At 28.3% G+C, this 122399-nt stretch overlaps 7 protein-coding genes across 8 annotated transcripts; 3 read left to right on the top strand and 4 right to left on the bottom strand.

Moving 5' to 3' along the window:
* Positions 1–57292: 57292 nt before the first annotated feature.
* LOC119684832 (SRSF protein kinase 3) lies at positions 57293–70757 on the bottom strand. Its single transcript, XM_038098962.1, has 4 exons — positions 70337–70757; positions 69427–70173; positions 60126–61152; positions 57293–58526 (listed from the first exon to the last, which is right to left on the bottom strand). The coding sequence occupies exons 2-4, from the start codon at positions 70034–70036 to the stop codon at positions 57692–57694; spliced, it is 2472 nt and encodes an 823-aa protein (XP_037954890.1). The 5' UTR covers positions 70037–70173; positions 70337–70757; the 3' UTR covers positions 57293–57691.
* Positions 70758–72743: 1986 nt separating this feature from the next.
* Positions 72744–83243, top strand: LOC119684831. The gene is made up of 3 exons (XM_038098961.1): positions 72744–73519; positions 77332–78029; positions 81664–83243. The coding sequence occupies exons 1-3, from the start codon at positions 73439–73441 to the stop codon at positions 83114–83116; spliced, it is 2232 nt and encodes a 743-aa protein (XP_037954889.1). The 5' UTR covers positions 72744–73438; the 3' UTR covers positions 83117–83243.
* Positions 83244–86252: 3009 nt separating this feature from the next.
* On the top strand, positions 86253–97022 carry LOC119677494 (mismatch repair endonuclease PMS2). The gene is made up of 7 exons (XM_038088856.1): positions 86253–86657; positions 86734–86877; positions 88116–88675; positions 88734–89313; positions 90360–91052; positions 92640–92890; positions 96867–97022. The coding sequence occupies exons 1-7, from the start codon at positions 86387–86389 to the stop codon at positions 96954–96956; spliced, it is 2589 nt and encodes an 862-aa protein (XP_037944784.1). The 5' UTR covers positions 86253–86386; the 3' UTR covers positions 96957–97022.
* LOC119677495 (solute carrier family 2, facilitated glucose transporter member 3-like) lies at positions 94110–96605 on the bottom strand. The gene is made up of 7 exons (XM_038088857.1): positions 96467–96605; positions 96279–96392; positions 96054–96214; positions 95398–95992; positions 95124–95336; positions 94622–94724; positions 94110–94555 (listed from the first exon to the last, which is right to left on the bottom strand). Exons 1-7 carry the CDS (start codon positions 96467–96469, stop codon positions 94302–94304), a joined length of 1443 nt encoding a protein of 480 aa, XP_037944785.1. The 5' UTR covers positions 96470–96605; the 3' UTR covers positions 94110–94301.
* LOC119677496 (glutamate-rich WD repeat-containing protein 1) lies at positions 97023–98851 on the bottom strand. Its single transcript, XM_038088859.1, has 2 exons — positions 97879–98851; positions 97023–97819 (listed from the first exon to the last, which is right to left on the bottom strand). Exons 1-2 carry the CDS (start codon positions 98607–98609, stop codon positions 97180–97182), a joined length of 1371 nt encoding a protein of 456 aa, XP_037944787.1. The 5' UTR covers positions 98610–98851; the 3' UTR covers positions 97023–97179.
* A 1638-nt stretch (positions 98852–100489) lies between these two features.
* Positions 100490–102209, top strand: LOC119684937. Its single transcript, XM_038099076.1, has one exon. The coding sequence runs from the start codon at positions 100581–100583 to the stop codon at positions 101796–101798; it is 1218 nt and encodes a 405-aa protein (XP_037955004.1). The 5' UTR covers positions 100490–100580; the 3' UTR covers positions 101799–102209.
* A 1934-nt stretch (positions 102210–104143) lies between these two features.
* LOC119685019 (potassium channel subfamily K member 15) lies at positions 104144–116609 on the bottom strand. 2 transcript variants are annotated; one of them, XM_038099185.1, is made up of 9 exons: positions 116257–116609; positions 107552–107910; positions 107310–107475; positions 107116–107243; positions 106797–107023; positions 105886–106157; positions 105642–105768; positions 105474–105575; positions 104144–104357 (listed from the first exon to the last, which is right to left on the bottom strand). In XM_038099185.1, exons 2-9 carry the CDS (start codon positions 107688–107690, stop codon positions 104289–104291), a joined length of 1230 nt encoding a protein of 409 aa, XP_037955113.1. In that variant the 5' UTR covers positions 107691–107910; positions 116257–116609; the 3' UTR covers positions 104144–104288. The 2 variants fall into 2 exon arrangements, with proteins under 2 accessions (XP_037955113.1, XP_037955114.1); XM_038099186.1 differs by having other exon boundaries at positions 116261–116609.
* Between the last annotated feature and the right edge of the window lie 5790 nt (positions 116610–122399).

Below are 122399 nucleotides of genomic sequence, written 5' to 3'. Positions count from 1 at the left end.
TGGAAATAGTTCTTATATTTAATTATTCGTAAATAATTTTTTGAAACTGCAAGTACCAGCAATTTAACTCGTGCCCTGCACAAATTCGAAGCACAGAGTCAGCGCACCTTAACCAACTGGCACAAGGCCGTGAGTTGACATTTTTCTGGTGTTTTGTTACTTCGCTGTGAAAGTTTTATTAACAAATTCACTTGCTGTGTTTATATTAGAACGATGGTTTATAGAAGTCATATACCAACTGTAGAATAATTGAATTAATTAATCATATTTTTATTATTTTTAATTGTTAAGTTTCAATATTATTCTGTTTGTGGAGGCACTATTTGTTAATTGAATTTTTAATTGTTTTATTGTTGAGATAATAATTTTAATTTTCTTACTATTACTAATTCTTATTTTTTTTTTCAACAAACAAATCGCACACCACGTACAAGCAGAATACTATAACAACGACAAATATTATTCTTAATATTATATTTACGTCATACGATATTATCATAATTTGTTTAAATGAAGAATATTCATTCCCATATATTTTGTTTTAATATTAGTATTTTTATTTAAGAAGCTGAAACTGCAGTCTCTCTCAAAGTAAAATACAAACCAATTAAATTAAATAATATAGAACTACATGCGGTATGAACGTCATCAAGTTACGCAGATGTGAGAGTTATTTACCGGATTGTCCTTACCTTGAATCAATCAATGTATTTTTAGATATAATCCCCTTATAGCAATTATATTAACAATTGTTGAACATAAAGTGCTTATTTATTTTTTCTAATACTTATCAGATAACACATAATGTGTACTAGCCAGTAATTACAATTATAAATAGAATTGACAAACACTAATCATATATATACTACACCATTCTTAAGTGTATAACTGCCTCTTAAACCCACCTATGCGTACGGATGATGTAATTCGAAAGAAATGCAATTCGAAACGAAGGATAGTAGAATGGCTAGTGCAATATTTTATTCTGGTACCTTGACAGGTTAATGCGTTTTGTACTTCGTTTCACTTGGCAGTGTACACAGCCATTAAATGGGATTTATCACCAACATTGCTTTTTGTGCTTTGATTTGATCATGAATTATTTTAAGATACATTACAATACTTAGTTTATTTATTTTTGCAATTTTAAGGAAACTTAAATTTAGAAGGTGAAAGGTAAATCGGTACGTGCATAAAATAAATATACTTAAAAATATTATAGATATTTTTATGTTTACAAAATTGTTCATAAAACACCGTCAGCGCTATATATATAAAAAATTCATTTAAAATAAAAGATTTTTAATAAATTAGTGGTATTAACATTATTTTTTAATACCTGACTTAATCCATCTATCTAATTTTGAATGGTTACTATTTAACTAAAACTGATCCTGAAGCAATTATAGAAGCGCTGCCTTTCAAATCTTGGGCCTAACAGTGAAAACACAGTCATTAGTTAGTGAAAATGGTTTTATTGTTTTTCGAATTTATTAATTTCTTATCATCGAATGGATAATACTGGATAATAATGCCCATGATGATCAATACATTTTTGCATTGGATTGCACCTATTTTTAAAATACTTTGAAGTTTATACACTGAAGATGGTATCTCCAAAACCTGGGTTCTGAATGTCTCAACAGCCTGTTCGGGTGCATAAAACACTAGCCAGGCATTTTTTCCTAATGTTTGGGAACAAGAAGAAGTCATTTTGTACCAAACCTGGACTATAGAGTGGATGATCCATCAATTCGACATTTTGTGTGCTCAAAATCTCATTTGTTTGAGCAGATGTGTGGCAGTTCGCATTGTCATGGTGGAAGCTGAACTTCTTTCGGTTGATTTTCCGCAATGTTCCTCAATACCCAATGCATAATATATAATTCTATGTATATGTATATAATCAGTGGCGGAGCTAGACCAACTCTGGACGTCGGCGACATTAGAATTGCGAGGCCCCCTTTATAATCCAGTTGTAAAAGTAAATGAGTTACATTCACTAATATGACAAAGAATGATTGAAAGTTTTATTGCTAATCAAATTAAAATAAATACAAATTAAAATAAATGAATTTTCCTACTTTTAGATTCACTCAATTTTTTTTAAATTATGTCATGATTTGCGCCAGCTGCTATTTTCCTTTCAGTTTATATAAAGAGGTTTTCGAACAGAAGTGAAACAACAACAAAAATTTATTTTTTTAAATTATTTTAATTAATTGAATTTTTGGCTGACCATACAGCTGTTTCGAGTATTGCCAAATACCCTTCATCAGTGGTCTTGGAAATAATTCTTATATTTAATTATTCGTAAATAATTATTTTTAAGACTGCAAGTACCAGGAATCGAACTGGGGTCCTGCCAAATATGAAGCTCAGAATCAGCGCACCTTAACCAACTGATCCAAAGCCGTACTTGACTTTTAATGTTCGCATAATTTTGCTGGAGTTTTGTTACTTTTGCTATGAAAGTTTTTATTAACAATTTTACTTGCTGTATTTATATTAGAACGAAATCATAAACCAGCTGTAGAATAATTGAATTAATTAATTAATTATATTTTTTTTTTTTTTTTTAATTGTTAAATTTCAAAACTATTCTATTTCAGTTTATAGAATTTCGAATGGAGATAGTCTCTCTTGGATCATCATACTTTTCTAGTACGTCTTAATCAATTTTAAATTTGAGAAGCTTCTTTCCGTCGAAGCTATACTGACTGGAACTGTGAAAATGAATCTGGTTACTATATAAACATTCGGAAATATTTCGAATATGGTTAATGCCATTATTAAACCAAATTGTTCAAAATATTATTAAGTGCTTAGAATCCACAGTCGGTAACTTTTTGCGAGGCCCCTGTTAGCGCGAGGCCGTCGGCGGTCGCCGACATCGCTAACGCCTAGCGACGCCACTGTATATAATATATAATTATATTAGCCATTACTCTAAAATAAAAAAGTCTATATATATAAAATAAAATCTGCGGCAAATGGAATATGGTTTTAAAATTATCTGTTACCGGAATATTTAAATCTATTTACAATTAAAATATAAATATTAATTTATCTGTTTTTGTAATGGTTCAAACCATTAAAAAAATATATTATATTAAATAAAAGGAAAAGCTATGACAAGACGCCAAGATGCAAAATGTCGGCTGAAATATAATTTTTATTTATAAAATAAAAATATTATATTTTTTAAAAATAAAATTTAGTTTAACCGGGCACAGGGTCAGTTTTTTAACAACTTAAACTGTTAATAACTGACACTTACTAAGTTATTGTTAAAATTTTTGTTTATATTATGGACATTTATCTTTACTGTATCTAAAAAAACAAAACAAATTATTAAACTAACATGTATTATTTATATTATATTTATAAAAATATAAAGAAAAGTAAACAACATTAAGTACCATTAACGTTTTCTATAATTTAACTTTCTCCATTTAACATATTACGCATTTTTTAGCGAGAATGCATCTGTCTTTGTTACATGAGGTTACGATTTTTTTGACTAGAGGAGGCAGACAGGTCTACACCTTTTTTTATCGTAAAGCATTGTATAAATCCTGTAATTTTTTCCTTAAAGTTCCAGTAAGTCCTCTTTGTCGAAACCTTATTAGTTCCCGAGTTGACTTGCACGGATTTAAATATAGTCTTCATCTTTCTAATCACTCGTTGACGTCAATTTACATATACTTGCCATTATATTTGAGTGCCTAGATATGATTGCTTTATTGTCGGCGAATAGATATTTCTGCAAAGACGGGCAACTCAACTATACAAATACTATGTAGAATTAATATAAAAACCCTGTTTTATAGAACACAGGAGTGATTTGATGTGTCCTCATTTACTTAAATTACAAATTGACAAATTTTTAAACACTTAAGGACAACATAATAGGGTCATACCTTTTTCACTCCATATATAGTAGTTAATCATTACAGATTTTATTCACGGCTTGTGTTATATCTACGAATTTAATAATTATGAACTACAAATAGTTCTGTAAACTCTATACATTTATGTAATAGCTTCTAAATAGCAATCAATATAAACTCTTCCAAAGTAAGAACAACTATAAAGTGAGTTCATATTTTATTCAAAAGTACTATAGTAAAAAATAAATATTTCTAGTAGTGCATATCATGATTATTATTATTGAATAATACAGTCAGATTCCAATTATACAAAAAAAATAGAAAGTTGACAACAAACACTTTTCTATTTTTCTATGTATTATCTTTCATTTCAATACAATAACTTCATCAATATCTTTATTGCTTTAATTAACGAAGACCAGATACACTAATTGATCCACTGACCAGTAAATCACAATGGTTAAAATCTTAATGGCCTAGCAAAACGTATATCTTGATATAAATTTACTAACATAAAAACCTAGATTTAAAAAAATTAAATAACCTAAACCAATCCCAGTCTGATTCTTAAAGAAAAGTAGTTCAGTTCAGATAAAAACCCACCGTTAAAGTTGTCATTAAAGAACTCTAACCATCTACAAGTTCTAGAAATTCAATTCATATAATTCTAAAATATTTTTGGCTGAATAATAAGTGCAATTTAAACTTATACTTCCTGCAAGGTCTAGAGTTTCGTAGTTACAATACATTATAAATCGGCTGGAGTCTATTTATATTTAAAGAGAGAACACCAGCTTATTGCAAGCCAAAAAATTTATCACCAGAGACTGTTAAATATATACTCCTAAAATATACTCCTAAGAGCGCATATAACTTGTATTTAACTTGGAAAATACCAATACAATCTTTGTCGTCCTCAATGCCATATGGAAGTTGTGCTACAAGCATAGTGCATACAGGGCTATCAACAGAACTAAGTTTAGGATATATACAGAACGTGGCATCTGTCATGTAAAGTAAGCCCGCCACTGAAAGACGTAGTGCGTATAGATATGAGTATATCCACAGAAGGCAAATCGGATTGTAAACAGAACTTGGCGCCCGTTATGTCATATCAGCCGCCACTGAAAGACGTGAACATTTATCGTAATCAGCCCATATTTTTTTCAGTCTTTTTTTTGGAGACTGTGGAGTGAAGTTTAACAAATTTTTAACGTAACCTAGACATTTTCATAACGGCTTTCTTAGTTCATCGAGGAGGATTTGTTCCAGATATCCATATAAGATCAAGACGATTCTCAATTTAGTTTTACCCATACAAAAAAGATATTCAATAATAGCAACCCTAATAGAATTATGTACCCTGAGTATATACCTTCAAATTCTATAAGTTATTAAACGGCTGTTAAAAAAGAAAAAAGTGCCAGCTGCATGAAGAAAAATACTGGAAATTTTTCCACTTCTACGAAATTTTATAATTTATATGTAATCTAAGAAGGAGTCATTAGAATTTCTATAAGATCTGTTAGGTAAACAAATCTTATTATGTGTACAAAGTCCAGATATAAACTTATGTAGCAGGTAGGTACATAATTGAGAAAAGGGTTCACGATCACTGTCCGTACATAAACATATTTACTATAGTGTTGTTTTTAATCTGGTGTTTCGTGACCTCGTACAAAACAGGTAGCGCGAGTACAATAAATGAATTATGCGTTAATTATAAAAAACCATATTTTCCTAAACCATTTCTCAGAATTTTTAATTAATATACAGTTTTCACTCATAAATTTTCATATAAATATGTTACATTTTCTCATATGACATCATTCAAAAAGTGACAATTAAAGAATAGAGATCATTCTAGTCGAAATAGATCTAATTTCATAAACATCTAATTTATAAGATATAATCTTTCGTTCCTGAATATCAATTTACTCGTATTGCTTTGCAAAATGGATCTTACTGCATTACCAAAAGATGTGTTACATGTATTATTCGACAAAATGAACAGCAAGGACCTGAATGCACTCCGCGAATCGAGTTCTAAAATGCTATTACATGTAGATGACTACATCCGTCATAAATGTTTGGTGAAAATATCTAAGGAAAAAAGCACAACTGGACTATATACCGGCCCGTTTGAAACATTCTACGAAGCTTTGGATAAAATTGTTGGAAAGAAGAAAATGTATGGATTCATATTAAATGTTGTTACTATAAAGGATGGAAAATTAAATTTCGATAATTATCTACACATCAAAAATATTCTCCAAGTGCTTAAATATAATATATGCAACAAGAACATTAAACTAAAAGGCAGAAACCGTGACCAACGCTTGTGTTTTGACAAGACAGCGTGTCACATTCGTGCTGAACTTATGGCTAAAACTAATGATGAATTAGAAGTTATCACCATTTTTACTGAGTTTAGAAACTTACCGTATTTGGCGAAGTCATTCACTGATCATAGTGATCGCTGCTTATGTGTTCCTTTGTATCCCAAACCCGAGAACACAGGATGTATTATCAATTAACTCTGTTTAAATTGGTTGTCTATACACATTTATATGGAATATATATATATATATATATATTTTTGAAAAACTCATGTATTAATATGAATTGTCTAACATATATATATAAAATTTGTATATTAGAAAATATTAGAAAAACTCATCTAAACACTTCATTAAGTGTATTAAATAAATATGTAATATTAGAAAAACTCATGTAAACACTTCATTAAGTGTATTAAATAAATATGTAATATTGTAAATGTGACAAAATATTTGTAATAATAATATAAAATTACTAAAAATGTAAAATTAATTTTTAATTGAGTTCAACCGTTAAATATTAAGTTAGGTCATTCCTTGATGGTCAACCCTTTCGGCTATGTTGAGAGTTAAGAGTTCAAATTATGAGCAAGCCTAGTTACTACAGATGGCTTCAAGTGTATTTTCCTGTAGTGTTCTACAGGAGATCTTGGATAGGCCCAGCATCCAATGAACTGTTAAAACATATACATTTTTTATTTGCTTGTCGCAAAAATCAGCCTTCGGCTATAGCTGACAAGTGCATGGTAACGTTCAGGAGCAGGTCTAAGGTAACTCTGAACGTAGCCCTGTACATTACCTATGCGTTACTTACATTCTTGAACAATTCTAGACGAAATCGAGCTTTATTAGCTGTCCTTTATACATTATGTTACATTACTGTTACATTTGATTTTATTCTTAAAGAAAAATATAGATTCAAAAATTTTATAACCACAGCTGTTTCGGATAGTGGTCATAAAACAAAATAGATATCAACTTAATATAGCTGAATCTTCCATTTCTCTGAAACCGTTTAAATCTATTTATTATCTATGTATAATAATAATATAATATAATCCCAAGAACTTACTCAACTTAATTACTTTCCTAGTTGCTACCTTATTTGGGTCTTTTAGAAAAACTTCGAGTGTGTTATTTATTTACAGATAATAATTGTATGTAACTGCTTAAAAATAAGCACGTAAATACCCATGGTTGCATTCATGGAATAACAGGTATTGATTGATAGTTTTCTCAGAGCACCTGAATTAATCTTCCTACTACAGGGCTACGCATCATTGTAGGATCAATTTACATCTGGTAGAGTTTTTGACTGCTACGAAATGTCGTCGCAGCTGAATATTTCTCTAATCTGAGTTCCCGGTCATAAAGATATTTTCGGCAATCGAAGAGCAGACACGCTAGCCAGAAAGGGTGCTTCAAGACCTCACTATGAACACCTAAGCAATCTGTGCATATCGTTAATTTGATGCAAATTGTTACCGAGTTCTTTATGTACTGAACTTTTTAAAAATGGATGAGAAGACTCAACAATATAGGTAAGTATATATAAATATATATATAAAGATATATAGTATAAAGATAAGTATATAAATACCCGAAAAATAGCTGATATAGTCTTAAATCCTTTACATTCCATTTAAAATGCTACAAGTTGCAATTGTGATCATTTTTCTTTTGACTAGGAATATATCATCATGCTTATATAAGTATATAAATACCCGGAGAATAGCTGATATAGTCTTAAATCCTTTATATTCGATCTAAAATGCTACACGTTGCTATTGTGATCATTTTTTTCTAGACTAGTATTTATATATCATAAGTATATAAATACCCGGTGACTAATATTTATATATCATAAGTACATAAATACCCGGAGATATAGCTGATATAGTTTTAAATCCTTTATATTCCATCTAAAATGCTACAAGTTTCTATTGTGATCATTTTTTTCTTGACTAGGAACATATTATCTTGCTATAGTAGATATGGTAGATGGCTTTAAGAGTGAGACTTTGATTGCTGATTAGCGGTTGATCTAAAATCTAATATCGGCGGCAAGTTTAATGGTTATCAGTTGCCCTTTAAATGCACTTAATGTTCTATATAAAAATATTGTTAAACTAATATATATGTGTAATTTATCAAAATACTAGGTGATAAACTTAATAAATAAAATATTTTAATTCAACGAAATTGCAATATTTCAAGTTTTAAACCACAAATTGTAAATGTTCTATATTTTTCTCATGTTTAAAACTATAATAGAAATTTTAAATTTTTATGTCTTCCTCAGAATTGACTGTCACTAGTACTTAAGTAGACAATAGCAAACACTTGACATTTGATAAAGAAACAAAAATCGATTTTTACTAAATTGGAAGAATAAACACTTTTGACTGCAAGTTCGTGTGGCTAAAAGTCAATGTACCATAAATAAAATATCGAAATAAAAAATTTACATATCGAATAAAATGTATCTAACTATGTACTACGTGATGTATTATATATCACAGTTAAAAATTAAAGAATGAAAATTTCTATTTTCATCAGTCAAAATTCGTTTAACATGTCAACGGACGTTTGACATAGAAAATTTGCTGTTAAAAATGACAAATTCAAAGGACGACACCACAATTACCTTCCTTCGCAATCTTCCTCTGGATGAATGTTTCCAACTGAAACACATTTCAAGCACTTTATGTGTAACGTAACGTTGCTCATAGTAACACGAGTGTTGTGCTTCTCAATATGCGATATGCCTTCTCAGCTGATATAGACTATAAATATTATTAACCTAACTAACTTTGCCGCTTGCAGTATGTGTAGAGTCCTTTTTCACTTCCTTTCGTTTTTGTTGTTGTGTCTTGTGTATCGCGTAGTGCGGTTCCATGTCACTTTAATGCTGTGCGACACTTTCAACTGTTTGAGTTGGTTTCCTGAAATGTGGGTTTGACAGTTAATGTGAAAAGTTTATATATTTAGGTTCACGTGTGTATACCTTATCGTGGCATATGTCATTTACTAAGCAATTTCATAAAAGTTGACAATTTGTTCTTCTACCCCAGCAAGGACAAATTGTGAAACAAAACGTAGCCATTGTTGGATCGAGCAAACGTTTCATACCCACAGGAATAGCGTACTTATTTCTATAACTTCTACAGTAATAGGTCAATGTACTATTAAAGCATTATACGAGTATAGTATCTATTATGTAGGTATATGTCTAGGCTAAATAAAAACTGTGTCGTACTACTATATTTATATTTGTGCAATGTAAATATTTTGCTTTGATAAGAAAAAAAAAATTTTTGCAAAACTGTTGACAAGCTTTATTACATTTTTCAGTTGACTCCTGCACTGTCTCTTCATGTAACCAACATCAACTGATAAGGATTTATTGCAAGTCATTTCTCACTCATTATGTTACTTTGAAAAAAAGTACCTTAATATTCCTATGATGAAGTGTAGAATATCGTGATTGTAAGATAAACTTTTATCAAAAATATTTATCTGTAATAGTGTATGTAGTAAATTCTCAATCGATATATAGGTTATTAAATAATTTTTATTTAATTTTATTTAAGTATCAATATATATGCAAAAAAATAATTAAGACCAGAAATTTATTATGAAGCAGCCGGCTGAAAGAACTAATGAGCAAAATATTTTGAAAGTATTAAATAAACTGATGGATTAAATTAAATCTAAAAAGTGTAATAGCTAAAAAATTTTAAAATTTAAAAAATCCTATGTTGAAAAACAAAACTTTTTTAGTGAAAAACTATTATTTATATAGCATTTTTATTCACCCTTGTAACCGCAATTCAAACAAAATTATGAAAAAGTCAATGATTTGACTAAAAAATACAAAATATTTAAAACTTAAACAATGTACACTATATAAATCCAAAAATATTTTTTCCTTTTGATGGTATTATTGTTGACTAGACGATGTCATAGAATATAAATTTTTACTTCCTTCTGATATTAGTTTCTTTATATTAACTGGTCGAGTGCTACATAAATATTTCAAACATGAATAATTCCAGTAATATTAGGTATTTCTATATAGCCAGTGTATGATCTAATATCCGCTTTCATCCACGTTCCTAAATAAATCTCAAAAGATATAACATTAATTATATTAATCCACCAGTTTGATAGCAACGCGCTGTATATTGTATACTTTGTATAATAAAGTATCAAACCAGAACCCTAAAGATATTTAGCATTTGTGTGCTAGATACATCTAGTGGCTAAAATTATTTTAGCAGGTCCATTGATTATTTAGTTGTTATAAACGTAGAGATCTAAGGGTAATACATTTTATGGTTTCCAAGTTAAACGTTAAAACACTTGTGATCATTAAAATCTTCTCTATGGTATGCGACTTGTCGGTACATTACTGACTTTAGCTAAGATATAACTTGACCGATTTTCGTTTCTAAGGTGTCGGGAGTTTGGGAATTGTCCACGTAACAACACTCGACATGGCATCACAAAAAAACAATTCATAATCTTGACGGTCGATTCACGTTACCAAATTATAAAATTACAGATCTGGGAACATCTCACCAACAAAGTCACCTTTTGTATGTGTGACACCGTCCTATTGAAATCCCTTGTCTCTGCACACCAATGTTTTCAATTTCACTTCAAAAACATTATGGACGTATAGCTTTACCGATCAAAAGTGACAGTTTGTGTGATGTACGTTCGTCTTTTTCAGAAAAGTAGTAAAAATTAGCAACTCTTAGTTTAATTTTGTTTTAATTTTTGAGTTATTACTTCGAAAATGTTTTAAATGCGATTTTTTGTTATTTGATATTTTGAACTTTTTATTTCGAATGTTGTGCTTGTATATTTCTACATTCCTAATAAAAGTTTGTAAGATGTTTTTAACATTAGGAATTCTCCTGATGAAGGCAAAAGCGAATTTGGCGAAACACGTGTAGAGATACACAAGCAATAAGATACTTTTTTAATCGGGCAATATATACACATACATACATATATAATATATTACACACGACATATTTTTTCACCGAAAAGCCAAGAAAGTTTATTGTCCTACTAAATAAGGAACATATATTATGAGTATAATTGTCAAAAGCTTTATGTAAGATTATGTCAAATCTTACTTAGTTTGACCACATATCATTATATGATATAGTTCTTACCTAAAAAATAGTCCATATATCGAATAGGTGCTTAATATTAAATGTCGAAGTTGATGGGATACGCGTTCTGTAAGAGAGCAATCAAGAGCCAAGTCTCTTCTCTTTATAGAATTTATGACAAAATTTACCGATTCTGAGTACAATACCGACAAAGAAATCAAAAAGTTATTTTAAGACGTTAAAGAGTTCGACTATCAGTGTCGTTATATTCATGGTATCAAAACTTATGACCTTTGTATTTGTGCAGTTCATTTTAAAGTCACTATCATAAGCATATATCGTATGTAGTTACAGCTAGAATTTTTTTCATTTTTCTATGTGTGTTTACTAAATTCACTATGTTAGAATAACTTATCTCATCTCAACAGTGTAGCTTTGAATGAGGTCGCCGGCTTGAGTCGTTAGAGGCATCTTAATACGTTTACGAAAATAAGTCTTCCAGAACTAACAAGGGCGAAGTCTTTATGACGAAGTAATACAGTATTTCTGTATATCGCAATTTTTAATTAAAGTTTAACGTCCACTTTTCCTTCAACATATAAAAAACATCTTGTTAAATTTAATATATCCTTCTGTACAGTAAAGTGAAAGATGTAAAAATGAAGAAAGATACAATACTTTCGCTTAAAGATAGCAGAGTAACAGTAATCATAAATTTGATATAACTGATGAGTTAATGGAATATTAATAATAATAATATTAAGACTAACTGATAAATTCGATTAAATAAATTCGCACATAAAAATTAATTCCATTATCCATTAAAAACTTATTTTTATATATTTATTTTAAAAATCTATAAAATACAGTATTTATGTCAGCAAGGATCACAAATAAAAAAATGCTCTGAAATGCACTTACCAATTAAAAGCTTGGAATTTTTTTCATTCGTTTATTTTATTGAAATAAATAATACAAAGGATATATATTTTTATATAAAAAAAGTGAAATATATACAATTAATTTGTATACAACAATTGCATTTCGTACGTGTACAAGTGCTGAACATTTTCACACCAAAAACAAATAAACAACGTGTAAGCAATTTAACTAATAGAATTTTTAACTAAAAACCATAAAAAAGGAGTAAAAATTTTTATTAATAAAACATAAAAATGGGGTCAAGCAGTTCGTGAGATCTCTCGGTGAAGAAAAAATGCATAAAAGGATTTTTATGAAAACTGAAGGAATGGGGTTTCAAATTTTGAGCACAGTTTTCTCGTTTTTTACTATCTTGCATATAATAAATTTTTAAACTATATAAATGTATTTATTTGTATGTATATATTTGCGTTCCTCGTACATTTTTCTTTTGAGATGCTAAGGTTTCTTAAATAAACAAAATGGTAAATGAAAACTCGACCTTCGAACAGAACCACTTTTAAAATGTCAAGCAAAACCATTAGTAATTGAGTGAATTTTTTATTTTATTTAAAGATTTTAAATTTGTTTTTAGTTCAGAAATTTATTAAATTTGTATAAAATAATTTTTTACATTTTTATCTCTAAGCATATCAAATGGAAATATATAGCTTTTAAACATAATGTTCCGCAACATCCTATTAAATAATTAATATAATATAAATAATATTATATATATAATTTATCATATAATGTAAATAATTAAAAGTATAACCCATTAAGTTCATTACAACTATATCTGTCGCTTGACTGAATTCACAATATATTTCTCGTAAGTATGTTGAGGCATGACCTACAACTACTTCAACTAATTATTATCCTCCTTTTGGAAAAAATTCTCTGGAACAGTTAATACTAGATTCGATAAAAGAAAAAAGTCATGCAGGTATATATCAAATAAGAAACAATGCTCAGTCAATGACATTTATTAAGTATCTTATCCAGCTTTGTACCGATTGATATCGAAATAGCATTTCTGGAACAAAATAAATTTCTGGATTATCAAATAGTCTGAAATGAATTTGATTATCTCCTCATATTTTCAAACGATTTTAACACTTTTTCATATTTCGTACTATTTTCGAAACGTCATTCTGTAGATTGCTGGCTTATTTGCATGGCACACTCATAAACCCATATCTTGTTACCAGTTATAATGTATTTCAAGAAGTTGAGCTCGCACAAGCACAGTTAATTATTTTTTGAATAGCCTGTTGCCAATGACGTATCCAAGGCGAAGAGAGAATGAAAGATTATCCAGGGTTATGAAAGATTATCCAGGGCTATCCAGTTTCGCACAAATAAACACATACGTTTATTTATTGCCATACCAAAAATATTTCATTTGTAATATAATGTCTTACGGCTGGATACGAGTTTTTTTTTAAATTATTCAAAGAAATATATACTAAAAAAGTTCTTACCAATTAAATAAAGTAACGTGAAGTGTAATAAATTATTTAAAAAATTTCCATATATATAAAATAATGTAATGTAAACAAAATACAACAAAGAAAAATTTACCAAGTGTAGTAGATTAGAAATATGTCGAGGGCTGCACTTATATTTGCAGTGGATCATGCTTTGGACAGCACTTGTCTTAACAATACATCGTAAAATTTATTTTCTGATTTAGATTTCTAACAAAATCTATTTAAAAACATATTTATGACACGTATTTTTGCAACTATCGGTCTAATTTCAAAGATTCTATTTCTATGGCAATCTATCTAAAAATTACTTTTACCATTTTAAACCATTTTCAGTGTCATTTGCAAGTTTTTGTAATAGCTACAAAATAGCTGAAGCTATTGAACAGCAAATATTATAATTATACAGCATATATTATTTTAATTTTTTATTTTTGATATGAATAATTGACATTTCAAATCAATAAAAAAATCTACCTGAGCTGAATAAATGAATAAAGGACCAACTTTTTTTCCATTCGAGTGCTGCATAAAAAATATATGTAATATATATATATATATACATATATAAGATATATATATATCTATTATATATACATATATATATAATAAAAATAAAATATTTCCACATTATTTTACTAAACAAAAAATTCTTTAGAATTTAGTATCATACACAACTAATATATAAGCAAATAAAAAAACTGTTTAAAACTGTGTAAATAAAATGAATTAAAAAAAAATATGTATATAAATTCAAAAACAATTTAATTTTATAATATTTTTTTTGCATATATTTTTATTTACATTTAATGAATGCAAACCCAAAACCAAACTAAAATATTTACATTTTATTTTTTACCTATGCAAACAATAAATATCCTGACCAAAAACTCTAAGAACAATTTTTTGATTACTTCTTCAAAAGGATCAAAAGAATTCTTTTCACTCCATTTTGAAATCATTTTTCTTCATTTAAATACCCCTTTTTTCACCCATTTATATAAATATTTACTTTGTCTGTGAACTTTAAAGTATTTTTATTTCATGTTCATTAACTTGACTAAAAAAAATAAATATAAAATCCGAGTTAATTAAACCCAATAACCAATATTTTAATTACTTAGATTTATATGCATCGAATTCTTTTATTTTTATTATTCAAATAAAAATATTTTTACAAATTTTCTTCGATAATTAATATTTTCGAGTTTATGAAATTAAAATCTTAAAAATTATGGTACACCTTTCCTTTTACATCAACACGTAGCAACTAAAGTACATATTTTTCTGGTTGTGCGTATAGTCTTAAAACATTCCGTAAGAACTATTCAAAATTTCATATAAAAAATAAATAATTTTCGGACTATCTCATTTTTCGGAGTAAAAATTATAGCAGTTTTCGCTCTTAACAGCGAAAAAATACACCAGCTGTGATTGCTCTGAGAATCAAGCAAGTGGTTGAATTAAATTTAATACAACCCAATTTTCTTACAAATAAACTTGAAATATTTTTATTTATAACTAAAAGCCGCAAAAATAATAAATATATTTTATTTTTAAAATAACAAATTAAAAACAAAAGAATAAAAATTGATAAAAACAAAAAATAATAAAAACATTATAAAAACCAGTAATTATTAAATTACCCTATCAAGCTGAAGACTAACTGGAACTGTGATAGTTCTGGACAACTATTTAACATACGATTAGAAATAAATTTTTTAAATCAAACTAATTTAATTATTAACTATAAAGTAAAATTTTACTTTTAAATGTTTTTTAAATAAATCTAATAAATACCACAAAATAATTCAATAAATACAGCATTACTCATATTATGTATTATAAAAGCATTAAAATCGAATAATTTAATATGTTGTCGAAAGTTTCAGATATATATATGCAAATACTTTTATAGGAACTGCAAGCAATGTAAGTTCTCTATTAATACATAACATACGGATTAAAATATCACTTTATTTCTCTATATCTCTTAATGATACAATACAATAAAATATCAAATATAAATCTCGACGACTTTCTGACAACTGTCTGTCATCGTCTCTTTTGTGTTGTACAACGTCCGATTACTACAGAATCATTATATTATGTCTGTGCTTATTCAAGTCGCGGAGTCCCAAAGTTAAATACCATAGATTCATATAGATGGTTTAATAATTCTTTCACACACAAGAACTTGTTATCTCAATATTGTTTAAATTTCGTGTAAATTGATGGTAAATTAAGGGAAATAGTAAATTATGTCGGTGTAATAGGGAATAAAGTCGATTTGAGTGATTTGATTTTAATCTTTAATTTATTAATCCGATTTTGCATTTTAAATTTAATTTCTTGTAAGTTTCTTGATTTCTTGTTATTAAGAACTTGCTGACTGTATGGCCATCACCATAGGCCACAATATCAATTTTCTTGGACCGTAGTAAGTCGTCAGTAAATAACGTATATAGCACAGAACCCAGCACTTTATATAAAGAACATCCAAAGTAATTGCATGCAATTTTATGTAGACATTACTCACATTAATTCTAAAGAATCTGCACTTGAAGTACTCAAATTGTCTGCGACAACATTTATTTAAATGTAATATATACGATGGATCAGGAAACTGATACATAACCAAATAATTCGTCCAAATAATACCAAATAATTCAAACATTACTATTCACCAGCTTGAAATTGCACAAAGCCAGGCTCTGAGAAGACTTTTCAAAGTTCCATGGTACATTAGAACAAATGACATCCTCAGGGACATCAAGATTGATCCCATCAAAAAATACATAAAGGATAAAGTCCTGAAATTATTTGCGAAAACTGACAGACTTACCAACACTGCGTTATCAAATCTCAAAATGGTTACAGGCTCTTCAGTAATATATGCAGATCTAAGGTCAATTATTGCTTAGTCTGATGAAGTGATAAACAATAAGCTAGTCAAGGTGTAAAGAGGGGTTTTAGGGTGCTTAAGTGCACGTGCTCAAAACAGCTTCAACATAATATGCCCTGGATGTACATGTAGTATATAGGTATAATTCTATATATCAAGTATTATAAAATGTTTGACATATATTAATGATAACAGTTGTACAAAAATTTTTTCTTTCTAAATCTTTTCTTATAACATTGTAGACTCTATGAATCTGTTCCGTGGTAACCTGGTGACTTGTTTGTCGCGAAACCAATATTGATGATTGGGAATCAGGCTATTTGTTTATATCACTTTTTAGAGTTTATCTAATAGCACAGTGACTTTTAATGACTTTAGATAAAGTAAATAGAAATCTAATTAGCCTGTGCGATGAAGCGTATCTTAAAATATAAAAATAATATAAAATAGAATTTAAAGGTTTTGAAATCATTAGTTTTTAGAAAGTTTTGTTTTAAAAACTAAAATGTGATTAATATTTAACTTAAGATTTTATTTTATTTATAATGTGCATTATTATTGCAATCTTATTTTTTTTAATTGCTGACAACATTTAAAATTGAAAAATAATTTTTCAAACAGTATTTTTAATTTATTCAAGTACTGCCAAATCGGCATCACAGGTTAATAATTTTTTAATTATATTTAAAAGAAAAATAATTAAAAAAAATGTAGTACCGACATAACAAGGTTTTTAGTTATTTCTATAAAGAGAAGATAATGTAAATTAAGTATACTTTTGTATGTTAATACTCTTGTCTGCGGTTATAATTCTTGTAGGTTCAATCTGTCATTCAGGTTCAATTTCTGGTATAAGCAGTCTAAAAGTTATATACGGGCATTACATCTCTAGATATTTTCAAAGACCACTGATGATAAATATTTTGTTTCATTCGAAATAGTTTTATTATGATATACATAAAATAAAAATAGTTTCCATATCTCATTAATTCTTTATTAAATAATTAATCTGCATTAATATGGTGAAGTGCAAAAGTGATGTTTCCAATATAGCAAAAGCCATACGTTTGTTTAGATTGAACATGCCACAGACATTGATTTGGAAATTTCTTATTGCAAAATCGAAATTGAAGTTTTCGTACTGTAAATAAAAATAAAAATTAATTAATTAATAAATGTGAAATATATACTAAATTATTTATAAAAACGTCTATTTATTTTAAACTTGTTCATAATTTATTATTAAACTAATATGTTACAATTACTATTACTAATTTAGCTCCTGTTTTAAATAATTACTTTAGAAAATATTTTTAAATCAATTAGATAATTAGAAAGACATAGGACTGAATTATCCCTTACTATCATCAGAGATTCATTTCAAATTATAAATATGAAAGAATCCAAACAACAATTCCAAAAATCATACTTTTAATAATTAAATAGCAGAAAAGTATTTAAGATATATTACCATTAAAAAAGTTATATCCAAATCACATAAATAAAATGTCCATTTTGAAAGAAACCTTAATATAGTACTATTGAAGTATAGGTACAATCGACATTTTTGGCAATTTTAAAATCCAAAATATTTACAAATTTATTCTAAATTGATTTTCAACGTCAGTTTTGACAAGAGAAGCTGTTTTCTTAATATATATTACTGTTTTCAATAGATTGGTTTTCGAACAGTAGTGAATTGGAACAACAAAATTTTATTACTTTTAATTAATTGAACTTTTGGCTGATCCAAAGCTATTTCGAGTATTGACCAATATCCATCGTAAGTGGTCTTATAGAAGATTAGAAATAATATTAACTATGAAAAATAATAAAAATAATAGAAGAGATCAAAATTTTTGAAACCATGAAACCATTTTTTTTCTCAATATGGTCTCTAACATAGTTCAACACATTTTTTGATGTTGAGTCATTCGGAAGCATTAGAGTTTTTGAGCATTAGTTAATAATTCCAGATGAATATATCTTTTTTAGAATCATTTTCTTAAATTTAGCTATAAAAACCGCAGCTAAATAGACTGCAGTATATATTATAGACTGAAGTATATTTATTTTGTAAGGGTGAGAAAATTTTTTTCCTAATTATCGCCGACTGAAACTGTCTTCTTCGTCTTCAAATTCAGTTAATTTTCGTCTTCGAATCGGTTCACTAGATACAGTATGCGTCACCTTAAAAATTGTTTTTGCTTTTCCTTTAAGTTAAGGATTATGAATTATAGTTCAATGTGTATCTAAATAAAATTGTAACCGTCACCTTTACGGCCGATTTCATAGTTCTTGCATTCTCTGGAATTTAATTTTTTGTTTTAAATAAAAACTAAAGATATACGTTAAATCAAAAACCTGCTGATTGTGATCTACCTGCTCAAAATATAATTTGTTTTATTTTATTTCTCTTTAACTTTATCTTACATTCACTGATTATCTCTTAAGAACTCAAAAGATTGAAACGAGCTTTGAACTCGTCTTGACTGACTCTGAAGATCCTAATGTACGATTTGACCCATTTCTTTTCAATAATCGATAATGCGACCTTCAGTAGAGACTAAATTTCTGCTAAAACTTCCCTCATACATTGTGACCGAAAAGCTTTCGGAAATTCTCATTTAAAATTCGCGCGCTGTATATTTTTCGATATTTTAAGTTTATGTAGTTTGGCAGCACTGTCCTTAATTACTATGCCAAAAATGAGCGCGATCTGTCAGACAGTTCGTTTACGGCAGCTGTTGAAACCAGTTCACCTCAGTAGTGCGTTGCGAAAAAAACAATGGAAAAAAATATTGAACAAAGAGTTTGCATCAAATTTTGTGTTTCGAACGAAATTTCGTGTGCAGAATCGTTGCGAATGCTACAAAAGGCTTATGGGGAATCAGTTTTATCGAAAACTCAAGTTTATGAGTGGTACAAAGCCTTTCAGGACGGTCGTACGACCGTCGAAGACATGCCGCGTTCTGGACGACCTTCGACCTCTACCACCGACGAAAACATTGAAAAGGCAAAGGAAATCGTGTTCAAAAATCCTCATGTGAGTGTTAGAGAGATAGCACGAGAGCTAGGCATCGGTCGTGAGATGGCTCGTTTGATTTTGGTGGACAATTTGTGTATGCGACGTGTCAACGCCCGGCTTGTTCCGATTCACCTCAATTTGTTCAACATTATCAACGATTTTAAGGCCAAACATTCAATAAATACCATCGAACAGCCACCGTATTCACCTGATCTTGCACCGTGTGACTTTTTCCTGTTTCCCAACCTCAAATTACCACTCAGAGGAACGCGTTTTGAATCCATAGAAGACGTAAAACAGAATTCGCAGAGGGAACTCAAAGCCATACCGGAAAGCGCCTATAAAAAATGTTTTGATGATTGGAAGAAACGTTGGCATTTGTGTATCGCTTCTAATGGAGCATATTTTGAAGGAGATAAAATAAATATTGATGAAGATTAAGAATTTTGCGTTTTATTTAAAATTTCCGGAAACCTTTCGGTCACAATGTATTTCAAGTGAAAATAAAATTCCTGACTTCTTCGTTCAAGTCTGACAATTCTAATCAACCTTACTTGTCATCTAGTTTCAATAACACACCTTATGGGTTTTATGAAGTCGCCTGTACACAGTTCTGATAATTATACAAATCTAAAGTCTCCTAAGGTATTACCGCTATATTCTGCAAGACTCAAACAGTGATATAATAAATGGTTGTATTATAAAATTTTGTATAGAAACCTCTACTCAGTAAACTCAGTCCAGGTTTGTTGCATCTACCAGTTATTCTTTGCCTTTCTCATTATTTTTTTGTCTAATATATTATCTACTTTATTAAAAACAACACTCTTATAAGATACATTCACCTTAGAGATGATAATAACAAAAATCAAATCAAAACTTAATACGTACGATTTCTTTGCAGATATCACTGCCATCGAATAAGTGATTATATTCAAATAACAGAGCCCTGGTTTCATTCCGCTTGTTTATTATGTCGGAACAGCAGTCATAAAATATAAGAACTTCTGTAATTCTCACAATCAAAGTTATCGACAAAAATAACGCAACCACAAGTTTTTTCGAAGTGCTCGGAAGAAAAATAAATGTCACATAAAACAATGTAATATTTATAGAAAATATCGTAATAATATTAAGGATTATTTGGAATTGATAAAGCTCATTCAGGTTTAGTGTAAGGTTTGCATATTCTTGGTGTGTTTTAAGAAGTAAATAAAGTTCTTCTATAGAATCCATTTCTGACTGGAATTTGGTTTTAGTTTCATTACACAATTGTAATCTATGATGATCTAAAAGTATTCCTAATAAGCTTTCCACAGCTTGATGAAATTTATAAAACAACAAACTTCCTGTAAGCCTTATGTTTGTTCGAATATAATGATAACTTTGTTTATTTTCGAAATCCGTGTTATTTAAAATATCAGAGAACTGAAGATTTTTTTTCATATCTATTGCTAGTAAGACATTCTCTATTCTCTCATTCAACATTTGATAACGTAATCTTATTGTTAGTAACATGAAATGATAACGAAGTAGAAGTAATTGCCAGAATTGTATTACAGTAATAAGATATAAAATAATGCATATATCCATAAGTTCCATTTTATTGCTTTTATAAAAAATCGTATAGTACATGCATGGTACCAAAGTTTGCCAATAAAATAGTAGGTATTTTATAATAACTTGTGGATCAGTCACTAAACATTGAGCATCGGCTACACGATCGAAGCATTTCTTATCCAATTGTTGTAATTTCTTTACAATTTCGAAAAACTTGCTTTCGCTGCGATATCGTATTGTCAGAGCAGAAATAGCTATTAATACATTCATAACGACATTTAGCTTAAAAACAATTTGTAAGAGTAATTTATTGATATAGATATTCGCGTTTTTATAATTGATGTAATTCAGGAACGGAGTTAAAAGTGCGAAAAACAGATTCAAGGAGTTGCTATAATAGATTAACAAACGCGATTGTACAAACTCCTTTTTTATGCTACTGTAATAGTATGAACTGTTCCCGATAATCAGCGCATAATAGTAGCAACTTTTTACTAGAAATTTTCTTATAAAAAACATAATTCACAGAAAACAAATTTTTTTAATTCCGATGAAAGTCTATTTCGAACACTGCTAAATGTGTGACTATTGTATTATTAATATCCATAATGAATTTATTGATATAATTTTTATACATTTTGTGATTACTGGCACATAGCTACTTATTTATTAACCATATCTTTTTTGCGCCATTAATCATTTAAGATTTACACAGATAAATATTGGTAACAATCCAACTCGAAGTTAGATGGAGTGCACTGAGGTCATAAGAGGTGGACCCATTGGGATAAGCGTTTTAATAAAATTATAATGCAAATAAAGTAATTGTATCAAACAATATCTTTACACCTTAGGACAAAATATTATGAGTACATATATTATAAATAAATATATTAAGTGATGTAAAAAAATTCCGCCGTTTTTTGGTACATTTTTGAAGAAAAATTATTTTTATTAGAATCAAATTAATGAATTTCATAAATAATTATTTACCACCTCTTACGATAAGAAAATATCTCATCGGTGTAGAACTTTTGTGGCCAATACGTAAGCATCAAGGGAGTTTTGCAGAGATCAAAACAAATAGTTATCAAATGGTTCAAGATCCGAGGTATACGATGTATGCGTGAAAATTTCCATACCAAGTTCCGAAAATTTTGTTTGAGTCATCAAAAATGTGAATCAGTTTTTTTTCTGTAGGCCAAATCCATTCGCTTTTACAATTTTCAAGGTCTCGAGTTTGTGCTATAGTGGACCGAATTAACCATTGCACCAGGCTGGAGTAACTTGTAATAGATAATACATTTTTAATTCCTTATTATTATGAAAATAATTTCTGCACAAACAAAAATATAATGAATACTTAATACTATATTCTTTATAAGAATCTGAGGAGTTCAATTATTATTATAAATAAATGTTATATAATGTTAAATTTTAATCAGAAAAATATAAAAATATGCTTAAATTAAATTAATAATAGACAATGGTTAACTGTTACTAAAATAAATTGATTTGAAAATATTTTAACTAATATTAAAAAATAACAAAATTCGATTTCGTCGCCCTTATCAAAATTACCAAACCACTTCTTTTGAGCATGGAAATCATAAAATACAGGATTTTTATCTATGTATATCTATCTCTCTATATCTTTGGCAACCAAATACTACATTCAAACCTTCACTGAAATAAGGAAATTGGCTAAATTTCATCAGAAAGAAATTGGACAGCACTTAAATGAAGAAATAAAAAATTGCTTGATATAAGTGATATAAGAAGAAGACTATAGTACAACGCACATAACTTTTTATACTCTGCAAACTCAAACTCAACAATATTGAATATATATCTTATTTAGTTTTTCTTTCTTAATTAGTCGCTTTAGTAGGGCACAATCTACATTATTACACATTTACTTTTTTAAAAGAAACTTATTTATCATACATATAATACAATAAATCGAGACTAAAGACTTACAAAATACAATAAACGAAATAATTGTTAAACAGCACAATAATGCTGATTTACAGCACTTTGAATATATTTCCAATATATATAATAACAATTATACTATTTAGTAGTGTATTATTAATATATTTTTATTTCCATTATAACATTTGCAGATTTTTGTAACTTTAACTTGTTATCAATTAAATTGATAAAAAAATTGATTGAGCAAAAAGTTCGTACATATATACACGATTGCCACTTATGGTACTTTAGTACCAAAATTGGTACCTTTTTTTTCGTTTGGTACTCATGTTCAAAAGATGGTACATTTTTGACGACCCAACTTTATTGTGGATATTTCCAATTTTTTTTTTTTTATAATTGCAACTTTGCACTATTTTATATTTTTTTTTTTTATAACACTATGAAAAACACAGAACGAAAAAATAAAAAGGACAATTGTAAAAATTGTCGTTTCTTTTATTTACGAGGAACAAAAAAATTTGTTTGAGCATTGATATAAATATTATTATAATTCTCAATTGCTTTAAAAAAATTGCATTATAAATAAACTCGTTGCTGTAAACTTAAGCGTCTTGAAATATTAGTTTAATATAAATATTGTACATTAGTATAGATTAATTGTTACGTTGGTTCATGATGGTTCATTAGATAGAATATACAGTATAGTTTTGAACATGTTAGGAATTTGTATGTAATATCCCGTTTCATTTATAAGGTGTGAAAATTATTTATATATTTTTCAAAAAGAGTTTTAGTTCACATTTAACTAAAACAAAAAATAGAAATATGTTATAAAATTTAAAAAAATTTTTCTTTTTATAGTATTATTCATATGACATAGCTACGAATTATTTATGGAGTCAAAAGTAATCATGTTACTTTATTTGAAGGATTTAACCTTCAGGGAATTACTTTATATAAAAAAGGTTTTAAATAGCAATGATAATATGAAATATGAAGAGTATTAAAGCGACAGGAAAGTTAAATCTTTGTTAATTTCAAACAAAAACTTCAGTAAATAAAATATTTTTCACGTCCATAGGAGCTGCAGAATAAATCCAAAATATTCTGCAACTCATTCGAAACTTCTTAAAAATATAGATATTAATTAAAAGTTGTAGCCACGGTTGCCACTTATGGTACTTTAGTATAAAAATTGGTACTTTTTTTTTCGTTTGGTACTCATGTTCAAAAAATGGTACATTTTTGACGACTCAACTTTATTGTGGATATTTCCAATTAATTTTTTTTTATAAATGCAACTTTGCACTATTTCATATTTTGTTCATTTATAACACTATGAAAAACACAGAACAAAAAAATTAAAAGGTCCAAAAAAATTTTGGACCTTTTTTTTACAGAAATGGTACCTTTTTAAACCAATTTTGGTACAGAAAAAAATTTTCAAGTGCAGCTCCTATGGAAAAAATGGTACATTTTTGACGACTCAACTTTATTGTGGATATTTCCAATTAATTTTTTTTTATAAATGCAACTTTGCACTATTTCATATTTTGTTCATTTATAACACTATGAAAAACACAGAACAAAAAAATTAAAAGGTCCAAAAAAATTTTGGACCTTTTTTTTACAGAAATGGTACCTTTTTAAACCAATTTTGGTACAGAAAAAAATTTTCAAGTGCAGCTCCTATGGACGTGAAAAATATTTTATTTACTGAAGTTTTTGTTTAAAATTAACAAAGATTTAACTTTCCTGTCGCTTTAATACTCTTCATATTTCATATTATCATTGCTATTTAAAATCTTTTTTATATAAACTAATTCCCTGAAGGTTAAATCCTTCAAATAAAGTAACATGATTACTTTTGACTCCATAAATAATTCGTAGCTATGTCATATGAATAATACTATAAAAAGAAAAATTTTTTTAAATTTTATAACATATTTCTATTTTTTGTTTTAGTTAAATGTGAACTAAAACTCTTTTTGAAAAATATATAAATAATTTTCACACCTTATAAATGAAACGGGATATTACATACAAATTCCTAACATGTTCAAAACTATACTGTATATTCTATCTAATGAACCATCATGAACCAACGTAACAATTAATCTATACTAATGTACAATATTTATATTAAACTAATATTTCAAGACGCTTAAGTTTACAGCAACGAGTTTATTTATAATGCAATTTTTTTAAAGCAATTGAGAATTATAATGACATTTATATCAATGCTCAAACAAATTTTTTTGTTCCTCGTAAATAAAAGAAATAACAATTTTTACAATCAAATCATAAATATATATATACTATATACTTTTAATATATAGTCTCCTACTGTCTACTAGTTGAAATCAGACTGTTCCTAATATATTCTTCTCTTATATCTAATAAACCAGTATAGATCAATGCAATAGTTTATATCAATCAACAGCATTGATATAGATATTGATATTGACATTTTTCTATCAAATTTCAATATATTTTTAAGTTGTTTTGCATAAAGTCAAGCTATAGCTTTTTGAGTTGCTCTAGTAGACGCGGACCTTTATTAGGTACGATTCAGACAATATGTCTTGATGTGTTTAATGTATATGAAATATAAAATATTGATTTTATGCCTAATTTATTTTTTTGACAAAACTTTTTGGATTTTTGAAAAATTTTTTTTTGTTGGATTCTTTCCCAAGTATTTCAAACAAAGCAAACAGTTTTTAAAAATATTTTAAAAATGATTTATATTTATCACTGATTACTTGCCATTTAATTTGCAAAAATTAAAAACTTTTTAAATGCTATTTTTCATTTCCACATTACAACAATTCAAAATCTTATTTATTTATTTCATTTTTTTGAGACTTGAACCCAATAAAACCACCTCTTAGGAATGAGTATAGAAGATTGTGGCGGCATGCAGCGGATACAACCCCATTCCAGTAATCAAGGAGAAGAGATTGGGGTGAGAAGCTTAATATTTAGGCGAAACTAAATTCATCTAAGCCAGAAAGCATGGCAGTAAATTAGGGAGATTATTCGACAGAAAAGAGGATGGATGTTTACAGGTGGGGTTATAATTTTTATGTCCATACTAACATTTTTTATCGAAACTTTTCTATTTTGATAGCTCTTTTTTTTTGGTTAGGTAGTACTATCACTGACATGTTTATACAATATCATGTCCATACCATGTCAATATTTGTGCCATCGTTCCATTTATATACTATGAACAACAAAAAGTTAATTCATTCAATTTGTAATAGACAAACAAATTGCATTAAATTTTGTTTGCGAAATCAAATCTCTGCAATAGAAAAATTGAGAATGATACAGATGATCTTCGGTGACCAGGGTATGTCACAAAAACTTATTTATAACTAGCAAGTCGATATGGTATAAATTATTTAAAGAAAACAGAGAAAGCGCAGAACACAAAATTTGTAATCAATATCAACTACTGAACAATCTTTCAAAAAAATCAAATATTTGGTATTCAAAAATCGTCTATTGACAATTATAATCCCGCTGAATCAATCAAAACCATTTTGAAAGATATTTTGCAACTTAAGAGAGTAAAATTTCATGCGATGTCAGGAATAAAAATCTTTTGAAAAAACAGTATTGCGTTGAAGTTGGTTAAACAGTGCTAGTTTGTTCAGTCAAACTGATCAGTAACTATCAGGATAAGATGAAATGTGTGGTAACTGAAGATATACCTAGCTTGGAAGTATGCATACAGCACGGAAACAACTGATCAATCAAACGATAAAACTTGCAAAAAGTGAACCAAGAACGAAAAGTTTGCGCTAAAGTCGTTCAAAAACCAACGTCACTTCAACATATTCTTCCAATTATAATTGTATAGATACACTTTGACGATTTTAGAGTATTCGTACACAAGTATTCCAAAGAAGATAATACAACTGCAAAATACAACAAAAAATATAAGTAACAATTTTATATACCCCGTAAGAATTTTTTTTTCAATACTTACTATCTTTTTTATATATTAATAATTAATTAAATTCAAAATCATTCCCTATTATTAATTTAATAAGTATTTATCAGCTTAATAAACACGGCATCCAAATTAATCCTGGCTCTTTTGACAACAGTTATATGCAACTTATTAGAATATAATTTAATCATATCTATACGCACTTTCATTCTATTATTATTGAAGTGTTCAGTATTAGTGCATGATATATATATGCATATATATATATATTAACATTATTTAGAACAACATTTTCTGTTCTCAATAATTGTTTTTAATTGTGAATTATGCTAAAATTATCACACTTTCATATTATACCAGCATATCAGATGCATTTAAATGCATTCATTTTCCGTAGTTGCATTTCATTATTGCTTTTATCATCAACGCGTTGTGTTAATTACGACTTAATTACATTTGAGAGCAGTATAATTATAATAATATTGTCTTCATTAAAATAAAATTGGGAACTATGCGTTACGTGTTAGAGAACATGAGTGCTCAATAAAATTTTTTCGAAAAAAAACATCAGGACTCCAGTCAAAGGTATACAATATCAAATTGTACATATTTATATATGGATATAAAAATATATAGTAATAAAAATATTTACATATCATACTAGATAATTATTTCAATTTATTTATAATAAATATTTAATAAATTAAAATTAATTCCACATATCCACATATCGAACAAGTAATTTCAATGTACAATATATAAAAACATAATTACTCTCATAGAAATTGCCTTAAAAATGCCTATGTAGGTATATTATATTCACATATACTAAAGTAAATAGATACATGTACATATATCACGCTATATTGTCATTAAAGTAATTTAAAAAATGTCATTACTTTTTGGACAGACCAATTTTTAGTTTCTTTATCAGTACAAATTACCAGAATTATTGTTAGCCCTTACACCTAATAAGGGTCAATACATTTTATCGAAAATTATTTACATGTGTATTCCGAAATTATTGGGAATTACACGCATTTTTCTATTTGTTTAGTTAATTATCATTTAGGTATTATCGATTTTATTCGTCCTCTGCAAGCAAAGGACTATAGGGAATAGTATTAGTAGAAGTTTGAAACTAACGCACACACTGCGTGACGAATAATATATAATTAGTCCCGTAGCCAAAAAATTTACTTCAATTAGGGTTTACAGGTTAAAGGCCAAAAAACTTTAAATTAATCTCCCAGATTTTTTTTCAATAAAACATCGATCACTTTATTTGGATGAACTGCAATATGCAACCAATCGAAATTGTTACAAGCGTTCTTAGTATATCATAGTTATTAACATTTCCTCGTAGAATTCTTATCCTTTATCATAGCAGATAATGATCTAAAAAGGTTAGCTGTTGTGATTATTAGGATAACCAAAACACCGATACCGAAAAATAAGTTCTATAACTATACTTACTTCCAAAATTTTAAAATCTCAATATATGCATTAATCTTCCACAAAGTAATTTATATTTGATTTTTTACTGCAGGCATATTAACATCCACATATTCATGAACACCTATTCAATTTGAAAGGGGGCTTCAGCCAGTTAAGATGATCCACTGAGTACTGAGTGACACATAAATATTTTTACGAAATAATTCGAAAGAAATACTATTACTTCGTATTATCTTTGATAAGACAGGTTCAGTACATCATACCTTTCAAGTCTTTGAGCTTCCTTAGATCTATCTAGTAATCATATTATAGTAATTTTTGTATACTTACTTAACTTTTTAAGTTATTTTTAACTAAACGCATTGATCTATTCCTTAATGTATGTGCATTTTTCGCTATACATTAAAAAATAGACGCTAGTTTTAAGGCGTTAGAAATTCTTCTTAGAGCTATAAACCTGAAGCCCCTTCAAAATAATGTGAAGTAAAGTAATCATGTCCCCATTAAAATTATGTGTATTTTATTTAACTTCGAAAATAAAATATTTAATTCTAATTGAAATACAAGTAAGTGAAGGATACTAATCCTATAGCAAAGCCTACTTTAACTTTTTTATTTTTTCAATTTATGTGTAAATAAAATCGTTTGATGTATATATTAATGGAATAACTTACGCAGTTTTTTAAACCTCACAGTAATTTGTCTCATTGTAATTACACTCCATGTGTTTAATGTATCTCACCCAGAATCTCTCCAAGCAAGTCAGCTTCGCCTATGACTGCTTCGTCTTCATGCAATCGTCAAACCCCTGTCGCTTCGCTAACGAATTGAATGCTCACCTTTGGACCCTCATTGATAACTACACTAGGTGAAAGATTACACCCAATCCCAAATCTCCGCCATAGCTACCAAAGGTTTTAAACTAATAACAACACACTAATTGAACTTGAATTGGGGAATACCCCTATTCAGCTTGTCGATAAGCTGAAGTATTTTAGCGTTTTGCTAGTTCATACGCTACGTTGGCTATGCTAACCCCCAGTGTTCAGGCATGCGGAACTAAAAAATCGTCTATGCTTACTTGCTTAGATAACCCTATTCCATTAGGTATTAAGCCTCTTGCTCACCACTCACTAATTACTGGAATGAAGTTTCCACATTGCTGCGGTAATCTTCTCCATTCATTCCTAAGTGGTGATTTTAGTGGTTTCAAGTCTCACAATGTCTTTTATGTGTCCATAAACATTGAACACGCAGTGTATCTGTTTTATCTTATCATTTCTGTTTCCAATAAATGTATGTTTCCAATAAAAAAATTTACTGTTGCTGTGTTCTAAATTATAGTTTTTGAAGAATGCAAGTAATAATAAATAATAAATCAAATTATAGTTAAATACTAAATGAAACAATATTTATATGTCAACTGATTTACTCCCTAGTGTTTTAAATATATTCCCACTTCATTTTGTAATACTTATATAACTTGGAAATTTCTAGTTTCTGTAAATTTATTTACATAAGAAATTTTTAATCAGCTTTTATAGGAAATAGGATTAAACAAATCTAAAACTCTATATATGAACCAAACTATTTAACAGAAAAATTAGAAATATTCTACTTTATTGATTTGTAAATTCCAATACGTAGCGTTAACATGGATTAAATGCAATTTCGAAGAATAGACGCTCACAAGGACATCTTAGGTTCTGAATAATAATTAATTAAATTTAGTGTGAAATCGTGAAGTTGGAAAATTATGCACCAGTTGGTATCATTTAAAATATATGCACTAATTCCATTAATATTTAATCTTTTTTTGCTACATTTCTAAATTTATTTTTATTTAATTTACTCCAATAAAAATACTGAACAGTCTCAAAAAACGAGACGATTTAAGCTATGTTTTGATTTTTAATTAAATTTCAATACTATTCTCTGTATATTAAAAATTATTTTTATTTTTATTTTTATTTATTATTTATATTATTTTCAATTATTCTATAGCTGGTTCATGATTTTGTTAATAACGCTTTCACAGCAAAGTAACAAAAACTCCAGAAAAATGTGCGAACATAAAAGTCAAGTACGGCTTTGGGTCAGTTGGTTAAGAAGCGCTGACTCTGAGCTTCAAATTTGGCAGGTAGCGAGTTCGATTCCTGGTACTTGCAGTTTCAAAAAATTATTTACGAATAATTAAATGCAAGAACTATTTCCAAGACCACTGATGATGGGTATTTGGTAATACTCGAAAAGTCATGTACCGCTTTAGGTCAGTTGGTTAAGGAGCACTGACTCTGAGCTTCAAATTTAGTAGAACACGAGTTCGATTCCTGGTACTTGCAGTTTAAAAAAATTATTTACGAATATTTAAATACAAAATTTATTTCCAAGACCACTGATGATGAGTATTTGGCAATATTCGAAACAGTTGTATGGTCAGCCAAAAATTCAATTAATCAAAATAATATAATATGAATTTTTGTTGTTGTAGTTCACTACTGTTCGAAAAACGTTTTTATAAAATATACTAGTTTCTATTAAATATAATAGTCACTTCTGCCTGAAAAAAATTTTACGTTAAATTACAAGTAGTATAATATTTTATATAATATAATTATAATGTGACATATGGTTCACAACATTATTTATTTACTCTCATACGAAATATATAGTTCTGGGTTCATCCAGAACGTAATAAAGACTTACAACGTCCGCAACCTCTTGAATATATAATAATAAATAAAATCTGACGCGCAGTTTCATTGATTTTATATATAATATATAATGTTTTATATAATATAATTATAACTTCTTGCCTTACCATGATACCCTCTGTCTGCATGAATCCTTATAATGAAAATATAAGCACTTTTATTTATATGTGTATAATTATATATTTTGCATACACAAAATATGTAAATTTAAACGTAAATGTAGTTTTAATGAAATTTTTCTTTAAACTTAAAGCATTCAAATTATTATACCAGTAAAATCTCTTCAACATCATTTAAAATGCAATTGCACACAGCATTTTTAATTAACTTCTGTCAATTTACTTGAATCTCCTGTCGCTCCCATAGTTTTCAGTTCAAGTTCATAAATTTCTTAGTACACTGCCTGAAGAAATATTAAACCTTATTTTATTTTAATTTTTTTTACTGTAATTTAACTTTTACAACATTAACATGCACATGAATTAAACTTCCACAATTCTTGAAACGGATATATAAAAACTTAAGTTTCGTTGGAGGTCTCACTTGATTTTTATAGCTTCCTTGATTACAATTTTAATGGTGACATACGTGCTTTATGGAGTTTATTTAAACTTTCCAACAACATAGGTGGAAAAGTTTCCTTTTATTATTAATACAGTTTAAGTGTTGGTATTGAAGGTTTGAGTTAAATGATGAACACACACATACTTTTAAAATTTTATATTAACAGCATTAAAAAAAATTAATTATAACATGAATTATAAAAATAAATTGTTTAAAAGTAAAAATAAATTTACAAATAGGTTAAAAAAACTCAAAGCTGTGACAGTTATGTCGTCTGCTTTATTCTATATACTGTATTCCCTATACTCTCTATATATATAGACTGATATTTTTTTAATAGGTTAGATTAGGTTATACCGGCGATCTCTATGGGATCCAATTATGCCTATTGGCCCATTTTGTCACCATATATAGAGGAAACTCTAGTTTTCAACCCACCCAGAACCTTTAGCGAAGCTTAGAGTGCTATTTAGTGGGAGGTCTTATAATTAATCAAGATCCTCAAGAAAGGGGCCTTCTAAAGTGTTGAGTCGCCACTGTACATAAGCTGGGCAAAGACAGATGAGAGATACTTTTATCGTCTGCCTCTCAGTAGCGACAGATATGATCTTCTAGCATGGTTCCCTAGATTGATATTTGTATGGAGCTTCTCAATGTAAATATTCAATTTCCTTTCTGTGGAAAGTGGCCACATTATATGCAGATACCTGCATATCGTTGAGTATTCACATCTTTTATGAAAATGGCTTTTCAATAGATACCGTAAAAATTTCCATTTGGAATTATTAAAAACTTCTAATCCATCTTTATGGTTAGGTTAGGTGAAGTGGAGAAAGGCACGAGTGCTCCTCAATTAGTCAAAAATGCGTTTTGATTCCACAATTTCTCATAATGGTCGGTAAGATAATGGTTGTGCTAAAACCAACCGGAAGCATTGATAAATGGAAGAATCTAGTCAACGTTAATGCTGAAAATATTACCTGGTAAGCGTATATAAGCCTGGTTCTAGACAAGCCTGGACATAAACACAACAAGTGTTCTGGTGTCGTTTCTACGAACGCCGGTAGACAAGTACTACAGGAGATGCTTCAGGGTACACCAAGAGTTGCTCCATGCCGTCGTATAGTACAGCGCCGTGTTAGAACAGATATTAACCTAAATACTTATGATTTGCTTTTGGGTACCAAATCAGAGATTCTACACTTTGAGTAAAATGGCCAAGTAGCGCTTGACCTAGCTGCAAATAAATTTGTTATTGAACTTTTACAGCAAAATAACAAAACTCCAGTGAAATGTGCGAACATGAAAGTCAAGTACGGCTTTGGGTCAGTTGGCTAATGAATGCTAACACTAAGCTACAAGCTTAGCAAGGTACCAGTCCAAACCTTGATACTTGCAGTCTCAAAATAAATTATTTACGAATAGTGAAATAAAAAAAATAATATTAAGACCTCTCATGATGGGCATTTGGCAATACTAGAAACATCTGTAAGGTCAGGTAAAAATTTAATACATTAAAATAATTAAAAATTGTTGTTGTTGCTATGTGAAACCTCTTCAAAAATGAAAAAGTAAAAGATATTATTAATAATAAGCAACACGTTTTCTGTATGTCAAAAACACGCACAACAAATGGATAGGAGACCCATTTTTAATATTTACCAAAAGTAAGCCTATTTCTTTCTGACACACAACAAATAGATAGGAGATCCATTTTTAATATTTACCAAAAGTGAGCCTATTTCTTTCTGACACACAACAAATGGATAGGACATCCATTTTTAATATTTACCAAAAGTAGACATATTTCTTTCTGACACACAACAAATGGATAGGAAATCCATTTTTAATATTTACCAAAAGTAAACCTATTTCTTTCTGACTCACAACAAATGGATAGGAGATTCATTTTTAATATTTAACGTAAGTAAGCCTATTTCTTTAGTTGACTTTAATACTGTTTAATTAAGACAGCTTATAGGATAGTACATTGTAATATCCTCATAGCATTTATTTAAAAAAAAAAAATTTAAAAAAATTGCTTTTTTAATTGAATTGGTTTAATTTGTTCTTTTAAATATAAATACCATTTCTGACCATTACTGTTAATTGCAAATAAACATTTCATATTCATAACCACAATAAAAATTTAATTCTTTCATCAACTTTTTAATCAAGTATATAGTATATATAAAAAGTTCACAAATAATTTTTGAACCTTTCCCATCTTCGTTTGAGATTGACAGTGTCAATGGTACGTTAAATTGTAAATTTGAGTAACTTTCACACTTAATTGAAACGGAGTATGTGGGCGGAATATGAAGCAGAGTACAAACAAATACCGCATACCTTTAATGTGCTAAGCCACACTTACATCCTGATTCAATAAATCAATTGAAGCCATTGATGACAATGAACATTTTTCCCATAAAAGCCAATAAAGCGAAAATAAGGAAAAAGTGAAATCTGATGGAAAACTCGGCTGTATGGAACTTTCGCCGAGATGCGAAGCCATGCCTAGTACGCCCACAGCGTAAAAAATCAATTACCGGAAAATGCAATATTATGATCCACAAGCGTAAATATATAACAAATGACTTCAGCAAATAACCAAAACGCAAAATAAATATTGGCAAATTGTATGTGTCCATGTCCAGAATTGGAAAGTTGACATGTTTTCTCTTTTAATTCATTTTTATTTATAGTGTATTTTTTATTCCTTGGTCTTTGTGGAAGGTTATTTATGTTTACGGGCACTTGTCTGTATCTCAGGTGAGTGATACAATCACTCTAAGTCAATATTATAAATAAATTCGTAGTCGTAAAAATGTTTTGATATCAATTCTTGAAGGAAAATACATCATTCACTGTAATATTTCAAAATGTTATCGGATTTTTATTTGAATTGGTTTTATTTTTTTGGAGAAATCACCTGTGAGTAGACAGAGAATGCAAAAAGTTGCTATGGAATTACAAATTTCTTCATAGTAACACACACAGAAATTCTCTAATCTGCGATACAATCACATGAATAACATGAAAATATAAAATTAAGTAACATGAAATTTGTTTTAGGCAAAACTTTCTTATTTAAATGGGATTTGAATGAAGCACTTTAATTTAATTTGAAGGAAAAACTCTTAAATTACATATATTACTTTTACAGTCTTGAAAGTTACAACTTATTAATACAGTAGATAATATAGATTGCTATATACTACATATTATCCTTTCTAATAAGTAAATGAAAATATGTCACGAAGTAGGTTAGGAAAACAGATTGTACCACTTAGTATCAAATAAATCGATTATTTTGAGCTTGAGTTGGATTGATAATCAAACTTTTTCTTTGCTTGACCTGGGCATACAATACTTGGAAATAGTTAGTTGCTTCTGGCAATTTTTTTTTGTGTCAAATATTATAATAAACTCATCAATGATGACTATCTTACTGAGAATAATAATTCGCACTAAACGTTATTGTAAAGTATTTGGAAGGCTGCCAAAGTTTTACAAAGCCTTGCTACCTACAACCAAGTGATCTTACACTGATTACATCTAATCAGTCGGACGAATTAATTATGGAAGCTGATTCAGGATAACTCTTTGAGCGTTAGCAAAAATCACCTAAAAAGTCCAACTAAACTAAACTTCACCACTAAAGCCAACTACAATTGATTTAAGGAGACCAACTAAAACTACAAAGCCAACTACAATTGGTGTAAAGAGAAAGGATCCCGCTATACCAAACTATTTATTCCAAAAGTTTTACTTCAAATGAATAGGTTAGGTTACGTTACGTTATGCTGGAAGGCCGAAAGAGCCAACGGTAGACCGTTAGGTCCATTGTGATATCAGATCAGAGTCATATTTTTAGCAGTAGTATGCATCACGCGTATTATTAGCAAATTGTATTAATAGTTCAACAGCAACGTTTGACATGTACTCCAGTCCTGTAAAACTGACAGCCCCCAAGTATTTTTGCCGATTCTCGAGAGAATCTGTCAATAGCACAAGAGAGGCTCAGAATTCCTTTTGCTCGTTGCATTTTCTACAAGTAACCCTGAGAGTTAAGTTTAGTTTCTACGCATATGATGCGACCAAATAATGACCTGCCATTACACTAATTAATGTTCTGCAGTTCCTTCGGCCAAACGATATAACATCTTCAATGTATTTTTTAACGTATCTAAGTACATCTAAGTATCTAAGTATAAATATCTAATGTATTTTTTTAACGTAGGTCTAAGTAGTACGCTTGTTTGGTCGTATGAGAATCTTGCGTCAGTTTTAGCAATAGCATCAACTGTTCCATTTTCTTATATGCCTTTATGACAAGGAATTCAGTACATACATACATAATCTGTGGTTGCAGGCCAGTAACCACAGATTTTATTGCTTTAAAAGCTGCTTGGTTATCCACAAGGAAATTTATACAATAGTTTGTCGTTTCGTCCACACACACGAGCTCTGCTGCTTTTTTAACAGCAAACACTTCTGCTTGGAACACGCTACAGTAATCGGAAAGTTTATACACCATCCTCATGCACAATTCCGCACAATAGACAATAATCTGAATAGTACGGATTAAAAAAAAGCGACGAATGAGGATGACGCTTACTCCAACTTAACGATAAGAAACGTTTACTCCAAGGTAAATGGCAAACAGAGCAAATTTTAATAGTTTAACAATACACGCAATGTCGGGAACTTTGAATGTCCAAGCCCGTATGTGTGTAGCAATAAATTTATAAAAAATATATTATATTATAGTACCGGCACGAGAAAATAGTTGCCCTGTTTACAATGAATAATATTTGATACCAATTAGCTACTAAGAAATAGTATATTAATTCAATAGGAGCTCGTTGACTTAATGTTAAATTATTTAAATACGAAATAAATTACTGGAATATTTTATTTCAACACTATTAAAGGTGACCATCGCTCTAAAGAGTAATTTCAGGATTTGAAGAGAGATAAGAATTAATTATTTTTTGTGTTTTTATAAAAAATATAAAGATTTCTTTATACTATATGTATAAGGAAATCTAAATAGTTTGTGTTTACTATAATAATTTTCACTATATTAAATAATATTTGTTAAGGATGTAATTACCTATCAGCAGCCTGATTAAAAAAGTAATTGGTTTATGACATGAAAACCTTTAACTTTTACATTTTATGATTTTTTATTAACAAAATGTAATTATTTTTTTATAGTCAACATGAACATAATTAAAATTTTTAAATAATTTTTTCAGACGTTTACTTTGAAAAAATTTACCTTAAACACAAAAAAAAAATAAGTATTTTTTGCTAACCACAAGTAACTTGTGTTACTCATACGTCATGTCTCACCAGTAATTACACGCATTTAATTACTTAGATTGCTTCTGGCAATTTTCACCTTTTAAATAACATCTCCGTAAACAAAGTGTACAAAGTTAATTAATTTTAAATTTTTTCATAAAGTAATGTTTAGAAAGGAAAAATGAAAGGAATACCTACTTTGCTTTAATGTAGTTGACAAGATAAACAGCACAAAACGCCGTTGGCAAGATTAACAGAATATACTAGAGGCAATTAACTTCAAAACCAATGAGTCAATCCTTACGCAGAAATAGATAAACAAAATAAATTATTTAATATATATAAATAATTATGTGAAAAATTTTATTTAAAATTAAGAATAATAAGTGCTTATAAATATTTGCCATATTCATATATAACATTATATATTATCACAAGGAAATATTATTCCTTTTATGGAAGACACATATCCTGAGAAAATATCCTGCTCTTAAACAATAAAAGAATTGGAATTTTCCACAAATTCTAATTCACGATTTCAATTCCGAAAAGATTAATTCTTATTAACGCAACCGAAATGAAAAAATATAAATAGGGAAAAATACAATAGACCATTAATGAACGCAGTGTCATGAACAGGTACTGATGATCACAATAATACTCAAATATTATTTCTAATTCAAATCTAAGAATATGACAACTATTTGATGTAATTTACCATAGTTTCCCAGCCATCTATATTATTATCTAATATTATTTATGTAGGTCACTCTTTTACAAATCGAACACCTTTTTGATATCATCATCTCCGATGTGGCAAAAAATGATCCCATCACCACCGATTTCGCTGAAATTTTTTTTACGGGTTCCTTTTATAAAATAAAAAGACCCATATTTCAGGAAAAATTTAAAATTTTTTTGCTGGAAGATATGGACTCATGAGGTTTTGAAAATTAGTATTGTAAACACATTTTTAAACGTTCATATTTGAGACTCCATAAATAATAAAAACTTACCATTTATTGCATTTCAAATAAAATGAATTCAACTTTTAAGAAATAGTTTAAACAATTAAGATTGTTCACAGTACTAATATTAACCTTTTATTTAAAAAAAAAAATATTTCCAAATGTATCCCAAGAACTTTCATTTTTTATATATTATTTAGATTCAGTATAAAATTGTCTTCTTATTTTGTCTTAGAATTGTCTTATTTTATGAACTTATTTGAGAGTGCATAAGAGATTTATTTTATCAGTTCTTATTTAAGAGCTCATAAAAAATTTCAGCCAAATCTTTTTTTGCCAAAATCCATTAAATGTGTAAAAGATTGATCTATATGCGGGAATTTTTGTTGCAAAGCGCTTAATATTCAATAGGTGATTTCTTGTTCCTAGGAACAAAAATTATTGTATGAGTGTGGGATCCATTTTCAATATTTACTGAAATACATAGTGTCAGGAGAATCTCTACAAGTAATCATATTATATCTCCAAAACGCTTAAATCTTATCCCCGTCTTCAGGTCACTTTCTTAAATTGGAAGTCTACGTTTTTTTATCTTAATGGCTTCAAAAATTATGGATACTCGTTTTTCTCAAAATTTTAACACTTTTGATATATAATTGATAATATAATGATATAACGTTCCACTAATTTCATGCGAAACCAATTGATTATACATGCATCCATTGTAGTTTTTCTGTATGATTTAGAATGGATTTAACCGGAATCACCTTTTTCCACAATAAATTTAGGTAGAGCAAGAAATAATTTCTATCCACAAGATAACCGTTTTAGATCAGATTTTTGCAAATTTGTTTACTTTTTCACCTTCTGATAAACAAGAATAAGTGAGAACCCATTGAAGGATTAAGTTGCACATTTTAACATATGATTCGCTCTGGATGAACAAGGTTGACTATACCATCAGGAACCGCTTCTAAACCAGTGAAGAAAGGTCCTGTTGTTGACATAAAGGAGTGTTTTTAAGAGATATGATTTTATGAATAATATAATAGTTTAGTCTTAGAAGTTTTTTGGATTGGAAAAGAAGTCCTTAGTGCCACACACGATCAAATTTATTTAAAAACGTTGCTAAGCTGTATTCTTTTCTCTCAAATGTGATCTATATCATTGAATGTTTTCTTCTAAATCGGAACTAATGATTCGGAATTATTCATTTTGATTCATTTATTTAATATTTGATTTAATTAATGTTTTATATAAAATAAAATAAAAATTACAGTGATTACTAAAATTTTTTGATGGATTACGTATTAGGTATGGATTTAAAAATTCCACCCTTAACCAAATCCCTAAAAATAAGCCCGCCAGTAATGCCCTAAATGAACGTTGCGATGGCAGCAATTATTTCTTGCTTCCATTTTAAAGTCGACTTATCTAATTATAATTCCCGATGCTATCAAGCAAATACCTCTTTGTTTTCTTTTAACCTGGTTACTAATTTGAGTACCTAAACATTAATGGTACGTGTTATAATAAAATTTCAATATTACTTACACTTTTCTACGCACACTTCTAAAATAAAAAAGATAACATTTTTTAAAAAGAATAAACAGAAAAATGAAAATCTTATTTTTTCTTATATTCTTAATGATTGAACTAAAGTATCTGATAAATACGAATGTTCCTGGTAAATACCGGCAGTTATGTTGAAGAAGTAAAGAAGCTTAAGGATTATCTTATTCACACGAGCATTGAAGTGTTTTTCAATGTACGTGACTAACAGGTTACACAAGTGTGCCAACCAATAAATTCAGATGAACTGAACTGCACTCCCATAAAACAGGACGACCCACTCAAACACTTGCCACTTAATGCATCCAATTTATCAATTCCAATCAACTTTTAAATGTAATAGTGCAAATGTTCCTGACGTACGTGTAAAATTGATGTAAAGATTAAAGTATTTTATCAAGAGTGCACTCATGCAATAAAACTATTCTAACTGCATTTTGTAAAAATGTAAAATCAAACAATAAAATATTAAAAATAATAAAATATAAATGCTTTAAAAATCAAATAAACGTTTAGGTATTCTTATGCGTGCTTATATTTTATTTGACTAGAAAATAAAATATTTCTTTAACTTGCATCAGACATAAAAAAAAAAAATATTCAAAGGAAAATATTTTTAGATGAACCATTTCTTCATCATATAAGCTTTGTTAAAAAATAATTTAAAAAATAATTTAAAAAAAAATTAATTAAAATATATTTGACAAATGTGCAAATTTACTTTACCAAGTAAATTTATTAACTTTATTGTTTAAGAGTATCTATTTCTATCTATTTAATTCTGACCAAAGAATCAAGATTCATTTGATTCCTTGGTCAGGAAACAAAAATTGTATCGGAGGAAGATATAGTGTAGAAATTGCTTTCAATATTTACTGAGATAGGAACTCAAAGCATAGGAACTCAAAGTTATGAAAATCTTTAATTAAAAAAAAAACATACGACCACTCTGGAGTACTCTTCTATTGGAATACTTTTATTTAATTTATTTTTCATCGTCCGTAATAATTCGTTTCAATGGTACGATTTCATTGCATTTCTACAGCGTTTCAATGATGATAATTCGGCCAATCAAATTTTTTTGCATTATTTCATGTGATACAGAAGCATCGAAAGTCTTTGCATAGCCTACTCTTTTCAAATTATTCCAAACTGTCATGTGGTTGATGTTCAGAGCCATCACTATCAGCCGACAGCTTACGTTTCTCTCTTGCGCCACCAGTCGGCAAATTTTATTAGCTATTTTAGAGACTGTCCGATCACTGGGAGGAGAATTTTTGACTTCCAAATCTTCAGAATTAAATAGAGAGAACCACAAATTTCATGCAAAGCATTCTTTCCAAATGACGCATAAATTTTTCGCCATATTTTTGGAGCAGTTTTATATTATTTTTAAGAACAAAATATCCCGTACCTTGTTTCTTCAGATATATCACTCGTTTTCAAATCTATATAAATTTTTACACGAACGATGAATCAAAATTTTCCACTCCCAGCAACGGTGAAGGAGCTACGGCGTTTCCTGAGGATGATTAACTTCTACCGACACAACAGCATCTACAAAAAAATGTAGCCTAAAATGTCACATTTCAAACACGTGTCCGATTACCATAAGCGAATTAGTGTTGTCAGATATATAAGTACCAACACCATCTAGTGATATAAAAGGACAGATACTTTTTGTATTATCTAATGTAAACAATACAATGATTACGACTACATTAAAATAGTCTATTTCTATAAAATATACGAATTCTATAACATTGTCTCAATGCCAGTTCGTACACACGATCTCTGATGAATATGAACTACTGACGCAATTTTTGTTATTGTACACCAATATTTCCACAGCAGGTATCGTGTACGGTACTTATATAGTTGTCAATGTACCGCACAATTTTCTTTTATTTTCAATTTCTCCTTCTTTATTATTTTTTTAAATATTTTTAGTATCTACAATCCATTTGACCGAAACCCTCAATGCAACAGTGGACTAACTTTTTTCGCTTGGCTTTCAATTATTAATTAATATTATAATCATCAATTATTTTAGTTATAATAATAACAAACAGAAAACAAACTTACAATTTTACAAATTTATTATAGAGAGATTTCGAATAGTAGTGAATTGTAGGAACAAAATTTTTATTTATTTTTAATGAATTGAAATTTCGAATGATCATACAGCTGTTTCGAGTGTTGCTGAATATCCATCATCAACGCTTTTAGAATTATTTCTTATATTTAATTATTGGTATATAATTTTTGGAAACTGTAAGTACCAAAGGTTGAACTCGTATCCTGTGAAATTTGAATCTCGCTCAAAGTTACTGTTCATTGGCCAAGTAACCCAAAACCGTACTTGACTTGTATGTTCGAACTTAGAGTTATGTTAATTTGCTGTAAAACTTCATTAACAAATTCACTTTCTGTATTATATTAAAATGAAATCTTAAATTATCATGATCAGCCAAAAATTCAATTAATTAAATATAATTAAAAATTTTGTAGTGACAATTCACTATTATTCAAAACCTCTCTATTAAATACAATAGTTTATAATAATGTTAAAATTAAATTTACTATAAATTCATTATTAAACTAATTTTCTGCTATTTTTAACTTATAAGTACATTTGTCCCGGTTAATTTTATAAGCGAATTTTCAAACCTAAACGCGTCTATTAGAAACCGTATTTACTATAGATTTTCTTTGTCTAAACAATGCGAGAATTATTTGTCTAACTATTTTGAGTGAAGCCAATTAGTTTCTTTGTCTGTTCAAAATGTACCTGAACTCTGCACATTGACTTCAACGTCGAACCAAATGGTTTGATATTCAAATCCACGTATGAAACCTCAACTGCGTACACTGCTTTTGTGGGCGTGATTTTACGTGCCGAATTTTCAATAAATTTTAAGTTGCAGTGTTTTGCTCTGATTTTGTGAATGTTTTTGGTATTCACTATATCCTTTATTAGAGTCAGATTTAATTATACCCTTTGATTTTATGCTCCTCCATGTAGCGAATTGTAATTACATTGTTGACACCAATAGAGGATTTAAATGTTAAGGTTAAAAGTAACCAAATTATACACAATTTAATATTGCAATTGATTTTGTTTCCAGGTAAAACCTAGAACGCATATTATAAATGATAAATTAAGTTTTCGAATGAAATTTCAGTTTATTTAATCACAATTACAATTTATTTTTCTTAATGTTATTAAAAAAACTAATAGAAATTCATTAAAGGTAAATTCTATTGAATCGCCGCACAAAGGAGAAATTAAGGTAATCATTATGATATCAATCAATTCTTATTAAAATTAAGTTAATCACAACCTTTGCCCTTTGAAGTGACCTTTCAATTAATTTCTATTAGACTTTATTTAAATTTATTTAAACTCTAAATTAAGAATAGGCCAACAAAAAAATATCACACAATCAACTGCCAGGAAGTAATGCACTTACTCTATTCTGAAAATACTTCTCAATCTAATCATCGTATCACTAAAAATGTCGAAAGTCATGGGTAAAGTTGAAGAAGACCAACATATGAGCAATTACTATAATATCAAGTAACTGAAATACTCATAATAAGCAGCGGAAGAGAGCGAACATACAATGTAAAGTGTCTGATTGTATTTAACTTGTTAAAAGTCAGCGCGATCCCTATCACTGTTCTATTCCAGTTGACACACAGCATCCACATATCCAATTCTGGATAGCTACAATCATGCTTGCGTAGTGAATTGATGTATGCAGCGAAATCCTCCTCATGGACATATAAGTTAATGCGTCAGGCTTGGAACCCACCATGTAAAACCAAAACTCCAACGCCCAGATTGTTTAGGTGTTTAGATTCTCCGAGTGATTTCCTAAACCAACCCGTCTGACTAGCTCGTTTGGTTTGCAATTGTCAAAAATATCCCTATAACCGAGAACCCAGATTAGCGAAATGTTGAACTGCATCGATATCTCCTTTAAAGACGTGTTGCAGTCAAAAACCGTCGTAGATGTAAATTGGACTAAACTCAAGGTCTTTAAAGCAATTTAACTACCTGATAGTATGATTGTATTTCTATTAAATGTTTTACTTGTGACTTTCAGACAGGTAACAGCATTCTAAATGGAGATCACCTCCGCCTGAAAAATGCTACAATGATCTGGAAGGCAATAGTAAGAAGATATATTCAGTTTTTTTAAGAAAACTGCATTGCCTACACTACTACTTATTTTAGATCAGTCAGTAAAGAGTCCCTTAAAGAGTGATCTCCTGACAGCCATATATCTCTAGATGAGAAATCGACGTTGAATTTATAATGCTAAAAATTTTTAATATTTTTTTATTTACTGTTCTTATCTTTTAATATCAAAAAGCGTTATTGATTCAGATAACAGTCGATAAAAATGCAACAAACCTCATAATACTGAGCTGAGGCGCTTGCTCAAAATCACAATATCTGGAAGCAGTTAATGAAGGACTTCAAGGTTTAACTTAAATCTACTGAGTACTTTCTCAAAGTCATAACATCTAAAAATAGTTAAAGAACCCCAACTGTTTTATTTTTTTGTATTATTAAATAATAAATAAGCAAAATAATAATAAATTCAATATGAATTTTATTCTCATTCACCGATAAATTTACTGTTTTGATTTTTTTAAAATTTTTTTTCCAAATTCTGTTAAGAAAATCTTATACTAAAAATCATAGTACCAGGCAATGGACTACATTGTTATAAAAATAATTCAATTTTTAGTTAAAATTCGTCAAACTTGAAAGTTGTGATAAAAATTTAAGTAACCCAGACCAACAATGCCAGTTGCACAAATACCAAAAGAAAAAAACTTTCAATGACCTTTTGTTCTGTTAAGTCCTGCGGTTTCGAAAGTTCGAGCAAAAGGATTGAATGAATATTTCGCCAAACTAAGGAAAAATTTTAACTTATGCAAATAACTCAAGCAGAAGTTGTGCTGATAAATTACTTAAATTTCTGCTATATACATATATATATAAGTATACGTATATATATTTATCTTCATGAAATACACAAGGTGTTTCAAAAGAATTTTTGAACACAACATTATGAGTAAAGAACTACTGATTTGAATATTAAATATTTTTATTGTAATAACTCGCGGTGTCGTACTTGCTTTACAACGTCTCACAGACAACCAATTATTTTATTTGGAAATATATAATAGTAATAGTAGGTTTTAGCTTTAAGGAACCACAATATGTTTTGAAACATCATACAGTACAGGGTTCATCAAGGCTACCTCCTTTCACCGGTGCTTTTCATCCTAGCTCTAGACTAAATTTTAAAAAATTCGCTTGATGGACGCCATAGCATACAGTGGACACCTTTTCTCCATCTAGAAGATCTTGAATATGTGGACGATGTGTGTCTGCTGAGTCACAGAAGCAGAGACCTCCAACATATCGTAGACAGCCAAAATCTAAACGCACGGGTAGCAGGCTTGGAAATAAACACGTCTGAAATGGTTGTCATGCTCAGTAGAAACTATGCTGTGGCAGATCCTTTGATAGCAGTTGAAAACACATATATATAAGTTGTACGATTCTGCACATATCTGGGCAACGCAATTACTAACATTATCGAAGCAGAAGAAAACGTTGCGGCTGGTAAACACTACATATGATCAATTACAAACTATTTAGAGATCGAATCAACTAAACATCAACGTTTACTAAATCCATCAATTCGCGAATACAAGTACTCATAAGCAAATGTCTAATACCCATCTTCAAAATATGGTGGCCAGAACGCATCTCTAAAGCCGAAATTTAGAAAAAGTCGAACATACAAAGCGTCGAGAGTGAAATCAAAAATAAAAATGAAAATGGATCGATTCAATTAGCCCGCTCAAAAATATAATATTATATAACTAATTTATATCACTCTTGACCTGACTGCCAATGAAATATTAGCCCAAATTCTGTTAGCCTGTCTTCATACATGATTATATGTAATTTTCCATCTGTTACTAAGATTTATTCAACAACTTAGAAGTAAATTAATAATCTTTTTTGTGTTGTGATAACCTTATATATTAACACCATTTTAATCATTAACTCCAATTAATTTATTGATCATTAACTAACTCTAAAATCATTAACTCTAACGAATTAGATAAAGATTATCTTTCTATAACGTATATTTCGCCCCCTTTATATAGAAAATCAGTGGTGTAAATATCATTCTAGTTCTCATGCTTGTAGTTATGCGATTGAGAAATATATTCTTTTAACAATTTTTTGCATGGTGGTCACCCTAAATACTGACTGTAATATTATAATCTTTATTCCACCCTTTTATATATAGAGATTGTGTGTTATAAATATATCATGATATCATGAAGATCGATTCTGCTGTACGAATCGATTTGGTATGAGTCAAAATTGATCTCCAATGTCAAATTTTAACATTATAGATTAAGGATATAGGTTATAGTTAAATCGTTGTTATATAGTAAGAACCCAAAAAATATTAAAATTAATCTCCGATGTCAAGTATTAACAATATAAATTAAGGGTATAGGGTTGTTATATATAGTTTTCTTGATATCATAGTGAAAACATAGTGTATATTAGGATTAGAATTATGGTTAGAGTTAATATTAGGAGTATAACTGAGTTTATTAACATATTATTATAAGAAATTGGTTAAGTTTACAAACGAGGCTTCTACTCGCATCGCAAAGGATTTATTTTAATAATATTAAAGTAGGATTATAGATTATGACAAGATAATTACAATATGAAATAAATTAATTGTTTACTTAAGTGTGTTTTAATTTTTATGTTATTTTATCTTGATTTTAATTATTTAACTTTATCTTATTATAATATATTTATATTCTATAAACTATTGGAAATCAAAATGAACTGTGCTTAACGTTACAGGGCTACAAAAACAACACATATAAATAGGAATTTCTTATAACTAACAATTTTTATATCACAATTAAGATATAAAATATTGTTGGATCACCCATTAAATCGCAAATGTTGTATGCTAAATGTACGACTGACATTGACATAAGGTTATAATATATGCCAAATATAGTGACCGATATCTGTAACTAAAATTTTATAAAATATTTTTAATTCCAGTAATTTGTAATGGATGGTTTGTATTCCTCTGAAAATTCAACCTATTTCTACTCTTACTTAAATATGTAGCCATGTGGCTTAGCAGTTTTGCTTTCAATTTAACCACAAATCTCCTTAAAAAGAACATGGAATGGTAAACAAGATACTGGTAGAATTTATTCAGTTAAATTGTTGCCACAAATCCATTTTAAATATTTTGGAATTTTATTTCAATTTCTCTCAAGTTCTATTTTCCTTGATAATAAAATTCTATGAAACTATATGAATTATTGAAAAGTATTTTAAACTTGCTAAACCTTTCAAAGTAAGAATAAAAATATTAGCATTTAATTTCAAGAACGGAGTTAAACTTTTTGTTTATCTAAAAGTAAATATATATGAAGCACACTTGTGATTGAGGCCTTGATCAAGCTTTTAGTTTTATATACCATAGCGTTTAGACATTCCCTTTAAGTGCGATTTACGTCATTCAAATATCCCTTTATTGGGCATCTATCACTTTGGATCCTTTAGGGATAATTTTTGATGACTTGTTGGCACATAACTAACAGTAACACCATATAACTTAACGGATGTCATTTTTTGGCAGATTAGGAGTTTAAAGATTGTCATTAACATAACCCCACAGAAAAAGTTCCGTGTGACAACAGTTTTTGTCACACCTTCCTTATTTTAAACGAAAGTGAGGGCCAAGCTATTACACCTTCACAGCAAATGCCACACCATACAGGGACTTTTTGGATGTAATAATCTTTCGACAATTATTTGAAAGATGATATTTATTACTGACGCCAATTCAATAACAAAAATATTCATCCTAATCCTCATTAATCCGTCATCATAAGGTGACTTTATTCATTTAAAAAACGACTGTTTTTCTATTCCAACAATTTGTTTTTTTAGGTTAGTAGTACTGTCACTAACGTCTTTGCCGTATTTCATATCTACATTTGCATTCGTCCAATATTAATTTTTTGAACAATAATAACTAATTTAGCTCTTCTGGAGGATCTTTCAGAATATTATAGAAGACTTTCGGTGACCAGGTTATGACACAAGAAATGCATATAAATGGTATCAAAAGCCACAGGAGACGAAAAAATGGTTAAAGACAAAAATCGCTCTGGACGACCATTAAAATCAACTTGTGAATTTTATGGCTAAAGAAATCAAAGTTTTGGTGCGAAAAATTAGAGATTACGCTGATGCCATTTTGAAAAATGTTTAATGTCAGAGAAGATTAAATCTCATTTGGTACGAAAAAACACTACATTTTTTTGCCAGAGTTGAAGACAGTAGACTGCTCCACTGAACATATCAAAAACAACCATCTAATAAAAAAAACCTTACTTGAAGTCAACGACCATCTTTTGTGATGGTTTAAGCAGTCATGACACTTAATGATCGCTCTGTGTAGGCATTTTTTGGACAATGTTATCAAGATTAATGTAAGTGTTTATCGCGAAAATATTATAGAAAATGCTGTAAAACAAGTGCTGCCATATCAATGAGAGAGAGTAATATCACCGATTTATCACTAAAATATAAATTGTTGATGTACTCCAAAAAGTACATTCTTCTTGTATGCATGAAGATTCTGCAGACTTAACTTCGTACAGCGTGGAATTTGGTTAATGAATGACTCAAAAATATATACTTAGTTTGTGTTAAAAGCGACTAATATCCTTCAACGTTTTTTTTCCATTTTTTTATAAGATATAAGTTTAACAAAAAAATTCAACGCTTGTAACACTTGTTATATGTAACAGCTTTTTTCATAACCATATCAACAAACCAAACCTTCTCCTCCAAGTTATAGTAGCTAAAAATTACACTAAATGAACTTGAAGAAAGTTTGTAAATTATATGTGGTAAGAGTTTATTAAGATAGAAGAATTTCATAACCTATGCTACCACAAAGTGTAATGCTGTTTCCCTGACAAGTTCACCTACATCTGTGATATACACGCAAAGGATTTACCGATTATTCTAACAAATACCTATTCACCATACTTATTAGGTTCTACGTAACAAATTCCCACATTTTCGAAATACAATCATAAGCTGCATCTGCCTTAGTCATTGACCCGAGTCTTGAAATTTATATCGAAACATGAACCGAAATCCGCCTTGCTGATAAAACTCAACAATGTTTTGCAATAGTTAGCCTTAGATCTCAAGAGGTCTGAAACTCAACGTTCACACTACTTGACAAGACTAAGAAGATGAAATGTCGTTATATATCCCGAGATAGCCCGGCATTAAGAACTTCATATAAATACAGTCAAGCAAAACCCCGACTGCAAACACAGATTGCGTGACACCTTAAATTTGAAGTATTTTTAAAGTGTGATTTTTAAAGAAATTCCAATGTTAAAATAAATAATGTAGTACACACAATATAATAGTTTTGCAGTATAACAAATAAATGTATGTTGGCAAAAATAAATTTTTTACGGATAGGTGTTTTAAAACTCGTATTAGTCGTCTTAACGTGTTAACGTGGTACCACTGTGTGAATGCCCTCTTATGGTGGGGTTGAGTATTCAAAATCAGTAACAACTTGGAGCCTTATAGTCCCTATTAGTTGTAGTGTTTTATATTACATAGAAGGGTGGTTTAATAAGTCAGTGACTTTTCACCATTTCTTTAGGTTTGAAAACCAAAAATAGTCACAAGGGGCTAAATCTGGAGAATATGCTGAATGAGGTAGCAGTTCGTATCCCAATTCGTGGACTTTGGCCACGAATGCTTAATCAGCACATAAAATTCACTTTTTTCCATTTTCGTAAAAATTCACGAGGTTGTCTGCTTTCAACGGCTATCAAACACTGAACGACGTAGCTTGCTCAAAATTAGAAAGTTGCCCACTGGTAGATCACAGCTGACGGCAGCACTGTTGCATTTGGAATAACTCCGCGGAAAATTCAAAAAGTCACTGACTTATCAAACCGCCCTCGTAGCTGTTAAAGTCAATTTTGTTTTTTTTTATTTTTTTAAGAATATGCACTTATATTTTCAGCGTTAATTTTTTGTATATTTCTCTACGTATTTCGACTAATTCGCTTTTGTCCTCTTCAGGAACATAATTGTTGTATGTTTTTCAGCATAATTACCTCTAACGATATCCATTAATAATGTTTCTAAAATATTTTTCTAATAATTAAAACACATCATTTAATAAATTAGTGTAACTATTATATTTATTTTTATTAATTTCAATATATAATATTTTTTTGTTTCTTGACGCATGTTCGAATTTTCGAATTTTCTTATATTTTGTTATGACAGTTCTCATTTATGTTATACTTAATTATGATATTAATTATTGTTTAATTACGATAATTACTTTTTTTTTGTTTTTCAATTTAAATTGGTTTTCCAATACATTTAACATCTTTATCGCTTAATTAATAATTTAACACCAATTTTTTTAAAAACATTTAGTTTTATTTTTACGTTAATGAATAATATATATATTCATTTTTTATTTTTTTTTTCAGTGATTTTGCAAAACAAACTACTAATATATAATATCTTATATATGGACCTGTTTCAATTGTTGTTATTGTAATATAATTTTTTTTTTTAATATTTTTTAAAAAAATTGCATTTATCATTCATTTGCAAATTTTTAAAATTGCAAAATAAATTATTTAAAAAATAAAAGTATTATAAATGGTATAAATTCGGTAAGGCCATTTTTAGTTTTAACAATTTTATGGTATAAAAAATTTCAAAATATTTTGTGGTGTTTTAAGAACATTTTTTATTTATATTTATAGTTTTTTTAACAGAATCTAAAGGAAGAAAGGAAATATTTAATAATTCGTTATGGATTTTGGCCCAATTATTGTAAAAAAAAAAAATGTGAAGAAAATATATCCAGAGGGAAGAGAGAAAAATATAGTAAATTTCGCCCTTATATTATATTCCTCATCATTTATTATATCTGTTATTGAGCATTAATAATATAATTCGAAATATGTTTATAATTATACTGTTTTTAAAAGTAAATATTTATCGGAAAACTTTGTAATACTATTTTTTTTAATTATATCACATAGTATCAGATTTAAAGGATTCTATTTTCTCATTGCACAAGGCATTAGAGGGTTTTGAAATATATCATTGAATGTAAATAGCTTACGACATTGTAAATATGATTTCCTTTTACTTTATATAATATGTGTGATACTAAAAATTAATTGAAACTTTGAAATAACCCAAATTATAATATTATATATACTAAATATTATTAAAGCTGTCGTCCGAAGCTTCGAAAATCTTAAAGTTCGAATATAGTTGTACTTGAGCATAATTTGGCTCTAGCATAGCGAGGCGCTCGAAAATGTTCGAACTTCATATAGTGCTCGAACATTTGGTATTATATATATCTTTATGGAAGCTAAATTAGTTGTGGTGCTTATGGCACAACTGAACCGTTCTACTGTATGGAAAATAACCCTTTCAATTACTCGTGGTGAAGTACAAATAGAGAGCAATTCGAAACATCTTTGAACAACTAAAACATTTTGGAACATTTGAAGTGTTCGATCCAAATATTCAAATTGGAATATACTTGGAATATACAACTTAAAGCAAGTATTGATCATTTAATTTTGATTTATTTTAAATATCGCACATAGTTAATATTTTATTTTCTTGACTTGTCGTAAGCTATGAACTTTAAGCTTTTCAGTAGTCAGGGAGTAGTACATATAATTGAACCAATAATTTTCTCATTCCATAACTAAAAGTAAAAAAGATGACTGTCAAGCTAGGTTAAAACAAAAGTATATATATATATATATATATATATATATAATTTTTAATTTCGTATATAAATAAAAAATCACAACATAAGCGTTCAATACATTACTATGCTTATATAGAATATACTAATATTGATTTCAGAGGTTTAAGAGTTTAACTGCATATAATAAAATCAAAGAAATTGAATATATAAATTTCAGATAAGAGATTCAATAATTTTTATAAATAAATAATTTAATAGGAATTCATATTAAACCAAATTAAAAAATTTACTATAAAATATTGAATAAATCTGGAAAACTTGATATATTCGACGAATTTATATTCGTTTGTTGTGTGTAGTCAATAATTACACATTTTTGTTCGATTATTATAATCATTTACAGTTATATATATCCATATGCAAATATATTTATATGTTTAAATATATATATACGTTATATATATATATATAGTGTTCTATTAAGGTCTTATAATCATAGAAGTTTACAAAACAGCTTTTAATTATTTAACTTTTTCTTAACCCTCACTTTTACTGGCTGATTTCTTCCAGAATAAAACTGAATTTCTATTCTTTTATTTTAGATTTCTTAAGTTTATTTATTTGTTATATATATTGTTTGTTAGTTAGTTCTATATCTTTGAGGTTGAACCTTTTAGTTTCCAGTTTTTTGCTTCATATGTCTTAAACAATTTTTTAAAACTTAATTGTACTTTCTTTAAACAAAAAATAGCACCTGAAAGGAGAAAAACAATTTCATTTGAGAGAACCCAAAGACATAGTCAAAAATTTGCATAATTAAAACAAGAATGCTTTTAAAGAATATAAAATACAGTACTTTTTCAGTACCTAATAAATCTCTTTATTAAGATTTGGCAAGAAACAATTAAAAAAAATATCAGATATAATCGTTAAATATTTCACAAGAGCTGTATCTCTATCTCTCAATAAGCCCCGTTCTAAGGCAAACAATCCAACTTTGTTTGTCTAAATGCTCTTTTTACGAGCGGTACATTCATTTTAATGCTACACTTATTTTTCAATACCTTTCTGATATAACGAGTTGACTTTAGCTTAGTTTCAGCAATGATTTATTCATTTGAGTCAAAAATTTTTGGCAGTAGTCAAAAATCACTGTGGACTAACTTTGGAGAGTGGGTGGGAAAGCAATGCGGACCGTTCAATTCCCTTGAAATTCAAAAGGACTGTTAATTATTTGACTTTCAAAAGGACTTGATTCTTATCTGCTCTCTTCTCCTATCAAAGTCATTGAAAATGCCAATAACAATTGATTTTATAACGGTTGTTCCCTAATACTCTTCGATACCTTTAGAAGCATTTTATATAAAAACGAACAGGAAAGCATATAGATAAATATCAATATAATTATTTTTTTATATATTTTATTTTCAAAAGAATTCCTATGAGTTTAATAAAACACCTAGCTGTGATACAGACACATTATTTAAAAAATAACAGGAATCCATATCCTTACGTACCAATATACTTTAAATGTTTTTAAGTCTTTTATTCTCAAAAGAATTCTTAAAAACCAGAATTAAAAATAGAGCTATCTGATTGTGACACAGACCCTTGTTACTATAAACATTAGCATATTTTATTCAAACCCCGGCTTTTGTTTATTTCCAATTTGTTTATTCTCCAATTCGCATTATATTTTAAAATTAAATTAAGAATACTAACCATGGATGTACGAATATAATCCTATTAATTAAATCGAAGCTCTGCACACCCATATAAACTCTGTTTAAACTAATACATTATATGTTTATATATATATATATATTAATATGTATATATATCTTGAAAAAAAAGAACTAATAATCTTTTTTTAAGGATATAGGAACAGTCCAAATAAATGAAATGGGAGTAGTAGTCTATAAATTTACTACTTGCGGAGCTGCAAATCTATTCAGACAACAAAGAATTGCTCACTACTCCCAACAGAGTTTCAATAAATAGGCTTTCCAGCAGGGCTACAGCAACAATTACTAAGAAAATTATAATTGATGAAAAGCACAAATTATAGGATTAACACTTTGTCTGTCATATGTATCAACTTGATATATAACAAGGTTGACCCTCAGACCATATCGCACACACTCTTTAAAAGAGGCACAACTCGAAATTCGGCAATTTTGAGTTAATATATGGAACATGCTTATAGTTTATCTGTCTACCTGTCGAAAAAAACAGTTATATCTCTTTTTTTGTTAGGAATGACACTACACTGCAAAACGTTTTATGCGTTATCTAAAAATTGACAATTTCGAGTTGTGCTTCTTTTGAAGAGGGTGTGCGATATATATAAATATATTTATAACGCATGTGAAACATGACAAACCGCATGAACTAAAAATGATATCTCACATTTATAGCGTGGCAGCCAACATGTTAAACTCTTTACTTTAAGTCTCATATTAGAAAAAAAAAAATTATTATATATAATATAATAATATTAAATAAATTTAATCATGTAAAGCAACAACAGTTACCAATAGTTTTTTTTTTTAATAAAGTTTTTAAGTTTTTAAAAATTGTTTATAAACATATAGAGCATTACGACCAGCAATGGGTATAGTTCAATGATTTTTCTCTTGTTTTTCCTAAGAATATTTCTTTGAAATAAAGATTATTTTATTATGTTTCATATATTCATTTTAATAGAGTTCAGTTTGGAGAAGTAATTATTTAATGTTTTAATTTGAATTGTATTTGCATCTTTTTTTTTTTTATTTACTAAAGCATATTAGTTATTTAATTTTTTGAATTCTCGAATGTTCTGCACAACACAAACTTATATATAACGATTTTTAATGGATGTTACGACCATTTTAATTATATCAATTAGTACTGGTTTTAATATTACTTTAACCCGTAAAACATAGGGTTTTTATACAATATTAATAATGTGTTAATTTAGAATAATTAACTTGAGTTTATAGCGCACATTCAAACGCTCTCCTCTTCCTCTTATATTGTATATATGTACGATATTAAGATTTTTCTTTCACAATTATTTGTTTGAATTTCTATATTTAAAGTTTATATTTGAATAATTGATGATAGTTTTATTTTTATTTTCATGTTTGCTACTTAATTTTACATATTTTTAATTTTACTTATTGTTTTTAATTTTATTTCAACTTACTTGATTTTGTAACAGAATTTATATATTTTTATATATAATATATTTAAATATTTTTTTCAATGTTACATTTTTTAAACAACTACTCTTATATATGTTTTATATTTTTTTTAATGAAATCTCTTTTATAATTTAACATTTAGTATCTAATAATCTACTATTTTGTTAATAGGTTGTTCATTCATTTATAAGATTTTTTTTATTTTACTGTTTTCATTTCTTCTTAAATTTGTTCTGAAAAATTTTTCTAAAGATTTTTTTATAATCGCCTTCAGCTTAATCTTATATAATGTAAACAATTAGTCCCTCATTTAACTTATACATATTAAAAAAAATTAAATTACAAAGCACTTAATAAATAAATTTAAGAAAAATAAGTAGTTTTACCAATAATGTACATAACTTAAATAATAATAATTTATTGTTTCTAAAAATTTAAAGGTTCAGTTTTTAAAAATATTATTATAAATTACGTTTTCTTATGCAAATATTAAACAGTGCACTTAAAAGAAAATTTAAAAAAAATATACACTCAACCAAGTTTTCTATCGATCTTTACGACGTCTGCTGATTCTTCGATAAGTTAGACAATGTATCTTTCTAGAACTTTGTATGACTATGTTGTAATAGTATTCTCATAAACGTAACATTGACATATAAGAAATATGATAAAGATATTATAAAGAGCAACAATGATAATCTAAAAGTTTAATTGACAATCTTATAATATTCTCAGAAACCTAACATTGACATATAAGAAATACAACAAAGATATAAGAAAGAGCAATAAAAATAATCGAAAATATCTATAAAATAAAATATTATCTTTTTAAATACACAAAAAGGCTTATTATTCAATAGCCATTGTGTTATATCACAAAATATAAAAACTTTTTTTCAACCCAAAACCATCGCCAGTAAAAGTAACCCAACGAAGCTATGTACGAAAACCTTTTAATTCTTGTGTTTTATTGAAAAATTAAATATTAAATAATAAAACTTAAATGAATGAATTTATTTCAAAATTAATACAACTATTAATTCTTAAAATCATAAATCTAAATATTAAATAATATATGTATATCAAATTTATATATATTCAAATACATATAATAATATATATATAAAAAATATATATACTAAAATATATTTAAAAATATATTATAAATATACACATTCAAATATATTTAAATATATATTATAAATATATATATATTACAATATACATATAATATATACATATAAAATATATTTATAAATATGTATATATATTACAATATATATATAAATTTATATATATATTATAAATATATTTTAATATATATTATATATATATTTTGATATATATATCAAAATATGCATAAAATATATAATATTATAATATTATATAATAATAAAATATTAGTTGTATATAACTTTATATTTTTTTTCTTCAGTTGAAGGAAGAACAAAATCAAAGCAATTAATCAGTTGACCATTATGGCCCATCCTGACCCAAAATACAAGAAATTAGAGATATGAGTTTATAATGACATTAAATTTTTTAAGTTTTAAGTTTTTTATTGCTCTTTAAATACATTTCTTACATATTTATATACATATAATATATACGTATATTGTCCATAGATTTTAAAACGTTTGAATTTTTGTGATCATTAATTTAATTTATGTGCCAGACACAAACATAAATTCCGCCAAATTTTTCAATTTAAATAGAACTGTACTGACTATTTTTTAACTATACACATTTTACCTTTCAAAGGTGAAATTAAAAGAAGTTGATACACATAGATGGAATGAAATGCATCTTATCAACTAATCTTCTACGATTGTCACGAAACGCTTATAATCTCTGCATTTGGTTCTAATTGAACCAAATGAGACCTGGAGTCCTAAGCTAAGGCATATTGTTGAATTTATCAGTCGCTTTAATTTGTCAGATTAGCATTGGTGTTAATGACGCGGACCGGTGGTTGAGAAAACCCGATCTAGAACATAATATACATATTACAAAGTCATTTGCGTACAAATAATTTTAAATTACTTTAGCAATGTCTACTGATAGCACAAATTTTTAACTTACTGTACCAACATATCTATAACATCCGAATACTTAGAAATTCCTTTCCTACCGGTAAGGGAAATATTCGTCTATCTGTTACCAATAAAAGCATGAGAAAATCAACAATTTTTAATTACTTTATCCTCATTCGGATAGCCTTTATTAGTGTCGGTTTATTGCCCACACTATAAAATTGGCGGGCACACAAAGATCGATTCTATATATATATATATGGTAATTTAAAATAATAGCATTCACTTCAAAATTTAAAAATATTATTAATCAAATCAGTATATACTAAATTAATACAATGATATATTATAAACTTGTTAAAAATAAGAAAATATAAATAAATATTTTAAAATTGGAATACAGGAGTTAAGCTATATATTTATTTGAATAAAATTTTTTGCAATAATATATTATGGTTGTGTTCAATTTTTATCGAAATAGATTGTTAGTGCAATGCTGCATAATTTTACTATACGTAATTCATCGCAATTACTGTAATTTTAATAAATACATAATTTAAATAGTGGCATATTTGCATAATTATTAACATTAATTTATATCATATTTTCTTACACAGATCCATTTACTAACCACTAACACAATATGTCATAGTCATTTCCTTTGAAACATGCGTCTCAATGTGTTTCGCCAACATAATGTATGTGTTACTAACCTGTTGGATGGTGATGATGAAGCAGATTTAGTATGCAGTGCTTTAGTTTCTTTTAATGTTAAAGTTGATGGCGAAACTGCACAACAACAATTAATTGTATTTTATCTTAGCCATGGATGTTTCAAGCAATCCGCAGCAGTGGCACGTTTAGCCGGATCAAATTCTAACATTGGTTTTAAGAAATTCGCAAATGCCTCTGCTTCTTCACGTGGCCATTCATATTTCTCGTACAGAACAGCAACTAAACCCCATGGTTTAAGGCCCGTTATATTACGTAATTCACCTTTACGATTAAAGGTTTGCGTAGCATAAGCACCTCGGAAGATAATATTTAATGGTATTGGACCAAGTAATTCAATAATGTGCGCAATATGATCTTCATCACGTGTATAATTTCCACCTGAATGTGGTTCAAAAAGATAATCACCAGTTGCTAACTCGAATGCCATACAAGCTGTGCTCCATATATCAGCGGATGTATCATAACCAGCACCGAGTATAACCTCTAAAGAACGATATTGTCTAGTTTGTATATCTTCGGTGAAATGCTTGTCTACCCAACAAGCATTACCCAAATCGGCAATTTTCACTTGAAAATCACAAGCTTCAAGTGCTGGATCCTTTTTAACTAAAGGTTTTGTGTTTGGATTTATTGTTCCATTCACGTTGGCAGAATTCATATGTGGCTGTTGGTCATTTGAGATTTTCTGATTATTATTTGTATTTGTAATAGTCGAAGATATATTATTATTCTCTGAATTATTTTTTTGCTTTTTATTTTTTTTCTTTGTTGATTGTCCTTTTAAAGTTGGTGATGAGCCGCTCGATTCATTCGCTTCACATTTAACCGTATTACTTCCACTACTTGATGTGGATTTGCTATCAGACTGTTGCTGCGATTGTTGCTGCGACTTTTGTTGCTGTGTCAGCTCCTTGCTCTGAGCATTCTGGATGGAGTTTTCTAAACAAAAAATATAAATAAATTATTTTAAATCAATTAAATCAGTTATTTTATTTAAAAGATAATATTAATATTGAAAATTCAGAGTACACGAGCAAACAACAGTTTTAATAAATTATAAGCCTGGTGTAGCCTATACATTGCTATTGTTATTGTGGACCATCTGGACCTAAAAAAACAAGCACATGGAAGGAATGACAAGCCATTAACAATAAAAATTTAATAGGGAGAATGATAAGAATGGAGTGTGAATAAGGAAAGGGTTAAACGAGATAGTTAAGTCTACGTTAGATTTATGTGAAGAATATTACCATGTCCACGAGTTGAAGGCATAAACCAATGTAGTTGGTGCATTCAATTGGACAAGAGAACAATCAGGCTACGTCATGCGAAGTAGAATTATAGTTAGGGCATATATTGGAGACAGACGTATTTATGCGTGACAAGCAAATGTTAAGCACATGTACAGTTTTTGCTACAGGTGACAGTCGTATTTCACACCCGAAGCTTTCAGGCGAAAACCTGTTGAGAATTTTGTTGTGATATAATCATGATCACGAAGAGAATGTTGTCACGATATTTAAGCCAAAAAGCTCTTGTTTTTATTCAGTCTCAATGATGTTAGCTTCATTGCGATAGGAACCGATCTATTCATAATACAAAGAAAGGGATTGACGTATGCAACGTAGATAAATTACCATTCAACGTGGAGTGTGCTCTGCAAATGGTAACGCTACTTTGAACGAATCCTTAACTAACATTTCATAATTTATATATAGAGCTTTTTGTCCAAAAACGTATAAATAAGCATACATCTAACACACCCAAATCATTACGTTTAAAAACCGCTAACAATATGAAAATATTAAAAAAATATACTATATACATATACTGAGTAGAAAATACATATTTAATATGCACACACCCGGCTGTGCTGGCTGTTGATTAAACGGTAAGTTTCTAAAACTACTATTAACTTTGATCCCAAAAAGTTTTTTGTTAAAAATCTAAGCCATACACAGCAATAAAATTGTTAATAAAAACTTTCATAACAAAAGTAACTAAACTCCAGAAAAATATGGGAACATAAAAAGTCAAGTATGGCTTTGGATCAATTGGTTAAGGTGCGCTGATTCTGAGCTTCACATTTACCAGGACCCGAGTTCGATTCCTGGTACTTGCAGTCTAAAAAATAATTATTGAGGAATAATTAAATACAAGAATTATTTCCAAGACCACTGACGATGGGTATTTGGCAATACTCGAAACAGCTGTAGGGTAAGCCAAAAATTCAATTAATTAAAATAATATAAAAAGTAAAATTTTTGTTGTTGTAGTTCACTACTGTTCAAAAAAAAATTCTATAAAAATCTAATATAATCGTATGCTACTGAAAATTTCAATTCAATACTGTATTGATTCGAAAAGGAAAATACGCCCGGCTATGCCCGCTTTACTATATTACCCAAAGTCACAAATTTTTTCTTATACATCAGCTATGTTCAATAGACAATCGAGTTACTTTTTAGTTGTTTAAAACATTTAAATTTATTATATTTTTTATTAACTTTTACTTACTTTTATTTTTCTTCTTTTTCTTCTTCTTTTGTTCTGTCTTTTCAGACTCGGCGACATTTGTTTGTTGTTTGTTTTCTTTTTTTATTTCAGTAATTTTATTTTCAGAAATTATTTCCAAGTCGTCTGATTCTTCTTGCTCCTCAGTGTTAACTTCAGATAAAATTTCTTTTATAGATTTAATTATGACACAATTCTGTTCGAGATCTTCAATTTCTGATGATGCATCACCATTTAACATAGCCCCATTAGATTCGGCACCAGTTTCTTCACCTGATTGTATATTTAATTCATCACCTCCAGCACCACTTTCGCGAGGTGCATCATCACTTAAAACAACACCATCAATATTATTTTCAGGCTGTGCGCCTTGATTTTGTTCTAAATAATCTCTTTGCTTTTTAAAGAGTTCCAAACGCTTCTTCGCTTTCTTTTTCAATTTTTTCTTTTTATTTTTACTCATTTTACCAGTAATTTGCGGTTCACGATATTCTTTTGGTGCACGACTAACAAATGATGGAAACATTTTCGAATTCATAACATACAATTCGGTAGCTTCATTGGCCAAAGAGCGTATATATGTATCATCAACACATAAAAGTACATTCTCAGGCTTTATGTCAGTATGAATAATTTTGCAACATGCATGTAAATAATCCAGACCTTCCAACACTTGACGCGTTATTGATTTCACATTCTCAATGGGTATGCCACGATAATTAGATTTGCGTATGAGCTTGAGTAAATTATCACCAAGCACTTCGAAAACCATACAAATATGTGTACCATTCACACCATTTATCTTAAAATCGTCTAATAATTGCACGGTTTTTTGACGTTTAGGATTTTCAGGTTCCGAATCCCGAACAGATTTGAGTATTCTTATTTCATCTTTGGCTGTTTCGGCGAAATGCGGTGCGGATTTCACAATTTTAATAGCCACATAACGATTTTCATTAAAATCCCAACAAAGCCAAACTGTCGAAAAGTGACCCCATCCTAATTTCCGTAAGACATGATAACGACCTGTAAATAATAGAAAAAAAAAACAATAAATTATTATCGTAATGCATAACATGCGTAACTTATTTATAATATATTAAAAGTTATAAAAATAAAACAAAATTCACATATTAAAATCACTGTTTACCTATTAAATAAATGAAATCATAAAAATCTACGCAATCAACGAATAAATCCATTTTCTGGAATAATCGTAGTATAGCTTAAAACAATCCACTTTCAATGCATATTAATGCGGAACCTTCATGACTTTAGCAGACTACAATATTACACATTTCAATGCCATAACAAGACTGATTCGCTATCTTCGTTTCGAAGTTAACAATGCAATTGTCCAATGAATGCATACAAGTCATCGTTTGGCCACTTAACACATCACAGAAAGAACGAAAGAATTTTTCAATTATAGCAACCAATTGGATTTTAAATGAAAAAGGAGCTATTTTGTAATTGAGACTACTTTAGTTAACTTAAGCTGATTAAAATTAGTATACAAAAAAAAATAGTAAACAATGTCTGCTGACTAAGCTAGATTCTAGTCAAGAGATTAAATAAATACCATGAGTATTTTATAAAATTTCAATGTTAACTTCAACAAGTTTAATCACTTCATAAGCTGAACCCAATTATATGGAATTATATCATATGGAATTATATGGAACGATATATGGAAATAATATGTGCCCTAGAAGTAATTGGAAAGACAGATAATCTAAAAAAGTAAGAAACATTCTCCTAACTCAAGAACACAATAATAAAAGAACAAGTTTAAAAAATATTACTACCTATAATGCAGAGTTATGAGTTATTGGTCATATATCAAAATTAAATTATTAATTAATTAATAATAATAGTTAAATAAATCTGCATTTATAATTTTAAGCAAATCGTTAGAATTTGTCAAAAAACGACTTTAAAGAATTAATAAATATTTTAGTTGTTAAATTTTTAAACAACTTTTTATTTAATTTAATATTTTTTGTTTCGATATTTTATTATTTAATTTTAATATATTATTTATTTATTTAGTTGAAGTAGAAGCTTGGACAGAATGTTCACACAGACGGTGCTATCACAAAATGGCGAAGCAGTTCTGAGAAGTTTCGAGAGAAAAGTTCTTCATAAGATCTGTAGTCATTTCACGAGAAAGTGACAACAACCGCAACCAAATGAAGCACAAGTTGTACGAACTTCATTACATTTATATAATTCAACAAATTAACATCCAATGGTCTCGCTGATTTGGTTATGTCGTATGAATGGTTGACGATGCTCCAGCGGTAAAGCTGTTTGAAGCGGCAGTTGAAGGAAGAAGGTATAGAAGTAAACCGTATCTCCAATGGAGAAGGCGTCCGTGATCAAAAGCGCCTGGTGAAGAGTGCTGCGTCAGACCGAAATCCGATAACGGGTTGTTATGATCAATTAAGTAAGTGATTGAATTTGAAACTAATTCATACATATATGTAGGTATGTTAATAACTAATTATTCAATATCAATTGCAACATTTTTTTGACTTATATTAAATACTAACATTGCACTGTGTACTATACAGATGAGACTTCTTTTTGCAACTTTCCTTTAATAAATTTAAAATTAAAACTATATTGGCATTTTACTCACATGGTAGTTAATTTTATAAATTCCTTCGGTAACCTACCAGACCCCAACCAGAGAGAGACAGAGATGTGAAAGATAGCCAAATTTCCAGAATGGCAGAAAAACAGTGAACATTTTAAGGCAATTAATCTCATCCGTAATTTTATAAACACCTTCGGTGACCTCCTAAACCTCAACCAGAGAGAGGCAAAAATCTGAAAGATAGGCAAATTTCCAAAATGGAAAATAGCTCATCTCATTCGGTGACCAGACCCCAACAAGGGAGACAGAGATGAAAAAAATAGTCACATTCCAAAATAAAAAAAGGCGAACCTTTTTTAGACAAATAATTGGGATAGAGTATATTTTATGTAATAAGCAAATCTTTTTACACCTTTTTTAGAAATATAATTTTTTTTTTTCATTATTAAGCCATTTAATGTAAGTGGATCTTTAGAATTGCCGTTATAAATATACCCTCTAACGATTTTTTTGTTGAACTTCTAGTTTGCAATAACATTTAACATATTTACATTAAATGTACAAAGTTTATCGCATTTAGGTGACTAGATGGCTGTGATGTAGACTAAGGCTGTCCAGACCAGAAACGAATGTGGGCCACTATAAATCACTGTACAGATTTAATTGCCGCAGAAACAAGTACATATGTCCATGGTTTTTTTGGAGAAAAAAAAAAGGTGATAATGTTAAATTTAATTTTATTAATTTATTTATATGAATAAATGGTATTTCTTTGGGATACCATAAAAATAATATAATGTGATTTAACCAAAATATATCAAAGTAAAATTTGCATAATTGTGGTAGATTAGAAACATATCGCGGACCCATATATATTATCCACGGGCAGCATGTGTCCCGTGATCCGTGCTTTATACAGCCCTGATTTAGACATCTGATCTCCAATGTTTTCTTCATTGCAAATATTTTTGTAAATTATTATTTCACCATTTTCAGGTACAAGTCCGCCACTCTAACCTAACCTAACCTTATATACCATTCAATCACAAAATCGAATTTATTTAATCTAAAAATTTTTTCATTATTACTCCTTCTTTACTATTTGTTGATAGATTTATAGATAGATTTTAGAGGATATATAATTTTTAATTATTTATTAATAATATAATATAAATATAGAATTATTCTATAATTGTAATATATTATTATTACAATTATTACTGTTTGTTATCTTAAAGTAATACATCCTAGGTATATTTTTTATTAAAATAAGAAACTAATTTTTTTGAATACTCCTTAATACTTTATATATCAGTCAATTTAATTTCCAAAAGGATTTAAATTTGATTCTTGCTTCAATTTCAATTGAATTTAATTATCAATAAATAATGTAGAACAACAAAAACAATAAAAATTACACACCATTGCACAACAACTGATAAGAAATAAATTATTCAAGATTAATTATTTAATTCTTTTGTTTTACTTATATACATAAAATGAAATTAAATAAAAAATTAAAATTTTAGCTTTGCCGATGGTTATAAACACCCTTCACACTTAATTTTTATTAAGCTTTATTAAAAACTATTAGATTCTATGCTATAGTTTTATCGAAACTGAACACTATACTATATATATTATATACTATTATCAATGTAAAACTTTTGCAAACAAGAGCTTATATCTGGCCCCTTAAATGGCATTTATTATAACGTCAGAAGTTTAAGGTCAGAAAAAATATATGTGTATTTGGACACTGAACTATTTGGACAATTAAAAAACCTGTGTCATATCACATCGCTATTCCTTGTACAGCTGATAGTTGATACTTTAGGAGGCCTCATATGGCTCCTTCAAACTGTTGCAAAGATTTTATTAAACATAATACTTTTCAAACCAACTTTTCACACTAAATGTGTGAAGGGTATTAATGAATTTGTATATTAGGTACAATCTTAAATAATTTCCGCTTTTTGCTCGAACATAGAACAAGAATTTATAAATTTCATAATATGAATAAAAAAAAACAATTGCAAAACTCAGATAGCGTATACCATATGGGATGCGTAATTAGTAGGATAGAATAATATATAAAAAATAAAAAAAAAAGTTGATAAACTTTGTTTATCTACTGGTATTGCGATTACTATGAAATCATAATTTCTAATTGTTAACATTTTTATTGTAGATAAATCAGTCTAGTTTAATACTTTAGAAATACCTTAGAACAATTTTTACCATAACTTGCAAACAAATAATAATGATTTAAATATTTTATATAAAAATAATATATCTCTAAAGATACACAAGAATCAAATAAAGGATTTTGTTAGAATATTGACATAACTTTCTTTCTGGAACAGCAATTAAATTATTTTGAATATTGTTCTTTTCTCATCTTAAGTTGAATTATATTATAATTATAAAAAAATTTGATGTAGTTATTTGAAGCTTAATATACATCGTGTCTCTCTCTATTCTTCACTACCTCCTAATATAGTAAGCTAGTTGTGACTTATATCCACGGTTGCCACTTATGGTACTTTAGTACCAAAATTGGTACTTTTTTTTTTTCCGTTTGGTACTCACGTTCAAAAAATAGTACATTTTTGACGACCCAACTTTATTGTGGATATTTCCAATTAATTTTTTTTATAAATGCAACTTTGCACTATTTTATATTTTGTTCATTTATAACACTAAGAAAAACACAGAACGAGAAAACAAAAAGGTCCAAAAAATTTTTGGATCTTTTTTTACAGAAATGGTACCTTTTTAAACCAATTTTGGTACAGAAAAAAATTTTCAAGTGGCAACCGTGCTTATATCTACTGAACCCCATAGAGACTGCCGATGTCCTACGACGGAACATCGTGTTAGATTGAAACATCGTGTTAGATTGGAGTGGCAGTCTCGCTCACCAAAGCTCGCTTGTGCGCAAATAAACTGCTATTGACTGACGAGATTCCATGACGGTTATAGGTAAGGTTTAATTGGAACTACGTTATCTCATTTAACTATCAATATAATATAATTTTTCTGTTTGTGATTCAAGTGATTAAATAAACAATTAATCATATATCAGATAAAAGGTTAATAACAGGGTATATATAAGTCAATTTATATTATTATTAATATATTGTTATAATTCGATTATATGAAAGTGATAAGATTATTTAGCAAAAATGAAAATTAATCTTTATTCTTTTAGAATAAATAAATATTCTAATAAATAAAATAAATATTCTTTTAGAATGAAGATTTATTTCTTTCTTGGTTACAAAAGCGGCTGAATATTCTTCGACTCTTCTGACACTATTCTACAATGGCAAAGTGTTATATATCACGTACATTATTATTTCACCTTTCATACAGACAAAACACAGAGTATATTGGTTGGTTCTTAAAAAAATAGATTTCTTAAGAATACTCCCTATTCGTCTTATGTGACACTTAACGCACTGCAAGACAAACTTCTAAAGATCTATAACTTTTCGCAATTATTCAAATTATAAAAATTTCAAAATTCATCAAATTTTATTAAATTTGATATATATCTAAAATAAATGTATGTATATATAAAATAAAAATAAAAAAATATATATTTATATACAGTTAAATTTCTATAACTTGAACTTCAATTACTCAAACTTCTACAATTCGAATTTTTTATACCGCGGACTAAATAAAGTACAACAGGGTTTAGAGAGGCTATATAAGACCCTATGCTTTACTGAGAGATGCGGATAATAAAAGAAGAAGGGTTTAGAGAGCAAATTACATACAATTACAAAAAATTCTTTAACTCGAAGTCTCCATAAACCGAGTTATGAAAGTTTGACTGTAATAAGATATATACAATTTCTCAACTAGTTTAAAGAATTTATTATTTATATAAATCAAATTTTTTTAAATATATAATGTAACGTTACCCCTACTTAAGGCATTTTAAATATTTTAGTTTATAGTTACTTCACAAGAATTAATGGCATAAGTTCAGACTGATTCTTATCAGATTTTATACATAAAACACAATTAACTAAAAACATTGATAACTATATTTTTATTTATTAAACAAAAACAACATTTTTTGTATAGTAGATAAAAGATTTTTAAAATTAAAAAAAGTCAATAAATTCTCATCCATGTATATAATTTTATGTTTCAATAAAATACAAATTATAAAAAAAAAACACTGATTATATTGTTTTACTTCAACATAATATATATTGAAAAATTCTGCAGCACGAGTAATGGTAGAATCAGCTAAAGGTTAAGCGCTATCACCTACTGTCTCAAGTTCAAATTCCAACTTTGGTAAGTTTTAATATTTGTCTTTTTTAATTTTGATCACCCGCAATAATTTTTTATAATTTCTTTAATTTAAATGAAAAATATATACGAATTTAATTTTTCTTCTTATAACAAATAAATTTATTTCTCAACTAACACGAACATGTACTACAGATTTTTAACGATAACATTAATATGTTGACTCATTTTAAGTATAGCAAACACTGCATATGAGTTGCCTTAAAAAATTAATTTAATATCAATTATGAAGTAAATCACTTCACTTCAGTTATATATGCAGTCAATGCTCAACTTTGCTCATATGTATGTAAAGAAATAAACAGTGTTGAAAATGCAAGCTAACTACACTGAAAAATGTAATAAGAAAAACTAATTAACAGCTAACTGCACCAAAAATAAAGTAAAAACAACGTACTAGACAACCGAAAGCTAAATACTTTTCAGACAAAAAAGACAAGAGATTACATTCTAAAATTTTTATATAAAATTATTGTATTGCGTTGGTACTTTTAAGGAACCTTTTTTCTGATCTGGATCTCTACATATGAAATGTGTCACTTTGAATAACAGATGGAATAACCAGGGTAATATAATCAATAGATTATTAATGAAATATTTTGAATATATTTAATGCACAACTTTAGTTAAAGTTATATTTATAATATATAGCTATTGTATGTATATGCCATTATGTATGTATGTATGAAACTGGCAACGTAACTAAATCTATTCTTTTAATAGACACACGAAACAATGTATGAACCAAAAATTGGGTTAATGCTTTTTCATATTGTTTTATTATTGTTTTTTTTTTATTGTTATTTCTATGTTCATTTGGTACTTATTTGAATTGAAGAACATTTGTTTAGTATCAAAAAAAAAAAAAAAGCTAAAAGGTACTGAACGAAAGATTTATAGTGGGTGTGCTAGTGTCACCAAATAGATGAAGAATGTGTAAGTAAACTAAGTTTATTGGAAAGTGGGTTGGTTGCTTGGTACGGTCGTTTACATACAGTATTGATTATGTCTTTGTTTTAATATATATAATTTTTTTTTTTTGTTTTATAAAGTGTTACTATTGATTTTGCTTTTATTTCCGATGACAACGCATTCATTTGAATATGTGTCATATATAGATATATATGTATATGTGTAATAATTTTGATTCTATTCAATATTATTGAAGCTGTTTTTACACAAATTGTGTAATACATCATTTAGTGAATGCAAATATTGAATTTAATTATTTGAACACTAAATAAAACCTTTTACTTTATATTTTATTTATATATATTTTAACATATTCAACATATTTAATATATTATTATTTTTAATATAATATAATAGCAATTATAGAGTATAACATTTTAGTAAAAAAAAACACAAACTTTCTAACAAAATCAAAAGATCCCAAAAACGTTTAATTCTACTTCTTGGAAACACTGCTTAAAATTGATGACGAAATGGCGCTTATCTTCACAATTGAAAAGTCATTCTTTCCAAGAAGAAAAAACAAGTAGACCTTTTAAAAACTAATAGGACTTTAAACCGAAAATAATTACTATTAAATTTATTAAATTTTTTAGCACGTTTTTATATCAGGGAGGAACAGCTGCTATTTAGATAATTCATATATTCAAAAGATAATTCTTAAATATATCATAAAAACAAACTTCAAATTAGTTAGTTCCTTCTTTATTAATGAAAATACAACTTACAATTATATTTATAATTGAATAAGAAATGTACCACATAGCTTTAGCCATAGACGTATCGGAACTTTGAGCTTGAATTTAATAAAAAATTTTATATACATAGATATATAGGTATTGTAATACAATGGGTCATTCGAAATAAATGGTCTAAATTCTTTAAGTCATGGTTCAACAAATGTTCGGTTAAGAACACTGCTATAATAGTAATTGCAATATAAAGATAGGTTGTTGTTGTTATAACCAGTGTCTTTCCATTGTTCTTGAGAATATCGAACATCAAATTAGAGTGATTAGAGAATTGTTCTGAAACTTAAGATCAGCAACTACTAAAATCAATATAAAAATAAATAATAATAATATGGGAATTTTGGCACACATATAAATTCAATTATTTCAAATATAAAAAAATGAAATAATGATTTTTCAGATAATTATAAACATATTGGAATTTTATATTAAAGATTAATTTGCATAATCTGCCTTGTGGTACATTACTGTGCTTTTAAAAAAAAAAACTTGACATACCTAATCAGTTTAAAATTAGGACTAATTTTTTTAACCATAGATAATCTTTAACTAGAAATGCAAATGTATTAGAAATTATAAAAACAATAAAATTAAAAAATTCTACAAGATATATTAAACAATATTACGAAGTGCACATACCTTGGAAAAGATCGCCAATATTGACGGGATGGTAACCACCTTTACAATAATCTTCTTTTAACTCTTGATCTTCATTTTCGCTATTTAAGTCAGTCGCATCTGAATCGTAGGAAGAACTTCGTTCTGGTTGTTGTTGTTGATATTGCTGTTGTTGTTGATATTGCTGTTGTTGTTGAAATTGTTGTTGCTGTTGCTGCTGTTGTTGTCGTTGTTGTTGAAGCAATCGACATTCATAGTGGTTTACGACATTCTTTTTATCAAAGATTGGTTTATCTTGCAAGAATTTCATTGATTCAGGAAAATCTATAGATGCACCTAGACCAGGTATCGAATTACTGGCGCTTGGTGATGGAGCACCACAAAATGATTTTGACATTTTATGATTAATTCCGAATTCTGGAGCTGAAAGTGGTGATGTTGGTGGCGCACCAATACCTCCACCATTTGTATTACAATTTGGTGGAGTTGTGTTTTGTGTTAGCGGTTGCCCTTGTCCATTTTGACCACCGGCTACACCATTTGCCTTGGCTCGTCTTTTGTTTGGCTTATGACGTTTTTTCTTTGCTTGTATTGCCAATACCCGTCTGTTGACGTCACCTCTCGAATTCATATTTAGCGTTTTTTTTTTTCTTTACTTGCTTACAAAAAGTCTTGACAAGCACTGTTTTTACGGATTACAGATTATTGTTGTTGCTATTTCTTTTTTGGGAGCACTGACGTTATTATGGCCCCACAAAAGAGCCAGCACTATGGATGTAGGTGCACAGAAAATGAAAATTTGTTAAAATTATAATAATTTTCCAAAATTTAAACATAAAAATTACAATTTATTAACTGATAAATATTCAAAAAATCTATATATACGAAAATTTAAGCATTTGTTGACAAATTTAACAAAAACTGCTTATACCACATTTTTAGTATCCAATTTAAGTTTCAGCATTTAATTTGCACTGCATCATTTCATTTCATAATTTCACGTAAAATGAGCTATTAAAATTAGCTAAAAATGCTTTTTAGATTTTGAATTAAAGCACACAGATTATTTTTCTGTTTTAATTTGATATTGTTCGATATTCCAATAAAAATTTTCATATTTTTGTGTGAAGATGTAGTGTACTCATCTTAACGTATGATTATTTTTCCATATCATCAAATATTTTGCGTGCGCTCTCTTTCTTGCTTTTGCAAACAAGTTTAGCAGAAAAAATTTACCATCTGTCAAATTTCTGCTACCTTATGTTTTGTGTTAAATTTGTTCTAATTGCTCATATTTCCAATATACTATTGGATTAAATTGCATCAGTTATTGATTATACTGCAAATAAATTATCTTACATCCGAAAAGAAAATATGAACATAGCAATTTCGTGAAAAACGGTATGACTACCGAGAGAAAAAAGAAAATACTAGCTTTCCCACTTGCATGTGGTTTTGACATTAAATCGGATACGTTCTAAAACTATTGCCAACATAAAATTTACAAAGGGAAAAATTTATTAATGGATATTAAAAACTGTGTATCCGCCATATGATGATTACGTATACTATGGACGTGTGCGAGTTAGGCTAAGTTGATGCTAAACCAAATGGGAGATTTTTTGGGATTTTTTCCACTGCACACATTTAGCCATTTATCAACACGTATCGACACATCACTACATTATCGGCACAACTTAGAATTTCCCTCATTTAGAACGCAACTTAGCCTAACTCGCACACGACCTATATCACCCCGTTTACGCGAGAATTAAAATTCTTAAAATTGATTTTATGGTCTCGTATATACCCTAAAATGAATTTTGCTTAAAAACACTTTTAGTTTACTAAAAGCAGCTAAATTACACTTTTAGTAAGAAATATCACTTTTAAACATTGCGTAAACACCTTAAAAAGAGTTTAATGTTTAATTTATCAGCTGTTAACTGTCAATAGATACTTGAATTTTATTACAAATAACACTGTTATAAAATTAATTAATTAATTTTAAAAATTAAAATTATTTTAATATGATGTTAAATAAATTCGCCAATTCAAAGAATTCAACAATACAAATTTCAAAAAAAAACAAATTTCAACAATACAAAAAAAAAATAGTTTGCAAATACAAATATAGCAGCGAATAAATGTATAACACTCTGTAATAAATCGGTTTTATTTAATATATTTAAAAAAGGAATGGAAGAGGGAAATTTTATAAATTTACCTATTATTTCTAATAGGAAAATGTGATCACGAAACTTATTCGAAAGTATTTTTCAAACTAAACTGCTTTTCAGTTCTTCTTTGGTTTTGATATTCGCTAAATACTTGAATACAATATTTAAACAATTAGTACAAATATTACAGTACAGTTTATTTATTTGTACAAGACATAATTTATTTATATAAAATAAAGTTAAGAACAACAAATACAAAATTATAAATTGCGCGTATAATAAAATTTTATGCGTACACATTTATTTTGATATGTCAATGTAAAGTAAAAGAAAATATTAATAACTCGCAAAAAAAAAAAATTTGAACGAAAAGAATTTTTTCAAGTGAAGACATTTATTTGTAAAATATACTAAATTTTAATGGTTTATAGTAAAAATAATAAATTATATAAACACATGTACAAAAATAATAATAAATATAAAAAAGAAAACTACTTAAATCAAAAAATTTTTAATTTAGATCGCATTTAGATTATATTTAATAAATATTACTAAATGAGGAAATATTTTTAGCAAAATAATCTGAAATATAATAATACAATGTTGTGTTTATTAATAGTAAAACAAGTTAGAGTTTCTTTTGAAATTTTTAACATTAAAACATCAGCTAATTCTTACTATATCAAAGTCCTGTGCAAAATTTCAATTTAATTTAAAATTGACAGTATTTAAAAAAATAAATAAATAAGTGTATATCGATTGAAGTAAAAAATTGCATTAAAAAATTTTTACTTAAATTTTACATTCCGAGTTTCCACTTTTTTTACGTTTGCATAATAAAATCAGCTGCTTTGACAGCTCTATTTCACAAATTTCCCAAAAAAAAAAAATAAAAAAAAAGGGGCGTTCAGAAATTTTTTTTTATCCCGTTAACGATAGCGAGCAATGTCTAAACAGCCGTGATATTTTGTATGGAAACATTATTTTTTAATTTTATTTTAATATTTTATTTTTTAATTTGTAAAATGCAAATTGTTTGTCAAATTTCTAAAATGAATGTTTCTTTAAAATTTCCCAAAATGAAGTGGCAATTTAGTAATTTCTCACCAGCCTCATTTTATTATGCTCTGGCAGCACTATTACATATCTACGGACAAACTGTCACTATAATTAAAAAGATGTAATAGAAATTTTCTTTGTGAAGAAAGTTAATATTTTTTTAAACAAATTAATAATTTGTTGATATTCAAAAAAATAAATATGTAAACATCGTTTTAAAAAAATAAGCATAAAATTTAGTGCAAAAGAAAAAATACGCAGTAACTTGACGTCATACTTATTTCATATCTGTGCTTTGTTGTCATAGCAGAGCAGAGTATACCGAAATAAAAGAGAACACACTATATTGCATAAAAAAATTATATACAGCTGATGAACCCCTTAAGTACTAAATTCGCTTGATTTAGGTCAAAGTGAATGTGTACATGGAGAAACGAGTGCACGATAGTGTGTGTGTAAAAATCAAGCGGTAATATTAAAATTTCCCAAAACAAAAACGCGCGAATGAGTATTTTGGCGCGGTTAGGGTGAGATGCATGCATTTGGTAGAATGTCTTTTGGAGGGAAAATGAAAATCAGTAGTGAATTGGGCGCGCTAAAAAGACGACGTGGTAGCACATAGCTGAGTGCCGTTTAATTCTAACTAATTCAACTAATATAAATTTATGTAAAGAAATATATAAAATATTCAAATATACTAAAAAATTATTGCAATACATTTACAAAATAAGTTTTAATTTAAAAATTATCGTATTCGTTTAATAATTTACGTGTAAATAATTTAAAAGTATAATATGGCACAACCATCAATTGCAGCGTACTTTAATACTCGTAAAAGAGCTGTTATTGAGGATAACACAAGCATAAAGAACAGAGTAAGTCGTGTTAAAATACTTTGTCCTTATGACGTAGTGTAAATATGTGTAATGCTCTTCTGTAACGGAATTTATATACACACACACAAGCACATGGTTCGCTTTGTGCAATTGGTGTGCACTTCAAAGGACTTATCAATCCTTCAGACAGTTAAACGCCATTTTTTTAATGTTAAAGGAATTTTTTATGGATTGCCATTTACTAGTGAATTGTTTATAAGTATTAATGATTTCTTTTGTACATAAATGTGTATGTGTATTTGTGTGGTTATATATGTACTTCATTCACTAATTAATTTTTTTTTATATTACAACAATTTAAGTTATATATAGAATTGAATTTACTATAAATAAAAAAATATTCCTATATTAAATATCAAGGTTTACCATTTATAAAATATAAATCTTTATTCTTTAAGGGAATTTTTTTATTTCAAATTAAATATGATTTAAAATATTTAATAAAGAACAATAAAACAAATTTTATTAAAATAAAAAAGTATATTTTGTGAATAAGTGTAAATAAGATTTATAACAAAACGCCATAACTATTATATATTTATAAAAAAAAAACTATTGTTTTATAACAATTATAAAAATGTTCTAAAAAAATTATAATTGAAATATAGAAAATTAATTAATTTAACTTCAATAAAATTTTAATGGAGATGTATATAATATATAACAAATATTGTTCTTAAAACTATTAAAAGAATTTAATTAATTGGTAGATTTAATTTGATTATCTACCATGGCGATAAGTCCATAAAAATGTAGCGCTGTCAATACGAATAGGCCTATTATGCCAACTAAAACTGTTATTAGCTTGTCATATTGAAAAAAAAAAACTGAACCAACTTCTAAAGTTGTATCCTCCCTCATAGACTTAATTAAAAATTTCTGCAACATTAATAACAATAGTTTAGGTTGAAGTGACAGCCTTTTGCATCAAAATTCACTTGAGCACAATTAATGGCTTTTAATGTAATAAAAATTAAATAATTATTATAATTGAAATTGAATTAATATTATAATTTAATTTATATTAAATAAATATAATAATTGAAATTGAATTTATATTAAATTATTATTAAATTCAAAATTTAAATAACATTCAAATTAAGTTAATATTATATTTAAAATCAAATTGATTAATTGAAATAAAGTAAATACAACTGAAATTTAATTTAAAATTGACGCTATTATTTAAAAAAAATATTTATAAAAGTTAAATAAATGGAACTGTACAACACTCAATTCTTTAAAAGGTTGCCCACCCAACTAAAGTTCTTGCCCTATTTTCTTCAGTACCCATAAAAAAATGTTTACCATTTCATATCTTATTCTTCTATATGAATATAAAAATAATATTTTAGTAGGTGATATATAAGAGACTAGCAGAGATTTACTATGGTAGCAGTGCTTTACTCCAATGAAAGCCCGGAACCTTATATTTTTCAATTCTAAGGAATACATTTGTATATCAGTTAAAAGAACGACGAGTAAAAATTAAAAGGTGTTACCAATTTTACCATGTATGTGACAAAATCTTAACATTAAATCCATGGATACGTTTTTTTACGGACGGTGGTTCGCAACGAAATAATTTTTAGACCCAAGATTAAATATGCCTTGTTATATAGTCAGTCTATCTTGTGAAATTTAACCTTAGAAAGACATTCGTTTATTTACTTACAATACTTGTTCTGTTAAGTTTATTTAGGAGAGTGAAAAGTAAAATCTAACCGGAATGATAGCTATCGAACCTTATAAGAAATATTTATTTTCTTATTGATGTAGTTCCTGCAATATAAACCTTTCATTACCTGAACAAACCAATAGGAGATCCTTTTTTACCTTTCATATCTTAAGTAGACAAAGACAATAACCCAAAAACAAAATATAGTAGATAGTAAAACCGGTTTATTTAGTATGTACATAATTTGGTGTGTATGGTCTTTCTTGATGAATGGACTGTTCTATCATAAGAGAGAACATGTCTTAAGAGACATAAAATTTGATAGTAATAATAGTCTTATTAAAGCAAGCCTTTGCAAATCTATTTTATTGAAAATTCTAGCTAATATATCATGTGTATGGTTGGTCTATCCAAGTTACCCAATATATATGTAACTGCAAGTAAGAACATATCTAGCACAAATTCTCAAAGCTTAAATAGGTGCAAGTAAATCGAAAAAATATATATTATTAGTAAACATCTGTTGTCAGATCCACTGTGGAGATATTCAACAATAATTATTAATTATATATATCAATTTAGTTGAAACGATTCTGATTTCTGATTTTAATGTCTTCAATGATAATGATCTATAGTGAACTATGGCAGGCATGGATAGCACTGGCCCCAACTACTATTTGAATGAAATGTTGACTCGATTAGACTTTAATAGACTCGATTGCACAGATGGCATATTGCATTTATTAATAGATATTTTTTTAAAATTTATATGAAAATCTTTCTATGTATATTGTAATAACCTTTTTACACTTTTTTTACCTATACCTGTTAAACAATATAATATCATTTTAATAGTTTCCGTGTATTATTATGTTTCATCAGGTACTACTTTTTGTTTTCGTATTACCCATTTTTTAAATTTGGTTCAAGGTAAAGTTGCTCTCCTTATTCTTTTTTTTATTTTAAAATTCCTATTTCTGAGAAATCCATATATACTTACATTAAGCGACTGATATTTATCCCTCAATAACTTAACATTTATGATTAAGAATAAATGAGTTTTGTTTAATAATACCTTTTTACAATTATTACGTATATCCACCACGTATAGTCGTGGTGGAAGAAATATCAAGAGAGTAAGATGGACAATACCAACAACAATAGACATCTACTCAAAATGTATTTTACTGTTACTTGGTTACCGAGTTCGTTAAACAAGGTAATTATGATGTATTAAAATTATTATCATAATAAATCCTGTGGCAAAGATGCCTACATCCGTTTTATAATAAAATCATCTTATGACATTTAAGATCTGTGGATTCCAACTTTGTTAAGTAGGTTTTTACATGTGTCTCGACACTACCTGCCTGTATGTCATCTTCGCAATCGTATCTTACACAAATCGGCGCTATTACTGCTCTAAAATATTATAGTGTTTTATCTGGAAAGTCAAGATTTCGTGTAATTTGCATGCATAATACTTTGTAATATTAAAATATAATAATAGCCTTCAATGTTTAAGGTTTGATTGGTTGAAATGATAATTCTCATTGAGTCCAGTTAATATATTCGTACCGTTTTATTGCCACACATTCGTTACCAACTGATTGTCGGTTATTTGTCTAGACATCACAACTAGATCGAAACTATGTGGTTTAAGAACAACTGAAGTTAGTTGATATTAATGACCACTAGCTCTTCAAGATTATTGAAAAGAACATCAGCTGTTCTTCGCCCTTAGAGAAGAAGTAGTGACATTATATATTTTGGGAATTTTTATTCCTGCCGACTGCAATCGAACAGAAGCCAATAACTACTCTTGTCAGTATAGAGAAATCCCACCTATTACTGTATTATTAGCGATTGTATTTGGTCATGTACGAAAAAATTAGGAATTAATTTTATTAGCCACAATATACTCAATATGGATCTGCCATTCAGTCTAGAGACACGAAGTGGACGTGGTGCTCACTTTCATTTCTATTTATTTAATATAACTTATAGTAATGCATAACACAACAAACACTACTACGTTAATAACTTTGCAATAATTTTGGTAACTTTTAAAAAGTATTACTTTATTTATTATAAAATCTTATTTTTCTTATAGCGCCTTATTGAACCCACATTGACAACTACACAAGACATAACAACGCTTAATTCTGAACCTTCTACTTCACAATCTACTCACATCCCGCACGATGATGAAATTACTTTACTCAAGAAGGCGTCATCTGGTGAACTACGCACACGTTCAGGCCGTAAGGTTAAAAGAATTGGTGCACAACAAATTGATATTAAAGATGTTATACCCAAGAAGATCTCAAAAATTGAACAAAGTTCAAAACAGAAAAAACTGGTAGAGTTCATAAAGAAAGGACCACTATCACCTCGTAAGAAATGTACGAACTCTGAAACTAGTGAAATGCAAAAACTCAATGAAGAGACGCCAAAAACAAATATAATTGCCACTGCATTCGCTGACAAAAACAGTATAACCAATGTGCAAAGGGGCTTTAAAACACCAACCAAACAAATCATCAAGGGTTCCACGCCCATTAAACGTAGCGAATTCAAGAGTTTGGTTAAAAAGGAACTAAATTTTGACGAAGTTAAGACAAAAGTTTCACGTAGTGCTAAATTGCAAGAACTCAAAGCCTCTCTGTCACGCATACAAGAGTTGGAGAAAACTCGTAAAGCACAGGAGGAACGCAATCGTCTCTTACGTGAGGGTGTTACCGAAGTTAAGAAAACCCCAGTTGTGCAACTGAAAGAATTCGATACCATAGAACTAGAAATTCTTACCAGGTAAGGCTTGAGATTTATAAAATAATAATAATTTAGAAGATAGTTCTACGTATATATCTCTATCTCATTTAAGTATGTGTCTCTCATTATATGTCTTAATATTATTTTAGTCCTATTTAATTATTATATAATTTGTTTTAACCTGGTTTTCGTGCTCTCCACAAAATATAAAGTACAAAATTCCATTATTGCCGTAGTCGCTAAAAGACAACATGGCCTACAAATGAAAAACCCGGTAACATTAAACATTTTAACCATTCAGCAGCAATTGAGGTCATTTTATTATTTATTTTTATATTGTTTTTCGATGGCTTTAAAGTTATTTTTGCTTTAATTCATAGTTTTGGACTTACGTTAAAATGCTGCAATTGCATTTGTTGCGAGCAGAGAGTCATCGTCATCGCCGTCGTTGTCGTTGTCGATGTCGTCTCCAAGCCACATAAAAATATCTTAACGACAAATATCTCTTGAATGCTAGAAAAATGTATATTTACTATTTTTTTTATTTAATATTTTTTTTTTTTATTATTTCTTCGTGTGGAAATTATGCTGATTTAACAATTAGATAAGTCAGTCTTTTGCTTCATAAATTCATTTGATAAAGACAAGGTTCTATGCCATTTACGAAGGAATGATTTCTTCGTGTTGTTGTTGTTGTTATTATTGTCTTCGCAAACAACTTGTAACGGCCAGAAATAAGAGAAGATACATACGTTTATCCTTACAATTCAAGGGTAGTTTCCTCATGTAGTAGTCAGTTACATTTTCATAGATGTATTCCTTTTCCATATCTTTCTTTCTTGGAATAAAAATTTTATATTTATTTTAGCTTAACATTCAGGTAGAAGGAAAACTCGTTTGTGAGAAAACATACGGGTCATGTGGAATAACGAATTTTTTCATATATATGTGTTTAGCAGATTGCGTATACATACATATATATCCCTTTTTCTGTATATAAAAGATATATCTGTATATGTGAAATTCACTTAATTAGATTTGAAATCGAATTTCTTTTAACAAAGAAAAGATATTTATGTTTTCCCTTTTATAGATGATCGAATTATTATGAAAAGAGTTTTGCTACCTATTTATGTGGTATAAAAATAATTTATATAATCCATTATGAGTCTTAAAAAAAACTCATAAAAAAAAAATTTATATATATTTGGTATATTTTCTATCCACCAATTTCTGAGGTTTTTTATTTTATATTGACACTGGCCTTGGCTTGCATTTTAGCTGATTCATACTTTCCCAATTAAACAAAAAAAAATTATTTTTGTGAAATATTTTTGTTGTAGGTTTTATAAACCTAAATTAAATAATATAATTTTTTAAGAAAGTACACTATTTCATAATTTTAACATTTCAGATAATAATAATAATAATATAATGTATGTATATATTATAATAATAATATATAATATTAATAATATATAATATAATATATAATATATGTACTTATTAGATGTATATGTAGTATATATATCATATAAATATTTCAAATTTAATAATATTTAATAACAATATATCTAAATCTATATATGTCAATATAATCAATATATTTAAATCTATCTATATATATATATCTTTAAATATATCTATAAATATCTATAAATCTATCCATATATATGTATCTATATGTACCTATGAATCTATCTATATATTTCCATAATTCTATATACATCTATAAATCTGTTTATATATATTTATAAATATGTCTATCTATATCTATAAATCTGTCTATAAATTTGTTTCTATATACCTATAAATTTGTTTATATATACCTATAAATTTATCTATATATATCTACAAATCTGTATATATACATTTATAAATCTGTCTATATATATCTATAAACCTGTCTATATATGTCTATAAATTTGTCTATATATATCTATAAATCTGTCTATATGTTCTATAAATCTGTCTATATATATCTATAAATATATCTATATATATTTATGAATCTGTTTATATATATCTATAAATCTGTCTATATATATCTATAAATATATCTATATATATTTATGAATCTGTTTATATATATCTATAAATCTGTCTATATATATCTATAAATATGTCTATATATATCTATAAATTTATCTATATGTATCTATAAATCTGTCTATATATATAAATCTGTCTATATGTATCTATAAATCTGTCTATATATATCTATAAATCTATATATATGTATTTATAAAATGTCTATATATATCCATAAATCTGTTTGTATATATCTATAAATCTGTAAATATGTCTATATATAACTATAAATCTATCTATATGTATCTATAAATCTATCTATATATATCTATAAATCTATCTATATAAATATATATATATAAATATATATATATAAATATATATATATAAATACATATATATAAATATATATATATAAATCTATATATATAAATCTATCTATATCGACAGCTATACCTGTATCGATATCTATATAAATATATATCTAATTGCGAACGTATATTTTATGTATGTAAGATATATTTGATATAAACAAATATACTATATTCGCTATGATTATAAGATATATTTGATATATACAAATATACGATATTATATATTACGATATTATGTAATGAAATACCGAACTGCTCGGCATTTTATTTTGTTCGTTTTGGGTCCCGTTTTTTCCTCTAGAGCAATATATATAAACTTGTTTATTGTGAATAATTTTCGGATTTAAATCAGCCAATTATAAATATTTACAGTGCACGTCTGTACGAATCCAAGCACACTGTTAATTAAGGTCAAACTTATATTTATTACTATTACTTTATGTAACTCATTAGTTTTAGTGCTTGAATAAAGCATGTAAAACTTATTTAGAATTATTTTTTTTTTGCACTGATAAAATATGGTGAAGATGTTGTTATAAATAAGCTATAAATTGTAGTTGATGATCACAATAACACAAATTGATCTGTGATTGTTTTGAGGGTCTGTCAGGAGTCTACTTCTTCAATATTGAAACTTTATGATAAGTAATAATTAAGACTGATAACAATATTTTTGTTATTTTTATGTAAATAAAATTAAAACAGACTTTAATGATATGGGAATAGGTCTATAAAGAAGAGACGATCGTTAACATATTATAAGTCATAGTGCAATTATCTCATCATATCTCAAATAAAGTGATATTTGCAAAATTAAAATTTAGAGATAATGAAGTTGTTCTTCTAGATTAACATAAGACCACTTCGAACACTTCTAATAAGAAAATAATTTATAATATAATGAATATAGGAGATAAAGTCTTATAGGTTTGTAAATTAAAGCTTAATTTAAGAAAATTTTTTATTTCTTAAACTGAGAAGTACTATTATTTGCGTTCCAAGAACAGCAGGGTCTAGATTCCGTAACCACTTGTCAACTTCGATGACCTAGTACTGTTCAACACTCCCTATAAAGACCACAAAAGCAGTTCTTTACGAGCTACAACAATAATGACATTGTTTACGTATCCAAAATTTGTAAAAAAATTTATTATTTAATGAGAAAGACATTTTGAATAGAAAAATATATATCCATATTATATAAATATTAATTATTCATATTTATTAACATTCTTTTAATGTAAATTTTTCCTTTTTTCCCATTTCAGTCCCTCAAAAACACACAAAACACCTACAAAACGGACACCACCAACACCAAACAAAAATGAGCTTATGTCACCACGTCATACGGACGTATCCAAACGTGTGCTCTTTAGTCCCGCTAAAAATGGTACTCCCTCAAAGTTGGTGGTACCGCCAGCTTATCAACGTTTCTTAAGTCTGATTGAGACAAGCAAAGCTGGACAATTGCCGCTACCCTTCAAGTACAGGCATTTAATAGAAATTTTTAAAGGATTGGACTCAGTGTGTGCTATGTTCCATAACCGCAAAGAATGCATCACATTTAAGAAACTTAAACCCGCTGTACAACGTATGCTTCGCAAGAATTTCCATGAATCGCACTTGGCACAAATAAAATATTTGTATCCAGAAGCTTACAACTTTACACAAGTGAAAATGCGTAATTATGGTTCCGCTTCCAAGGCCGATTACTTCCAATTAGTGGTTGTGCCTAATGTGGAAAATGCGTCCGATAAACAAACTATGACCAAGATCGATGAGGACAATATACTAGCTAGTGGACAAAGTACTGCTATGAATCCACAAGTAATGACAGAACGTTTACAACGTTTCCAATGTATACTTTTAGAACGCGTTAAGGATGAGCATAATAAGTTCTTAAAATCACTGGAACCACCACTAACAATACCAAAAAATAAGATAACGCGCTGGCATCCAGATTTTGATTTAGAAAATTGTGACGAAATTGAGTGCGCACGCCTGCCACAACCACCTAACATGGAGAAATACTCTTCCGCACGTGATATACTTTCCACGGCAAGGAATCTATTCAATTGTGCCACACCTATGGAACGTGCGCTAGAACGTTACGAAGCAAAAGTTGAGGCAGAACGCATTGCAACAGAAAATTTAATTAATAACCAAAAGAACGTAACAATAAGTTTTACACAAACCACAAGTACGGGTGGAGAGCTGTTAGCAAGCAAAACAGATCCACTGGCAGCAACTACAACTAAACAATCTACCAATACATCACAACCAACAGCAATGCAACCAGCGCCAATTGATGTCACGACCACGTTATTGAAAGGTGTGCCTAAATCTCTGCTGGAGAAAATACGTGCAAAACAAGCTGCTAAAGCGCTGGATGCAATGACACGTCGCCCTTCACAGGATCAAGAAGCGACTAAGTACTCTAGATTACCAGAAATGGCGAGGCATTTACGTAATGTTTTCATCACGGAACGCAAAGGGGTTCTGACGTTGGAAATTATCATTAAAAAAATACAAAACAGTTTCCGTACCTCTTTGCTGCCGCAGGAGATTGAGGCGCATCTTAAACTGATCGCCAAGGAAATCCCAGAATGGATTGCATTTCATGAAGTACGCAAAACTATGTATCTTAAAATTGATAAGAACTTGGAAATGAATGAGGTCATCAAAAAATTAGAAGAACTAGCAAATTCAAAGAGTAAATAGCACTCACCTATTTGACAAATGCAAGGAATAAATGGCCTATGATCCATTTGGATAATATAAGAAATTGACATAAGTTCTTTTTCGTCGTTGTAGTATTTTTACTATTTCTTATTTTATTTGTTACAATTTAATATATGTGTTAAAAATTTATTTTATTTTTATAATTTATATTAAATTCTAAAATTTTTCAGACAGCTAATATATTTTTTATATGCATATTTATACAATTTTATGTCATATATGTAGAAGGATAATAGCAATATAGAAGGATAAAAAAATGGTATTTTTATATTATATTTATAAATTACTTAAATATAATCTTTAAAAATTGCTTGCAAAAATGTAATTAATTAAATTAATAGTTATAATATTATTAATTTAAATTATATGTTATATTATAATTAATTTCCATTATATATAATATCATAATTAATTTAAATTATAATATTATTAAATATATCATATTATAATTATATATGATATTATAATTCAAATTATATATAATATGAATAATTTAAATTATATGACACTATGATTAATTTAAATTAAGTTTAATATTAAAATTAATTTGATTTATATTAATATAATTAATTAAAATATAATAAATTAAAATATAATAAATTAAAATATAATAAACTTTAATTATACTATAATTAATTTTAATTATGTTAATATAATTAATTTTAATTATGTTAATATAATTAATTTTAATTGTATTAATATAATTAATTTGAGTAATATTTATATAATTAATTTTAATTATATTTATATAATTAATTTTAATTATGTTTATATAATTAATTTTAATTATACTAATATAATTAATTTTAATTATATATAATATAATTCATTTAAATTATGTTAATATAATTAATTTTAATTATACTAATATAATTAATTTTAATTATACTAATATAATTAATTTTAATTATATATAATTTATAATATAATTCATTTAAATTATATGTAATATAATTAATTTAAACTATAAATAATGTTATAATTGATTTGAGTTATAAGTGATATAATTAATATGAATTATAAATGATATAATTAATTTAAATTACTAATGATATTATAATTAATTTAAATTATAAATGATGTAATTAATTTAAATTATAAATAATGTTATAATTAATTTAAAGTATAATTAATATAAATTAGAATTAATATTATAATTAATTCATTTCAATTATAGTTAATGTCATTATAATTAATTAATTTTTATATATGATGTTATGATATTTTGAATTTAATTTTCAAAAATTCGTGACTTTTGAGGACCATTTTTTGCTTGTTTAAATTTGTTTTAAATAGAATAATGAAAGTTATTTATGTTTCTCTAGACGTACTTTATTATAAACATACACATTAATTTACATAAACCACTTGTACTTTCAAAAATAAAGAAAAAACTAACAAATTTAAATGTATTCAATGTGTTCTACTATACATTCTACAATAATGTAATAACCACTAAAACCTTCCAGAATTCTTATAGTACTGATTGTATACATATACACAATAAAAACAGATTAATCTAAAAACTACGCTAATATTAGTTACTAAGGTAATGCAAGAAATCACTTTACTAGATATGTCCTTATGATTGCAAATCCACAATATGTAAATCTTGTGCCCTCGACCTAAAAAGAATCGTGCTTTTAAATTAGGAGATTGGGATTGTTTGTAGAGCAGATATACTACCAGAGCACCCTACGAATTTTCCTTAAAAGGAGATACTCGAAGGTAACCTAGGCTTATCTAGCTTAGGCTTCAATCGTGAATCTTCTGAAGTTTAAGAGCCGAAATCAGGAACTGACATAAACGTGGTGATACATTCCAATTGAGAACCGCGTTTGTATATCATAATTCATTAATTTAATTTGAAATACTTATTTGTTTATTGAAAGCCCATAGAAACCGTATCATCAACTGATGAAATGTTATAGGAGTTAATTGGCTAAGATTATAGCTTAAGATTAACTGGTATTTGGTCCCGAAAACTGGTATTTAGTTCGAAAGTATGTGTTTGATAAAGAAGATTATTTTTCGATTGTTAGTATGTAGGTTTCCCTAATTGAATCTTTTAATCTTGCTAGACCTGAGTATTTGCCTATAAGCTATAACGAATATAAACTATAGATATTAAATGTGTAAAACTTAATATTCAGTTTAAGAAATTAAAGAAGTCTAATCTGTCAACTAACTGAATGCCTTGGTTTTATCCTGCCTTACACTTAAAAATAAAAGTTCAATATTAGATATGGTGCGCTTCCGATATCCTGAGTACGCTGATTTGAGAAAGAAAGCAACTTTTTCCACTACGCTGTATGCTATATTTCTAAGTTTACAGCCTGATATCTTGAAAACTCAGCTATATTGATATATAACATAGAAGAAAAAGTTGTTTTTCGTCGTTAAAGAAACGTTCCCGGGAATCAAAACCATGCCATTATTGGTCATCTATTAAGATTAACTGCTATTTGATTGATTATTTGTTCCTTTCTGTTCATTTCATTCACTTCACAACTTTTTTCACACTTAATATTTGGACATAATTACTACTACAATCAAAATCTATACGTTTAGCACCTAATAGTATTACAATCACTACGTTAATACGTTTGACATAACCATTAACTCATTTTGAATATCACGATGGGTAGCATGACATCTATTTGTAATATATTTTCATTGATTACCAAAATAAGGGTTCAATAAAATTGATCTGTTTTGTTATCTTTAGAGATGATTTTAGTGGGTTTAAGTTTCACACTGTGGCTTTCTATGCTTCCCACTAACTCACTCACTTATAAAAAAGAACTATATGGCAAAAAGGTTATCTAATATTCTATGATATATTAGATATCTTCATTTATATCCACATATTATGTTAAAAATTTCTTATCAAAAATATTTAAAATTTTTTACGAATTTAAATTTTTTCCAATATGCAACATGGGATATATTTAATAACAATTGTATCAATAATAAAAACATTTTACAGATTTGATTTAGTTTTGACTTATACCATAACTTCTGAAGACCACTGTATTATTTCAGTGCTAAACATAAAACAACCCTGTTGAATAAATCCCGCGAAATAATTTCCTACTAATTTGTTTACATTTTTAACAAAACTTGAATTTTATTTTTGCTTAATATTTTAAAAAACAATTTTGTCATTATATAGTGTGAAAAGTTATAGTATAAATAAATTTTAATTTTGTTATATATTTTATTGAGTTTTTAAAATAATTATTGATAATGACGGAATCTGAAGCAACCGACGCATGCATACCGGAGCCCACGACAGAAGTTTCCGGTAAAATCAAAGCCATTGGAAAGGATTCAGTGCATAAAATATGTTCTGGTCAAGTTGTTTTGAGTTTAGCAGTTGCTGTTAAGGAATTGGTAGAAAATGGTATTGACGCAGGGGCTACTATTGTTGAAATCAAATTACGAGATCAAGGACTGGAATCCATTGAAGTCAGTGACAATGGCAGTGGTGTTGAGGAGCACAATTTAGAAGGAATGAGTAAGTGCGATTTGTTGCTATAAAGATATATACATATATTGACTTATATGAGTTTGTCTACTTTTACTTTTGTTAGCTGCTAAATATCATACATCGAAAATCAGGGAATTCGTGGACTTGCAAGGCGTGGAGACTTTTGGTTTTCGTGGAGAAGCTTTGAGTTCTTTGTGTGCTTTATCTGATATGACTATTGTAACGCGACATAAAAACACAGATGTAGGTGAGTAATATTATAAAAAGTAAAATATTTTAGTAATATCTCTAATGAACTCCAATTGAAATGGAGTGATAATAATAGGCAATGAATGCACTCTGACCTAAAAGATCTATTTTTCACCTAAAGGCCCAACTGTTTTAGTTGTAGACAATTTATAAATCTCGTAATTGCTGTGGGCTTAATTTCACCTATTTAATTTGGGACTGAGATGCCGCTTCCAAGGTATTTAAGTCTACGTTATGTCGCTGCTGGGCAGTTACACAGAATATATTCTGATCATTCCATCTCTTCATGAGAGAGTCGACAGGAATCACTTTATACCACACCTATATTTTTTCATATGGTAATTGAGTCTACAGTGTCCTGTAACATATAGCTCACATAGTCTAAATTTTCAATCTATTGCATATAAGTAGTTTTAAATATTAATATATTATATCTTGTATACATCCACAAAATTCTAGAGACAACACTTGGATCTAATATTCATTTTTAAATAGTAAATTATTTTATTTATTATCAATTCAAATAATTTATTAAAATAATCTATTTAATAAATTAATAATGACTTAGTCAATTAAAAATTTAATTAGTAACTGATTTAATCAATTATTAATTTTATATATAATTATTGATTATTATTTATAAGAGATTTTATTATATTATTTATATCAATTCAAATTATTTATTAAAATAATATCCTTAACAAATCAATAATAATTTAATTAATTATTAATTTAATCGAGTACTAAATCAATCAATCAATTATTAATGGAATCTATATTATTGATTACTATTGATAATTGATATTATAATTTTTTCTATTATCAATTCAAATCTCTATTAATAGAATCTATTTAATAAATAATATTTAATCAATTATCAATTTAATCAGTTATTAATTTTATCAATTTTTAATTTAATCTATATTATTGTTTATTATTTATAGTAGATATTGTTATTTTATTATTATCATATTAAATTTTTATTGAAATTATCTCCTTTAAAAATCAATAATAATTTAATCAATTAATTTTAATCGGGTTTTAAGTCGATACAAAAAATTAATAAAATAAAAAACATTTCGTTGTTTAAAGTCCCTTAAATTTTTTTATTGCATACATTTCAATCTACCGGCTAAATCATTTCCAGGTTACATGACCCGAAGCCCGATCAAAATTACTTAACAATATTAAATAATTAGAGCGATAATAATTATTAATTATAAAAAATACTTTAAGGTATTAAACTTGAGTTGGACCATGAAGGGAAAATAAAGAAACGTTCAGCGTGTGCACGTCCAGTTGGTACCACAGTAACGTTGACAAATCTATTCTCCACATTACCAGTGCGTAAAAGAGATTTTACAAAGAATATAAAAAAGGAGTTCTCCAAAATGTGTCAAATGTTGCAAGCTTATTGTTTAGTGTCCAAAGGTGTACGCATCATTTGCACCAATCAAACAGCAAAAGGCAATAGATCGACCATTATGCAAACTCATGGTTCACAGAGTGTGCTAGCAAACATAAATGCCATATTTGGCAGCAAGCAAGTAGCAGATGTCATAGCATTGAAATCAGCATTTAATGAAAATGAAACCACAACGGAGCAGAGCATTATTGCTGACCTAACTAGTGACACTGGCGATAGCATGCAAATCTCCAATGAAGATGTGGAACTCTTAAAAGCAGCAAATTTTCAACTTGACGGTATTGTTTCCAGCTGTAGTCATGGTTCAGGCCGTGCAGCAAAAGATCGACAATACTACTATATAAATAATCGTCCTTGTGATCCAAGAAATGTGTGTATTTTTCTAATAATTATTATTTTATTATATTAATTTATATATTCTTCGTTAGATTGCAAAGACAGTCAATGATGTGTATCATCGTTATAATGTACAACAATATCCTTTTGTCTATTTAAACGTATTGTTGGCACATTCAGATGTTGACGTTAATTTAACACCTGATAAACGTCAGCTATTGGTTAATAATGAGAAAATTCTACTAATTATGATTAAAAAGGCTTTACTTAATACTTACGGAAATATACCGTCGACATATAAAGTACAAAACTCGTCAATAATGAGCATGATTAAGGTGGAACCAAAAATTAAAGTTGAAGTCGATGAAAGTATTGTACCTATAAGTACAGCGCAAAATTTTTTATCGGCTTTATCGCAATGGAAACGTACTGGAAATACTGAAAGCAAACCTCCACCCACATTGGCGGCGGCCAAGAGAAAGTCTGAAGAAGAATTAAATGCACAATCACAAAAATTACAGAAAATACAAAGCTTTCTAACGCAATCTAGAGAGGAAGCTAATAAACTGTACGCTTTTAAATCCGATAGTGATACTGATGATGACGAAGCTGGAAATCAATCAAAGAATGACAGTTCTTTTAATATTGAAAAAATTAATAAATGCTCTGCAGGTAAATATTTAAGAAATTTTTATCATTTTACACCTCTTTTCATTGGGTGTTTAACTTAGTTTTTTAAATTTAATAAGAGATGGCGCAACTTTTGTATTAGACATTCTTTTACAATGTTACTTAGGCGTTTTACAATCTTGTCATTAATATTAAATTATTCTTGAAAGCGTAAACAACATATGTGTTATGTTTATAGGATGATTATTATTCTGTAGAGGGAATTGAAATACCTAAAGTCGTTTATTTAATTAATTTGATGACGAAGTTCGATTTCTAGAGCATTCGGACTGACAACATCTTGTCTCGGACACGCTATTCTAATTAACTTTCAATTACGCTATATATTAATATAACTTAGTTTTTGAGATATTGGGCATGATATATTCAAGACACTTAAAAAGAGATCGACGAATGCTTAATAAAAAGAGGGCTCTATGTTGCTCAAATTGTGAAGCACACAAGCTTATATTGCTTAGAAAGTAGTTGATTATGCTCCTTTACAAGAAGCATTTTTCATTATGCTTGAAGAGAGTAAACATAAAACATCCGATAGCAACTGGTCCAAATCTGCAAGACTGCATTTTGTCAAGATTAGATATTGTTCCAAGCTGACTCTACGGGTATAAAAGGTATGAGGACAGAGGATGGTGGTGGAAATATGCAAACCTAATCACATCGGAAAATACCAATTGTTATTGTGTTAGCCCGTAGGGATCTGCTCGTAAAATCCTTTTGAGGGATGGTGAATAACACTTAGTTGTCGAAACTGAAGACTGGTTCCGAGCCGAAGAGCCAGCCGTTTTTGGAACATGGAACTAGTCTGGTTTGATTGAGAAATAAAAACATGATTTATGTACTCGTTCTGGTTAATATAGAGATTTTCGGAAAATACCAGTAGATCTCTTCGAATTACGACAATAATAATAACAACAATATTGTATGATTTGGAAATCATTTGATATTATTGAACTGTCTTTATGATATCAATATGATATCTATATGTGAACTAAAAATAAAAAATATTAATTATTTTCTCTATATTACAGAATATGATGCACTGACAAAAAAATCTTTACTCAACTCATCCACTATTGTTGAACGCATAGATTGCAAGGTATTAACACCAGCGAAACCACAAATAAAAATTATAGCACCTAAACCAGTTGATTATGCAGAAGACAACGTATTGAACTCAGAGAAATCCACAGATAGTGTTAGTGAAGAAATCGTACCATTATCAGAAACAAAAATAATAAAATTAGATAGCGATTCTGATAATGCTCAGAGAAATATATTTTCTAACACACAGATGCGTACAACAATAGCTGAAATAGAATTTGGTTTGAATGCTGAAGCGACATTGAAAAAATCGATGAAAAACAAAGCTAAACTGGATAAATTACGTTTTAAAACTGATATCAGTCCAAGTCAAAATGAAAATGCTGAAGCAGAACTACAGAAGGAAATATCAAAAGACTCATTTGCTACAATGGAAATAATTGGTCAATTCAATTTGGGTTTCATTATAGTTAAATTAGATGCAGATCTCTTTATTGTCGATCAGCATGCCACCGATGAAAAGTATAATTTTGAGACTTTGCAGTCCACGACTGTATTGCAAAATCAGCCACTTGCTGTACCACAACAACTGGAACTGACAGCTGTGAATGAAATGATCCTACTTGATAATTTGGAGGTTTTCGAAAAGAATGGTTTTAAATTTCAAATCGATCAAGACGGTAAGTCAGAACCAAATATTAACACATATTTAATTGATTATATGTAATATGTTTACTATTGCTTCCGAATAATTTCTGAATGGTATCTAGCATCTGGTATCGTAGTTCATTGAATTTCGAGGGATGAGGTATCAGTTCCAGAAATATTATTAGCTTTAAAATGATTATGAACTTTAGACTGATAAATAACTTTTGATTTACTCTGTTTAATCTACTCGACTTCGTTTGAATCTCAGATTTGAATTTTAACATATATTATGTTGAATTACTTCCCCAGTTGTAATTTTGATATCCCGTTTTCTTCTCATGAAGTTGTGTGCCCTTGTTTAATTACGGGACTCAACATGTCCAGCTATATGCACCAAATTCGAAAAATCTTTAAATCATTTTTATATTCACATAGCCACTTGCTCCCACTACATTTTAGCCGGCTGATGCCCCAACTAACTGTTAGGTATTGTTTATCTTATCTTTTTGTGGTTTTATCCTAGAGTTAGTATTTAAACCAATTTTAGTCCCTTATGGTGGTGATTAGTTCTGATTATATTGACTAGAATAAATTATTTTTTTATGATATCAAAAATATGATATATCAGCATATATTGAATATGATATATGAATTGATAGTTTTTAGAATTATATTTCTTCTTAGAATTATATTTTGAAATGATTCTAACCTTGATATATCGAGAAGTTGCTCAAAATAGCAGAATCCACTAAATCTCTTATTACAGCCTTGTAGCCGTGAAACCAGAATCGGTCAAGAATTTCATATCAATTATACACAGCCACTGGGCCTTCACTAGACTTCTTAGAACTATATTACAATATTTCAAAAAGTTGCTAAATAGCAGAATCCACTAAGTTTCTTGTTAAACCGATGTAATCGGGAAATCGAATTCGCGCAAGAATTTCAACTATTTTACACAGCCATGGGGTGTTCATTAGTCTTCTTAGAGAACTATATTTTGATATGATTGAAATCTGAATATTTCAAGAACTTGCTCAAAAGAGCAGCATCAATACTTCACAGATATGTCTTTTTGATAAAAAAAATATATTAATCTGTTAGTGGAAGAGTTGAGGAAGACTCGCATAAAACTATATTTGTAAAATCTAACCATGTGCTTAACTTTTTCGCCAGACATCTATATACTACATACCACCTAACAGTGTTATTTTTATATTATCAGAACTTTTTGCCAGTGCAATAATAAAATTATAGTCATGGGTCTGCAAGTATATTTATCCGTCCCACCACACATACCCCATTGAAACCAGTTACTGAGTTGTCAGAAAGGCACAAAGTTCATTAACTTAAATTGGGTGCTGACATTTGGTATTAAAGTTTTAATTTAGAAATTATATTCATATTTATCTTTAGCTCATTTTAAAGCTTTCGTCCCCAGTCTGTTGTTTAAATCGCTACAGTAATACCATAATCGTATTTGATATTAGTAGCATGCTAATGTGTTTTAAAAAGCATTAATCTCTCTTCTTTTTTGGAAGTTATATCTCTATTATATAAACTTAATAATAATTATAACAATTCTATAACTTAATATTATATATTTTTTATTTTTTCAGCACCACCTACTAAAAAAGTACGATTGCTTGGAAAGCCTGTTAGTAAAAATTGGGAATTTGGCAAGGAAGATATTGACGAACTTATATTTATGTTACATGATGCTCCTGAAGGTACAGTGTGCCGACCTTCCCGTGTACGAGCTATGTTTGCATCAAGGGCATGTCGCAAGTCTGTTATGATTGGAAAGGCATTGAATAAGTCAACTATGAAAACACTTATAAGACACATGGGAGAAATAGAACAACCATGGGTAGGTAGAAATAATATACAATCACTACATACTATACTTTCCAAATTTCGCTTCTCGGATATTAGTATCACTCTTTCAATTATTAAACTGACAATTGAACATAAATACCAAGGGTTAGCAAGGAAAGCTTGCATATATAAATCTGACTACGAAACTTATATGGTTCAAACTGTAACAAATTAGTATCAGTTAGTTACTTAAACTAAAGCCGGACCAACTCAGTATTACGATATCGTTGCTGACAGGTCATTATTGGTTAGAACAGCATGCAATAAGACTTGTTCTATCCTCTAACGACTTTTGTCGGTATTATGGCTTTGCAAAAGACGACGAAACTGTACTTGGACTCTTGTGTTAGTATCTATCATTCGCTAGAAAATGGGTCCAGATACCCGTTCTTAAGGACCCCTTCTAAGTACCTTGAAGCGGTTATTTCTTCAAATTAGGGGCTTATCAAAGTTTTTAGGTTTAAAAACTTGAGGCAACTTACCAAGTTGTTTTTCATTTACTTAAATGGTAGAGTCGTATCTTCTCAAAAGAACGCAATTACTGGGTTGTTGCAGATTGTATCGTCGCTCCTTAGGAATCCATTTAGGCCCATTGTATTAGCCTATGCGGAAATAGTCAGAGGTTTAAAACCACTTTGAACCTTTGGCAACGTTTATAATGTTTTTTAAGAGAGGTTCTTGTAGTTGGCCATGATTCTTAAAACAGAAATTCCTTAAAGTGTTAAGAGAAGCAGATAGGAGGCGTTTTCATCCACCTTTCCATAACTGCGACAAATATAATTGATAGAGAGATTCAATCTTCTAACATGGTTACCTGATCTGCAATGACCTGTACGTAATCCTACCACAAGACTGACATCTCTGCGGAGCATCTCAATGACAGAATTGGACTTTCTTTTAATGTAACGTACCCAAATTGATAACAGATGCCCACATATCGTTGAGCGTTTTAATCTTTTTTAAAAAATTCAGAACAGAGAAAGAATTCAGTAACAACTACTACCAATCATTTAGTAAGGTAATTACAACCATTAAAGTGATTATTTCTGTCTGAAGTAAAAGCTTTGTCTATGGCATCACAACGAGCCAGTATCATAACATAACTATATAGTAATAATATGCGGTATACGATCCAATTTTTAAAAATATTCAATCTCAAAGAGGTTCGGTTTCATAACAATTTTTATTTTATGAAGAAAATGTTCACAGTATCAAAAATTTTTATTTGATTTTTTATTTGGAAGACCGATGTATATCGAATAATATAGTTCTTTCTTATAATATAGGTGGTAATTATCTTGTCTTGCCTTTTCAATTATTGTACCACTACTACTTTTATTATATACAAACAATATAAATACATTATAACTATTAATTAAATATAATTCAGTTATTTTAAAAATTCATCGTACTTTGGATTTAAATCCATTTGAGATTGAGCGCGCCACTTGTGATATATCTCGATTTCTTGTCTCCGGTAGATAATAATAAGTGACTACAAATAATATCGCGCACGTTATTGAAAATGGTAGGAAAACCCAAGCACCCCAAGCTACTTGTAGAGTTGGAAAAGCCATGCAAAGAATAAAACAGCAACCCCAACAAGATATGCTACTCAGAGACATAGCCACAGATCGCGGTGCAACTTCAAAAAGTTCTAAAAAAATTATAATATTATACTAGTATGGTATATGTATTGTATAAAATGATTATTCCAATTTACCTGAAGCAATAAATGGTGGTATTGGTCCAATACCTAACTGAAATGCAATTATATATAGGAAAATACAAGCTATGCAGCCAGTTGCAAACCAATCAATGTAATCCTATTGAATAAAAAAGGTAATAGAGTTTCACTTTATTAGGATTAAACGTAGGATTATTTTATATAAAATTATCTGAAGGCTAAAGTTTTTTTTCAATAGATGTGAAGTGGTCTTAATTCCAAGAGCACTAATGATGGGTATTTCAGACAAAAATCCAAAAAAAACAAGAATAATAAAAAAAAAATGTTGTTGTTGCAATTCACTACTGTTCCATAAAAACCTCTCTCAATAGTTTATATTAAGAATTTAGTTTCTTTCGTAAAAACCGATATTAAAAATCGATTTAATTATTGAATTATAAATTATTGAAATATCTATTTAAAAATAATTTATTTATATGTATTACCAAAAAAAAAAAAATGCTTCTATATTTTTAAATAAAAAATTTTCTATACTCACCATATACTTGAGCATTATAGCAAATGAGAAAAGAAATATGCCGCAACAAATTGATGAGCCCAACATTAAAGGACGACGATTTACTTTAGCCATTAGATAGGGATTAAATAAACCGACACCCAAATTAACAAAACCAACGGCCAGATTGGTTAATTCTGCAGCTTCAGCACTCATTCCTGCTCTTTTAAATATCGACACCGAATAGTAAAATATCTAAATAAACAAACACAATCCATTATAAGATCTCCATCAATTATTAAATATTTTAATTTACCGCATTTATACCAGAAAGCTGTTGTCCTCCTTGATAAACGCATACTATGAATATAGGCAGCAGCAATGCTGGATTCTTTAAGACTTCACCAAAACTGCTAGTTTGATTTTTAAGGTTTCTTTCGGTTTCCATTTCATCAATTTCCTTTGTTATTACATCTGACTTATCGTGTCCACGTAACAGTTCCAATTGCCTGTGAGCAGCCTTATTATTCCGTTTTACAATGTATAACCATTTGGGACTTTCCGGAAAATAACAAACTGGCGCAAAACAAATGATAACTAGAATAACATAAAAACTTATAGCGATGTGCCATTTATCTGCTGCACCAAAGACGCCATTCAAACTGCAAACTTGTCCAACCACCACACCCACCGTAAAACCCATACCATTTAGTACACCTAAGGTGCCACGTAAGGATAGTGGGGCTAATTCACAGAGATACACAGGCAAACTTGATGTTGTTAAACCAGCAGAGATGCCAACTATAAAGCGTCCAATAACTAAAAGCTCAACTGATTTAAACAAGCGACAACAGTAGAAGAGTATTGCCCCATTGAGCAGAAGACTTGCACAAAGCAACATACATGCTTTTCTGTTTAGAAGAAAATTGATTGATTTACCTATATGAGAATCAACTAAACGAGTGATTTTACCTGCCAAATTTGTTTGACATCCATGCACCACCAATAGCACCTACAATACCGCCTAGCAAAAATACTGAAACTATGGCCGACCATAATGTATTCATAGCAGCATCTGAGAGCACTACGGAATATTGCATGCGCAGCACATCACTGCACCAATCGCATATTACCTACAAATAGATTTGTTGTATATTTTCTTATGTGTTAGGTTATTTTTTTTTTCAGAGAAAATACAGTAGCTAAATTATTCATAACTCCAATGCAGTAGCCACCTGGTAAAGCTGTACCCAATGTTAAAGCAACACCGGTAACTGCCAAACGTGTAGTCCATTCTCCTGTTTTCTTTTCCTGTTAATGTATGTGAAATATTAGCAAGAGAACTTCTAACAAAAAAATATCTCAAGAAGTCATTAGGTACTTACCATATTAAGGTTCAACAACGGCGTTTGAGTGAGTACAACTGAAGCACAACAACCAAACTAAATAATTCACATTGCATACTTGCCATGAACCTGAAATATTCTCTGCTATTTAACTCTTCCCACCTTGTTTACATCGAATGATTTATACACCTTTGATAAGCTTCACAAGATTAGCAATGCACGCTTGTCTGCTAATCGCAGTTGTGAAGATCAAGAAGGCGATAGCGATATATATAACATAATGCAATTTAATTACGAGCTAGATTTTTTAGATGCTGGATGAATTGCATCATACAAAATCTGTCTAGTAACTGCTATATTTTAAGAAATATATTTTTATAAACTTAGATAAGAAAAGCTCGTATAATTTCTATTACTAATAAATCAATTTTGCTTACAGAATTGTCCTCATGGTCGACCTACTATGCGCCATCTGGTTAATATTGCTATGTTACATGATGAAAACGATCCCGAAGAGCAGGATGAATGATTTATATTTATAAACTAAAATGTTATTTTTATGATTTTTATTTGTAATTTTACAAAATTACTTGCTTTGCATATTTTAATAAATTATACATATTTTACACTTATACATTTGTATTTGTTATTTCAGATAATAACTTTTCCAACAATCATGTTTGAGTTATTTTATTAGATTTTATCAACAAGCCATTGTTTATACAATAACAGAGAAAAAAGCCAGCTATAACCTAAACGCTTATCGTGCGAAAGATATTAAATCCACTATTTGCAGTTGACAGTATCACACCGGGGAGTTGTGGGTGCCAATGCAGTTCCTTAATCTCTTTTTGACCTTGATGTATAAAAAGTAATTGCGGTGGTAGATTATTTATTTCATCATCGTTTTGTGATTGTGTAACCTCTTGATCAGCATCTTTCTCAACTGCTAAATCCCAAAGCGCAATTTGATCATCATCTCCGCCAGAAGCTAAAACTGTCGCATCGCGTGGATTCCACTCTACAGTAGTGACATGATCAGTATGATGTTTAAATGTAGCAATGGGTTTTTTAGTTTGAAATTGACGTAGATCCCAAATATGTAAAAATCCATCATCACCGCCACTTGCTATAAAAGGTTCAGTACGATTCCAAGAAATGACATTTATATCACTCTGATGTGCATTGTCACAGGTTAACATGCAAGCTTTTTGTGGCGCGGCACGACAATCCCAAATACGTATAGTCTTATCAACAGAACATGAAGCCAATACACTGCTTTCATTTGGACTCCATTGTAGGTCTTCAACAGATGCTGTATGCCCCACTAAAGGGCGTTGATCTACTTTCCAACTGCCATCTTCTTGTGGACTCCAAATGTGTATATCACGTCTAAAACAAAACAACAAATTAATTAGTATTAGAATATATATTATTATAGCTAAAATTACTTGCAATCGCCAGTAGCTAAAACACCTTCTGTACAACTGCTCCAATCAACAGCAAATCCCTCTTTCTGATGACCACTAAATGTGTAAACTGGTTGTACTGGTTCATTTGCCACCTCACGTTCATATTGTTTAAGCAATTGTGCATCTTCTATAGCTTGTAATTGTTTGGATAAATTCCATATATTAACACGTCCAAGTTCGCTCCAACTTGCTGCAAAAACTGTGTTACCGATACGTTTTGCGCGTATACGATTTACGCAGCCCTGATGTTTAATAAGCGCACATGTCATATTCGGTTGTTTATGTTGTTCTCTATTCGGCACATCATCTTCATCGTCTTCCAGCTCTTCATTATTATCATCATCGTTATCATCATCTTGCGTTTTATGCAAATTATCCATTTTCATCACAATTAAATTATTGACATGTGTGCGAGCTGCTTGTGTCCCAGCCACCATGTATGCAGTCAATGGAAATTTTTCTCGTGTCTCTCCCAATTCATCGGGTATAATATCAAAACTGAGACAAGGTGCACCGGTCGAAGCTTGATGTAACATAACATATGCAGACTCATCACAAACCAATTCCTCATCCTTGTCTAAAGGTTTACCCGGCAAATATACTTCCTTTGGTTTGTTTGGTTCGCCTTCATCGCTATCGTTTTCCATATCATCTGAATCTTCATCATCTTCAGCTTCAATGTATTCCATTTCAACTTCTTGATTTTCCATATTTCTTCACTATTTTGAAACAATTTATTTATTTAGTTTAATAAGAAAACAACAAATGATTGGAGTTCTCTCGCAGCTGTATGAGTGTTTTGTTTTGTTTTGAGCACGTGTGTGGAAAGTGTTGCCATATTTGTTAAATTAATTTGTCGTTACCACTAGCTGGAAATAATGTTTCTTGTCATATTCCGAATATTGTTTAAAATTTGTGTTAAACATGAAAATCATTTGTTCCTGATGCTGTACATTACAATGTATAAATTTTATGTAATATGTATGTTCACACCTCAAAATAAATGGAGTTTAATTAGCTTTTTTAAAAATTAATGTAAACACTATAACGAAAAAAGTATCAAATATCAAAATGAATGAATTATTGTGCTGAATTGAGTCATTTATCTCGAATATTATTGTATCGACAACGCAATTAATTACTATTGCTCTAATAGCTCAACATAATTTAGACGTGCTGAATAATAAATCAATCAAATTATTAATTTGATGTATTATTATAGATAATTTTTTTAAATATAAATGAAACTCTTTCAATAATAGTCTATTACATAAATTATAATTATAACTAAACGTTTGTTTTTAATTTATTCTTTTTATATACACTTCACTCAATAAGAATTAGTTTATTGTATGCACAAACTCATTACTGTGTTTAATACAATCATTGAAAAGTTAATGCACTTGGTACGGTTCATATTAAAATAAACGACACATATGATGAATGGTAATGAGAATAATTTCCCATATAAATGACTCAATATAAATAAATCAATGATGTATAAATATTTTTTTCCACAAGGAAAGCACCAAAATTAAAATATTTTTTAAATTTTTTATATGTAAAATATAAACAAACAAGCTATTTCACATACATAAATTAATTCATGACAATGGAAACGACCAAATCTTAATTTCTTCAACATAATTAGTTCTAGCTGTAGTTCTAATTAGTTCTAGCTTAATATGTTTCCAATATTATGTTTAAGTAAAATATTATACTTATTTACTTTTGAAATATACAGAAATTACTTACTTAAATTTCAATAAGTTTATTTCTATTATGTTTCTATTTTTAATCTCACAAATGTATTAAATTGATTTATAATTATATATTTACTTTCCTTTTATATATTTAGAGTGTTTAATGGCGCTTACCTAAATACTATGAACGTGTCGAGTGAGTAATTTCGTATGTTATAAATTTTTTTTACTATGTTTCTGTGTTTTTAAAATCATTTAAAAAATGAAAGAAATTATAACAAACAATGCATAAGATTGATGTATTGATAACCATATTTATACATTAATATATACTTATTTTATTTTAACTTTTAATTATTTCATTTAGATTCACTTTTTTAAATAGTATTTATATTTATAATTGTATAATATAATTATAACATATAATTGTAACATATAGTTGTGGGTATAATTTTTTTAACCATTACAGATAAGTTCAAACTGCTATATATATGTTATTTATACAAATATTATATTATAATAATTTTTATTGAATTTAAGGATAAAAATTGAAAGTGTATGTATTCTCCATTCAAAATTCTTCCAACTTTATTGCGATTACAAAACTAAAAGCAATATATATTAAAATTAAATTAAATTATTTAATTAATTAATTAGAAATTGTAATATGTGAAAATTTGCAGTTTGAAGCTTGAAATTCCGTTATTCCGTTATAAAGTGTTGAATACAAAATAAATACAAATTTTTAAATACAAATGAGTGGCATCATTTGCTTATTCATTTTTTACAACAGAGGGCAGTATGAAACAAAGCCGCCGTGGTTTGAAATAACTACAAAAGTACATTGGAGTGTGTTTACATTTTTGTTTTACTTGTCAAGTCGTTTGTTTATAAAGATTACTATTTTAAATAAATTTCATTTATTTTTTTATCAAAATTATTTTCGGATTTATTTTTCGTCAAAATTATTTGTATAACATGACTTCAAAAAATCATAGATTCACAATTAAGTTAATATCGGGCCAAAACGTTGTGCTCGTAGAAAGCCTTGGAATGGAATCCGAAATATTTGTGCCTGTAGTTTTAAATGGCCGGATAAGTTTCAGAAATATCGTGCCGAATCGTCGATGCTGTGGTGTGGAGAAAAAACTAGCGGCTAAACATATTAACTCACCAGTGAAAACTAATAAACCACAATCCAGACCTTGGCGTTTATATAATGGAGTAACGACAATATTGCGTAATTCTCCAGTACAGACCAGTACTCCTATACAGGCATCTGATCCTGTAATTGACAAGGAAAATGTTACTCCTATTGATACACCGGCTTCAAATAATGAAACGTTGCCTACACCTGAGCAAGCTCGAGATGCCGTAGCAGAAAGATTAACTAACGTCTTAAATAATGCAACAACTAAATCGCCAAGAGCAAAACGTAAACTTTATAGAGAAGCATTTACAAATGTCAGATATGTCAGATGCACACCCAAAAGAGTTGAAGAACTGCAATCTTCTTTTAATTTACCTCCAACGCCACAACTATCTGTTTTTGCTAATAGTATGGACTCAACAAATGTAGCTACTATGAACCAAATAAACTCGCTAAAAACAAATACAACTAATTCACCATCACCAAAATGGCGTAAATGCATAACACCTTTGAAAACATACCAGAAAAGGCCGGGTGTCCAAAAAACGACATCTGGAGCATCACCCGCAGCGGTACACTTTTCAAATAAAAAAGTAATACCAACATACCGAGCCAACCCTACAGAAGGTCCCAAAACAACTCAGGGGATTGAAATACGTAAAAGAAATTTGATTGTCGATAAGAAAACTACTATATCACCAAAATCTTTTAAAAAACAACAAACAACAACTACAGCTGCGACTGCGACTGTGAGAAAACTTCGGGACACAAAACTACCTAGAACGCGAAAGCAATTAGTTGATGTGATGAAAAATAATGCATTTGATTTACTCACAAACTCCAATCGCGTAAACGGTGTTGCCGCAAAACTCAATCAACAATTCAGAAAGAGTTGCGTCAACAAAGCATCCTCCACATATCCAAAATATAAAGTACTATATGTTGCACCTTCAGTCAACACAAAGCGGAAAACTGCTTCCACACCGCCCAAAACAACGAACGTGGATAAAACGAAAAATCCGAGGAATCTAAAATCTACAAAATGATTTTTTGAAATCGGTTGTTAATTTTAAATTGCTTGTGTGCTTCTCAATGCAATTATTTCTACTGTAAAAATATTAAAGCCTATAGTTTCCGTTAATACATTTCCGGCAAAATTTAGTTTTTAATATATTTTACAGTTTATAATATTTTGTATAAAAAGCTTTACTTATTTACATTTTTGTAAACTCAAAATTTGAAACTAAAGGAAAACTTGCTAAATTAATTTTGTATATATGTTTGTTTCTTGAACTTCGATATAAGAAATGTATGTATGAATGTAATATAATATGTGTTCATGTATTAATGTTAAGTATAAGATTAATATTATTAATATCTACCAGTGAGTGTAATTTTATTCAGATAAGAATAGTTTTAAATGTATAATATAAACCAAAAAGACTCACATCATTTATTAATGTAATTATATTAGACATAACTTAATTGTACGCTACACACAAATACTAATGCTATAAAGCAACAATAAACATATCAAATTTTATTTTATTTATTAATAATGATAATTTAGTTTATAAAATTAAAAACTAGCATATATAGATATAGCGCTGAAGCCTTTGGATATTACCAAATAATATACAATAATTCACTTGCAATAGATAGTTAACTGTTTTTCATTATTTAATTAAATGAATTTTGAACACAGAATAGGAATAAACATGATACCAGCTCCCCGCGGAACACTGCGACCAAGACTGATCTTTTGTGCTGTAACAGACTCTAATCGAATAGAAGACCGTTGAGTCTTCTTCGGCCGTTGAGGACCTCTTAATGTCAGAAGGGGAGAGTAGTTCTCGACCCAGTGACCTCCTCCTGGCCAAGATCAAGGCTGGGCAGACACAGAGAATGTGACTGGAAGTCTCGTCTGCTTCTAAGCAGAGTCGACAATCTCTCTTTGGACAGACCCATTTTATTAAGGTGATAACGCAGTCCATGGTTACCCGTTAAAGACACCCCTGAGAAATTAAAATTCATATTAAGGATTCTTGTATGAGTATTCTTGTATGAATACTCTACGCGGTGGTATTACGTCAAAAGAATATAAATATTGGCATCGCGCATTAAGATAATATTGGGAAAATATATAAAGTTGTTTTCGAGTACGGTCTTGATCCAACCGCTTGATAACTGTTTTATATATAAGATATATGGATATATATATATTCACATAGTATATATACATATATCACAAATATATGTATGTATGTATGTATGTATATTTATTTTCATTTTAAATTTCATTTTTACAATATGATGTATCTTAAATTAATATATAAATAAATATAAAAATAAATATAATTAAAATAGCGACTGTGACACGATGTCGTCCGTCGATATATGTATATAATTAAAAAACTACTAAATAAACTGAAAAAGCTATATATAAAGCTTCATTTAAAGCATTCTTAAATAGAATTTATGCACTACGTAGACAGATGACACAAATCCTGATTAGCGACCCTAATTAACGAAACTGAAATAAGCTTAGTGCAATAATCCGTCATTAAACATATTGAAAGATTCATAATTCTTTAATTAGTTTTATAATATTTAAGATATTTAGATATTAAGCTTATAATATTCATTTCATATTAATTGTGTTATTAATAATTACAAAAATTATAAATAAAATAAGAATAATCGAAATAAATATAAATAAAAAATGTAACTTTGAGTTGTGCTATAAAATAAATCTAATAAAATATAATTTTATATATTTGTAGAAATAAATCTGTTAATATAATTTAAAAATATACATACAAATTAAAAAATTATCAATTTAAATTATAAAAATATAAATTTAAATTATAAATTTAAAACTATAAATAATTAAAAACCATTTGTTTATTTTAAACAAATAATTTTTATTGAACTCAATCTAAATAATAGCGTTATTTTTTTTTATATAATTCAAATAATAAAATAAATGTACAAATATTTTATTTTTAACTATTTATAAAGAATTGTAAAAATATGATTAAAGAAAGTAAGAAAATAGTTTTATGCATTTAAGTTTACATGGTTTTTAAATAATTCAAAAGATTAAAAAGTTTTAAATAATTCAAAAGATTTTAAATTTAAAAAATAGTATTTAAAATTGTCTACATTTTTCTTAAATTAATTCAACTACTAATTAATACTTTTCATATATATAACTAATTGACAAATGAATTTATTAATTTATTTTTTAAATATTTACATAAATTATTTTAAAATTATTTATTATTTACACTATTCATATCAAAATATGTATAAGAATTTATTTAAATTTATATTTAATTTATATAATATTTAGTTATCATATGGAACACATTTGGAAGCTAGTACTAATATTGTTAACTTAATTATTATTAAAAAGAAAGTTGGCATAATTATTTTATTTTAAATTTCAAATAAACTAATATATTATTATTACTAATATATTATATTTATTTCGAGTTAATTTTGTACCAATGTAAGGATGCCGACTGTTTTTATTATCTTTTGCATCGGAAACATGCTTTAAAGGCTCTCTTAATGCCACGTACAGTATGTACAACTTGTTCCTAAAAAATAAAACATATATAAAATTATTTCAATTAATAATATTAGTTAAAATTAATTTAATTAAATATTTTAATATAAATAAAAAACTATGTTTATAATGTTTATAAAATATTTATATGCATATATAAAAGCACACCCCCAGGAGATTAGGCTCAGAGGCAAACCAGCAATGACCTGGAGAAGCACAGTTCAGCAGGAGGCAGGCAAATCATTTAACGAGTTGAGAGCAACAGCACAAAATAGATACCAGTGGAAAACTTTTATAGACTCCTTAAGCTCCTAATGGGAGCTTAATAATAATAATATGAGGGCACAAGTGCTTTCTTTTCTTAAATCCGAACTGAGACGAGGACTGGAAAACTGATATTTTTACCAGGGAGAAAATCAGAATGGAACCAACTCGCCTTTTTTATAATTGTATCGAAACGAAAGAATTGTCAGTGAAACGTTTTGATTTACAATTTATATTTTATTATAAGTATATAAAGCTTAGGTGCTGTTGTTGTTGTAGCCCGTGGAGATCTGAAAAGCAGATACCATGAAAGAAGTGCACGACGAATACATAGGTTAGGATGTGGATGAGTAATGATTGAATGAGGGTGCGAATAGTTTTAGGGAATCGGGTTGAATTAGGTATAAATTAGATGATCGTAAGAATTGGTGATCTATAAATCCCAATTTTTTAAATTAACCATAACGAAACAATTTTTGGAATGAGGCTCTGATTTATATGTAATTTATATTATACATATATGCAGATTAGGATGTTACAGTATTCGTAAGAGTCTGTAACCAATAGTGTTGTCAATATATTTTAACAGACTTTGTTTTTTAAAGTCAATTATGACTATAGAAACCATGTTTTTAATAGACTCTAATGCTATAATAGGGGGGTATTTTAAACAGTACTGAATCACAACAACAAAATTTTTATTATATATTTTTTTATATTATATGGTATATATTTTGGTAATATATTTAGTAATACTTAAAACAGTTATATGGTCAGCCAAAAATTTAATTAATTATAAATAATAAAAATTTTGTTGATGTAATTCAGTACTGTTTAAAATATCTATATCTCTAGATTTAAAAATTTATATTCGAAGACTTACCTGCATTAAATTGAAACACATAGCAATTAAAGCCATACCAAGTAGTAGATATACTGCACAAAGTATAAAACTAAGTTCAACTTTGTCTTTATCGGCTGTGATCTAAAAATTTAAATAATATTTCTTTAGAATAAAGTAAATGAATTTAATAATAAAATATATACTTACCACACGATCACCGGGTACTAAATCGCCAAAGCCAATACTGCTAAGCGATATAAAACAGAAATAACTTCCGTCTAAATAGTCCCAGTCTTCCCAACGACCAAAAAGTATAGCTCCCGAAAGAATGTAACTATTATAAAATTAATTAAGTATTCATGATTAATAAAATTGTTATTCTAAGTTATTGTTAATTGTTAATTATAATAATATATAATGGTTAATATAATTTAATATTTTGTAACTCTACCTTATAACTATCAGGATACACACTGTTATTGGCACTGTTATTTCATCCGTGCTACCACGTATTTCTCTCTCAATATCAGTATCATCGTCGTCATCATCATCATCATCATCGTCACCTTCATTATTTTCATTATACATTTTATTTATACTAGATGTTTTTGTTGAACTTTCAGTTTCTTCGCTCGGACTATATTCACTGTCAAAACTTTCTGAAGAATTACTGGAGCTACTTTGACTACTTTTACTGTCTTGCCCACTTTCGATATCGCGTAGCTGAAAATATATATGTGTATACGATATTTTTATTTAGAGCCATGTTTTTATAAATCGCAAATAATATAATTACTACACTTTCCGCTTTTAAAGAAAGGCGTAAGTACTGTTAACAATTATTATGAGATAATACAATACTATAAAAATAACATTATTACAGCCACTATAAGTTTTTTCTTGCTGGTTATTTTTGACGGGAAATTGATTGTGAGCATATATATATACCCCATTATGCAATAGGTCAGTGTTTTTTAATAGCACTAAAAAACGTGTTATGAAGTTAATTCATAGTAAACATTATTTTATTTGATATAAGTCAAATTAAAAATTTTATAAAAGACCGCTATATAAAACTTTGCAATACCACAAAGTGCTAGGTAATAGTACTAAAAACTGGGAATAACATAAACGTATAACAAGTTTCAATACAAAAAGTGCTAGCTTACCGCACTTAAAACAAGTAATAATACATGTGGAAAACGTATAAGTAAATGAGTGATATGCAGGATGAGTTTTTGGGTAATGGTAATAAATCCAAAAAATGTCTTATTTGAATTTATACATTTTTGAAACCAAAAAAAATTAATAGTATTTGTTTTCATATAATTAATCAATTCACGTTTCAAAAAATCCACTTACCGCTTTTGCCATTTGCTTTAGCTTTCGCCTTTCACGTATTATGCGCCTACGTGCAACTCCCGGACATATTCGACATAAACAAACTTTTGAATAAACCCATTTAAAAGATTTCGCTAGCACGTCACCAATATTAGATAAATACAACAGAAAGAGTGGCATTCCAATAATGGCATAGAGTATAGTAACCAATTTACCCCAATCAGATTCTGGTGCAATATTTCCGTAACCTAAAGAAAATTGAAAATTAAATTTTGTCAAACTCAATTATTTTATTTATAAATAAAATAATAAATTTTTATTAATATTTTTTTATTATTACCAATTGTAGTTATTACGGTTAAGGAATAAAGAAAGGCACCAGAAAAACTCCATTGTTTATCTACTTCATTACCCTTTCGTTCTTTTTCTACAATTGCTCTTTGAAAATCCAACAAAATATGATTAATTCTAGAAAAAAATAAATATATACACAGAAATGCATATATATGTACATGTGTGGATGTATTAAAATACCTTTTTTTATAATCTATTTTATTGTAAAAACTTATGTTTTCTGCAGTCATATCCCAGATCCGCTCCAAACAATCTCCAGTATGATTACGGGTCACGTACTTTTGTGGTTCCGCTGTCTTACGTCTTTCATACTCGAATATTTCGATTGCTTGAAATATGAAGGCACCTGAGGCAATTAAATACCATAAATGATACCATAAAGTAAAACTTAGTATTAACATATATAGTCATATCATAATTACCTCCGATAGTGTAGAATACAACCAATAATATAATGCCAACATTACTAAACATAAACGCTGTAAATTTTCGGAAATGTTCTTTGAATTGTTGAAAAGCAGTTCTTTCTCTACGTCTGTAGGAGCTGCGTCGGGAGGGCATTTTCTCCAAACGTTTTTGGGTTGAGTTGTGCTTTACCTATTCTAGTCTTCTGCGATATTTTGTAAATTTTTTTGTTTTTTTATTAATAATGAAGCTTCTACTAGCTTCGTGTTTTATTTTTTTTCGGTATCGATTCTTTGTCTTTGACATTCTTTCGCGAGTTCAAGTCTAACATTTAAATGATTGGAAATTGTGTTTTCTTTAACTCTGCAGGAAGGAACTGTAAATAGAAAAAAAAACCAGTTTAAATAAGTTCACTGATATCTGGAAGTTATATATAATAATAATATTTTTTCTGTCTAAAAGCAAAAACCGTCATTAAAGCAAGTTACTTAGTAAAAATAATAAGATGAGATATATGTATTGGGGATCACTGAACTGCGATCCCATATCTCTAACTGTAATGATCTTTATAAAATATATGTATAATGGAGTACAAGGGAGTATTTATGCCATTTTATATAGATAATATATTAAAATATATGTAGTTTAATATTCTCAACAGAAAACATAAAATATACAACTACGTATACAACTACTGGTCATTTTATTTATCATGAAGTTTTTTTTTAGAAATATGGGTCTAAAAATTCGTGACTATTTGAATTTAAGATACCAAAAAAAAAGCAAAAAGCAAAAAACAATCCTATTTTTCCACATAGCCTTTTTAAATATATTTTATTGAAGTTTTTTTTTAACTTTTAGGAGTTTTCCATATAGTATGATTATTCGAGATATTAAAAATAGGTAATAGATCTTATTGTTGCAGGACTAAAATGTCTAATCTTTTAAAATTGTCTCATTTTTTTTAAAAGCCTTGAACTTTACCCATATATTGTTATTGTTGTTGGATTCAAATGTCTTTTCGTTGAGCTATATCTTCAGAAAACAGGAACCAAGAAATTGGGTGTTAATAGACAGTTCAATTAATGATAAATTTCAAGTATAATTAGCATAGTTGTAGAAAATTTTTATAACAACGTGGATTTTTTTTACTCTTAAAATACTAGTTGGCACTAGTTATTAAACAAACTATGAATTAATAGTCTTATGAATATTAAAAACAGGTTTGTGAACGAAGAAATGCTGTGAGCATTGATTGGACAATAATACGTCCCACATCACGGTAGATAAGGGATCTTTCAGAGTTTGCAACAACAATCGGGCTTTAATTCATTAGGACAATAAATGGTAAAGCTAATCTCGGATGAAAAATCGAGAAACTTTGGAGAGATATGGTAAACTACTTTGGAGAGATATTACACAGCTCCTATCTGGTCATAGAAATTTTTCGAAATTTCTTTATGTAATGATAAAAACAGACCAATCCAGCTGTTTATATCGCAGAACGGACAGAGGTTGATGCTGAGCAGACTGTGTGAAAAAGATGTTAAGGAGAAGAAAGTCATTATTAGAAGAACTGTAGAATATATCTTTGAACTGAAAGTGAGCAGAAAACTGGAACAAAATGACACAACAAATCGAAAATGTGTTCCAAAAGAAGAAAAAGCAAGATCTGAACACAAGCTAAGATTAAGCGAAATATTTCTTGAAGTAATGTTTTAATAATTCTAAGTTAGAATACGCTCAGCTAAGGAGGAATTTTTTTAGTTCATGCAAATCTGATATACCATTTCAGAGTTAGGATTCAAACTCAAAAATAGGGACATATACATAAGTAGGATCAATAATTTAATTTTTGTATATAATTTTATCTAATTTAAATCTTAATATAATCTTAATAATATAATAATAATGTATTAGGCATCCATGCTAAGAGACTAAATCTCTCTTTCAACCATACCTGCCGCAGTTGTGAAGAACTGATGACGAAAGTGCCTCCAATCTGCTCAATGATTTCTTTCTATTTAAATCTTAATATAATCTAAATAATATAATAATGATAATAATATATTAATAGTATATTAGGAAACCATGCTAGAAGACAAAAACTTTCTTTCAACCATACCTGCCGCAGGTGTGGAGACTGATAAAAGTGCCTTCCATCTGCTTTACTTCTGTCCGGCAATGATCAGTGCCGCTTTATCACTTTAGGGGCTTATTTTTTATGAGGATCTTGGTGAACTGTAAGATCTCACTTTGAATAAGATTATAAGCTAAAAATTCTAAGTGTTTCGAACCATTGAGTTTTTAATTATACGGTAACACAATGGGAACATAAGACCAAGTGGATCCCTTGGGATCGCCGGTATAACCGAACTTAGTAATAATGTAATAAGAATATAATAATAATAATAAAATAATAATAATATTAATATAATGATAATATAATAATAGAAATATAAATAAGTAATATATTGTATTAATATTCTAATATCATTATTATTAATATTATGAATATTACATTATTATATTAACAACAAAGCTCTGCCAAAGATTCTTAATGGTTCTAACCTTAGTTTATAATTATACGGTATCACAATGGGTCTATAAGCCTAAGTGGATCCCTTAGGATCACCGGTATAACGTAACTTTATAATAAAATAATAATTATAATTATATAATAATTATTATAATGTAATAATTATAATAATAAAATAATTATAATATAATAACAATAATATAATAATAATTTAATAATAATAATATTAATTTAATAATAATAATACAATAAAAAAATAATTAATATATTGTATTAATAATATAAAATTATTATTATTAAAATTATGAATATTAATAATAAGATATATAATATTACTATATCTTAATATATAAAGTGTTAATCTTATTTTCATTACTTTTTGTCTTACTTATTATCATATATTGTAAATATTTATGTATTGAAAAAAAGTGTTTTATAATAATTTAAATAAACATTTGTTGAATGTAACTATTTAGATAAATTTAAAAAATATTTTTTTTCATATATTAATGAGAACCAATCGATTGAAAATCATTTTAAAGATTTCAACACGTGCGATAGCACCACTTGTTGATCTGAGCAGCAAAATTTTCCAATTAAAAATTTTCTAGAGAGCCAATCACTTTTATTTACAAAATCTTCTTATAAAAATAAATAATTCGAAATGAAAATTTTGATATGCACAAAATTAGTATGTAAATTATTTGAAAACAGAAATAATGTTTCTGAGGAAAGATCTGATCTCAACTGATCTCAAAGGCATGCTTGTTCGTTTAATATTGAACATTGAAAGGCGGCAAGTGCCTTGCACTTAAAAGCGGTTCGATAAATAATAAACAAGATGATCTTTCATTATTTGATTAATGCAGATTAATTTGTTTTGTAAGCATCATTTACTTTTCCATAAACATTTTGAAACATTATTTTAAATTAATTAATCACTGACAGACGTAGTCATTTTACGCAATAAAATAAATTAGATAACACGTCTGCATGTGGGCATTTGTAGGTGGAAGCACCGAAAATCAAATTTATTTTTTAATCTTTTCGTAAGACATTTAATGCAGATTTATGTGTTTTTATGAGAAATTATTTTATACACTCGAATATATAATAAAAATAAAATTAATAATACATAATAACCACTAAATTTAATTTTGCATTCATTTTTAATTTTATCGAAAATACTCGTGTTAAGAAATAAGAAATTTTAAGAGCAAATAGAGCAGAACACTGATTCACCTCAGAGTTCCACCACAGAGGTAGTCATAGAATACGGAAGAGGATTTCACTAAGAGTCAAGAACGTGGGAACTACTAGAGCCATAATAATAGCAATAAACGCGTTCTCTAAAAACAGAAAAGGCAACAACGGTTCACACTATGTTAGGTTAGGTTGAAGTATTGGCATTGGGTACAATCCTACATAGACTAAAGACATAGACTTGTTTGTTCCTACATAGACTAAAGAGCAACATACTATCAACGCCGAAAGGCAACGAATCCCCAATTAAGTGAAGATGAACCGATGAAAGGGTTCCATAATTAATTTAATGTCCTTTTTTAAGTAGTTTTACCACAATTGACTGTAGAGGCCAATTCAGTTGGTCAACTAGACTTTGTGTTTTCACTATAGTATCAAAAAACAATTAATATTTTAGAGTATTTAAATTTATATAATTTAAATTTATATGGAAACAGAAATATACTTTTAAAAAAGTCTGTATTATTGATAAAATAATTAAATAAAATAATAATAAAATAAAATAATGAATCATGTTGAAATAATTAAATAAAATAAGATTATCTACTTTCTGCCAGATGCATTGGTATTTTACCCAATCACATCAAAATTGTGTTTTAACCTTTAGTATGTATGTTGATCTTTTTTTCGAGTCAGCGCAACTGGGCACTTTTACTCTTTGATAGCTGGGGGTACTACAGGGTCCCACCCATCTAATTGACTAAATTGTATATCTCTCATAAACTTCATAATTATTCAGTGATTGATCTAAGATCTGCGTACCTCCCCGTGCGGAGACTGATTACTCTAAGATAAGATAGTGGTAAGTAGGATAGCCTGTCAATTTTCGCATATAACGTCAGGGCTCTATCCCTTATGTATTTTTTGATCGGGTCTATTCTAAATTAACCTTTTGTCGTCATATAGATTATGTTGAAACTTATATATATCAAATTAAAGAGCAGTTTAGTTACAGTTTATCTAATTAAAGTTTCAATTCAATAGATCTGAATAACTAAATGGCGTATTAGACCTATTGCGCATGGGTGACAAATAACGCAAACTATCATAGCTCTTTTACTTGACAGTGAAAAATGTATGTAATTAGGTTATTTAATCTATATTTATTATCTGTAACTGGTTATTTACAAATTTAAATTAAAATTTTTTGACGCTAGAGGGTGCCGGACTATCATCATCAAAGTTCTCTTTTTTATTTATTCTTGCTATAAATACACAAGAAATAAATACAATAAATAATATTGTAACGATGGAAACTCTTCTTACATCAACAAGTGCTTTCAGTTCCACACACTGAAGTAGTATTAGTTTATAGTTCTTTTAGTCATGACAATCCGGTTCTCAAAAATTCTTCGCCTATCAATTTTAAAAATAAACCGGATATGATTATCTAAGGATAGCAAAACTGTCCTCAGAAAGTGTATTTATCAGTCTAATTGATCACCTCATAAAGACCCTATAGTTTATTGTCATACTTCTAAAACACTTATTACAAAAAAACAAGGGACGTATTATTTTGATTTGCATTTAAGCTATAGTTCTGAAATTCAATATGTATCACATATTTTTTAATATTCTAATATACTCAGAAATGTCAAAGTAATTGCTCTACAAATTTTTTTCAGATGTCTCTAATTTCATAAGCTAAATTAATCCCATATCAAAAAGCCATCATCTCTATCTATAATTGCCTTTATTTAAATCTCACCAACAAGATAGATCGGGTAGCTGGCTTTCTGGAGTTGGCATGACCGCACAACAGCAGTAATAATGTAATTTTTTTTAACATTATAAATATTTATTAAAAACATATTTCATAAAATTACTTAAAATTGTTTTCAATTGAAATAAATATTTGAACTCTAAGTTCCAAGTGTTTGCTGTTAGCATTTACGAACCACTTAAAATCAAATAGTAAACATTCGGTAATATTTTAAAAAATTATTTATATTTCAAAATATATTGTTTTTAAATAAAAATTTAATGTTTTTTTTTAAAAAATTAGTAAAATATTTGATGCGTGTTGTCAAAGTAAACAACTCTTCAATCTATTAAAGAACAATGTATTAAATAACAGCTGAACGTGTGTATTTCATAATTTCTTAATTGGATGCCATAATATAGTATTTTGAATCAAGTTCTCCAATAATTTAATGTGTGTTTAACGATATAGTAGAAACTTTAACAAATATACTAAAAGAGGTATGGTATCTCATCCGGCTACATAACCCACCTCCCTAGTACCCTCCCTGCCGATCTCGTGCATGTTATGCACTTCATACTATCCCTTAATACCTCGCGCTATACTTCAATGAGTGGGATTCTGATGCTCCAATCATCCTACTTCACAACCATAGCTCTTGAGACCCTGGCCAAAGAGTCTAGCATTAACCAATCCTCCGTGTTTGCACAATAATCTGTTGCCCAATCGAACGTTTTTAGAGTACTAGGTGGATTTATGGTGGACTGACTTCATAACAGGTAGAAACGTCACAACAAAATCAATTATTTTTGATATATCTGGCAAGTTTTAAACGACAAATGTAAAAGTTTCGACTTCATCAGATATTGAATATCGTACAGTAATAAAACTCCTCCGTATCAAAAGAATGAACATCAATTTAATTGAAAATAGATTCTATTTACGGCAACCTTGCATCATCGTTAACAACAATAAAATATTGGAAAACTGAATTTCAACATGGTCGTATGAGTGTTTTTAATAAAGAGCGTCCGGGTCGTCCAAAAGACGTTAGTACGGAGTAGTAGAGGTCAAGTAGTGACAATTGATAAAACATAATCATAATCCATTACTTGACATGGTCTAAGTGCGTCTTCGGATGATTCCAGTAACGTAGTGTTTTAGTTTACAATGCCCTATTGGTATTCCTATGATGATTCTTAGTTTTTCTTTTGATAAATTCAAACAATCCTAATATCTTTTATTGTTATAGGTACCAATAAGTGATTTAGATTGTTTTAATACTGTTACATTATCCCGGTAATACTTTTTATTCTGGTTCTCATTTATTTTTATGAGAGAAAGGAGCGTACTATGTCCTAGTCCACAAAAGGTTCCGGTCCCATCATCGGTGTGACTGCTTCTTTCTGGCTAGTTTGTTCGCGTATTCGTTCCGCGTACGCCAAAGAACCGACACCTGATTTGTTTCGCCAAGCAGATTTAGCTTATCAAGGCTGTCTACCACCAGTCTTGAGGTCTCTTGATGTGAGTTTCAGTATTGCGATATTTTTACCATTTTAATTCCGTTCAATATTGATGAGTACGCACATTAAAGTTGCATAAATTTCCACTTGGAATTTGTTAGTATTTTTCCCCAGCGCTTCTCAGTGCTTTTTGCCTGGTCCGACTATGCCCGCTCCGGCACCTTCTTCCGTAAACGAGACGTTAGTGAACCATGCGATTGTGCAATTCGTTAGCTGGTAGTTTTGATCCGACTATGGCCGCTCCGGCACCTTCCTCCGTAAACGAGCCGTCAGTGAGCCATGCGATTGTGCAATTCGTTAACTGGTAGGTTTGATTGATGCCCTCCTAGCTTCTTTTGTTGCTTAGCCCAATTTTAAGAAGCTTAGTAAAGCTGAACTTAGGATATATCGTGTCTCATGGCATTAAATTTTTCGAACGTTGTTTGGCAAGATTTTCGAACTTTTCGAACATTTCGAACATTTTTATTTAAAGTTTACACATTTTTATTTAAAATTTACACATTTTCATTTAAAATTCACTTATTTTTATTGAAAATGTAATTTATAGAAGAAATTAGTAAAAACAATATCATTTTATGATACGTGTTAAATGCTCAGGTTAAGGTGCCGATTTTATTGCCAACATGGCGTATGATGAACAAATTTCATTGCTCTGCCATGTACCAATGTAGGTATGGAAAATGTTATGGCTAAGGTAGCATCACTTGTATGTGAGATTGTGTGTTTTTGCCTGTCTGGTTTTAGATAAATTTTATATACAAAACAATGTGCACATTTTCTAATTATAATATTTTTTTTTAAATATTTTTTTACGTTAATTTGCGTCATACTTAAAATCAAATTTTGTTTGAAAGCACTTAAAGTGAAATATTCAATTTTGGGTAATTGAAGCAAATTTACTTGTACACTCCACACAACATACAAAGCTTTTACATATGCCATTGTGTTTCATAATTTTGTAGGAAAAATAATTTTTTTTTTAATTTATTTTCATTTATTTCAATTTAATTTAGTCAATTTTCAATTTAGTAAAATAATTCTTTCTATTTTTTCCGGATTTGCTCTGCTCCGTGGCACTTTAACTAATCGGAAAGTGCACAACTAAATTCAGTGGAGAAACTTAATATTTTGTAGTCAATAATTATTGTGCGGGGCATGGGTATGGGGTTAATATTTTTGAATATATTTTGTTTTCAATTACCAAACAGCAATAATTGTCTTCATTAAGGCGGCCAAAAGACGGCCAGGCCAGAAGGCGGCCGGCAGTTGGCAGTTGGCAGACCCACAATAAAATTTACATATGCCACCTTCTCTGTGTACTTTCCATTTTTATTGGTTTCTGTGTTGTTCTTGTTGTGTTCAGAATTATTACGTTCGATTTTATGGCACTTAATTCGACTATGAACAAACGGAGACGTCATCAAGTAAAAATAAAAATAAATAAATTCGTCGGAGAGGACGCAGTGTGTCGACCGACATATGCAGTGAATTTTTAATATTATTTTTAATTTTAGTTTGTTTTTTCTACAATATTATTTGATTTGCTCATAAGTGTAATTGTTTTTTTATTTGGTTATATTTTGCCTCGCTTAGTAGTTTTTATGATTCTTTTATTTCTTCTAAATGACCAATGGAGCAATGGAGCAATGGAGCGATGAAATAAGACTAAGAACAAAAAAAAAATTAATTATTAACCTACAAATGGCAGCTGTTGACTGAGTTAAGTTGTGGCTTTTTTGTGTTCTGGAGCTGATTCAGTGCACCGGCTGCCGACAAATTCAATGTGACATTTGACAGGAATTGATGGTGCCGCCGCCTGAGGCACAGCGTACATTAGCACATTGATTCATGCTGGCGGTAGTGCTGGCGGGCGGTCGTTTCTTTATTTTTTTTTTAAATTTTGTTTGATTTTATTATGATTTCTTTGATTACTTTTTTAATTTAAGAATATAAATACACAGCTATATTCGCCTACTACTTTTTTATATACTTTTTTATGAGGTGCCTTAAGTCGACCGACCCAGTATTATGCTTAAGATGTGGTTTTCGCAATCTGTCAAAAAGAAAAAATTAAAATATTGCTCTCTTATAATTTAATATTTAAAATTAGTTTATTTTATATACAATATAGTGCGGACTCACTAAAATAAAATTTTATTAATAATCTCATACTTGCGCCAAATTGGATTTTTTTTTATTAAGTCATTTATTCTGTTAATAAATATTTTAATTATAACTAGATGATTACTTAAAAATGAACTGATTAAAACATAGATTTTAATAAAATTTAAACCAAAAATGTGTAAATTTTTAGAATTTTATTCATTAAAAAAATTTCTTAATAAAAATTAGAAAAATAAATAATTTTTTTAATTAAATTTTTTGTTATATTTAAATTAATTAATTAATATTTCATAAAGAGGTTTTTCGAATAGTAGTGAACTACAAGAACAAAAATTCATTTTATATTATTTTAATTAAATGATTTAATTAATTAATTATTACGTTACTAGATTAAGTTACTAGATAAAAAATAATTTATAAATCATGCAACAAATAATGCCTCCACAAACAGAATAGTACTGAAATTTGAAAATTAAAAATAAAAATATGATTATAATTCAATTATTATACAGCTGGTTTATGATTTCGTTGTAATATATTACACAGCAAGTAAATTTGTTAATAAACTTTTATAGCAAATTAACAAAATTCCAGAAAAATGTGCGAACATAAAAGTCAAGTACGGCTTTGAGTCAGTTGCTTGAGGAGCGCTGACTCTGAGTTACAAATTTGGCAGAGCACGAGTTCGATTTCTGGTACTTGCATTCCCAAAAATTATTTACCATTAAATTTTTTAATTAAATTAAAAAAAATAATTAATATCAGAATTCAAATTTGTTGTTGTTGTTATTGCTTGAACCTGGGATGTATTTGGTCTCTTTATAATTCATACATTAAAATCATTTATTAAAAATCATTTCGTTCTACTTAATTTAATTGTAAAAATTTAATAAATTATAGATGTCATTTTGAAAAATGTCAAAAATGAAATAATAATCTTTCTATAATCAGTTATAATAATACGGCGCTCTAAACAAGAAAATAAATTTCAATATATCACCGATATCTATTTAGATAATAACTATATAAGATAAAAATAAAAATCCAACCTAAAAATTTTTTTGAATATTTCTTAAGACTACTGATGATGAGTTACTCGTCATAGATTTGAAGTGTATATGGTTTCAATGGGGTAGTGGTACAAGCCTCCAAACATACTCTTTAGGCTTTCCTACTCAAGAAATTTTCCGAATGTGTGATTTTATGTTTTGGTGATGTGAATTGGCAAACAAGATTATGCGATATGTTACCACTAGACTTCTTTTGTCGGATTACGCATAGGATCGCGTTTATGCGAACAATCTTTAATATTTCATTTGTCAAATAATAACGGAGTTATATCAAGTATTTGACGATAATTCACTAAAAATTACCTTAAAATGATTTAATAATGAAAGGCAAAACAAAAATGTAGAGAAGTATTTGTCTGTTAAGCCGTTCTAGTGGCTTCACCATTCTGTAATAGTGTCAATGCTTTTTCGACGTACAGAAGTACAGGTAGGATGATCTGTATTTATAGGTTACATATAATTCACATATAGAGAGTAAGTTTTATCGAGAAGGACAACGTTATACTTCCAAAGTTATCTATTCAGCCTATCGTAACACCTATTGCCAATTGTAATTGTTTAAATGAGCTTTAGGCTGCTTTAAAAGCTTTCCCTGATACATCAATTATTGACAGCAAGTGACAGTTATTGAGGCACAAATATCTTAACCCACAGTCAGAGTAAATCATTTTTATTTATCATATAATTTCAAAAGTGTGTCTGAGTTTGAAATTATATATATAGATTACTATTATGAAATTTATGAAGATTATGTAGGTCCAGCTTTCTAATGATCGTAATAGATATGCAAATTATATCAATTATTTTATTTAAATACTAATTAAGTAATTTTAACTTAGGGTATAAAACGTTGATAAATAGCTTAAGATCACAAATTCAACTGTTATTCCCGATCTTATAATGATTTGGCAAACAACTTTGGAGTTTACCTATAACATATAACATACTAAGGAGATTAAGTAGAAGCCACATAAAGCACAATCTGACAGCAACTTTGCAATTTATTAAAATTTTAAAATATTAAACTGTAACAGATATTTAGGTTAATATTAACAATAAGCTTTTATAATATTTGACATTAATATAAATAATTTATAATGATACAAAAGAACATTTCTATGCTATAATCAAGCATTATGTTAACATAAAATGTTTGTCTTTATTCTAATGCCACTGACTTTGTTGGGCTATTGAATGGTTTCAAAATGTGTTTCCTATATAGTTTATATGGAAAAGCATATGTGTTCTAACTTCTTTTAATAATTTTTTTTAAAATCATTGGCATAGATTTGTTTCATTTACATTGGTTATACAAAGCAATACATTGGTTATACAAACAGTTAGTATTATCTAGATATCATTAATTTAATTGCAACTCATTCATTCTTGGAATTTAAGTTGTTCTTTTGTATTCAAGTTCTTTCTACTTGACTTCTTTATTGAAAAAATAAATTTATTTTTAAATTTCTGCATAATACTATGTTCAGACACAACTTAATTTCACAAAAATCTTAATTTGATCTTCGTTGTAACGAAATTAAGTTGTTTTTTCCATACAAAACTCAGTTTTAGCGTTAGAACGAAATTAAGGAAAAATCCCTTAATTTCGTTGAAACAAAGGCTGAAATTAAGAGACATTTCTATTTAATTAACTTATTAATTAAATAGAGTGAAAAATAATAATTCACATACCTGAAATCCACTAAACCGAATAAAACTACTGATTGCCATCCTTTATAGTTATAATAATCAACATTAAAAATTTCCCAGATACAAATGGTGTTTGGAGCATGTAATTCTTAACATTCGATATGAATATTTTGAAATTAACTTAATTTCATTTTTTCGAATTGAAGGAGATTTGGTTGTCTAAACATAGCATAAGAAACATGTTTAAAACTAAATACAATGGCATGGAATCAATTTTAATAAAATATATATTAATGGTATTTCGGATTTCAAGTCATCACTAAAATATTTTGGACTATTTTAAACTAAATATAATATTTTTTTTAATTAAATGTTTTCATTTAAACTTTAAATTATTTATTAAAAAACTTTCCTTAAATAAACCTTTGCGTATGTCTCTGATATAATTATGTACAGTCGAACTTTCATAACTAGAAGTACCATTTTGCAAAGAAAAGGTTCGACTTATGGACACTTCGAGTTAGAGAATTTTTTAATTTTTTTTTGTTTTTAGAAAGAAACTAGAATTATATTTTAAGATATTTATTTATTTATTTGAAGTCAAATGCAGCACAGAAGTTAGTGAATGAAATATTCAGAAATTAGGGTTTTAGATTTTAATTTTTTTTTTCTTATTTTCAGTAAAAAAAAGTACCAATTTATTTAAATCCCTATAGTGATCATCAGTTGTAGTGTCATTCATTTGCGAATAAAAATAAATGAGTCTTCTAATTGATTCTTGAAAGGCTAATGAACAATTTCATCTACCAAACCCTCATCATCACTTTCCGTACCGTTTAGAATCGGATCCAGTATTTTAGAGCTATAATGTTCAATAATATCGTCACCTGTACAAAAGCTTGATGTACAAATTTCATTCTCAAGCTTAATATAATTGTTAAGAGTAGCATTGAAAGTTATTTTATTTACTTATTTACTTACTTAAATATTTATTATTTATTCAAAAAAACGAAAGGAATGCCGTCTTGTACGTCCCAAGTAGAAAATTGGCTATATCCAGCTTTTTTAAAGCAGTGCGCTTATCGTTTGACTACTCATATCAATGATATATAAGGTTTTTCTTACATGGTTTATGCAATCCATAAGTATAATATCCAGTTTTTTGTTTGCTTCTATAAGTTTTAGTGCTTCTATTACGATTCTGTTAGCGATAGTTATACTTTAAATTTTGAATTACTCCCTAATCAAGCGGTTGCAATTTAGAGGTTATATGCGAAGGAAGAAATGCCAATTCTATGCCTTAACCTAAATGCTAGCAACTAGCCTTTGCACAAAGAAGCAACATAAGAAAGAAAAAAAATTAAACAGTTGGTTTGAAAAAGGGACTTCCCTTAACAAAAATATCGATTCATATCTAAAACAAAGACCCGTCTTATAGAATGCACTTTTCATTATTCCAACTGACACGTTACAATATTTTTATTCGAGTTATAGAGAAATTAGAGTTATAGAGAAGTTCGAGTTATGGAAGCAGAATTGTATGTAATTTGTATATAATTTGGTTTGGAAAAAGGGACTTCCCTTAACAAAAAATATGGATTCATATTTAAAACAAAAAGACGACTTATAGAATGCATTTTTCCATATTCCTATTGGCACGTGACAATATTTTTATTCGAGTTATAGAGAAGTTCGAGTTATGGAAGCAGAATTGTATGTAATTTGGATATAATTTGGTTTGGAAAAAGGGACTTCCCTTAACAAAAATATGGATTCATATTTAAAACAAAAAGCCGACTTATAGAATGCACTTTTCCATATTCCAACTGACACGTAACAATATTTTTATTCGAGTTATAGAGAAATTCGAGTTATAGAGAAGTTCGAGTTATGGAAGCAGAATTGTATGTTATTTGCATATAATTTGGTTTGGAAAAAGGGACTTCCCTTAACAAAAATATAGATTCATATCTAAAACAAAGACCCGTCTTATAGAATGCATTTTTCCATATTCCAACTAACATGTGACAATATTTTTATTCGAGTTATTGAGAAATTCGAGTTACAGAAGTTCGAGTTATGGAAGCAAAATTCTATGTAATTTGCATATAATTTGGTTTGGAAAAAGGGACTTCCCTTAACAAAAATATAGATTCATATCTAAAACAAAGACCCGACTTATAGAATGCACTTTTCATTATTCCAACTGACACGTTACAATATTTTTATTCGAGTTATAGAGAAATTCGGGTTATAGAAAAATTCGAGTTATAGAGAAATTTGAGTTATAGAAGTTCGAGTTATGGAAGCGGAATTGTATGTAATTTGCTTTCTAAATGTTGTACTCTTTTTAGTTCGCGTTATAAAAGTCTGAATTATGGAAGTTTGACTGTATTAACAAAATTTAATAAAATAAAGTTATTTTCGCTTTTACAATTTCTAAATTGAATCATTTAAAATGAACTGAAATTATATTGAAAAATTTAAGTACACAAGAAAATAATTAAGCAAACATTTATAGAGTTTAGAAAATTTTACATTTTCGCTCAATTATTCAGCATTTTTAATGTAATTTAAAGCATAATAATTTATTTATGGAATTTATGGAATCCTGGTGGGGGCCGTGAATAGAGAACAGCAGTACTCGTCTGAATTCCTATCTTTTTACATTTTAAACAAACATTTTGCACTTAACTAAATACATACTCAAGCTTATTTAGTTGTTGTTTTTCTAACTAATTAAGAACATAAAATATTTTAACACATTTGCCTGAGTGCAAAACAAAAACAAATTAAACATTAACATTAACAAAAATTAAGCAAGAAAATTAAAGACTTTTAACCTTTACTCATGGCAGCATTTGTTTATGCACAATTAATTGTTTTCAATAAGTTTCTCCTTGATTAACTGTGCCGTAGACAAGCAAACATATTTATGCCATATCGGAGAAGCGTGTACTACATGTCGTATACGTAACGCAAGTTCACTTCTTC

Source organism: Teleopsis dalmanni, chromosome 2 (genome assembly GCF_002237135.1).
Source record: "Teleopsis dalmanni isolate 2A chromosome 2, ASM223713v2, whole genome shotgun sequence".
Classification (NCBI taxonomy): Eukaryota; Metazoa; Arthropoda; class Insecta; order Diptera; family Diopsidae; genus Teleopsis; species Teleopsis dalmanni.
The sequence above is the reverse complement of the archived record's forward strand: the minus strand, read 5'-3'. Positions and strand labels throughout refer to the sequence as shown.

Bases quoted from the DNA above. Each gene is read 5' to 3' on its own strand.
- LOC119684832 (XM_038098962.1), bottom strand. From the start codon at position 70,036: ATGAATTCGAGAGGTGACGTCAACAGACGGGTATTGGCAATACAAGCA. The intron at 61,153-69,426 runs GTATGTGCACTT...TATTATTTACAG, and splicing joins TATTGGCGATCTTTTCCAAG to GTCGTTATCATGTCTTACGG. The intron at 58,527-60,125 runs GTAAAAGTTAAT...GAATGCTCAGAG, and splicing joins AAGAAGAAAAATAAAAGTAA to CAAGGAGCTGACACAGCAAC.
- LOC119684831 (XM_038098961.1), top strand. From the start codon at position 73,439: ATGGCACAACCATCAATTGCAGCGTACTTTAATACTCGTAAAAGAGCT. The intron at 73,520-77,331 runs GTAAGTCGTGTT...TTTTTCTTATAG, and splicing joins ACACAAGCATAAAGAACAGA to CGCCTTATTGAACCCACATT. The intron at 78,030-81,663 runs GTAAGGCTTGAG...TTCCCATTTCAG, and splicing joins GAACTAGAAATTCTTACCAG to TCCCTCAAAAACACACAAAA.
- LOC119677494 (XM_038088856.1), top strand. From the start codon at position 86,387: ATGACGGAATCTGAAGCAACCGACGCATGCATACCGGAGCCCACGACA. The intron at 86,878-88,115 runs GTGAGTAATATT...AAATACTTTAAG, and splicing joins ACATAAAAACACAGATGTAG to GTATTAAACTTGAGTTGGAC. The intron at 92,891-96,866 runs GTAGGTAGAAAT...TTTTGCTTACAG, and splicing joins GAGAAATAGAACAACCATGG to AATTGTCCTCATGGTCGACC.
- LOC119677495 (XM_038088857.1), bottom strand. The intron at 96,215-96,278 runs GTATTTTCTCTG...ATCTATTTGTAG, and splicing joins TTATGAATAATTTAGCTACT to GTAATATGCGATTGGTGCAG. The intron at 95,337-95,397 runs GTAAATTAAAAT...TTGTTTATTTAG, and splicing joins AGCTTTCTGGTATAAATGCG to ATATTTTACTATTCGGTGTC.
- LOC119677496 (XM_038088859.1), bottom strand. From the start codon at position 98,609: ATGGAAAATCAAGAAGTTGAAATGGAATACATTGAAGCTGAAGATGAT. The intron at 97,820-97,878 runs GTAATTTTAGCT...GTTTTGTTTTAG, and splicing joins TTAGCTACTGGCGATTGCAA to ACGTGATATACACATTTGGA.
- LOC119684937 (XM_038099076.1), top strand. From the start codon at position 100,581: ATGACTTCAAAAAATCATAGATTCACAATTAAGTTAATATCGGGCCAA.
- LOC119685019 (XM_038099185.1), bottom strand. From the start codon at position 107,690: ATGCCCTCCCGACGCAGCTCCTACAGACGTAGAGAAAGAACTGCTTTT. The intron at 107,476-107,551 runs GTAATTATGATA...TAATTGCCTCAG, and splicing joins TGTATTCTACACTATCGGAG to GTGCCTTCATATTTCAAGCA. The intron at 107,024-107,115 runs GTAATAATAAAA...AATTTTCTTTAG, and splicing joins AACCGTAATAACTACAATTG to GTTACGGAAATATTGCACCA.